Source organism: Dryas octopetala, chromosome 1 (genome assembly GCF_963921425.1).
Source record: "Dryas octopetala chromosome 1, drDryOcto1.1, whole genome shotgun sequence".
Taxonomy (NCBI): Eukaryota; Viridiplantae; Streptophyta; class Magnoliopsida; order Rosales; family Rosaceae; genus Dryas; species Dryas octopetala.
The window spans coordinates 13,847,834-13,969,729 of NC_141366.1; the positions used below are offsets into that span (position 1 = coordinate 13,847,834).

The 121,896-nt window shown below is 35.0% G+C and overlaps 6 protein-coding genes, 2 long non-coding RNA genes and 4 pseudogenes across 14 annotated transcripts in view; 10 read left to right on the top strand and 2 right to left on the bottom strand.

The window, feature by feature from the left end:
* LOC147298175 ((-)-alpha-pinene synthase-like) overlaps positions 1-2,352 on the top strand; it is a 2,470-nt gene extending 118 nt beyond the window's left edge. The window contains exons 1-7 of the mRNA XM_086243718.1: positions 1-23; positions 158-428; positions 522-894; positions 986-1,204; positions 1,324-1,465; positions 1,584-1,832; positions 1,970-2,352. The exon at positions 1-23 is cut by the window's left edge and continues 118 nt beyond it. Coding sequence (XP_086099844.1) covers positions 1-23; positions 158-428; positions 522-894; positions 986-1,204; positions 1,324-1,465; positions 1,584-1,832; positions 1,970-2,248 — 1,556 coding nt within the window. The 3' untranslated portion in view covers positions 2,249-2,352. The remainder of the gene's footprint in view (positions 24-157; positions 429-521; positions 895-985; positions 1,205-1,323; positions 1,466-1,583; positions 1,833-1,969) is intronic.
* Positions 2,353-5,800: 3,448 nt separating this feature from the next.
* On the top strand, positions 5,801-9,726 carry LOC147298176 ((-)-alpha-pinene synthase-like; annotated as a pseudogene).
* A 5,577-nt stretch (positions 9,727-15,303) lies between these two features.
* On the top strand, positions 15,304-18,283 carry LOC147298177 (uncharacterized). Its single transcript, XR_015122295.1, has 5 exons — positions 15,304-15,352; positions 15,531-15,594; positions 16,326-16,398; positions 17,504-17,560; positions 18,219-18,283. It is a non-coding gene; the product is annotated as an uncharacterized LOC147298177 (long non-coding RNA).
* A 1,521-nt stretch (positions 18,284-19,804) lies between these two features.
* Positions 19,805-21,632, top strand: LOC147298178 ((-)-alpha-pinene synthase-like; annotated as a pseudogene). The gene is made up of 6 exons (XR_015122507.1): positions 19,805-19,820; positions 19,904-20,280; positions 20,369-20,587; positions 20,709-20,850; positions 20,971-21,219; positions 21,321-21,632. The product of XR_015122507.1 is annotated as a (-)-alpha-pinene synthase-like (transcript).
* A 22,123-nt stretch (positions 21,633-43,755) lies between these two features.
* On the bottom strand, positions 43,756-46,195 carry LOC147298179 (uncharacterized). The gene is made up of 2 exons (XM_086245616.1): positions 46,185-46,195; positions 43,756-44,452 (listed from the first exon to the last, which is right to left on the bottom strand). Exons 1-2 carry the CDS (start codon positions 46,193-46,195, stop codon positions 43,756-43,758), a joined length of 708 nt encoding a protein of 235 aa, XP_086101742.1.
* A 4,618-nt stretch (positions 46,196-50,813) lies between these two features.
* Positions 50,814-53,320, top strand: LOC147298180 ((-)-alpha-pinene synthase-like). The gene is made up of 7 exons (XM_086239386.1): positions 50,814-50,945; positions 51,083-51,350; positions 51,443-51,815; positions 51,907-52,125; positions 52,245-52,386; positions 52,506-52,754; positions 52,885-53,320. Exons 1-7 carry the CDS (start codon positions 50,814-50,816, stop codon positions 53,176-53,178), a joined length of 1,677 nt encoding a protein of 558 aa, XP_086095512.1. The 3' UTR covers positions 53,179-53,320.
* Positions 53,321-53,950: 630 nt separating this feature from the next.
* LOC147298181 ((-)-alpha-pinene synthase-like) lies at positions 53,951-107,876 on the top strand (annotated as a pseudogene).
* On the top strand, positions 70,452-76,613 carry LOC147298182 (protein FAR1-RELATED SEQUENCE 5-like). 4 transcript variants are annotated; one of them, XM_086249879.1, is made up of 7 exons: positions 70,452-70,762; positions 70,929-71,067; positions 72,010-72,142; positions 72,555-72,625; positions 73,007-73,068; positions 73,326-73,399; positions 74,131-76,613. In XM_086249879.1, the coding sequence occupies exon 7, from the start codon at positions 74,140-74,142 to the stop codon at positions 76,408-76,410; it is 2,271 nt and encodes a 756-aa protein (XP_086106005.1). In that variant the 5' UTR covers positions 70,452-70,762; positions 70,929-71,067; positions 72,010-72,142; positions 72,555-72,625; positions 73,007-73,068; positions 73,326-73,399; positions 74,131-74,139; the 3' UTR covers positions 76,411-76,613. The 4 variants fall into 4 exon arrangements, with proteins under 4 accessions (XP_086106005.1, XP_086106022.1, XP_086105996.1 ...); XM_086249896.1 differs by having other exon boundaries at positions 73,326-73,376; XM_086249870.1 differs by lacking the exon at positions 73,007-73,068.
* On the bottom strand, positions 77,832-82,311 carry LOC147298183 (uncharacterized). Its single transcript, XR_015123257.1, has 4 exons — positions 81,911-82,311; positions 81,769-81,810; positions 79,785-79,874; positions 77,832-78,031 (listed from the first exon to the last, which is right to left on the bottom strand). It is a non-coding gene; the product is annotated as an uncharacterized LOC147298183 (long non-coding RNA).
* On the top strand, positions 84,995-88,529 carry LOC147298184 (uncharacterized). Its single transcript, XM_086249907.1, has 7 exons — positions 84,995-85,209; positions 85,677-86,003; positions 86,101-86,754; positions 86,851-87,012; positions 87,216-87,740; positions 87,875-88,060; positions 88,149-88,529. The coding sequence occupies exons 2-7, from the start codon at positions 85,683-85,685 to the stop codon at positions 88,527-88,529; spliced, it is 2,229 nt and encodes a 742-aa protein (XP_086106033.1). The 5' UTR covers positions 84,995-85,209; positions 85,677-85,682.
* LOC147298185 (uncharacterized) lies at positions 102,845-104,970 on the top strand. 2 transcript variants are annotated; one of them, XM_086249920.1, is made up of 4 exons: positions 102,845-103,269; positions 103,377-103,452; positions 104,283-104,396; positions 104,481-104,970. In XM_086249920.1, the coding sequence occupies exons 3-4, from the start codon at positions 104,289-104,291 to the stop codon at positions 104,778-104,780; spliced, it is 408 nt and encodes a 135-aa protein (XP_086106046.1). In that variant the 5' UTR covers positions 102,845-103,269; positions 103,377-103,452; positions 104,283-104,288; the 3' UTR covers positions 104,781-104,970. The 2 variants fall into 2 exon arrangements, with proteins under 2 accessions (XP_086106046.1, XP_086106052.1); XM_086249926.1 differs by having other exon boundaries at positions 103,389-103,452.
* Positions 107,877-111,869: 3,993 nt separating the features above from the next.
* Positions 111,870-120,165, top strand: LOC147298186 ((-)-alpha-pinene synthase-like; annotated as a pseudogene). The gene is made up of 7 exons (XR_015122512.1): positions 111,870-111,879; positions 112,054-112,149; positions 118,432-118,808; positions 118,897-119,115; positions 119,238-119,379; positions 119,500-119,748; positions 119,845-120,165. The product of XR_015122512.1 is annotated as a (-)-alpha-pinene synthase-like (transcript).
* The last annotated feature ends 1,731 nt before the right edge of the window (positions 120,166-121,896 follow it).

Sequence of the window (121,896 nt, forward strand, 5' to 3'; positions counted from 1 at the left end):
TTAATTACGATTCCAAAGACAACGTAATGTATTTTTCAATATATAGTTGCATATTACTTTTTTTTCAACCAAAAAAAAAGCCAATTTATTTGTTCATATATTTTACATAATTTTAATATATTGCACTATATATATTTTCTCATTTAATTTCTTGTAGCAGATAACTCATGCCCATTTGCAACAAGTTGAAGAACTGAAAGTGATAGTGAGGAAGGAATTATTCACAAGTGCAAGTGACCTTTCACATCAGCTGAAGTTAATTGATGCAATTCAACGCCTTGGTGTGGCATACCATTTTGAAGGAGAAATAGAAGAAGCACTCGAACGTGTGCATGCTACTTATCACGACCATGATCATGATGGTGATCTGTATGATGTTGCTCTTGGTTTTAGGCTACTAAGACAACATGGATATAATGTTTCATGTGGTAGGTAAACAAACGAGTGATATATGACTATCAAGTACTATATATATATATATAATTTTATTTATTATGTGTCCATTTTTTGGAATCAAGCAGATATATTCAACAAGTTCAAGGATGAAAATGGTAGCTTCAAGGAATGCTTAATTGTTGATGTACCGGGTATGTTAAACTTTTATGAAGCATCACATTTTAGGGTGCAGGGAGAAGATATCCTAGAAGACGCTCTTGTTTTCACCATCACTCACCTTAAATCCGCAACAACACATGTAAGCTATCAATTAGCTGAACAAATAACTCAAGCCTTAGAGAGACCTTTGAGAAAAAGTCTAGAGAGGGTATGTGCCAAGCGTTACATGTCAATCTACCAAGATGCACCATCACATAACAAAGCTTTACTGAAACTTGCAAAGTTAGATTTCAATCTAGTTCAGTGCTTACACAAAAAGGAGCTTAGTGAGACGACTAGGTAAGTCTTGTAATCATGTGAACATAGAAGAATTTGCAAGATGCATGTGCCATTTACTGAAGTTATCAACTAATTAATACTATTATTTTAGGTGGTGGAAAGAAATAGACTTTGAAAGGAAGCTGCCTTTTGCAAGAGATAGGATGGTGGAGTTGTACTTTTGGATAGTGGGAGTATATTTTGAACCCCACCATTCTGAGGCAAGAAAAATTATCACAAAAGTGATTGCCCTGATTTCAGTAATGGATGATATCTACGATGCATTTGGTACATTCGAAGAACTCGAGGTCTTTACTGCAGCAATTCAGAGGTTAAATATTTAAAATAAACCACTATATTTTTTAAATACTACCTAAAGCTTATTTATTTTTTGTAGAACTCCTACCTTATATGCTTAAGATGAATGTGGTTTATGCAATTTTTGATCAGGTGGGATGTTAATTGCATGGATGAATTACCAGACTATATGCAAATTTTTTATCGTACACTATTGAATGTTTACAATGAAATTGAGGAGGAGATGGCCATAAAGAAAGGAAGATCATACCGAGCTTACTATGCAAAAGAAGCTGTATGTGATACATGCACAACTTTTCTTTCTTTAGTGTTTGCATTGTTCTATAATGGCTTTTACTATCAAGCTAGGCTGATCAATTTGTTCTTTACTGGTTAATTAACAAATGGCGCAGATGAAAGCACAAGCCCGACTATACTTTGCAGAGGCCCGATGGTTCCACGAAGCATACGTCCCAAGCATGGAGGAGTACATGCGTGTTGCTGCATCTTCTGTCGGTAACTCCTTGCTTTCAGTCATAAGTTTAGTTGGTATGGGAGATAATGTAACGAAGGAGGCATTTGAGTGGTTGTTCAATGGCCCTAAAATTCTTAAAGCTTCCAATACCATTTTTAGGCTCATGGATGACATTGCTGGGAGCAAGGTATAAGAGATTCGATCTTACACTAATACTAGCTAAATGATTATGTCCATGAATATATATATATATATATATATATATACACATAATCAAAATGTATTAATAAGACTAAATATTTTGACTTGGATCTATATATGCAGATTGAGAAAGAAAGAGGACATGTTGCTTCTAGTATTGATTGCTACATGAAGCAATATGGAGTGTCAGAGCAAGAAGTGCTTGATGTTTTTAACAAACAAGTTGTGGATTCGTGGAAGGATATAAACGAGGAGCTTCTTAGACCAACTCCAGTGCCAATGCCTGTTCTTATGCGTGTTCTTAATTTAACAAAAGTGGTGGATCTGATTTACAAAGGAGATGATGGCTTCACACGCGTTTGGAAAAGTGATGAAAGATTGTGTTGCTTCACATTTTATTGATCCAGTGCCACTATGGAGTCTTTGGGCTAGTTTATATATATGTGTCAGATTGCCTTTTGTTTATCTTGTTGAATAAGATGACCCTGGTGCTTGAGCTTGGTCCTACCGTACCTCAAATATTGATTAGATTTATCCCCTTTTCGTCGGGGGGGGGGGGGGGGGGGGGGGGGGTTGGGGGTGTTGGGGTTTCTATGCTTGATAAAAATAATTTGTGTACTAGTTCTGGTCCAAGATATGTTTGGACTAGACATTTGCTCAACCTTGATATAGAATATATAATTTGTATTATCAATTCACTAGCTTTCTCCTAAATTATTTTCTCTTACAACTAATATCATCTCCAATATATAGATTAATCAAAGAAAGAAAGAAACACACACACATATATATATATATGCTCCTTTTATTTAGGTATATCTCAACTTATTTATGTTGAGGTATACCCTATTAGGAACCACACGAGTTGTTTCGTGTCAATCCAAACCGTTTATTTTTTACATCTTCATTGATAGATCATCCTTGCAAAAAATTAGCCAAATCAGAAATCATTTTTCTATCTAACTTTGATCTAATAAATGGACGAACCAAATATTTTCGATGAAACCGTCAATTTGTTTTATTAAAGTTAGATAGGCAAATGATTTCTGATTTGACTAATTTTTTGCAAGGATGATCTATCAATGAAGATGATCCTTGCGAAAAGTTCGGATTGACACAAAACGACTCGTGTGGGCCCCAACAAAGTCATACCTCAACATAACTAAGTTGAGGTATACCTCAATAGAAGGAGCCTATATATATTATGGAAATGTTGATCGAGCTTGTTTCACAATAATAGTTTATAATCACATATAGGGGTAGAACAGCCAGGTCTGAAGTGGCCGTACGTTTCCCCCACTTTTTTCCTAACTCGATCTCTCTATTATATGACTCATGTTATGCAATATTACCAATAAATTTTGTGATTAAGCTTGTAATGGCTCTCTCACTTTGAGTTTTTAAGCTTGGCCCCTCTAAATTATAAATTTTGGATACATAAAATTAAGAATAAAAAAAGTTATATGTGTTATTACTGTGGTAAAAAATCTAATAAGGAAAAATGTTAGCAAAATGACTCCAACTATACTCTGTTTTACAGTTGAGGATTTTGATTTCACTATATTTCAATTAAAGACTATAATTAAATATTAGTATAAATCAAGGAATTAGATTAAGTCCGTTAAAATATCCGTTAAGTTGGTCACATGACCCACATGACCAACTTTATGGGGTTTAACAATTAAAAAATAGTTACAAAAAAACAAAAAATAAAAATAAAAAAGAACAAAAAATGAAAAAAATAAATAGAATGAAAAAAAAATGGGTAGGAGGATGCAGAACCATCCTCTCACCACCACCGATCTCGCCACCTCACCTCTCTCCTCTCTCTGGTCGGCCCGGCCCCACCCTTGCCCTCCTTCCCCCGCCATCTCTCTGGCAAAGGGGAGAGGAGGGCGCCGCCACCACTGCCAGGAGAGTGCAGAGTCGCCGGCCGATGGCCAGACAAAGGAAAAATAATGAGGGTCGGTGGTGGGAGTTTCTGCATCCCCTACCCCACTTTTTTCATTTTAAATTTTTTTTATAATATTTTACTTTTTTTTTAATTAATTTAGTTTTGTTAATTTGTTTAATTATTTTAGTTTCATTTTTTTGTAATTATTTTAGTTTTTATTTTTTGTAATAATTTTTTTTAGGAATAAACATTTTTATCTTTAAAAATTGGTCATGTGCTTAGCAATGATGAATTTTTTACAGAAGTTATAATAGTGTTGAGTGTTGACGTAAAATCCTTGCTTGAAACTAACAATTAATTATAGTACTTAATTGGAACAAAGTAAAATCAGAATCCTCAACTGTAAAAGAGGGTATAGTTAGAGTCCTTTTACTAAAAAATTTTCAAACAACAATTTATCATATACAGCTAGATAGAGTTAATGCAATCGATATAAACAAACCAAAACATAAATTGCCAAATTAAAGTGACTAGGTATTAAGAAGTTGCACTTGTGAGTGCATGAAAGGAGATAAACTTGCAATTGTTAAGACCAACTGAAATGGCGATGCCAATACTCATGCGTGTTGTTAGTTTTGCACGTACGAGTTATATATGAATGTCCTTTACAAAGTTGAAGGCTTCACTCCTGTGGTGTGGGACAGCCAGTGAAAGATGGTGTCACTTCATTACTTATAGGCCCTGTTTGTTCAAATATGATGAGCATAATTAGGTAGATTAATATTTCACTTCCATAATTTAATAATGCCCAACTGCCTGATCGAGATCGGACCTCAGGTGCTTCTGTGCTTGTCATTTAAATACAATATCTTTGGTTAAAGAGGTAAAGTACAAACATTAATCCACATCTCTTTAATATCTAAATTTGAAACTTTTCTTAAAAAAAAAACAAAAAAATTGAAACTTTTCAATTTAACTTTTTCTGCAAATGGATTGTATCAATAATTCTACATGTGTCTTCAATCAAGATGCACTGCCACATGTGATCTGTCGGTTACACCTGAGAGAGAGAGAGAGAGAGAGAGAGAGAGAGAGTAACATAAATACGTTTTCAATTTAAAACTTAGAGAGAGAGAGAGTAACATAAATACGTTTTCAATTTAAAACAAGTTTTAAAGAGCAAATTAAAGATCACTGTGCGCTCTAAAAGAGGAGACGAGGACAAGGCATTAAACATTTTAAACATGCATATGCTCTGAATCCAGCCACTGGACCAAATGTTTCACGAGAAAATCAAGAAAAAGATATTCAACGGAAAAAAAAAAAAAAGGAAATGCCATGCCATATTGCCATGCACCCAAAAAGAGAGAAAGGGCCCACTTTCCCCTATGGGCACTATCCTCAAAAATTGAGAAATTTGAAATATTAATTCAATTTTAAATTAATTAAATACTTTAATCTTTTTTAAATTTTTTCAGAATTTAACCTTTAAATAATACTCGAGTTCTCCTCTTGAAGTGCTCGAACACTTTTCGAACACTACTCAAGGAGGCTTGGATCACTTTTTGAGAGAAACTCGAGTACTATTCATGAGTCAAAATTCTAAAAAATTTAACAAAAAATTAAAAGTCTATAATAATGAAACCCATAATAGGTTAATTTTCTAAATTTCTCCCAAAAATTATTGCGTATAAGCTTATATCTTCCTCCCTTGCCTATATATCTATACCGGATCGTTTAAGAAATTAAATGCTCTTTACACTGTCAGAGTAAATCACGATCAAAGCATATAGAACTGTAGTAGTACAGCAAATTAATGAGATCTAACACATGTTTTGGCGAGCAAGTTAATTAAAGATCTTCATGATTTAGCCCAAAAAAAAAAAAGAGATCGATCTTTATGATTCACCACTAAGCTCAAAAAGAGGAAACATGGAGAAGGAATGGCCCAATGCATGTTTCACGATAAAATAAAAAAATAAGACATGACATGCCATATAATATATATCCTTTGCCTACATATACAAGAAATGTTGACACCTCCAGAACAAAGCTCGATCGAACCATATAAGAGTATAGTAGTACAGAAAAGTATGTCTATCCAAGCTGTTCATCAACATGCCAAGCCTGAAATTCTTCGGCGGAGAGCAAATTTTCACCCAAGTATTTGGGGAGATCGATTCCTCAATTACACTTCCCCAGACCATGTAATATCCTGCAAATTATTTCTATACATGTTGATAAGAAATAATTAACCTGTACAATATATTATATTATTCCAATAAATGAATGCATATATGAGGGGCAGATCTACAATGAGGTCGATGGGGTCACTTGACTCAATGAACTTAGAAAGACTAGGCTTGATGAAAAATCTTGACCCCATGAATGAAGTTTGGGTCATGGTTGTAGCCATAGCTGGCAAGGGGCAAGCTAGATTGCGGAGCAGGGGCAAGAACTAGAACTGAGGAAGGGGATGAAACATGAAAGGCTGAATTGCTGAAACTTGAAAGCATGTGAGATGCATATAGAAATTCTAAACTTGCTAAAACGACGTCGTTTTGGCAAGTTGTTAAACAAACAAAGAGACTCACAACTCTTATCCAGACCAGACCCCAAGTCCCCAACTTCCTGAACAGTTGAAGGCTGCTCGCCTTTCGCCGTCGCCAGTTGCCCGTCTCCCCCTGCTCCCTCGCCGTCGCCGTCGCCCCCTGCTGGCTGCTGCCTCTGCTCGCAAGTCACAAACCTTGCTTCCGCCCCCTGCTGGGTTAATCTTGCCCCCATAACAATAGATTTCTTGATCCGCCATTGTATATATGCATGCTATAGTTTGTTTTCTATTTTTTTGTTCAAAAGTTTTTAAATATGTTAATTTGTTCGTTTTCAATATAGTTACTCAATTAATTTGTTGTGTAGCAGGAAACTCAGGTTCGTATGCAACAACAAGTTGATGAACTGAAAATTGTATTGAGGAAGGAATTAATCACAGGGGAAGGTGATTTTTCACATCAGCTAAAGTTAATTGATGCAATCCAGCGCATGGGTGTGGCATACCATTTTGAAGGAGAAATAGAAGCAGCACCGAAACATATGCATGCTACGTATCATGACCACATTAATGTTGCTCTTGGTTTTCGACTACTAAGACAACATGGATTTAAGGTTTCATGTGGTGGGTAAATAAATCAATTAATGCGCGTAGAGTGGGATATCTATTATTGATATAGATTTACGTGGATTACCTTGGTTAACTATTATTTTGTTTTTTTGTCCTTCTTTTGTTTTTTGAAAATCAAGCAGATGTATTCAAAAAGTTCAAGCATGCAAATGGTAGGTTCAAAGAGTGCTTAATATCCGATGTGTCGGGTATGCTAAGCTTTTATGAAGCAACACACCTTAGGGTGTGAGGAGAAGATATACTAGAGGAGGCTCTTGTTTTCACCACCACTCAGCTTGAGACTGCAACAACCCACTTAAACTCTAAACTCCTTGAACAAATAACTCAAGCTCTGGAGAGGCCTATACAAAAAAAGTCTAGAGAGGTTATATGTCAGGCGTTACATATCAATTTACCAAGATGAAACTTCATATAATGAAGCTTTGTTGAAACTTGCGAAGCTAGATTTCAATCTTGTTCAATCTTAACACAAACGGGAGCTTAGTGAGATTTTTAGGTAACTTATCTTTTAATTATGTGAATGTTTGAGTTCCAATATATTAAGGTTCCCTATACTAAGTTACAAACTAATATTTTTTAGATGGTGGAAAGAAGTAGACTTTGAAAGGAAGCTGCCTTTCGCAAGAGATAGAATCGTGGAGTTGTTATTTTGGGCAGTGGGAATATATTTTGAACCTCAGTATGTGGTCGGAAGAAAAATTCTAACGAAACTGAGTGCTCTAGTAGCAGTAATGGATGATATTTATGATGCATTTGGTATATTTGAGGAACTCGAGGTCTTCACTAAAGCAATTGAGAGGTTTGAAGTAATTAAACGAATCATTGACTTTTATTTGAAGTTGATTTTTTTTTTTTTTTTTTTTTAACAAAATGCTTGTTATGAATTTATATGGGTAATTCAATTTTCAGGTGGGACGTCAATTGCATGAATGAACTCCCAGATTATTGTTCAGAGTAATGTGTAGCAATGTCCCACATCGGAAAACTAAGGCTTAGCATATGTGCTTATAAGTCTTGGGCCTCTCCACCCATTGCCAATTGGTTTTGGGTTGGATGCTCTAATTCTATCATGGTATCAGAGCTTGGTTATCCGCGTGTAAGGCCCAACGGCCACACGTGCTCCCACGTCACCCAATACAATTTGTTCACGTGTAAGGCTCAAAAATATCGCCACACGTGCGGGGGCGTGTTGAGAGTAATGTGTAGCAATGTCTCACATCGGAAAACTAAGGCTTAGCATATGTGCTTATAAGTCTTGGGCCTCTCCACCCATTGCCAATTGGTTTTGGGTTGGATGCTCTAATTCTATCAATTATATGCAAATTTTTTATCGAACACTTTTGGATGTTTTAAATGAAGTTGAGGAGGATATGATAAAAGAAGGAAAAACATACAGGGTTCAGTATGTAAAAGAAATTGTATGTAATAAATGCACATATATATAGCTTAATTACTTTTAACATACTGTTGTTCTTGGTGTATCAAATATTACTAATTACTTTTCACTGGTTCAATATATATATATATATACATATATAGAGGAAATTACAGATTTGGTCCACTTATTTTATACCTAGTTCTATTTTGGTCTATGATCTTTTTTAAGTTCTGTTTTGGTCCACTAATTGTTTCATTTTTTCAATAAAAGTCCAGATTTGTGACTTTAAATCATTTGGATTGTGTTTTCTTCAATTATAATTGAAGTATAAGTTATATTTCATAATTTCTTAATTATAAAAACAAATTTGGAGTACTAGAATCTAAGATAATTGAGATTGGGTGAAGTTTGAAAAATTGGCAGTTTCAGGTACTCCACTTTGGGGTCAATTATCTTGAGTTTTAAAACTCCAGTTTGAATGATCTTTATATAGTTGTAAAGAAGAAATGCATAACTTTAAAACAAATATATATTTGCTGAATTTGTGTGAGATTTGATAGGGTAAAAGACATGCCAAATTTGAGAAAACAAATCTGGACCTTTATTGAACAAGTGGAACAATTAGTGGACCAAAATAGAACTCAAAAAAGATTATGCACCAAAATTGAATTAGGTATAAAATAACTGAACTAAATCTGTAATTTCTTCTACATATATATATATATATCTGCTATATATAGATGATAACTCAAGCCCGACTCTACTTTGTTGAGGCCCAATGGTTCCACGAGGGATACACCCCAAGCATGGAGGAGTACATGCGTGTTGCAGCATCTTGTGTTGGTAACACTATGCTTTCAGTTACATCTTTAGTTGGCATGGGAGATATTGTAACCAAGGAGACATTTGAGTGGTTTTTAAATGCCCCTAAAATCCTTAGAGCTTCCAATATCATTTTTAGGCTCATGGATGACATGGCTGGGGACAAGGTACGTGTAAGATATTCATCTTACATTCATACAAATTGATATATATTTTGCATGCATAGTCAACTACATATTAAAGGTGGATTTTAAGGACAATATATATGATACTAACTAAATATTTTGAATTCTATTTATATATGCAGTTTGAGAAAGAGAGAGGACATGTTGCTTCTAGTATTGATTGCTACATCAAGCAATATGAGGTCTCAGAAGAAGAGGCCATTGATGTTTTTAACAAACAAATTGTGGATTCGTGGAAGGATATAAATGAGGAGTTCTTTAGACCAACTGTTGTGCCACTGCGTGTCCTTATGCGTGTTCTCAATTTAACAAGAGTAGTTGATCTACTTTACAAAGGGGAAGATGTCTTTACACATGTTGGAAATATTAAAAGTGATGAAAGATTGTGTTGCTTCGCATTTTATTGATCCAGTGCCACTATGAGTCTATGAGCTAGTTTGTGTATGTGGGATTGCCTTTCTATTCTCCTGTTAAATAAGATGACCCCAGTGCAGTTGGGGTTTCTAAGGGTTGTTACAAATAATTATTTTGTGTCCTATATATTTCTTTGTGATGAATATATGCTAGGGCTAGCAGGACAAAGGTCAACCTTAAATAAGAATGTTAAATTTATATTATTCACTAGCTTTGTTGGTAATCATTTGCCCTTACAATAAAGATAATCAAAAATACAAATATAATCAAATAAATAGATAAGACAAATATATAGAGTATTTATGGTATATATACTGTTATATATAGAAAGCAACATGGTGAGCATTTTCAGTATATATGACTTAATCTTGAGCTAATCCTAAATCATAAATTTATTAATCTCCTAAAACTTACTAAGATATACCTAAAAACACTCAAATAAAATATAATTAACCAAAAAATTAAAAATATTAAGATATAAATATTAAGCCATTATTGTATATTTGTAAGGGATAATGCACATGTTATTCTTGTGGTGGTAAAGAAGTTTCCACTTTCCACAAATATACTTTTGTTGTTGCAATCTAGAAAAATTATGTCGGTTAGCAAAATGGCTGATTTTAATCGGATATGCTGCTTGTTTTTTTACCGTTTGTTCTTACTTGATTTTAATTATAATAATGTATTTATTATTTAAGAATAAAGAGTAAATTATAATGAAATGAATTCACAATACTTTTCAAGTGTAAATGACTATATGTAAATCCTTAAATTTATATTACACATTTAAAATAAATTCAAGACAATTGAAGAATCCAAATCCATTTTCGACCCAAAAGACGTAGCAAATAGAAAAAAATGGTTCGGACATATATTTTGAATATGCGTACATGGTTGGCCCCATATAGGGAACAATATATTCTCACTGTAAACTCACAACTTAATTTATATATAGTAGGGCAATGTTAGAGTGCGCGCCCTAATGACATGTCAATTAAAAGATTTAACATATCATAATTCATTTGCCACATTATTTTTGTGAAAAGACCATTTTAACATTTTTCATAAATCGTTAAAAACTTTCTTAAAAGTTATGTAAAACAAAAAATAATAATAATAACAACACCCTTTCTTCCCTGCAAATCATTCCATAGCCATTATTCCAAGGTTAATCTAATTTCTTGATATTTGACCGTGATCTTCTTTTCTAGATACAATTAATTAAAGCTCTTAAAAATTTTCTTCAACTCTTAAGTTTTTGTATTTCTTAATTTTTTAATTTACATCAACTTTTTTATTGAATTATCTAAATGTTTATTCATTCATATGTTAAAATTTCTAATCTGCCTGCCATAGCCAATGCGAGATATATCTTTCCACGTCCCCAATTATCAACATCCCCAATTCTCAAGTTTTTGTGATTCTAATTTAATTGTTAACTCATTGGAACAACTAGAACTTTGTTTTAAGGATAGAACAATATATGTTAGAATTGTCTTTACTTCTAATCTGGGTTTGGTTTCCTTGTCGTGGATCTTGGATTTGACAGTATCCATGGTGTATGAAAGCTTTCAACCTTGAGGGTGATGGGTCTTGTCGGTGAGGGAAATTTTACAAAGTTCTTCAGTTGTTCACACAAAACAAATAAAATATATATGTAAGCTTTCCTTAAATCCTGCAAAACTTAAATTAAATTACAAAAGTAAAAGATTTTATCACCAAATTAAGAAAACTCAACTGTCTATCTCTTAAAAAGAAAAAAATTTATCCCTAATTTTAGAACCCGTTTTGAAGTTTAAGAATAAATGTCAGACTTCAAAAAATCAATTTGTTCATGATAAAACTGGACCAATAAGAGGCTTATGTGCTTGGAGTTGTTGCTTGGTGGTTGGGTGTTCTAGTCGGCTGGCTTCTTTTTGTTTTTGCTAAGCTTGTTTAGATTTTTTATGTCTTGGTTTTGCTATGTTTTCTTTGGTTTTTGTTTGTTGTTGCTGGGTTAATGTTGCTCCCCTATGGGCTTCTGCCTTCGGGATATGAAGTGTACTCTTTCTACCAAGGAAAAAAAGGGCTAAGGCTAAATTCTGAATAGAATCAAAATTTTGGATGAATAAGAGTAAAAGTTCAATTCTTATATAGTATTTCAATTTAAATGAATCAAAAGTTCAATTCAAGTGAGGTTTATCCTTTTTTGGTATCTCAATTCATTGGCTTTATTTGCCCATAATGATTTTTGAAGCTACCTCTAGTTTTAGTTTGAACAATATTCCCACCAATAGTCTATCAGAAACAAAAAAATCATGAATATATAGTTTTCATGGTGCTAAAGTTACTCTAACTATATTGATGAGAATGATGAACTGCAAATGTGAGGATGAACTATGAAAAATATGATAAATCAAGCATATAGAAAAAAAAAATCATAGAATTTTTTATGAATAAGATGTTCTTTCACTAAGAATAATATTAATATGATTTGGCAAATATATACTAATGTGTGTAAAATAATTTTAACACATTAGATTATGATACATAGATATTGTGTTCTAATAGGGCACAAAATTTTTTCCCATATATAAATGTGCGTCCATAATATTATTAAAAAAGCAGAAACATCTCTGATTAGAAAAACAAAAATTGAAACAAGGCTGAAGCATCAAACATGACAAAGAAAGGGTCAGTAGTGGTAAAAATTTGCACTTAGAAGCCACAACACAGCACCCGTACGTGAACTAAAAATTTGTACTGCACTTGAGGTCAGAACGTACATATGGACCATTTAGCAGAGATGCTGCCGAAAAAATCACAGAAAGTTGTGGCAAATCCCCAATCCCATATGTTTCCTCTCTCTCAGATTTTGAGGGTGCTTTTTTAATTCTTGTTTTATTTAAAAAGAATTTGAGGAGGTGAACAGGGAGAGACAAAGAGATTGGGGACAGGAGATCTCAACCCAATTATATAAAATCAATGGAAGCATGTTATGCGTGGTGACACTGATATTGAACTGGAAGCATGTTATGCATGGTGAATGACACTGACACTGACACTAGAAGCACGTTATGCTTTGTGAATGAATTAGAAATCGTGAATGAATTATAATTAATTCAGCAAACTTGTGAGGAGGAGAGACTAATTAAGAGACCAAAAGAAGTCATGGCCAAAAAAAAAAAAGAGACCAAAGGAAAAAAGAGGCCCAATGGGGCAAGTTTCATGAGAAAATTAAGAAAAAAAAAGGAAATGGGCCCACTTGCCCCTATGGTTCCTATGCATGGAAATCATTGCTTGATTTTGGATATTTAATTAATTAATGTGGTTTATTAAAATATTATTGAAATGGAAGAAAAAAAAATTTTGTTTCTTTGTTTTGTTTCTCCAATCATGTCGCTCAAAGTCAATTATTGATGCATAAAGTTTACGTTTATGCATTGATTTTACCAAAAAAAAAATATATATATATATTATTCTTGTTTTGATTTGCTATTACGTCAGAGTTTGATCGATTGATTATAGATTTGCACTATAAGCCTATTGATCCTAAGTTTCTAACAGCAATGTTAGTGGCAAACAATTTTAGTGCCACAACTATTCAGTGGCTGTGATTGCAATCTTCATAGTATCAGAACAGGTTATCCACGTGATGCGCCTAATGGCCACACGTGCTCCTACGTCATCTAATATAAATTGTTCACGTGTTAGGCTTAAATAACGCCACACGTGCGGGGGCGTGTTGAGAAAAATTCCACATTGAAGATGTGAGGGGTTTGCTAGTAGCTAATAAGGGTTTCGGGCTACTCCTCTCATTGCTAATTGATTTTGGGATAAATGCCTAGATTTCTTCACATATCATGACCATTATGATGGTGACCTTTACAACGTGGCTCTTGGTTTTCGGCTACTAAGACAACAAGGATATAATGTTTCATGTGGTAGGTAAAGAAATTAATGAATATATGCACACAGAGTCTGAAGTGTTATCTTACTTCATAATTAATTATAATTAAATCCCAAATCCATTGAAATAATTTGAAGTGTTATCAAATTAATGAACTACGCGCGTATTGTCAATTTAGACTACATATTATATCACATTAACAATGCTATAACATAATCTAATAATATGATATACTATAATATTGGTCCAGTAATATAATATGTCAGATTAACTTGCGATCTGAAAAAATCTTGCGATGTATTTTGTGTTTTTGTTGAGTTTTGCTTCTTCATTTTTAAGTTGGTGCATATCGGTACTTTTTGTTTATTTATTTTCCCCTTTTCTTGCATAAGCATATAAGGTTATGGCCCTTCGAGGTTTAACCATTTTGATTTGGTTAACATATATATAGTATATATGTACGTGCTTTGGTAATTGATTGATATGTGCTTTGGTAACACATAATCAATTACTAGCTTATAGCTATGAGCAAGTATATATGTAAGTGGAATATTGACGTGACATCCCATATGAAGGGAGGGAGGATTGAGACATTTCTATGTGGGACTCTCCCTCTACTTATGTAAGAGATGACACGTTAATATTCCAATTACATGCAAATTACCTATATACTAAAACTGAACAATCGGTTTACTGTAGCTTAGGAACAGTGTTTTGCCACTCTATTTTTTTATTTCAGTTGCTTTTCATTGTAATTAGTGGGGTTAGTTGGGCCCGTTTTGGTCATTCACAATCTCTTTGTTTTTTGCCATTGCCTTTTTCATTTTTTTACGCCCGTACCATTGTTTTCCTTTTGTTTTGTTTCCCCTCTCAGTCTTTTTTTTTTGGATCTACGTGCCATTCTGTGAATACCAGGGTTGGGTCTGCCTTTTTTTGTCATTCACCCTGATTATTGTTAGAAAGCCCAAAACCCAGAAAATACTGGAACACTCTCATCTCACGCGCCTCTCTCTCTCTCTCTGTTCTCTTCGCTCTCTCTCCTTCCGCCCCCTTTATCCGACCGTATCTCCACCGTCCGGCTACGTATGCCGGCGATATGGGTCTCGATTTCTTCCTCTTCTCTTCCTCTTCATTTCTATGGTATTTAATTAACCCAGAAATTATGCCAAAACTCGAAAAGACACCTAAACCCGATCGAGTCCTCAGGCGGCGATTCGTCAATTCCGGCTGAGTTGGGATGTCGGGCTGGGTGGTTTTGTTCCTCCCATCGTTCTGAGGATGATGGTGTCTTCAAATTGCTCAACCGACTGCCTTGCACGGAGTTTCGAGGCGGAGAAGTCCGGCTGCCTTCCGCCGCAGATGTTGGCGATTCCGGCGGCGGATGGTGATGATTTTGGTCCGATTTTGCTCCTCTCTTCCAGGCCTTTCTATTGGTGTTCTTGATCTAAGTCAATTGGGCCCCGAAATGAAAGCTCCAATTCGAACCCTAGCTCCACCGCTGCCACCGTCACCTGCAACGGCTCCGGTGACTTTACACCTCAGGTTTTGTGTGAGTTTTACTCCTCTTTGTCTACTCTGTCTGATTGTTGGATCAAATTGTTCAATTGGTTGTGAAATCTGTATTTCTAGGTTTTGTACCCTCTGCCACCACGATTCCAGCCGGCGCCGGTGACTTGATTTCTGTGTTTTAATTTCAGGTTCCCATACTTTCTTGGATTTGAAGATTGGTTTCTTTTTTGGGGTAAGGTATGGTTTTTTCCGCTGGTTTTAGCTTTGGTATGTTTCTGTTCAACTTTTTACTCCCAAGGTTTTGGTTGATTTCTATAAAAAACATTTGAATGATGCCTTAGTGAGTATCATCAAATTCACAAAATTTTGGGGTACTATAATGACTGAGTTTTGCTTATTCCCTTTTTCACTGCAGATATATTGCACTAATGGAGATTTGCTTCACCAGGCTTCGTTCTATTCTGAAGAAGACTCATTTGGTAAGCAATTTCAGACATTATTATTCGAGTTGTTTTTGTTTTTAGTACAAATGGTTTTTCAGTCTTTTAAAATAGGCAGCTTGGTTTGGTTAGATACAAGTTAGGAATTGTAATTAGATTGGTTGAAATTAGTGGTATATATAGTTTTATTTTCGTTTATTTGACAGCTGGTTTTGAAGTGCTTAATTAATTTTAATTTTATTGTTGCAGTGAGATCTCTCAGAAAATATCAACAAAAGTGAAAGGATAATATATATTATTGTTTGTATGGATTGGTAACTTGGATTTCTGTTAAAATCCAAAAACTTAAACTAGACCCTCTGTCACCGTGACCTCCGCTGTGTATGGCTCTGGTGACCGCTATTTTGAGTGTTTGTGATGGATTGAAATTGGTTGATAGCTTGAGAACTCTGATTTTGTTTGTAGCCACTGACCGGGTTGAGCTGGATTGCATTGAGATATGTTAATTTCCTAGGTGGATGAACATGGTTAAAGTGAATTTAGTTTAGGTTGGTACGCTGATCTAATTGGTCATTACATGATTGAATTGAGATGTTTTTCCTGTTAATGAAATGACTGGATCATTCTTGATTTAACAACTATTTGATGATGTTCTGTTATTAATTGAATAATCGGATTACTATGGACTGCTAATGGTAGCTGATTGTAGACTTTGAGTCGCTACATCTGCATGCAAAATTTATATTCTCATGTGAAATGATTCTTTGTAGGATAATGGATAAGCATTTGAAGTCCCTTGCTTCAAGGCATCTTCATGCCAACTTCATCAGGCTGGATGCAGAGGTTAGTGTAAACTTCAATCACTATTTCTTCTGTTGCAATTAATGCAGCTTTTCGTGTTTACTTGGGCTGACCCTACTTCATTGCAACCTTCCTTTTTGGTCATTTAGTTAGGAAAGTATTTCGATGACAAATTAACCGTTTGAAAATGAAATGCAGAATGCACCCTTCTTCGATCGTCACCAAGCTAGGAGTCAAAACATTGCCTTGAACTTTATAAAAAATTATATATATATATATAATTTACTAGATCAATTACCTCAGCTGAGCTAAATAATTACTATATATATGCATGACAGTGTAGTAATATATTAATATATAATTTACTTTTGTGTGATATACTGTTTTGTTGCTGGAAAATTTGACACTATTTCTATAATTAATTGTCTGTTTAGTAGTTCCTCCACTCACTCTCTAGGAGCCGCATTGTCCAGGTAAATTTCTTATCATTTTTTCTTAACAGTGTAGTAAATTATATAAATGGATTGGGGAACTGGACGCATAAGAGTAAGTTTCATCTGGCCATTATTGCCCAGATGAACCTTAAGCAGATAAAGAGAGAAACATGGGACTCTTTAGACTTTTAGGAAAAGAATGAGTGAATGTAGAGAGGAAAGTGGGGAAGATTTAGAAGATAACAAAGAGAAAATGACAAGTTGATTGTTAAATTGTCTCCATTATTTCCAAAATAATTCTTTTTACAAGTGAACTATAAATTAAAAAAAATTTATGTAACAGCCTCAATTAAAAAATGTTTGTACAAAATTTACATTTATGATGTACTCTACATTTAAACAGTTGTTCTCTGTATATATGTATTCATTCATCTTTTTCTTGGGCTGGCCCATTTATTCCAATTTTTTGTGTTATGTATAGCAGCCTCTAAATATCATTAATTGATTCGAACCATCCAATATGAAATCACTGCATCTTAGCTTGCCATGATATTAGATATTAATTGAATAATTGGATAATTAAGAAATGTTAATGGTCATGCTGTTGGTGATTTGTGATGGCTGTGATGATTTTGATTGTTGATGAGTTGGCTTGAGCTGCCAAAATAGTTTTCATATTATGTGTCAAAGGCTCACCGTTTCTTAAGCTAGAGGGACAGAACCGGGTTCACACTATTCTTAAGCTACAGGGACAGAACCGGACAGAAACGGTGAGCTGTCAATTTTTGTTTTTTGTTTCTTTCCCTCTTTTACTTGGCCTTTTCTTGGCAGCCAAACAGAGGCCAAGCCAATTAAATTCCAATTGACTATTTGATCGCAGCATTTTATTTTAACTGGGTGTTCATTTTGTGAGCTTTCAATTTTCTTGATGTTTAAGATTTGAATTTCATTTGCTATTGATGTCAATGTTTACATACATATTTAGATTTTCATTTTGGTGTTGCCCACAAGCAGCTTTCTCTTTATCTTTTAAGACCCTCCTGTCTGTAAGCCTCAGGCTCAAGGTAAAGTCTCCACTTTTTAATTTCTCTCCTCTGATCTCACTACAATTTGTATAGATTAATTGGTACGGTCTCTGTTCCTAATTTCTCTTGCTCTTTTAAAACCATTTTAGGAAGCTGTTTTGATCAATTAGGGTGACTAAATCTTCTACTATTTGATAAAGATTTGGATTTAACAATCTAACAGAAAATTGTGAGCTGTCAATTTATGTTTTTTTGTTTCTTTCTCTCTTTTACTTGGCTTTTTATTGGCCGCCAAACATAGGCCTAGCCAATTAAATTCCAATTGACTATTTGATCCCATGTATTCTTGGGACTTTATAGCATTAAGGGGTGAGAAAACTAACTTCAGTAGTATGGAATGCAGGCATTTCATTAGAGAAGGATGGGAGGAAGAATTCCACACCTGCGGCACCGCACGGGCACATTTACTAGGTATAGATTGATAAGGAAGAAAATATTCAAGCCTACTATGTGTTTAGAATTTTTCTTAAACTACTTTTATTGTGGCTGAGTATGCAATGCTTATTTTGCTTATGTCTTGATCTAAAATAATTTGAGTTATTTTTCCATCACAAAATCATATACACAATTTGATCATTATTTACAATCTTTATTATCTTAAATTTCACAAAATAATATAATAAACTATATTTTCATCTATATATATATGTCACCAATTTTATATACTCAATCAAAATTATCTTTTCACTTTTCTCACCTGCAACAACACACAGGGACAATAAATTGCAACACCTCAAAGACATGCTTTATACTTCTTAAAAAATTGCATATATGACATAAAAATTATAAACCAAACTATGAAAACTAATTTCCAACTTCCTCTATTTATACTTCTCATCCTCTAATCTCCAGCTTACTGTCCTTCATTTATTGTGAGATCTTACATTAATGTCATTTTTAACAATAGGTTAACTTCTCATGTTGTGCAAAGCTGCTTTTCATTGGTTAACTTCTCATTCTCTCTCTCTCTCTCACCAGATCTTTATGCCTTAGTTAAAAATTCTCTTTTTTTTTTTTTTCCCCAAGGCTTCCTTACCCTGCATTATTGTGAGGTTTTTAGTTGAACTTCATTTTTATGCATGAATTAACTTCTACTGTTATGTAAAACTACTTTCAATTGGTTAGAGGTGTTCCTTCAGATTTAATGGCTTAAATTGCTAGAATCATTTTTACCAGCCTCTTCCGATCTTGCATCTTATCAATCTCATTCAAATAAAGTTTTTACATTCATATGTATTTTTTTACACGTTAAAGAATATGTCTGCACTCTTAAATTACATGGACTCAAATTTTACCATTATACACACTAACAAATCCCATTTTCAAAATTTCCAGCAAAGAAGACGAGAATCCCCCCGCACAAGGCAATGTAGGAGATAAGCAGCCCAAGAACACTGAAGATGAATCCCCCAAAACCTATTAAGTCACCTGTGAACACCCATCCAAGAACTTTTGAACAATGACCATTTGAATACTGCCCATCTTTTGAACAATGATCATAGCATACAATTGTCTAACCAAGTATTGTCATATTTTTTTGAATGTTGTTTGGTTTATTAAGATATCATCAATATATTAGATTTATTAAGATATCATCAATATTTTAACATAACAACTAGCATATAAAACATACTATGAATCCGCATTTTGTAAGTTAAGCATGAACATTGATGTATATATGTAAAAAATTTATAAGCCTTATGCACGTATTATAAGCTTTTCAGACCCGCAGCATCGCGCGGGCACTATTACTAGTTCTTTTCTAAAAGAAAATCTAGCCCTGTCACTCACAAGCATTGGTGACCGGTGAGAGAGCCACAGTTCATGAACGCCCAAATTCTTCATTGATAAAGTGTTAATTAAAACTAAGAAAAAGTTAAAAGATCTACTGAGATTTGGGATTTGTAATTCGTTATGAAATTTTGAGTGATGATCAATATAAATTGTAGCTAGCTTACTTCATTACGAACTTTAGGAACTGTTATCTTACTTCTTATATGGCCATTTAAAAAAAAAAAATTCAAACAGATGTATTCAACAAATTCAAGGACGCAAATGATAGCTTTATGGAATCTTTAATCGCTAATGTGCCTGGTATGCTAAGCTTTTACGAAGCAACGCATCTCAGGATGTCGAGAGAAGATATACTAGAAGAGGCTTTTGTTTTTACCACCACTCACCCGGAGTCCGCAGCAACCCACGTAAGCTATCAACAGACTGAACAAATATCTCAAGCCTTAGAAAGACCTTTGAGAAAAAGTCTAGAGAGGATATGCGCCAGCTAGGCGTTTCATACCAATTTACCAAGATGACGCTTCACATAATGAAGCTTTATTGAAACTTGCAAAGTTAGATTTCAATCTTGTTCAATCTTTGCACAGAAGAGAGCTCAGCGAGTTTGGTAGGTAAGCCTTAGAATCATGTGATCGAAAATAAGATAATTAATTTTCTTGGTGCACATTACTAAGTTACACACTAATTAATATTGTTTAGGTGGTGGAAAGAAGTAGACTTTGAAAGGAAGCTGCCTTTTGCAAGAGATAGGATCGTGGAGTTGTACTTTTGGATAGTGGGAGTGTATTTTGAACCCCATTACTCTGCCGCCAGAAAAATTCTTCCAAAAATTATTACCCTGGGATTAGTACTGGATGATATATACGATGCATTTGGTACATTCGAAGAACTCGAGATCTTTACTGCAGCAATTCAGAGGTTAGTTTGAAATAAGCAAATCTGCTTTCAAATTAATTAAAGCTTCTCGATCTATTTGATCTAGATCCTAGCTCCTACCTTATTGGCTTAAGATGAATGTTGTGGTTTATGCATTTTTCAGGTGGGATGTCAATTGCATTGATGAATTGCCAGACTATATGCAGATTTTTTATCATACACTTTTGAATGCTTACAATGAAATTGAGGAGGAGGTGGCTGTAAAGGAAGGGAGATCATACCCAGTTTACTATGTAAAAGAAGCTGTAAGTAATGCATATATGCAAAACTTTTCCTTCTCTACACTGTTTGTTATTTTTCTATGAAATTCTTCTACTATCAAGCAGGCTCAATTTATTCTTACCTGGGTTTGACATATGGCTCAGATGAAAGCACAAGCTCGACTCTACTTTGCTGAGGCCAAATGGTTTCACGAAGAATACATCCCAAGCATGGAGGAGTATATGCTTGTTGCTGCATCTTCTGTTGGTAACAGTCTGCTTTCAGTCTCAAGTTTAGTTGGAATGGGAGATATTGTAACCGAGGAGTCATTTAAGTGGTTGTCCAATGGCCCTAAAATTCTTAGAGCTTCTAATACCATTTTTAGGCTCATGGATGACATTGCTGGGAGCAAGGTATAATATATAGATCGATACTAAATGATCATGTTCATGAATAATCACCTATATATTTAATTAGTAAGACTACATATTTTGATTTCTATTTATATATGCAGTTTGAGAAAAAGAGAGGGCATGTTTCTTCTAGCATTGATTGCTACATGAAGCAATATGGGGTCACAGAGCAGGAGGCAATTGATGTTTTTAACAAAAAAGTTGTGGATTCATGGAAAGATATAAACGAAGAGTTCCTTAGACCAACTGCTGCGCCAATGCCTATCCTTATGCGTGTTCTTAATTTAACAAGAATAGATGATCTCCTTTACAAAAGGGGAGATGGCTTCACACATGTTGGGAAAGTGATGAAAGATATTGTTGCTTCACTTTTTATTGATCCAGTGCCGCTATGATCGACCTATTAGTTTGTATATGTGAGATTGGCTTTTGATTCTCTTGTCGAATAAGATGACCTCAGTGCTTGAGTGTACTATTTGTTTCTAAGATGATATATATGGTTGCTGATAATGGCTACCATTAATTTGTTCATCATATTTACAGGGTCGACAAAAATATGGCTGCAGATTGTATGGCCGGCCAACTTGGGCCTCTCCCTGGATCTGGGCCTCTCTACTTTCCCCACCTCCCTGGTAGTGTTGGCCCGTTTTTGTTTGAAGATCTTATAGGTGTTGGCTGCCTTTGAGGCTTTGAGCAGTAGTTTAGTCTGTTCTTTGGGTCCTTTGGAGTTTGGACCCCCTTTCTCACCAATAAATAAATAACAACCTATACTAGTCATAACAGACTTCTGTTAGAATGGAGACCAACTCCAATAACCTGACTACGACTTTAGTACCAACGACTGTACAGCTACCTCTATCAGAATTAACTTCAAAACAAAGTGGCATCATTTCTTTCCTCTTGAGGGGAACCAAAATAATTTGCAGTACTAGAGTCATCAAATATATTCATTAAATGATATGATAATGTTTTATTAATTAAAATTTGAGTTCATTCTAATATTTATTCATTTTCAACCAATAAAATACTAACACAAACATATAATTTGAATAAAAAATAAAACAGTGACATATCATTTGATAAATAAATTTACTAAATTTAGCATTTGGTTTACCTACTATACTAAAAAACTTAAGTTGTCAAGATGTAATTAAGTTATCAAATGCTTATATATATATAGGCTCCTTCTATTGAGGTATACCTCAACTTATTTATGTTGAGGTATACCCTGTTAGGGCTCACACGAACGCTTTGTGTCGATCCGAACCGTTCATTTTTTACATCTCCATTGATAGATCATCCTTGCAAAAAATTAGCTAAATTAGAAATCATTTGCCTATCTAACTTTAATCAAATAAATGGACGAACCAAATATTTTCGATGAAACCGTCCATTTGTTTTATCAAAGTTAGATAGGAAAATGATTTTCGATTTGACTAATTTTTTGCAAGGATGATCTATCAATGAAGATGATCCTTGCGAACGGTTCTGATCGACACAAAACGACTCGTGTGGGCCCTAACAAGATCATATCTCAACATAAATAAGTTGAGGTATACCTCAATAGAAGGAGTCTGTATATATATATATTTATAGCTTATTTTGCCGTTTGGAATGGTTGGAAGCTAATGGAAGAAAAAAAAATAAAAAAATTGTTTTGTTTCTCCAATCATGTCGCTCAAAGTCAATGATGCATAAGTTTACGTTTCATTTCAATAGAAAAAATAATAAATTACTTCCAAATCCTATTTTTGAAAGATTTTAAACTACAAACCCAGCTAATTAATAAAGCAAGTTTTAACCCAATCTATTTGTATACACACGTGTGGAGATGAAAAAATACACTACTAAGCACTCGTCAAGATACCGAGAGCCATATGCTCTAAATCCAACCATATATGCCCAATGTGGCAAGTTTCATTAGAAAATTAAGAAAAAAAATTATGCCGATAAAAGGGGACCACTTGCCCCTATGCTCCCTATGCATGGAAATTATTGCTTAATTTTGGATATTTAATTAATGGCTTTATTACACTTTATCTATCTGAACTTTGAGCTCAATCTCACTTTACCACCTAAAAAAATTTGTGTCAATTTACTATCTGAATTAAAAATTTGTTACAATGTACCCCCTCTGTCTCATTTTATCTGAACTTTTTTTTAAAATAAGGGTGTAATATGGTCTTTTCAAGTCTGTTTTTTTCTTGTGTCAAAGTAGGTAAAGTGTAAAAAAACCTCTCTCTTTTTTCTAACGTACAATAGAAACTTGAAAAAGACTTAAATACTCTTATTATCCTTCCCTTGCCTATATATACATGATCCTAACAGCAATATATATTCTTCACGCTGAATTTACATAGTGGATTTATCCACAAACAAATAACATAAGTTTTTGGATTTCAATAATTATCTCTATGCTTAGAAATAAGCGGTTTGGATAGATTCGAGGAATTTGTTCATTAATTATTGTCGAAATTACAATTTATATGATTATGAAATATGCTAGAGTACTACATTTTTTTATATCACGTGTACCATCTCTAATAGAAATGAGGAACCTCACCTTATTAGTGACGTAATAAACATGTATTACCAAAAATATGATACTTCTACCATTACTCTGATTATCTATGCTTGCCCAAGTTTGTTTCTCCAGTTTTGACATAAAATGTTATTTCTTCAATTTTTTGAGTCGTCCAAATAATGGTACCATAGGATAGTAGTAAGCCATTGATAGGGAAATTTGAAGTAGAAAGACTAGGAGGCCCAAAGGAAGGCCCGTCCGCTACAAAAGCTAACTACAACATTAACCAAAATACACCTAGATAAAAAAAACAGAAAAAAAAAAAAGGGGAGATGGCTTCACTCATGTTGGGAAAGTGATGAAAGATATTGTTGCTTCACTTTTTATTGATCCAGTGCCGCTATGATCGACCTATTAGTTTGTATATGTGAGATTGGCTTTTGATTCTCTTGTCGAATAAGATGACCTCAGTGCTTGAGTGTACTATTTGTTTCAAAGATGATATGGTTGCTGATAATGGCTACTATTAATTTCTTCATCACATTAATTTACAGGATCGACAAAAATATGGCTGCTGATTGTATGGCCAACTTGGGCCTCTCCCTGGATCTGGGCCTCTCTACTTTCCTCACCTCCCTTGCAGTGTTGGCCCGTTTTTGTTTGAAGATCTTATAGGTGTTGGCTGCCTTTGAGGCTTTGAGCAGTAGTTTAGTCTGTTCTTTGGGTCCTTTGGAGTTTGGACCCCCTTTCTCACCAATAAATAAATAACAACTTATACTAGTCATAACAAACTTTTGTTAGAATGGAGACCAACTCCAATAACCTGACTGCGACTTTAGTACCAACGACTGTACAGCTACCTCTATCAGAATTAACTTCAAGACAAAGCGGTATCATTTCTTTCCTCTTGAGGGGAACCAAAATAATTTGTAGTACTAGAGTCATCAAATATATTCATGAAATGAAATGATAATGTTTTATTAATTAAAATTTGAGTTCATTCTAATATTTTTTTCATTTTCAACCAATAAAATACTACCACAAACATATAATTTTAATAAAAAACAAAACAATGACATATCATTTGATAAATAAATTTACTAAATTTAGCATTTGGTTTACCTACTATACTAAAAAACTTAAGTTGTTAAGATGTAATTAAGTTATCAAATGCTTTTATATATATATATATATATAGCTTATTTTGTCTTTTGCAATGTTTGGAAGCTAATGGAAGAAAAAACAAATTTTGTTTGTTTTGTTTCTCCAATCATGTCGCTCAAAGTCAATGATGCATAAAGTTTATGTTTCATTTCAATAGAAAGAATAATAAATTACTCTCAAATCCTATTTATGAAAGATGTTAAACAACAAATTCAGCTAATTAAAAAAATAAGTTTCAGTCTAATTTATTTGTATACATGCACACGGCATGTATACGAATGGAGACCAACTCCAATAACCTGACTGCGACTATAGTACCAACGACTGTACAGCTACCTCTCTATCAGAATCAACTTCAAGACAAAGCGGCATCATTTCTTTCCTATTGAGAGAACCAAAATAACTTGCAGTACTATAGTCATCAAATATATTCATGAAATGATATGATAATGTTTTATTAAGTAAAATTTGCGTTCATTCTAATATTTTTTCATTTTCAACCAATAAAATACTAACACAAACATATAATTTTAATAAAAATGAAAACAATGACATATCATTTGATAAATAAATTTTGTTTGTTTTGTTTCTCCAATCATGTCGCTCAAAGTCAATGATGCATAAAGTTTATGTTTCATTTCAATAGAAAGAATAATAAATTACTCTCAAATCCTATTTATGAAAGATGTTAAACAACAAATTCAGCTAATTAAAAAAATAAGTTTCAGTCTAATTTATTTGTATACATGCACACGGCATGTATACGAATGGAGACCAACTCCAATAACCTGACTGCGATTATAGTACCAACGACTGTACAGCTACCTCTCTATCAGAATCAACTTCAAGACAAAGCGGCATCATTTCTTTCCTATTGAGAGAACCAAAATAACTTGCAGTACTATAGTCATCAAATATATTCATGAAATGATATGATAATGTTTTATTAAGTAAAATTTGCGTTCATTCTAATATTTTTTCATTTTCAACCAATAAAATACTAACACAAACATATAATTTTAATAAAAATGAAAACAATGACATATCATTTGATAAATAAATTTTGTTTGTTTTGTTTCTCCAATCATGTCGCTCAAAGTCAATGATGCATAAAGTTTATGTTTCATTTCAATAGAAAGAATAATAAATTACTCTCAAATCCTATTTATGAAAGATGTTAAACAACAAATTCAGCTAATTAAAAAAATAAGTTTCAGTCTAATTTATTTGTATACATGCACACGGCATGTATACGAATGGAGACCAACTCCAATAACCTGACTGCGACTATAGTACCAACGACTGTACAGCTACCTCTCTATCAGAATCAACTTCAAGACAAAGCGGCATCATTTCTTTCCTATTGAGAGAACCAAAATAACTTGCAGTACTATAGTCATCAAATATATTCATGAAATGATATGATAATGTTTTATTAAGTAAAATTTGCGTTCATTCTAATATTTTTTCATTTTCAACCAATAAAATACTAACACAAACATATAATTTTAATAAAAATGAAAACAATGACATATCATTTGATAAATAAATTTTGTTTGTTTTGTTTCTCCAATCATGTCGCTCAAAGTCAATGATGCATAAAGTTTATGTTTCATTTCAATAGAAAGAATAATAAATTACTCTCAAATCCTATTTATGAAAGATGTTAAACAACAAATTCAGCTAATTAAAAAAATAGGTTTCAGTCTAATTTATTTGTATACATGCACACGGCATGTATACGAATGGAGACCAACTCCAATAACCTGACTGCGATTATAGTACCAACGACTGTACAGCTACCTCTCTATCAGAATCAACTTCAAGACAAAGCGGCATCATTTCTTTCCTATTGAGAGAACCAAAATAACTTGCAGTACTATAGTCATCAAATATATTCATGAAATGATATGATAATGTTTTATTAAGTAAAATTTGCGTTCATTCTAATATTTTTTCATTTTCAACCAATAAAATACTAACACAAACATATAATTTTAATAAAAATGAAAACAATGACATATCATTTGATAAATAAATTTTGTTTGTTTTGTTTCTCCAATCATGTCGCTCAAAGTCAATGATGCATAAAGTTTATGTTTCATTTCAATAGAAAGAATAATAAATTACTCTCAAATCCTATTTATGAAAGATGTTAAACAACAAATTCAGCTAATTAAAAAAATAAGTTTCAGTCTAATTTATTTGTATACATGCACACGGCATGTATACGAATGGAGACCAACTCCAATAACCTGACTGCGACTATAGTACCAACGACTGTACAGCTACCTCTCTATCAGAATCAACTTCAAGACAAAGCGGCATCATTTCTTTCCTATTGAGAGAACCAAAATAACTTGCAGTACTATAGTCATCAAATATATTCATGAAATGATATGATAATGTTTTATTAAGTAAAATTTGCGTTCATTCTAATATTTTTTCATTTTCAACCAATAAAATACTAACACAAACATATAATTTTAATAAAAATGAAAACAATGACATATCATTTGATAAATAAATTTTGTTTGTTTTGTTTCTCCAATCATGTCGCTCAAAGTCAATGATGCATAAAGTTTATGTTTCATTTCAATAGAAAGAATAATAAATTACTCTCAAATCCTATTTATGAAAGATGTTAAACAACAAATTCAGCTAATTAAAAAAATAGGTTTCAGTCTAATTTATTTGTATACATGCACACGGCATGTATACGAATGGAGACCAACTCCAATAACCTGACTGCGATTATAGTACCAACGACTGTACAGCTACCTCTCTATCAGAATCAACTTCAAGACAAAGCGGCATCATTTCTTTCCTATTGAGAGAACCAAAATAACTTGCAGTACTATAGTCATCAAATATATTCATGAAATGATATGATAATGTTTTATTAAGTAAAATTTGCGTTCATTCTAATATTTTTTCATTTTCAACCAATAAAATACTAACACAAACATATAATTTTAATAAAAATGAAAACAATGACATATCATTTGATAAATAAATTTTGTTTGTTTTGTTTCTCCAATCATGTCGCTCAAAGTCAATGATGCATAAAGTTTATGTTTCATTTCAATAGAAAGAATAATAAATTACTCTCAAATCCTATTTATGAAAGATGTTAAACAACAAATTCAGCTAATTAAAAAAATAAGTTTCAGTCTAATTTATTTGTATACATGCACACGGCATGTATACGAATGGAGACCAACTCCAATAACCTGACTGCGACTATAGTACCAACGACTGTACAGCTACCTCTCTATCAGAATCAACTTCAAGACAAAGCGGCATCATTTCTTTCCTATTGAGAGAACCAAAATAACTTGCAGTACTATAGTCATCAAATATATTCATGAAATGATATGATAATGTTTTATTAAGTAAAATTTGCGTTCATTCTAATATTTTTTCATTTTCAACCAATAAAATACTAACACAAACATATAATTTTAATAAAAATGAAAACAATGACATATCATTTGATAAATAAATTTTGTTTGTTTTGTTTCTCCAATCATGTCGCTCAAAGTCAATGATGCATAAAGTTTATGTTTCATTTCAATAGAAAGAATAATAAATTACTCTCAAATCCTATTTATGAAAGATGTTAAACAACAAATTCAGCTAATTAAAAAAATAGGTTTCAGTCTAATTTATTTGTATACATGCACACGGCATGTATACGAATGGAGACCAACTCCAATAACCTGACTGCGATTATAGTACCAACGACTGTACAGCTACCTCTCTATCAGAATCAACTTCAAGACAAAGCGGCATCATTTCTTTCCTATTGAGAGAACCAAAATAACTTGCAGTACTATAGTCATCAAATATATTCATGAAATGATATGATAATGTTTTATTAAGTAAAATTTGCGTTCATTCTAATATTTTTTCATTTTCAACCAATAAAATACTAACACAAACATATAATTTTAATAAAAATGAAAACAATGACATATCATTTGATAAATAAATTTTGTTTGTTTTGTTTCTCCAATCATGTCGCTCAAAGTCAATGATGCATAAAGTTTATGTTTCATTTCAATAGAAAGAATAATAAATTACTCTCAAATCCTATTTATGAAAGATGTTAAACAACAAATTCAGCTAATTAAAAAAATAAGTTTCAGTCTAATTTATTTGTATACATGCACACGGCATGTATACGAATGGAGACCAACTCCAATAACCTGACTGCGACTATAGTACCAACGACTGTACAGCTACCTCTCTATCAGAATCAACTTCAAGACAAAGCGGCATCATTTCTTTCCTATTGAGAGAACCAAAATAACTTGCAGTACTATAGTCATCAAATATATTCATGAAATGATATGATAATGTTTTATTAAGTAAAATTTGCGTTCATTCTAATATTTTTTCATTTTCAACCAATAAAATACTAACACAAACATATAATTTTAATAAAAATGAAAACAATGACATATCATTTGATAAATAAATTTTGTTTGTTTTGTTTCTCCAATCATGTCGCTCAAAGTCAATGATGCATAAAGTTTATGTTTCATTTCAATAGAAAGAATAATAAATTACTCTCAAATCCTATTTATGAAAGATGTTAAACAACAAATTCAGCTAATTAAAAAAATAAGTTTCAGTCTAATTTATTTGTATACATGCACACGGCATGTATACGAATGGAGACCAAGTCCAATAACCTGACTGCGACTATAGTACCAACGACTGTACAGCTACCTCTCTATCAGAATCAACTTCAAGACAAAGCGGCATCATTTCTTTCCTATTGAGAGAACCAAAATAACTTGCAGTACTATAGTCATCAAATATATTCATGAAATGATATGATAATGTTTTATTAAGTAAAATTTGCGTTCATTCTAATATTTTTTCATTTTCAACCAATAAAATACTAACACAAACATATAATTTTAATAAAAATGAAAACAATGACATATCATTTGATAAATAAATTTTGTTTGTTTTGTTTCTCCAATCATGTCGCTCAAAGTCAATGATGCATAAAGTTTATGTTTCATTTCAATAGAAAGAATAATAAATTACTCTCAAATCCTATTTATGAAAGATGTTAAACAACAAATTCAGCTAATTAAAAAAATAAGTTTCAGTCTAATTTATTTGTATACATGCACACGGCATGTATACGAATGGAGACCAACTCCAATAACCTGACTGCGATTATAGTACCAACGACTGTACAGCTACCTCTCTATCAGAATCAACTTCAAGACAAAGCGGCATCATTTCTTTCCTATTGAGAGAACCAAAATAACTTGCAGTACTATAGTCATCAAATATATTCATGAAATGATATGATAATGTTTTATTAAGTAAAATTTGCGTTCATTCTAATATTTTTTCATTTTCAACCAATAAAATACTAACACAAACATATAATTTTAATAAAAATGAAAACAATGACATATCATTTGATAAATAAATTTTGTTTGTTTTGTTTCTCCAATCATGTCGCTCAAAGTCAATGATGCATAAAGTTTATGTTTCATTTCAATAGGAAGAATAATAAATTACTCTCAAATCCTATTTATGAAAGATTTTAAACAACAAATTCAGCCAATTAAAAAAGTAAGTTTCAGCCCAATTTATTTGTATACATGCATGCGGCATGTATACGAATGGAGACCAACTCCAATAACCTAACTGCGACTTTAGTACCAACGACTGTACAGCTACCTCTCTATCAAAATCAACTTCAAGACAAAGCGGCATCACACTACAAGAAAATATGGAATAGGCAACGGGAATAGGCAAGGAATAGTTGCACATAGGCAACGAATCTGAAATTGGTATTAAAAAACTCATCAGCAATGAATCCTTTGGAATAGGCAACGCTTATTTCGTTGCCAAATAGAGTAAATGGCAAGGAAAGTATCAACTCGTAGCCTATTTTTATGCGGGTTGAAGCGCCAACCATTGCAACCATGATTTCCTTGCCTACTGTTTTTTCTTCGTTGCCCATTACTGCTATAGGCAAGGGAAAAAGAATTTGTTGCCTATTTCCAAGAAAACTTGGAATGGCAACGGAACAATAGGCAACAACAGAAAAGTCCTTGCCTATTCGAATGGTTGGTCATGGGCAATGATTGAACATTAGATATTGAACAATACATAGGCAACAACTTTAGCATAATAGGCAACGTATCGTTCGTTGCCCATTAATGTTATTGGCAAGGAAAAAACAGAATTTATTGCTGATTTACAAGAATATAGGCTAAGAAAAAAGAATTTGTATTTCTATGTAGAAGCTCACATCTCGATCGTGTTTCCAATGATCTAAATCGTTCATTTTTTAGTTCTTCACTCAAAGATCATCCTTATAAAAAATAGGCCCAATCAAAGATGTAGAAGTTATGTAATAGTGGTCGAACTTATGAACGATCGTGATTTTTCTAATGTAATCGAATGGGTAGATGAATTCTAATTTGGTTGATTTTTTGAAAAATTTATCTTTGAATATAAACGTAGAAAATGAACGGCTCCGATTGTTGAAATCACGTTGTGGTCTTCACAATTATTGAAACGACAAAGTTTCAATGAAAAAGTTAAATAGCATAATACTCTTCAAGTGTATGTATATGTAGAAACTCACATCTCGATCGTGTTTCCAACGATCCAAACCGTTGATTTTTTAGTTTCTCACTCAAAGTTCATCCCTTAAAAAAATTGGCCCCATCAAAGATGTAGAAGTTAGATAACGGTGGTCAAACTTATGAACGATCTTGGTTTTTCTAATGATAATCGAACATGAAGATGAATTTCGATTTTACTGATTTTTTACGAGATTGATCTTTGAGTGTAAATGTAGAAAATGAAAGGCTCCGATCGTTGAAATCACGTTGTGGTCTTCACAATTATTAAAACGATAAGGTTTCAACGAAAAAGTTAATAGCATAATACTCTTCAAGTGTATTTATATATAGAAACTCATATCTCGAACGCGTTTCCAATGATCCAAACCATTCATATTTTAGTCCCTCACTCAAAGATCATCCCTGTAAAAAATCGACCTAATCGGAGATGTAGAAGTTAGGTAACGGTGGTTGAACTTATGAACGATCATGATTTTTCTAATGATAATCGAACGGGTAGGTGAATTCCGATTGAGCCGATTTTTTGCAGAGATGATCTTTGAGTATGAACATAGAAAATGAACGGTTCCGATCGTTGAAATTAGGTAACGGTGATCAAGAAAGTTGACATAATAAACTTTTTTAAAAATTAAAGAAGAATTTTATTTTTGTATTAATAACTTAAAAAAAAAAACAATTGTTTATTTTAATTTTTATTCTTTATTTTTTTGTAAGCTTGTATTTTTTTCGGAATTACCCGCTTGATCGAAAATTTTCAATTTCCCACCTTATGTTTCCTTCTCCCTCTCTAATCTCTTTTTCTAACTTTCTTCCTTTCCAAACCCACCTCTCTCTCTCTCTCTCTCTCTCTCTCTAGTATATCAAAAACACTCAAAATCTCTAGAAAATCAAAGACACTCACACTCTCCCTCTCGTCCCCCTGGTTCTTTCAGCCCCGCCCTGCCCCGTAACTCCACATCTCAGCCCAGCCCAGTCCTGCCCCGACCTAACCTGCCATGCTTAGCCCTGCCCCGACCCTCATCTTTCTCCCCCTCGGTTTCTCTCTCCTCTCTCCTCACCGCCCCCGTCCCTCTCCCCCCCGCGTCCCCGCTCCCCCTGCTCACCGAAACCCAAACCCCAGTCTCGACAACCCACCACGGTGGCAGGAGGGATGGGGCTGGGTTTGGGTTGGCTTGGATTTGGGTTTTGGCTGCTGGGATTTGAGTTTTGGTTTCTAATTACTAAGCTTTGGGGATCCAAAGGTTGTTTAGGGTTTTGAGTTTTCTTCCTCTGAGGCTATTTTTCAGGTTGACTTCAAGCTCCATCCTCCTTGTTCTAATTAGAAGTTCATTTTTAATCTCCGAAGAAAAAAATTGATCTTGTAGTCTCTGTATAATTTGAAGGCTTGTGTCAATCTGAGATTATTTCAGTACTAATTTGTTGATATTACTTTTTAGAGTTTGATTGTTTGGTAATTCTTATAGGTGTTTGGATTTTAGAGGAATCTAAGAATATGACACAGAAATCCTCCAATGGGGAGCACCAGACCACAACAAAGCCTCCTCCTATACCATCCCCTCTGCGTTTTTCTAGATTTTTTCAGGTCCTTATGCTAATTTATTTGTTTATTTATTACTATATCTTTCTTTTGGGTTATTGTAATTTGTTTTTACTGTATATTTCTTCTAAAAAAATGAAAATTAATTTCAATGTACAGATATTATATCAAACAAGCCATTTTTTCTTGTCTTATTTTGTTTCTATTTAATTTCATGCATTTCCCATACAATTGGTTTGTACTATGATCTTCAAAATTCAACTCAGTACGTTCCACCAAAAAAGGTTGTGCAGGATAGGTATTGTCTTGGACCATTGGTACTCTCTCTTTCTTAGTTCTCTGTTTTACCCCGAATGCTTAGACAGTCAAGTCAAGGAAGTATTGGCTATCCTTATTGCGATCTAGCTCGTTTTGAACTTTGGTGGAATCTTTGTCATTACAGTTTTGATATAAATCATGCTACTGCACATTTCAAGGAGTATTTTTGTTTGGTATTAGATGGCTAATAAATATCATCATTCTGATGACATTGTGTTGTTTTTCATATAGTTGATTGTAATGTTCTTCATTGTGTACTTTCATTGTTGATTGTATATTAATTTTTTTAAAAATTACATTTGTGTTTGTATAAATATAATTTTTATAGTCTGTATGTGCTAATTATAATAAATTATAACATTTGAAAACATTATTATCGTGATTGACCCTTAAAGTTACTATTGCAGATTCCAAATATTGAGAGAGCTCATTCCCCATAGTGATCAAAAGAGAGATAAAGCATCATTTTTATTAGAGGTACATTCCAAATTGTTGACTAACTGGAGTTTCATTCTTATTATTTTTTTGGTTCCCAGGTTATCGAATACATTCAGTTTTTGGTATAATGGTCCACACCAAGGATGGAACCATGTTTAAACATTTTAATTGTGCTCTTTTTTGTCCCTTTTCATACGGTTTCATTTGTATATGTTTTTTACAATATTGTGTTGGAAAATATTAAAACTTACATGAAAATGGCTATTCCTGACCCCTCCAACTAAGAGCTAGGTTTTTAAAATATAAACCTTTCATTTTTTTTGTTTATGTAGTTCTTAAACAATTCTGGCTAAAGATGTCTTCACCAGTCGGCTGAAGTGAATGTGCTTGCTTGTTGATTTATGCAATTGAGTGTGGTTGTTGGTTTATGTAGTTTTGTACATCTTTTTGCCTTCCAGCAGGTAACTTGTTTGATGTATTGCTCTTCCTATATACTCATTTTTTTTTTCTTCCAGATTGATCTATTATAAAATTAAGTGAATTCAATGTTTCCATCCATATTTGTTTTGGTTGAAATTGCAGGATGTGTTCAATCTACTTCCAAATCTCAATGTGGTTGAGTTAATCTAGGCATTTGCAGGTATACAAGCGAAGTTTGAGTTATATGCATGTTGAGTGGTGTAAATGAATTCTCTGTGCAGTATTGATAGTAATTTTCTTGTATGTTTTCATTGGAGTAATGCAAAGAACAAACAAAGCGGTTACACTCAAGTATAAATTGGTAAGGTGCAGGTTGATCAAATGGGGAGAGTTTGTGACCTTGACTTATATGTAGCCCTATTGGGAGATATTAGGTATTTAGGGTTTGTCATTTTGTTGATATTTAGATCAAGTTATGCTGCCATGCCATATTTTTGGTAAAGAAGGCAAGTGCTAGTACACTAGTTCTGATTTTTGTAAATGTGGGCAGATGATTGAACAAGGGTGTAGATGTTCAAATTGTAGGTAAATTGCTGCCATGACAATAATTTGTAAGTCTAGGCAGTTAGGTTTTGGTACACATGCAATTGATTGTTATCTTGAACAAATATTGATTGCTTTAATGAATAGATTTTGAATGAATGGATTTATAGTTGAATGGACTTATATGGTTGAATGGATTTATGATTGAAAATATATATATATAAAAAAAGGTATATGGTATTTTTAATTGCAAAATACCAAAAAAAAATGCTGACTATATTTTTAAGGTAAAGTTAGAGTCCAGTCCATTTTATGCGTTTTTCTTAGACTAAGCCCGGTAGTGATTTAGGGTTTTTATTTAGTCCTTTTATTTTTTTTTGACGGGTTTATGATAGGTTTTAACTCCAAGATTTTGGACTCTGCCCAAAATCTCGGAGTTAAAACCTAACATGCAGCCTCTACAAAGCCCATTCTACACCCTAGGAAGGGAAATACGCTTCAAATAGGGGGAAATACCCTTCAAATCGAGGAAGGACTTTATTATGTAAACTCTGTTGGGCCCACCGCACAATGTAAACTCAAAATTCGAACGGTCTATTTTTTAGGCCCTACTTCAAAGATCATCCTTGTAAAAAATCTCCAAAATCAAAAATCATTTAGTCATTTGATTATAACAACAACTATTTATATACTTTTATCGAAAACATTGATCGTCTATTTATTTGATCTCAATTCGATGACTAAATGATTTCCGATTTAGTTGATTTTTTGTAATGATGATCTTTAAAGTATGACCTAAATAATTGACAGTTCGGATTATAAGATTAGTTATGTGGTAATCCTAAAAGCATGATTAGCTTTGTATTAACTTGCTAACTAGTTAGTTTTAGAGCAACGATTTCGGCGGTCGTTGCAAAATTGGCAACGACTTTATCGTTGTCTATTATGACTCAAATATAATTTTCCGAAGGATTGAGCAACGATGGCCTCGTTGCCTACTACATTATGCAACAGTGTCGTCATTGCCTATTTTATTTATTGTAACGACCCGACCCAAATTTTTACTAGAAATTTAAATTTTTATTTAACTATGTTTTTAAGAGATATTTTTTAAGGTGTGGAATTTCATTTTAAAGATTATGAGATTTATTTGGAAAATAAAAAGGGTTTTGATTTAAATATTTATTTTTGTTTTAATTTAAGCTTGACCAAAAGTTGACTTTTAAAATAAATGGGTTTTCGACTTTGACCTTGGGTCCGTTAGATAGGTTTCGATCCCCCGAGTTCATAGACACGTAGCACGCTTCGATCCGAGTTACAGATTGGAAGATATAGGCGTTTGAAGTGAGGGGCAATTTCGTAAAATGACAAATTAGGTTTAAAAATCTGATTTTTTTTGAACTTTCTCTCTCTCTCTCTAGAACCTTCTCTCCCTTTCTATTTATCACCCCCGCACTCTCTCTCTCACTCTCGGTTTTCCTCTCCCCCGCACCCTCTCCCCTGCGCCCACCAGCCCCAGCCACCCCACTCACCATCACCGGCCACCTCTGGCCAGCCTCTGGATCCGGCGAGCTTCCCCCAGGCGCCGACCACCCCTCCGGCCTTCTCTCTCCCCGAGTTCTCTCTCTCCCCCTTTCCTCTGTGCGCGACTAGCTCAGCCCAGCCCAGCCCGGTCAATTCCGGCCACTACCCGACCTGCCCAGGCCACCGGCGAGCCCCCAGCAACCTCCCCCTTACAGCCCAGCTCCCACACGCGCGAGAACGAGGCCAGAGAAAGCCCAGCCGCCGCCACTGTTCGCCGGATTTCCGGCCAAATCTCAGCCCATTTCATCCCTATTTTTGGTGAGATTTCTTCCTCTTCCTTTAGGTTTTCATTTTCCTAATTGATGTTGATTAATTTCGAGTATATAGGAATTGGAAATTTCTGGGTTTTGAAGCCATGTCGGGTTGTTCTTTAATTTTCGGACTAGAGGGCTATTTTTGTCGTTTTAAATAATAAATTATATTCCTAGGAACCCCAATTGTGGTTTAAGATTGAAGGATTGAGTGGGTTTGAGGAATTAGGCATTTCTTGGTTGAATTTGGAGTTGGGGCAGCCACTTTGGACGGCTCCTGCAGTGAGTCCGAACCCCCGCTGTCATTCGTAAATAAAGGATTAATTGTGGGCAATTGTGGAGTGAGTTATTGATCTTGGTTATGACGTTTTTGGTTAGGCTGAGCCGGAGAGCTTCCAGAGTGTTTATGTAGGAGTTTTGGGTCTATGAGTAGAGTTTGGGAATCGTCGAACTAGAATGGGAGGCGGGTGTGACGTTAAGTTAAGCACACATTTTCATTTAAGTGCCTTGAGTCGGAACTAATTATATTTCGTCGATTGTCTATTTTATAGGCGAGACGACCGCGGCTCGGAACGATTCGGCGGAGGATCGAAGCTAGGGCTATCACTGTGAGTAGACTTTTGTTTTAAAAACATTTTGTTTATTTTATGGTTGAATTTATTTGCTTATCCCGAGTTTTATTTGAGTATGGATTGAGTAAAATATTTTGGGGTTGAATTTGTTATAAGTGATTATGATTTCCAAAGTTTACATTTCCGTTAGTTTGACTAATGTTCTTACTTTAAGTTTTATTAAATGATTTTTCATACGAGATTGACGAATAAATGTGGTTTTAAGAGTCGATAGAGATGTACGATTTCAAAAGTGATTTATACAATAATTTATTGAAAGGAAATTGATTTCAAAGTTTTGAGAAAGCCTTGAGTTGATAGTAAAACGTGTGAGAATCTCATTGGGACTTTTCATTTTTAAGAAATTATTTTGCGTGGCATTGAGATATAAAAAAATGGTTTTCAAACCACCTTTACAGTACCCTCCAGGTTTCAGATTTAAAAGGTCTTTGGGACCCATCACGATGCACATATAGGCTTTGGGCCGTGTGTCGGGATGCTTCGCCCTTTGGGGGCCGCTCTGCGTGCACGTACGACAGAATATCCGGCTCTGCGTGCGTACGACAGACTCTCGGCTCTGCGCACGTAAGACAGAATTTGTGGCTCTGCATGCGTATGACAGATTCTCGGCTCTGCGCATGTATGACAGATTATTTATGGCTCTGCATGCGTATGACAGATTCTCGGCTCTGCGCATGTATGACAGATTATTTATGGCTCTGCATGCATATGACAGATCCTCGGCTCTGCGCATGTATGACAGATTCTATGGGTATCTGACTGGTGTGTGTTTTTAACTGTTAAGTATTTTAAGTGATGAGTTTATGGCAACAAAAGGTTTTTAAGTAAGACGGTTTCAGTTGAACAGTTTTATTGATTTTCAATATATTGAGAATGTTTGAGAAGAAAGTTTTCAGCTCAAGTTATTTATTTATAAATTGACAATATCGATTTCAGTTTGAGAACTTGGATTTCAAAGTTTGATTTTCAACTTCATATTTTATATTTTACTGAGAAATGGTTTTAAAAACTGGAGGATTTCAAAGGACATTCTAAGGTTTTAGAGTTTAAACGTGTGTAAAAAGGGTTTTCTGAAAAGATATTAAATCTTTGATTTTCATTTCCATTTAACTGTCCACTCACTGAGCCTATCTCACCGTTTTCTTGTTTTGTTTTAAATTGTCCCCCCAGGTAATAGCTTTGGTGGAGGTCGAGCCAAACACGTCGAGGCAATTACATCTATCTCTCAAGTCGGACTCTGTAGACGCCAGTTAATATTATTGTAAAAGTTTCTTATATTAGGATAGTGGCTCTGATGATCACACTTAAAATTCTTAGATGGTTTTTCTTTGAAATTGTTGGGTCTGAGACCCTATTTTGGTTGTGGTAGAGGTGGTTGCTGTATAGAAGTGCTTTTTAACAGGTATAAAATTTCTGGGTTAGTCCATTTTCAGGGGAGGTTCTGCCGAATTTTCGGTAGGATTTTCCTTGAATTTGGATTCCCGCAGGACCTCTCCGGGTTTTCAGGGTGGAATCCGGGGGCGGTCCTGTGATTTATAGACAACGACTCTATTGTTGCCTAATATCACTACAAGAAATTTGGGCAAGGTAATCCTCATTGCCTTTTCATAGGCAACAACCCTTTCCTTGCCTATTCTCGCAATAGGCAAGGAAATCCTTGTTCCCTTTGCGTAAGCAACAACCATTTCCTTGCCTCTTCTTACAATACGCAAGGAAAAAGGCGTTGCTTTTATAGCTTATTTTGCCTTTTGCAATGTTTGGAAGCTAATGGAAGAAAAAACAAATTTTGTTTGTTTTGTTTCTCCAATCATGTCGCTTAAAGTCAATGTTGCATAAAGTTTATGTTTCATTTCAATAGAAAGAATAATAAATTACTCTCAAATCCTATTTATGAAAGATTTTAAACAATAAATTCAGCCAATTAAAAAAGTAAGTTTCAGCCCAATCTATTTGTATACATGCACGCGGCATGTATACGAATAGAGACCAACTCCAATAACTTGACTGCGACTTTAGTACCAACGACTGTACATCTACCTCTCTATCATAATCAACTTCAAGACAAAGTGGCATCATTTCTTTCCTATTGAGAGAACCAAAATAATTTGCAGTACTAGAGTCATCAAATATATTCATGAAATGATATGATAATGTTTTATTAATTAAAATTTGAGTTCATTCTAATATTTTTTCATTTTCAACCAATAAAATACTAACACAAACATATAATTTTAACAAAAAAGAAAACAATGACATATCATTTGATAAATAAATTTACTAAATTTAGCATTTGGTTTACGTACTATACTAAAAAACTTAAGTTGTTAAGATGTAATTAAGTTATCAAATGCTTTTTTTTTTTTTTTTTGTTATATATATAGCTTAATTTGCCTTTTGGAATGTTTGGAAGCTAATGGAAGAAAAAACAAATTTTGTTTGTTTTGTTTCTCCAATCATGTCACTCAAAGTCAATGATGCATAATGTTTATGTTTCATTTCAATAGAAAAAATAATAATTTACTCTCAAATTCTATTTTTGAAAGATTTTAAACTACAAATCCAGCAAATTAAAAAAGTAAGTTTCAACGCAATCTATTCATATACATGCGCGTGGAGATGAAAAAATACACTACTAAGCACTTGGAAAGATACCGAGAGCCATATGCTGTAAATGCAACCATATTTGCCCAATGTGGCAAGTTTCATGAGAAAATTAAGAAAAACAATTATGCCGATAAAAGGGGACCACTTGCCCCTATGGTCCCTATGCATGGAAATTATTGCTTGATTTTGGATATTTAATTAATGGCTTTATTACACTTTACCTATTTGAATTTTGAGCTAAATCTCACTTCACCACCTAAAAAAAAATTGTGTCAATTTACCACCTGAATTAAAAATTTGTTGCAATGTACCCCATCTGTCTCATTTTGTCTAACCTTTTGTTAAAATTAAGGGTGTAATTTGGTCTTTTCAAGTCAGTTTTTTATTGTGTCAAAGCACGTAAAGTGTAAAAAAATCATTTTTTTTTTTTCTAACGTACAATAGGAATTTGAAAAAGACCAAAACACTCTTATTTTTAACAAAAATTTTGACAAAATTAGTCATAAGTGGTACACTGCAACAAATTGTTAATTCAGGTGGTAAATTGACACCATTTTTTTTAGGTGGTAAAGTAAAATTGAGCCCAAAGTTCAAGTGGGTAAAATTTAAAAGAGCCTTAATTAATTAATGTGGTGTTATAAAAATAATAGAAAAGAGAGAGAAGTGATCAAAAATTGAGGGATTATTTTTCCTTTCACATAGGTCTTTATTTGTAAGCTTCAGGGATGACTTGGGATGAACATCCAAATCTCTTAGTTTTACATGGAATAAGAGTCATACCCTTTATCTAATACATCAGATAAATAACAAATACATTAGATAAATATGGACAGCCACATAAATACTAATATTCATAACACTCCTCCTTGGATGTCCCTTACACATCAAATATGCCTCATTAAAAACCTTACTAGTAAAAACCCTATGGGAAAAAGATTAGCTAAGGAAAAGAGTACAATCTTCATATGTTTCTCATAACTGTGGTAGACGTGCGACATTGCCTTGTTAAAATTTTGCCAAGAAAACCCAATGGAACAAAAACTTTGGATGAAGAGAAAAGTGTACAGTGTGATTGCTTTGTTTGATGGCACGTTCCCCCTGATAAGTTCTTCAATTAGTGACAGTTGCCTCGTTAAAACCTTGCTTGAAAAATCCAGTGGGAGAAAACCAAAGCGAAGCAAAAAGAGCACAACAATTTGCAAGATCATAGATACGATCGATATTGGATGCGCATAATGCTACCTCATGAAAAAATTGCTAGGAAAAGCCCAGTGGAACAAAAACTTTGTTGAAGGAAAAAGAGTACAGCACGCAAAATGGTTGGATGCTCCCATTGATGAGTTACTCCTCCTATTAACAGCAAGCTATAATTTGACTGGTTGATAATTCATCACAAATGTCATATTCTAAACAGTAAAGTTTAGTAGTGCACATGCAATTAAGAATATCAGTAGGGGATCATCCATTGAAGAGTTAATTACACTTACACCCCCTGAGGTTTATTGTCCTTTCACATACACCCCCTGGGGTTTCAATAATTACACATACACCCCCTGAGGTTTTAAAATTGTTGCATATAACCCCCTATAGTGAGACAAAAAATGATGAGAAATTATGCAAAAAGGCATACTAAGGGATAAAATGACCTAATAAGATTACTCAAGGTGTAAGGTTCAACCTCAATACAAATATTTTCTTTTTTTTTTTATTTATTTTTTTCTCTTGTAGGGGGTTATATGCAATAGTTTTGAAACCTCAGGGGGTGTATGTGTAATTATTGAAACCCCAGGGGGTGTATGTGAAAAGACGATAAACCTCAGGAGGTGTAAGTGTAATTAACTCTCCATTGAATTCATGTTGAGATTTAAACAATGCCAACAAAATGTAGTTCCACTAAATTAAATGGTTAGATATTATTCTCAAATCTCATGTACTCCCTATTATTGATAAGGGATCGAAAAATTAAAAGAAGGAAATCAATACTTGGATCATTGGAGAAATTACATGGCATAACCGACCATTAATATATACAAATTTTTGTATGTTTTCAAAGGCTCTTCAGGAGCTCCAATTGATTTATCCAAGAGTTTTGAATACGTTGCAACGACATTGAATTCAAATTCAATTTATCTATTATCAAAGTACTCATCGAGGCAATTTAAGCCATATTTATGGTAATAAACTTGAGTACATAATTTGAGCTTCAGGCTCTTTGAATCCTTCAAGAATTTGCTTTAAGCAACTCATGTCTTTCATGGTACTATGTATATTTTAATAGAAATTAGGCTTTAAATCCCTTAAGAAATTGCTTGGTAATGTGCCTCAAGCATTTCATATATATATATATATATATAAATCTCCATATGCAGTGAAGACGTTTCGTGGCTGCATCTATAGTATTAAATCTCATGTCTAATTGAGAAATTGTGTGTCATATTAGCGATTTAATTTTGCTTTACAACAAACACCCATTTGTAATCTCTAATTTGGTGTTTGGACTATAGGTCCAATTAATCCACGTTTCTTAATCATCAAATTTACTGGAATTGCCTCTTTCCAATTTGACCATTCATTTTATTTGTCGACATTATCATAAACGTGATTTCTTATCAACATAGCCCTTAATCAATTCAGTACGTACTATGAATCAATATATCATTGATGATCATCTTGTTAATTTGTATCCCACAATCCTCTTATGTATGCATAAAGATATTTTAAGCTATTGGTTACCCAAGCCTCTTTAGGAGCTTTAATTCTCATCTCATAGATTTGTGTCTTTTCTAAGACTGTCATCTCATTTGGGCTTGTATGGACCTTTCCATATGGTCTGAACCTTTGGGAGCCTATAGATTTTTAATGCATTAGGTGTGTCATTCATATTATCAAGTTGTCCTACATGGACATCAACCTGGCTGGGCCATTTGCAATCGAAACATGTGACTTTGTCACTTTATTTGTATCAACACATATAATAATTGACTTGCAATTTGTGCAAGTGAATGATCCTTTGAACTATAGGTTCATACTAAGGATCAAGCAAAGATGATGATGATGCTTTTCATAAATTTCACGCCGTTCAACAAGAATCGGCCTTTCTCCCCCTAACGGCTGAAAAATTATCACCCTTTATGGGTTCAACATATCATATTTCCATTGGAAATTTCATAGGATCAAAATGATATTTGAGCCATTTCTTGCTTCAATATCACCTCTATGTATTTGCAAGCATAATCAATTCGGAACTTAGCACTTTTGAGTGATATAATATGGCTCTTTTTAGAGCATTCACTTAGAGTTAAAGACCCTAAAATTCAATTGGCTTTTGATCAAGCCTTTAAATATCTCAATGCCTTTTTTTTTTCTTTAAGAAAGAAATATAATAAGTGTAAATACTAAGGAAATCCAAAGGAATTTTATTGAATGCAAAATATCACCAACATTATTGAAGTTTTAAAATGGAATCAAACCCTAAAGCCAACTAAAACGAGATAAATAGAAATCTATCTCTAAATGAAAACTAAAAACATAGAAATTGAACTAAAAAACTTAATCAGTATCATGAACTCCTCTCCCAATAAAGTGATCAATCCTCCCATTAGAGTCTTCAAAGAAATCTGACATGTCCAAGTAGGATATATCCACTGGTCCATCATAATGAACATGATTTGCCTTTTTTTTTTTCTTTTTTTTTTTTTTTCCCTTTTTCCATTGATGCCTAATAAAGATCAGCAATATGTTTGGCAGTGCGGCAAACACGTGCCCAATGTCCTTTCATTCCACACCGATCATAAATATCATCATTTTTATTAGAGGTCCTATTGAATGAACCTCTAACGCTTTCTTGTCTCCCACTATTGTTATTCCTTTGACAGTGGTATTGTATAGATCAGTTATTGGAGGAACGATTATGACCATCCCGATTCCATTTGTTATTTTGGCCACGACCAAGATTATCATTATCTTGATTACGGCCTTGCCCATTATTACGCCCACGATTGTTTGCATGGTCATTTGTATGGTTCGTTTCAAGAATGGGGGCAGAGTTGGCGTTCGCCTCAAGAATCGGATTAGATCCACTTGGGCGAGATTGATGATTTTTCATCAACAATTCATTATTTTGCTTGGCCACTAGGAGACATGCAATCAATTCAGAGTATTTTTGGAATATGTGCTCACAATATTGTTGTTGCAAGACCACATTAGAGGCATGGAATGTTGAGAAAGTTCTCTCTAGCATGTCCTCTTCAGTCACTCTATCCCCACACAATCTTAATTGAGAGATGATTTTGAACATTGCTGAATTGTATTCACTGACTGTCTTGAAATCCTGCAATTGCAGGTGCATCCAATGATAGCGTGCCTTTGGGAGGATGACAGTCTTTTGGTGGTCATATCTTTCCTTTAAGTTGGTCCAAAGGACAAAAGGATCTTCCTCAGTGAGGTATTCATTTTTCAGCCCTTCGTCAAGCTGATGACGAAGAAAAATCATAACTTTTGCACGATCTTGCAAAGATGCTTCATTGTTCTCTTGGATTGTATCTCCAAGTCCCAAGAGATAGTTCTTGCCGGTGACTTTTTGGACACTACATAACAAAAGAATATTGTATTAGGATCCAAAATAATATGTAATGGGAACATTTTAGTTCATGCAATTGGGATCCAATAAGCTTAATTTCAGCTTTGAAATATGTAGGTCCACGGGAACTTTTGGTTCCAAAATCAAAAGGAACAATAGGTTCTTGATTACATAGGAGGCACCTTTGGCACTCACTTAATTAGGATTATCAATCAATTTGCATAGGATGCTCTTTTGGCACTCACTTAGGATTGAGAAACTTCAGACCTCTCAATCAATTTCAGGATCATGGAATATTTAATCCAGATAAACTTGATGATAAACTTGAAGCAAGTATTGGATGTATATGAGGAATGCTCTAAAACTAACTAGTTAGCAAGTTAATAGGAAGCTAACCATGCTTTTGGGCCCACCACATAACTAATCTCATAATCCGAACCGTCTATTTTTTAGGCCCTACTTCAAAGATCATCATTACAAAAAATTAACTAAATCAGAAATCATATAGTCATCTAGTTGTGATCAAATAAATAGACGATCACTGTTTTCGATAAAAGTATATAAATAGTTGTTATTACAATCAAATGACTAAATAATTTTCGATTTTGGAGATTTTTTTACAGAGATAATTCTTTGAAATAGGGCATAAAAAATTAACGGTTCAAATTTTGAGATTACATTGTATGGTGGGCCAACATGGTGCTTAGTTTTGTATTAACTTGCTAACTGGTTAGCTTTAGAACATTCTTGTATATCTATATATATGTGTGTGTGTGTGTGTGTGTGTGTGTGTGTGTGTGTGTGTGTGTGTGTACAAATAAGAAATATAAAAGATATAGCACATACATATTAACAAAGGCAATAAAAATATTATATTTAATTAAAGGTTCAATATGATAATACTCATATATGAAGTAGATCAATATAAACATAACCTTTATCAATGAAACAAGTATAGAAGCTTGCAATTTTAAATGGGTATGTACGTATAGTTGATCAATAAAAATATTAGTTACTTTAATCAAATAAAGTGTAATTAAATTGATAAAGATGCACGTAAATCAATTTAAGAATCACACAAACCAACCTGAGCAATAATAATAGGTTAGGGATGACACATAGCTAGTCAACACCAATGAAAATCTTATTCATAGATTAAAGAAGAGCAAATTACAATTTAGTACCTCAATTTTACATATTATTTCAACTTAGTACCCCAACTTTGAAAACTTGCAAAAAAGTATCTCAACTTTCATTTTGTGTTAAAATAATACCTTGGTTAATTTTTCTGTCAAATAAACCGTTATCTGTTGACGTGGCAGCGGTATTTTCGTTTTTTTTTCCAAATTTAAAAAATAATGATATTTTTAAAAACTTTGAATAAAAAAATTTCTTAAAATAAAAATCTTTCCCCCTCCCCCTTCCCCAGCCCCCTCCCTCAACCTCTCCCTGCCTCTCTCCCTCCCCACCTCTCTCCCTCCCCACCCAACCCACCACCTCTCACCCAACCCCGACCCACCTGCCGCCCCTCACTCAGCCTTGCACCCAAAAAGACGAGAGCCATCAATGGTGGACATGCTGGTTTAATTGGAACAACTAGCTAGGCTTGGGCGTGATGCCTGGGTCCTCACCCAACTTGTCCAATCCACTTTCCCTTCCGCGAGGACACCGTCATCATCCTCATCTCATCCTCGATTCGTCTCACGCTAGAGAACCCGCTCAACTACGTGAGAAATTACCTGGGCGACATGTTGGATTGTTGGGTGGACCGGGTTATTTACTTGGACTCGGACGTGCTCTTGGTCGATGACATTCACAAGCTCTGGAACATTCGCTCATTGGGTTTTTCTGGTTTATTTTCCCCTTCGTTTTAGGTGCGATAGGGTTGGGTGGGAGGGGGCTAGGGGGTTTGCGAGCGAGGGGAAGGCGGTGGCCTGGGTGGGGTAAGGGGGTGAGGGGAGGGGGGTGGGTCGGGGGTGAGGGGCGGCGAGTGGGTCGGGGCTAGGTGAAAGGTGGTGGGTCGGGGGGGCTGGGGTGGGGAGGGAGAGAGGTAAGGAGGAGTTGAGGGAGGGGGCTGAGGAAGGGGGAAGGGAAAAGGTTTTTATTTAAGAAATTTTTTTATTTTAATTATTTTATGAATTTTTTTATTCAAAAGTTTTAAAAAATATTATTATTTTTAAATTTTGAGAAAAAAGACGAAAATACCTATGTCACGTTAGCAGATAACGGTTTATTTGACAGTAAAACTAACAGAGGTACTATTTTGACACAAAATGAAAGTTGAGGTACTTTTTTGAAAATTTTCAAAATTGGGATACTAAGTTGAAACAACATGAAAAGTTGAGTTACTAAATTATAATTTGCTCATTCAAGAAATATATAAACCAAAGACTAAGTTATTATCACAAGTAGACAAAAGAGAAAACTCTTTAAAACAGCAACCTGCAACCGAATAGGTGAGTGGGTAGGTAATCAAATCAACAGTCCAATATCTCAACTATATCATGCATATGGTAATAGGTACGCACAACCAAACAAACAAAAGAGACCCGTGTGCCGTATATAGGAAATATGATCCTAGTAAGGTAATCTCGGCACAACATGGGCTTGAGAGAGAAAACAAATATAAAAAAATTATACCTAGAGCGATTCGTGCTGATAACATGTTATCTGTTATAAAAATAATAGAAAAGAGAGAGAAGTGATCAGCAAGTGAGGGATTATTTTTCCCTTCATAAAGGTCCTTTATTTATAAGATTCAGGGATGACCTAATGAACATCTAAATCTTCTAGTTTTACATGGAATAGAACTTCTACCCTTTATTTAATACATTAGATAAATAACAAATATATTAAATAAATATATACAGTCACATAAATATTAATATTCATAACATGTGGTTTATTAAAATATCATTCTTGTTTTGATTTGCTATTACGTCAGAGTTTGATTATTGATTGATTGATTCTAGATTTGCACTATAAGCCTATTATCCTTCCTTTGCCTATATATATACATGATCCTAACAGCAATATATGTTCTTCACGCTGAATTTACAAAGTGGATTTATCCACAAACAAATAACATAAGTTTTTGGATTCCAATAATTATCTCTATACTTAGAAATAAGCAGTTTGCATAGATTCAAGGAATTTGTTCATTAATTGTTGTCGAAATTATAATTTATATGATCATGAAATATGCTAGAGTACTATATTTTTTTATATCACGTGTACCATCTCTAATAGAAATGAGGAACCCCACATTTATTAGAGACGTAATAAACATGTATTACCAAAAGAGAGCAGTTTTGCTCACCTCCTTTAACTCAGGTGTATGCTCACCTCCCATTTAAAATACTGTCAAAAAAAAAAAAAAGTGTTGTTGGATTATTTTTTTTAATCAATTAAAAAATTAGATAAAAGGTGTATACATGAGAAGACCCAAAAAAATTGGATATGGCTTTTTGGGTACTGGAGGCATACTAGAAAAGAGCAAAAAAAAAAAAAAGCAAAAATTATTAAATGCATGTGGTTTTTTAGATACTAGAGGCGTACTGGAGAAGAGCAAAAAAACAAAAGAAGCAAAAATTATTAGAAATAATTAAATAAAAAAAATAAAAATTAATAGGTAATAAAAAAGTGGAAAAAAGTTGAGTAATAAAAAATAAGGATAAAAGTAGAAAAGAGTTGTCAAATTATTTTTCTCTCTCATCATTATAATATCATAAATAATTAAATACAATAGATTAACTCATGGTTAATTTTTTAAACACATGGCAGCATTTTAGATGGGAGGTGAGCATACACCTAAGTTAAAGGAGGTGAGCAAAACTGTTATCTTACCAAAAATATGATACTTCTACTCTTACTCTATGAGTATCTATGTTTACCCAACTTTGTTTCTCTAGTTTTGACATAAAATGTTATTTCTTCAATTTTTGAGTTGTCCAAATAATGGTACCACAGGATAGTAGTAAGCCATTGATAGGGAAATTTGAAGTAGAAAGACTAGGAGGCCCAAAGGAAGGCCTGCCCGCTACAAAAACATTAACCACAATACACCTAGATAATAATTTAAAAAAAAAAAATGAACCAAAATATATGGCCCGAGATAGAACAAGAAGCCCACTCCGTAATTAAATTAAACAAGTCTTTTTTTTTTTTTTGGAACTAAATTAAACAAGTCTAAAAAATAAATTGAAATAGGTAGATTGTCTATTTTCATAGAAAGTTTAGATTAAAAAATTTGAGTAAAACATATGTTTGCATGTGCTAACTATTAGGGCATGTTTACCTAAAGGGAATGAGAATGATTCTCATTCCTATGTTTACTAACATTTGAGAATCATTCTCATTCACATTCTTGTGTTTACTTAACAGTTGGGAATGATAATGATTCACATTCCCTTGTTTACTTAACAGTTGGGAATGTGAATCATTTTCATTCCCTTGTTTACTAAACTTGGAGGGGAAATAAAATGTATGTGGAGCCCATCAAAATCAGGAATGAGATTCCTTAGGGGGGGGGGGTCTGAAATGAGGGAGGGGGAATCGGAATGAAATTTTCATGTCCAAAATGCCCCCACATTTTTTATGAAAAATAAAAAATATCCTTTATTTTATCATTTAAAATGAATATTTAAATAAATATTCATATTTTTGAATATTTATCATTTAAAAAATTTTGATTAATAAATATAATGGATTAAAAAATTGATAGAAATATAATGGATTAAAAAAAGTGAGACTTAGAGTCCAGTCCATTTTATAAGACTTTCTTAAACTAAGACCGGTAGTCATTTAGAGTTTTTAATTAAAAAAATTGTGAATATTAAATAGATGATAGAAATAAATTGTAAAAAGTATTAAAATTGTAAATATAAATATTTAGCAAACGGATTAATAAATAAATATATTAAAATTGTGAGTATTAATAAATACAAATATTAAAATTGTGAATATTAAAATTGTGATTAATAAATATAATGTATTAATAAATAGTTGATAGAAATATAAATAGTAGTAAAATGAATATTTATCATTTAAAAAATTGTGATTAATAAATAACATCTAAAAAATATAATGGATGTTGTATAAGGGTATTTTAGTAATCAAACTCATTTTTATTCTGATTCATACTAGCTAGTCAATACGTTTATGGAAATCAATTTTATTTTCATTTTTATTTCTAACAGTTAGTAACATGTTAATGGGAATGGCTGATTCCGATTCATGTTCATTCTGATTCTTTTCATTCCGATTCATTCTCATTCTGATTCCTGCTCATTCTGATTTTTGTTTATTCCAATTCATGTTCATTCTGATTCATGTTCATTCCGATTCCAGTTTAATAAACATGCCCTTACTGTCGTAACTCGTAAGCAATCATCCCTAGACTTATCAAAAAAAAAAAAAAAAAATTATCCCTAGATGTAGTGCGGTCCATTTAGCAAGGTGAATAGCACATAGGTCTTCAAGATTCGAAATCACCACTATACTCTAAAAGGGGGAATTAAAGAGGACAAAGCAGTAAATGGCCAAAAAAACAAGAGGACAAAGCATTAAACATATGCTCTAAAAAACTTAGGTTCTTAAGATGTAAGTTATCAAATGCCTTTTGGAATGTTTGGAAACTAATTTTGCCTTTTGGAATGTACGTTTGGAAGCTAATTTTGCCTTTTGGAATGTACGTTTGGAAGCTAATGCAAGAAAAAATAAATTGTTTGTTTGTTTTGTTTGTCCAATCATGTGGCCGGCTCAAAGTCAATGATGCATAAAGTTTACATTTCATTTCAATAGAAAAAATAATATATTATTCAAAATCCTATTTTTGAAAGATTTTTAACTACAAATCTACTCAATTAAAAAAGTAGGTTCCAGCTCAATTTGTCAATATACGCATGCGAAGAGATGAAAAAATACACTATTGAGCGCTTAACAGGATACCGAAGGCCATATGCTCTAAATCCAGCCATATTTGCAATGTAGCAAGTTTCATGAGAAAATTAAGAAAAACATTATGCCGAAAAAAAGGAGCCTACTTGCCCCTAGATCCCTATGCATGGAAATGATTTCTTGGTTTTGGATATTTAATTAATTAATGTGGTTTATTGAAATATTATTCTTGTTTTGATCTACTAGTAGGTCAGAGTAAAAAATTATTGAGTATAACCGATACACAGCCACATAGTTTATTAATAACAGAGTTTGATTTATTGGTTCTAGATTTGCACTATAAGCCTATTATCTCCTTCCCTTGCCTATATATACAAGATCCTAACAGCAAGGTTCTTCACACGACCTGCAGAGCAAATTAAAGCTCGATCGAAGCATATAATTAAGACTAGTAGCACAGCTAGAAAACCATGTCTTTCCAAGCTGGTCTACCTTCAGTTGTGGTTCACCAACATACTAAGCCTGAAATTGTTCGGCGAACAGCAAATTATCACCCAAGCATTTGGGGAGATAGGTTCCTTAATTACGATTCCAAAGACAATGTAATGTATTTTTCAATATATAGTTGCATATTACTTTTTTTTCAACAAAAAAAAAGGCCAATATATATATTTGTTCATTTTACGTAGTTTTAATATATTGCGCTATATATATTTGCTCATTTAATTTTTTGTAGCAGATAACTCATGCCCATTTGCAACAAGTTGAAGAACTGAAAGTGGTAGTGAGGAAGGAATTATTCACCAGTGCAAGTGACCTTTCACATCAGCTGAAGTTAATTGATGCAATCCAACGCCTTGGTGTGGCATACCATTTTGAAGGAGAAATGGAAGAAGCACTCGAACGTGTGCATGCTACTTATCACGACCATGATCATGATGGTGATCTGTATGATGTTGCTCTTGGTTTTAGGCTACTAAGACAACATGGATATAATGTTTCATGTGGTAGGTAAACAAACGAGTGATATATGACTCTGATCAAGTACTATATATATATTATTTTATTTATTATGTGTCCATTTTTTGGAATCAAGCAGATATATTCAACAAGTTCAAGGATGCAAATGGTAGCTTCAAGGAATGCTTAATTGTTGATGTACCGGGTATGTTAAACTTTTATGAAGCATCACATTTTAGGGTGCAGGGAGAAGATATCATAGAAGACGCTCTTGTTTTCACCATCACTCACCTTAAATCCGCAACAACACATGTAAGCTATCAATTAGCTGAACAAATAACTCAAGCCTTAGAGAGACCTTTGAGAAAAAGTCTAGAGAGGGTATGTGCCAAGCGTTACATGTCAATCTACCAAGTTGCACCATCACATAACAAAGCTTTACTGAAACTTGCAAAGTTAGATTTCAATCTAGTTCAGTGCTTACACAAAAAGGAGCTGAGTGAGATGACTAGGTAAGTCTTGTAATCATGTGAACATAGAAGAATTTGCAAGATGCATGTGCCATTTACTGAAGTTATCAACTAATTAATACTATTATTTTAGGTGGTGGAAAGAAATAGACTTTGAAAGGAAGCTGCCTTTTGCAAGAGATAGGATGGTGGAGTTGTACTTTTGGATAGTGGGAGTATATTTTGAACCCCACTATTCTGAGGCAAGAAAAATTATGACAAAAGTGATTGCCCTGTTTACAGTAATGGATGATATCTACGATGCATTTGGTACATTCGAAGAACTCGAGGTCTTTACTGCAGCAATTCAGAGGTTAATTTGAAATAAACCACTATGCTTTTTTAAATATACTACCAAAAGCTTATTTATTTTTTGTAGAAATCCTACCTTATATGCTTAAGATGAATGTGGTTTATGCAATTTTCGATCAGGTGGGATGTTAATTGCATGGATGAATTACCAGACTATATGCAAATTTTTTATCGTACACTATTGAATGTTTTGAATGAAATTGAGGAGGAGATGGCCATAAAGGAAGGAAAATCATACCAAGCTTACTATGCAAAAGAAGCTGTATGTAATACATGCACAACTTTTCTCTCTTAATTTAGTGTTGTCATTGTTCTATCATGGAACTCTTTTACTATCAAGCTAGGCTCAATTTGTTCTTTGCTGGTTAACAAATGGCGCAGCTGAAAGCACAAGCCCGACTATACTTTGCAGAGGCCCGATGGTTCCACGAAGCATACGTCCCAAGCATGGAGGAGTACATGCGTGTTGCTGCATCTTCTGTCGGTAACTCCTTGCTTTCAGTCATAAGTTTAGTTCGTATGGGAGATATTGTAACGAAGGAGGCATTTGAGTGGTTGTTCAATGGCCCTAAAATTCTTAAAGCTTCCAATACCATTTTTAGGCTCATGGATGACATTGCTGGGAGCAAGGTATAAGAGATTCGATCTTACACTAATACTAGCTAAATGATTATGTCCATGAATATATATATATATATATACACATAATCAAATATGTATTAATAAGACTAAATATTTTGACTTGGATATATATATGCAGATTGAGAAAGAAAGAGGACATGTTGCTTCTAGTATTGATTGCTACATGAAGCAATATGGAGTGTCAGAGCAAGAAGTGCTTGATGTTTTTAACAAACAAGTTGTGGATTCGTGGAAGGATATAAACGAGGAGCTTCTTAGACCAACTCCAGTGCCAATGCCTGTCCTTATGCGTGTTCTTAATTTAACAAAAGTGGTGGATCTGATTTACAAAGGAGATGATGGCTTCACACGCGTTGGAAAAGTGATCAAAGATTGTGTTGCTTCACATTTTATTGATCCAGTGCCACTATGAGTCTTTGGGCTAGTTTATATATATACATGTGTGTGAGATTGCCTTTTGTTTATCTTGTTGAATAAGATGACCCTGGTGCTTGAGCTTGGTCCTACCGTACCTCAAATATTGATTAGATTTATCCCCTTTTCGGAGAGGGGGACTGTTGGGGTTTCTATTCTTGACAAAAATAATTTGTGTACTAGTTCTGGTCCAAGATATGTTTGGACTAGACATTTGCTCATCCTTGATAAAGAATATATAATTTGTATTATCAATTCACTAGCTTTCTCCTAAATTATTTTCTCTTACAACTAATATCATCTTCAATATATAGATTAATCAAAGAAAGAAAAGTAAATAATTATAAAGCCCAATTTTAGACTTTCATTACTTTTAAGACCCAGGTCTTTTTTTGGTGTTTGAAGGAAGCCCAATTTATACCAACCTGGTCCTCACTTCCGTCTCCGTCATTCTCTTTCCGTCTCCTTCTTTTCTCTCCGTCTATCTCCATCTCCCTCTCTTTCTCTGTCTGCAAGCTTTGCCGCTGCTCCCTTCTCCAGCGACTCACCATTGTTGCCGTCGTTGATCGGACAATCGTTGCCCCTGCTTGGATCGATCTCGGTGCCTTTCTTCGACAAACCACCACGAAGATGATCCTCCCTTTGCTTTGAGAAAGAGGTAGCAGAAGCCGCAGCTCCAGATCGACCTCCTTCCTCACTCCCCACCTCACAAGTATGTCTCTCTCTTCCTATTTCTATATCTCTTTTCTCTCTCAGCTTAGCTTGGAAACATGGCCTACGCTACCACTGAATTGGGGACTGAATTGGGGTTTCTGATATTGGGACTCCAATTTCAGGTTTAGGACTCCAATTTCAGATTTTGGGACTCCAATTTCAGATTTTGGGGTTTCTCTCTCCACTGATTGGTTTGTATGCTAAGCCATGAAAGTAATGGATTATTAAATGATGTTGAGGAATTGAGTTTCTAAAAGCTAGAATGTGGCATTAGCTTCTGTACTTGTTGTTTGTGTAACTACTTATCTATAGTATCAGTTTGTGTAACTACTTGTATATTAGTGTTTCATTATCATTATTGAGTAATTCATTGTTTGTGTTTCAATGGCAGGAGAGGTTTGTTTCTCTTGATTTTTCCTTGACTAGAATTCTGTGGTCATGCCTATGTTTGTTTGGGTGGCAATACAAGTAGGCTAGGTAGAGATATATATAGAGATTGGAAGATCCATCAGGAGAGAAATTAAAGATTGAGATCAGGAAGCTTAATTGGCTAAACATATATTTGTAGTAAGTAAGAAAGTAGCTAGTGTGAGTGAGTAACAGAGTGATGGAAGAAGAGCAGCTGAGCCCAATAGCAGTGAGTCATCTGCTTCAACACACCCTCAGAAGCTTGTGCATTCATGACAACTCTCAGTGGATTTATGCAGTCTTTTGGAGGATCCTCCCTAGGAACTATCCACCACCCAAGTAAGGAATTTCTCATCACAAATTAATGAATCAACCAAAAGTCATGAAATTAAACTACTTTAGTTTCCAAAACAAAAATGGGTTCATAATTTCGTTACTTGTTTTTCTTCCAATGAAATTAATTTTGGTTTTTAACATATGTATATAATATTGTAACAGATGGGAAGGTCATGGAGCTTATGACAGGTCCAGAAGGAACAGAAGGAACTTGTGACTAATATATCGATTTTGTTATTAATTAGTGTACGTAATTGTGGTATATATATAACTATATATATATATATATATACAAGGGTGGTGCAGGATATTGGTTTGTGTAACTACTTGTATATTAGTGTTTCATTATCATTATTGAGTAATTCATATATTGTTTGTGTTTCAATGGCAGGGGAGGTTTGTTTTTCTTGACTTTCCCTTGACTAGAATTCTGTGGTCATGCCTATATTTGTTTAGGTGGCAATACAAGTAGGAATCAGAGATGTACTACTGGAAATTTTATATATTGTTCAAACCATTTATAGTTATGTCATGCATCTTAGTTATGTTAGTAGAATATGTCATATTCATTTTATAGCCAATATATAAGTGGAGTTACGATTGCTATTGCTTGTCAGTAGCAATATGTAAGTGGGGTTATACAGTAATATGTGATTGTTATTTAAAATGTTATTTTATAGCCAATATATCAGTGGGGTTATGATTGTTACTGTTTGTCAGTAGCAATATGTAAGTGGGGTTATGATTGACTTTTCCTTAAAAATGTTTGTTGATGCTTAGTTGCTGCGTTAAAAAGTGGTGTTTGTAGACATAATTTTGAGTGGATGAATTGCAGGTAACATTGGACAATATTTGATTATTACTTACAGGCAATAGCAATAGGTGATTGTTAGCAATACTTGATTGCTGCTGGCAGGTAGTAGCAATTCCTAATTGCCATTGCCAGGCAATAGCAATAGATATTGTTATTGCCAGACAGTAGTAATAGGTGATTGTTATTATCAAACAATAACAATACCTGATTGCTACTGCGAAGCAGTACCAATAGATGATTATTACAATCAGGCAGTGGCAATATGTGATTGTTACTGTCAGGCAGTAGCAATAAGTGGTTGTTACTATTTGATAGTAACAATTATATTTATTATTAAAACACAAAAGATTATGGATGTTTCAATCTTGATTTTTTGTGTTTTATGTGGTTATTATTTAACATATTTATGGAATGAAAATTACTTAAATTATGATTTTTTTTTTTTTTTTGTACCAATTGACACTGAAATGAAGAAAAAAAAAATTTTAAAACACTGTAGCAGGGGTTTTTTTTTTTAAACGTGGGCTGCTACAGTATTTTACTGTAGCATATGGTCTGGATGAACAGTACATTTAAAAAAATGGACTTAAAAAAAAAAAAACCAAGAAAGAAAGAAACATATATATATATAGGCTCATTCTATTGAGGTATATCTCAACTTATTTAAGTTGATGTATATTCTATTAGGGTCCACACGAGTTGTTTTGTGTCGATCCAAACCGTTTATTTTTTACATCTTCATTGATATATCATCCTTGCAAAAAATTAGCTAAATTGGAAATCATTTTTCTATCTAACTTTGATCTAATAAATTGACAAACTAAATATTTTCGATAAAACTGTCCATTTATTTTATCAAAGTTAGATAAGCAAATGATTTTCGATTTGACTAATTTTTTGCAAGGATGATCTATTAATGAAGATGATCTTGCGAACGGTTCGGATCGACACAAAACGACTCGTGTAGGCCCCAATAGGGTATACCTCAACATAACTAAGTTGAGGTATACCTCAATCGAAGGAGCATATATATATATATATATATATATCTATTAATGAAGATGATCTTGCGAACGGTTCGGATAGACACAAAACGACTCGTGTAGGCCCCAACAAAGTCATACCTCAACATAACTAAGTTGAGGTATACCTCAATCGAAGGAGCCTATATATATATATATATGTATATATATACAGGCTCCTTCGATATAGGTATACCTCAACTTATTTATGTTGAGGTATACCCTATTGGGGCCCACATGAGTCGTTTTGTGTCGATCCGAACCGTTCAATTTTTACATCTTCATTGATAGATTATCCATGCAAAAAATTAGCCAAATCGAAAATCATTTGCCTATCTAACTTTGATCAAATAAATGGACGAACTAAATATTTTCGATGAAATTGTTCATTTGTTTGATCAAATTTAGATAGGCACATGATTTCCGATTTTGCTAATTTTTTGCAAGGAGGATCTATCAATGAAGATGTAGAAATTGAACGGTTCGGATCGACACAAAACGACTCGTGTGGGCCCCAACAAGGATATACCTCAACATAAATAAGTTGAGGTATACCTCAATAGAAGGAGCCTGTATATATATATTATGGAAATGTCGATCGAGCTTGTTTCACAATAATAGTTTATAATCACATACAGGGGTAGAACAGCCAGGTCTAAAGTGGTCGTACGTCCCCCCCACTTTTTTCCTAACTCGATCTCTCTATTATATGACTCATGTTATATATGCAATATTACCAATAAATTTTGTGATTAAGCTTGTAATGGCCTCTTTCACTTTGAGTTTTTAAACTTTGGCCCCTGTAAATTATAAACTTTGGATACATAAAATTAAGAATAAAAAAAGTTATATGTGTTATTACTGTGCTAAAAAAACTAATAAGGAAAATTTTTAGCAAAATAACTCCAATTATACTCTGTTTTGCAGTTGAGGATTCTGATTTCACTATATTTCAATTAAAGACTATAATTAAATATTATTATAAATGAAGGAATCAGATTAATTAAGTCCGTTAAAATATCCGTTAAGTTGGTCACGTGACCCACATGACTAACTTTATAGGGTTTAACAATTAAAAAATAGTTACAAAAAAACAAAAAATAAAAATAAAAAAGAACAAAAAATGAAAAAAATAAATAGAATGAAAAAAAAAATGGGTAGGAAGATGCAGAACCATCCCTTCACCACCACCGATCTCCCCACATCACCTCCCTCCCTTCTCTGGTCGGCCTCACCCCACCCCTGCCCTCCTTCCCCCGCCATCTTTCTAGCAAAGGGGAGAGGAGGGCGCCGCCGCCACTACCGGGCAATGCGGAGTCGCCGACTGGTGGCCAGACAAAGGAAAGATAGTGAGGGTCGGTTGTGGGAGTTTTTGCATCCCCTACCCCCTTTTTTTCGTTTTAAATTTTTTTTATAATATTTTACTTTTATTTTTTTATAATTATTTTTGTTTTGTTAATTTGTTTAATTATTTTAGTTTCATTTTGTAATAATTTTAGTTTTTATTTTTTGTAATAATTTTTTTTTAGGAATAAACATTTTTACCTTTAAAAATTGGTCATGTGCTTAGCAATGATGAATTTTTATGGAAATTATAATAGTGTTGACATAAAATCCTTGATTAAAACTAACAATTAATTATAGAACATAATTGGAACAAAGTAAAATCAGAATCCTCAACTGCAAAAGAGGGTATAGTTTGAGTCCTTTTACTAAAATTTTTCCAAAAAACAATTATCATTTATAGCTAGATAGAGTTAATGCGATCGATATAAACAAAATAAAACATAAATTGGCAAATTAAAGTGACTAGGTATTAAGAAGTTGCACTTGTGAGTGCATGAAAGTAGATAAACTTGCAATTGTTAAGACCAACTGAAATGGCGATGCCAATACTCATGCGTGTTGTTAGTTTTGCACGTACGAGTTATATATGCATGTCGAGAAAGTTTTATATGGATGTCCTTTACAAAGTTGAAGGCTTCACTCCTCTGGTGTGGGACAGCCAGTGAAAGATGGTGTCACTTCATTACTTATAGGCCCTGTTTGTTCAAATATGATGAGCATAATTAGGTAGATTAATATTTCACTTCCATAATTTAATAGTGCCCAACTGCCTGATCGAGATCGGACCTCAGGTGCTTGTCATTGAAATGCAATATCTTGGTTAAAGAGGTAAAGTACAGGGTATGTGGACAAACATTAATCCACATCTCTTTAATATCTAAATTTGAAACTTTTCTTTAAAAACAAAAAACAAAAAAATTGAAACTTTTCAATTTAACTTTTTCTGCAAAAGGATTGTATCAATAATTCTACATGTGTCTTGAATCAAGATGCACTGCCATATGTGATCTGTCGGTTACACGAGAGAGAGAGAGAGAGAGAGAGAGAGAGAGAGAGAGAGAGAGAGAGAGAGAGAGAGAGAGAGAGAGAGAGAGAGAGAGAGAGAGAGAGAGAGAGAGAGAGAGAGAGAGAGAGTAACATAAATACTTTTTCAATTTAAAACAAGTTTATATTGCCATGCACCCAAAAAGAGAGAAAGGGCCCACTTTCCCCTATGGGCACTATCCACAAAAATTGAGAAATTTTAAAAATTAATTACATACTTTAATCTTTCTAAAAAAATTTTAGAATTTAACCTTTAAATAATACTCGAATTCTTCTCTTAAAGTGCTTGAACACCTTTCGAACACTACTCAAGGGAGCTTTGATCACTTTTCGAGAGAAACTCGAGTACTACTCAAGGATTAAAATTCTAAAAAATTTAACAAAAAATTAAAAGTTTATAATGAAACCCATAATAGGTTAATTTTCTAAATTTCTCCCGAAAATTATTGCGTATAAGCCTATATCCCCCTCCCTTGCCTATATATCTGTACCGGATCGTTTAAGAACACTGTTAGAGCAAAACACGATCAAAGCATATAGGACTGTAGTAGTACAGCAAATTAATGAGATCAATTTAACACATGTTTTGGCGAGCAAATTAATTAAAGATCTTCATGATTTAGCCCAAAAAAAAAAAAAGATCTTTATGATTCACCACTAAGCTCAAAAAGAGGAAACATGGAGAAGGAATGGACCAATTCTAAACTTACAAACAAAGAGACTCACATCTCTTATCCAGACCAAACCCTAAGTCTCCAACTTGCCTGAACTGCTGAAGGCTACGAGCTTGTCGCCGTCGCACATTGCCTCATGCTCCCTCGCCCTCGCCGTCGCCCCTTGCCCCCTCGCCGTCGCCGTTGCCCCCTGCTAGCTGTTGCCTCTACTCGCAAGTCACAATCCTTGCTTCCGCTCCTGCTGCCCTTGTTGGGTTAATCTTGCCCTCATAACAATAGATTTCTGGATCCGCCACTGTATATATGCATGCTATAGTTTGTTTTCTCTTTTTTTGTTCAAAAGTTTTTAAATATGTTAATTTGTTCGTTTTCAATATAGTTACTCAATTACTTTGTTGTGTAGCAGGAAACTCAGGCTCGTATGCAACAACAAGTTGATGAATTGAAAATTGTATTGAGAAAGGAATTAATCACAGGGGAAGGTGATTTTTCACATTAGCTAAAGTTAATTGATGCAATCCAGCGCCTGGGTGTGGCATACCATTTTGAAGGAGAAATAGAAGCAGCATTGAAACATATGCATGCTATGTATCATGACCACATTAATGATGGTGATCTATACAATGTTGCTCTTGGTTTTCGACTACTAAGACAACACGGTTTAAGGTTTCATGTGGTGGGTAAATAAATCAATTAATGCGCTTAGAGTGGGATATCTATTATTGATATAGATTTACGTGGATTACCTTGGTTAACTATTATTTTGTTTTTTTGTCCTTCTTTTGTTTTTTGAAAATCAAGCAGATGTATTCAAAAAGTTCAAGCATGCAAATGGTAGGTTCAAAGAGTGCTTAATATCCGATGTGTCGGGTATGCTAAGCTTTTATGAAGCAACACAACTTAGGGTGTGAGGAGAAGATATACTAGAGGAGGCTCTTGTTTTCACCACCACTCAGCTGAGACTGCAACAACCCACGTAAACTCTAAACTCGTTTAACAAATAACTCAAGCTCTAGAGAGGCCTATACAAAAAAGTCTAGAGAGGTTATATGTCAGGCGTTACATGTCAATTTACCAAGATGAAACTTCATATAATGAAGCTTTGTTGAAACTTGCGAAGCTAGATTTCAATCTTGTTCAATCTTCACACAAGCGAGAGCTTAGTGAGATTTCTAGATAACTTATCTTTTAATTATGTAAATGTATGAGTTCCAATATATTAAGCTGCCCTATACTAAGTTACAAACTAATATTTTTTAGATGGTGGAAAGAAGTAGACTTTGAAAGGAAGCTGCCTTTCGCAAAAGATAGAATCGTGGAGTTGTTCTTTTGGGCAGTAGGAATATAAGTTTGAACCTCAGTATTGTGAGGGCCTTGCTAGTGGCTTATAAGGATTTGGACTACTCCTCTCATTGTCAATTGGTTTTGGGATGGATGCCTAGATTTCTTCATGGTATCAGAGCAAGTTATCTATGTTATGCGCCTAACGGCCACATGTGCTCTCACGTCACCCAATATAAATTGTCCATGTGTTAGGCTTAAATGACGCCACACGTGCGGGGGTGTGTTGAGAGAAATCCCACATTGAAAATGTGAGGGCCTTGTTAGTAGCTTATAAGAATTTAAGCTACTCCTCCCATTACCAATTGGTTTTGGGATGGATGCCTAGAGGTTTGAAATAATTAAACGAATCATTGATTTTTATTTGAAGTTGATTTTTTTTTTAACAAAATGCTTGTTATGAATTTGAAGAAATTACAACTTTGGTCCACTTATTTTATTCCTAGTTCAATTTTGGTCCACGATCTTTTTTAAGTTCTGTTTTGGTCCACTTATTATTTCATTTGTTCAATAAAGATCCAGATTTGTGACTTTAAATCTTTTGGGGTGTTTTGTTCAATTATAATTGAAGTATAAGTTATATTTCATCATTTCTTAGTTACAAAAACAAATTTGGAGTATTAAAATCTAAGAGAATTGAGATTTGGTGAAGTTTGAAAAATTGGCAGTTTCGAGTACCCTACTTTGGGGTTAATTATCTTGAGTTTTAGAACTCCAATTTAAATGATCTTTATATGGTTGTAAAGAAGAAATGTATAGCTTTAAAATAAGTATATGTTTGCTGAATTTGGGTGAGATTTGATAGGGTAAAGGGCAGGCCAAATTTGAGAAATAAATCTAGACCTTTATTGAACAAGTGGAACAATTAGTGGACCAAAACAGAACTTAAAAAAGATTGTGGACAAAAATTAAACAAAGTATAAAATAATTGAAGTAAATCTGTAATTTCCTCTTATGAATTTATATGGGTAATTCAATTTTCAGGTGGGACGTCAATTGCATGAAAGAACTCCCAGATTATATGCAAATTTTTTATCGAACACTTTTGGATGTTTTAAATGAAGTTGAGGAGGATATGATAAAAGAAGGAAGAACATACAGGGTTCAGTATGCAAAAGAAATTGTATGTAATAAACGCACATATATATAGCTTAATTACTTTTAATATACTGTTGTTTTTGGTGTATCAAATATTACTAATTACTTTTCACTGGTTCAATATATATATATGCTATATATAGATGATAACTCAAGCCCGACTCTACTTTGTTGAGTCCCAATGGTGCCACGAGGGATACACCCCAAGCATGGAGGAGTACATGCGTGTTGCAGCATCTTGTGTTGGTAACACTATGCTTTCAGTTACATCTTTAGTTGGCATGGGAGATATTGTAACCAAGGAGACATTTGAGTGGTTTTTAAATGCCCCTAAAATCCTTAGAGCTTCCAATATCATTTTTAGGCTCATGGATGACATGGCTGGGGACAAGGTACGTGTAAGATATTCATCTTACATTCATACAAATTGATATATATTTTGCATGCATAGTCAACTACATATTAAAGGTGGATTTTAAGGACAATATATACGGAAATTCTAACATAACTGCAGGTATTAGATGCCTTCAACCTTTTGACCGTTAGATGAGATATATTTGATCTAACGGTTGAGAAAAAAAATAAAGGCTGAATCGGTAGCCCATTATGAGAGAGAAAGACGTAACTGAACAAAACAAAAGAAATCCTTCTGAGTCGTAAACAAAAAACGCAAATCTCATCTGCTTCTTTACCCTCTCTCTCCCGCACCCTTTCTCCGATCAAAACCCAGCCGTCCGGCGGCAACGTTGACAAAATCGGCCCCAAATATTCGTCTACCACTTACCATGTCGAAATCGATGAACCGATTGAACTTCGTGACGGCCATCCGCCTTCTCCGGCGGAGTTGCGACACCGACCACCCAAGACATCGTCCTCTCGACACACTGATCGTCTGGGTGTCCTCCTTTAGACCTAAAATTCAATCATGAAGGAGAATCAAAGGAGAACAGATCCAACCCCTTCGCCGGCGATCTGAGTTTTCTAGCGGCTTCGAGGTCTCTCTCGGGGATCAGGTATCAGGTCATGGTCGCTACCGGATCATTACAGAGGTATAATTGCGTCCTCATAGAGAGATTGTGAATCTTGTCAATTACCTTGCAATGGCTTTCTGAAATTTGTGTATTTAAATTCTCTTACTTGTATGGATTTCAGAGGAATTGGTTTTTCTTGCTATGCCAGAAAATGTAATTGGTTTTTTCCCCGATTTGGGTTTTCACATATAGCAATGTTCTATCTCAATATCATATTCTCTTTTGTCCAGGGATCTTTTGGTTTCATGTAGGAAGGTAATAGGGCAGAAGCCACTAAGGATTATATTTTACAGGTACATGTTTGTATTCCTAGGTCAGTCTGTGCAACAAAATTTAACATTGGCACTGCATGTTTGTAAAAAATACTTGGGTTACCCTTCAACTAGGTTGCTCTGTTCTTATTTGAATGGCAAATATTTCTGATCAGGGATGGCGTAAGTGAAGGGCAATTTTATGAAGCCTTACTGTATGCGTTTTATGCAATCCGAATTGTGATAATTGATTCATTTTGCTTCATTATCACTAGTATCAGAATGTTGGAGATAAAAAACGGAAATTTTTGTTGCAAGGAGCATCTAGATGTCTTAACACAATCATGACTCCATTATCAAATCAACTACATGTCTTAAAGCAATCTTGGGAATCCATTATCAGTTTACCCCTCCCCTCTAGAAAATAGTTATTAAAGAAAGAAAAACAAGGATTCAACAATTCAACTAGAAGAATATAGTCTGAACTTTTCTTAAAGAAGAAAGTACCCTTCATTGTTAATTTACTTGGCATAGAAGCCTACAGGTCATTCTAATTTACTTTCAATATACTTTTAGTTTCTCTCATTGTAGTTTTCTGTTATTTTTTAGTGTTTGTAAGAAGTGGGTATTGGTTGTTTAATTCTTGATTCCTCACCCAGAGGTAATGTTGCTTTTTTCTTTTATTTATTTATAATTTTTGTATGAGTGTTTTATATGTTGAGGAGGAGCAGGTGTATTCTTTATTTTCTGTCATGTTCAAACAATGGATACTGCAGGCAGAAATTTATAGCTATCCATATGTTGTGCAATTACATTCATTCATGATGCAGTAAGCCTTTAGTTGTTCTTTTGATGATCCACCTTTTTTTCTTTTGGATGTGAATGTATATTCAACGTAAAGGTGTTGTGGCTAGAGGATTATAGCTTAGTATATCTCACTCTTTTTTTTTTTTTTTTTTTTTTGTCAATAATTTTTTGAAACTTAGCATGACTTCAATTTTGTACAAGTTATGGAAAAAAGAAACAGGGATACTAATGGTGAAAATGAATGTTTTTTATATTTTCTCTCAAAGGTGAAACTATGGGCTGCTCTCGAGCTATAAGGTATTTTTGAGATATTATAATATTATAACATTTTACCTTTTCATCCATTACAATATTTGTCCGCGGCATCAAATATTTTTTGTTTGCCTTTTCTTTGCGTTTGCTTGCTTGCCTTCTGTTTTTCTTCCTGGGTTTGGTTTGCTTGGTCGTCTGCATTGACCTGCAAGGTTGTCGAGCCTGTGAGTTTGTTTTGGGGGTGGCATTGTTATCAAATTCCCTCCACTTAATGCATGTGAATTTAAGCTTGCTAATTTTTTCCCTTTATGTTGGCAAACATGGCAGTCTTTGATTTTCGTTATGGACTTGATTTCATTTGGTTTGCAACCCTTGAAAGGTTGGTTATGTCTAAGGCTGGTCTTGAAAGTAGGCAAATGAATGAGATAACTATATATCTCAGGCCGTCGAATATTTAGGACCCCAAAATTTTATAAATCCATTGTATATTATGTCTGCTTTTGGCAAGTTTCTACCTAAACAAATGTTAATAAACACATAAACATGTTGTGAAATCATTTATTTTATCTTCAGGTTTCTTAAATAGTTGATGACATGCCCAAGAATAAGATGGTTTAATGGTGAATATTGACTATGTATAGATATAGCTACTTACCTGGCTACAGACGTCGCTTAATTGATTTTGAAAGCTAATTCATGAGGTTTCTCAATTCAATTGTCCAACGTAAAATGGACATGCAGTCATTTGGGCCACGACTTTAAGTCTCTTAAAATAGAGATTAGGCTTTCTGGTTTTCTTTTTTCCGTTGGTGAGGGGTGCTGTGGAAAAGTGGTTCCACTTTTTTGCCTTATATAGATTATGATTTTAGTAGGTATCGATTCATGATTAAAACACTCTGATTAATCAAACACTTTGATTAAAATATTATGATCATTTTGAATTAGTAGATTATACTTCTGTATTGCTCAGTAAGTTAGAGGTTCTTCCTTTGTTCTCAAAATTTGCATTTAAATACATTTTTACAAATCAGTTAATTTGTACTACTGTGCAAAATTGCTTTTGACTGTTGATCTTTATGCTTAATATATTAATTAGTATAAGTTACCAATTATCATAACATTTTAACTTGCAAATGCAAATAAAAAACATTTAAAAAAAAGGTACAATTAGGATTGGTTTGGCTGATTGGAACCTCAATTGCATCCAGCTTTAGTATGCCCCAAATTTCATACACTTGCTCCACATTTTATACACTAGCTGCACATTTGCACATTTTATAGGCTTGATACAGATTATTATGCATTGGTTGAAAATTTGTTTTTTTTTTTTTTAGACTTTCTTTCCTTGCATTGGTATCAAATTCTGAAATGAAGTTCATTCTTATCTTACAGCTGCTTTAAATTGGTTAGAAATCTCATGTCCCCTTAAATGAAGTTCATTCTTATTTTTCAAATTTGCAGCCAAGCACAAAAAAAGCCCCTCACAGAAGGCAGCCAGCAAGAACAACAGCCCCCCTGTCCCACAAAGCAATGAAGAGACGAATACCCCAGCACGAGAGATTTAAAGCCCTCAAACATACTTCTTGGGGATGACATGAGGGCGAAGGTTGTTGACTTTGGTTTGGTTAATACATAAAGGGGTATTATTGCAGCTGGCATCAAAATACAAGCATGTGTATTGGCAAACTCTGTATTGGCACTTTTTGGTACTTGATGTGTAAATGTGGATATGTTGTCAAAATATGTAGACACTTTGGTAAATATTATGTTTGGATACACACGGATGTTTTCTTCAGTGATATGCCTTATTAGCATATTGTGATACATGAACATTTGGAGTAAATATTATTGCAATGTCAATCTATTCCAGCCCGATGTGCAATTGCTGTATCAAATTGGCAGTTTGACACTCCTGTTTGACAATCACATTTAGACATGCAATCAATTTATATTTTAAAACTTTTAGAATACATATGTTGTGGTTTACAAAAACATAAGATGTTTTCTTGTCAATCTAAAAGGATCTTTGAGTACCGATATTGACCTCTAATATATTGTCTTAGTTAATTTTGATCAATATACTTGATATAGTATATAGTGGGATGACCGGAAGTGCTTTGGCCATTTATTGGACGCTTCCAAAAGAAATTACCAGTTTTCACCCTACAAAGTTGAAGTGGAAATCAAAAGTACCATTCCCTGCCCAAAAACTTAAAATTGAAACCAAATTTGCTTCCCCTCCCAAAAAATGTGATTTTATGAAACTAAAATTCATTCCCCGCCCAAAATATTGAAATTGAAACCAAAATTTCTTCCCCGCCCAAAATTATTAAAATTAACCCACCCAAGTTGAGAAAAAAAAAACACACTGTTATTATGTCATTTATTTTTACTTAGCATGTATAGCCTTCGCAATCAGCCTTTAATTTATGAATCATCACCTAGTTGTTGAAGTTAATGTCTAAGTTGATTTATGCATAACACAAAAGTTCTGAAAAATGTGGCTCAAGTCAACATTTTCAGAAAATTCTACCTACTTCTGCTCAAAGGCAAAACTTTTGGACGTAGGAGGACAATCGATCTATATGCATCCCGAAAATTATGACAATTAACTGTTTGAGACGTTACTTTTTCATGTGCTTGGAATGAGTAGATTAACTGGGGGTTCTAATCATTATTTCAGAAATTGAGGATTAAAATTAATAAGTTCATGTTCGTTAGTAAATATTCAGGCACTCCAATTTAAACTAGCATAGGATAATTGGGTATGTTAGACTAGACAAATACATTCCTTTTGTGAAAGATGCTGAAAAAATACTGCAATGGGCAGGGGCTTGCCTCTATAATAATATATCTTCATGTTAAAATTGTGTGAAGAAGCAACCTTGCCTCCAGACCTATTGCAGAGGCAGAGTATCTTGCCATTGTGTGGTCTGCAACGTCTCAGCAATCAACACATGAAGATTGACTAGTATTTCATACCAAGTGTGTTCAAGCTAGTTGCTGATATTTTCCAAACCACTTCCAATGGTCCCATTATGTTCTCCAAGGATCAAAATTGGTCTCTGAAACTCTCCGTGCTTTTGGAACATGTATTTGAACAAATATTGATTAGTTAAATGAATGGATGAAATTTTTTATGAATGGATGGATTTTTGTTGAATGGATGGATTTTTATGAGAGAATGGAATATAAATAACATTTATAACATCCAAATCCCATTAAAAATTGACATGTATAATCTTGTTTATTTATATCAGTTTCAGGAGGTTTTATACATCGAAAAAACTTGATTACGATTTCCAATCTTGTTTTGGATATCAGTTGGGCTGAAAAAACAAATGGCATTTGCTTTGTTCTTTTGACAATTCATCCATTGCGTTTGATCTGATGAAATGATTTTAAACGATTCGACAGGGACTGCTCAGGATCCCAATTATAACAGCATTATTCAATGATTAAAAAACAGAAAAAGATTTTGGTTAATACATAAAGGGGCAGCAAAATACAAGCATGTGTATTGGCAAAATATGTATTGGCACTTTTGGGTACTTGATATTCAACAAATTTTACCCAACTCAAGAATGCCTAAACATTTTGATACAATATTGATTAAAAATGTAAAACACATGTAAATGTGTAATGTATATAGTTTTAGACTTTTAGTATAAGGTTTTTAATTAAACTTGTTAATACTTAATACCTTAAAAAATTTGATCTAAAAAAAACCCCCTACAAAATTTAAAATTCAAAAAACTAAAACTGAAAATCACTAAAACAAAAAAATTAAAACACAAAATATTGAAATTGAAACCAAAAAAATTCCATCCTCGCCCAAAATATAAAATTAACCCACCCAAGTTGAAAAAAAAATGAACCTCTGGCGCGTCTCCAGACTTGTAAAATAGTGTAATTTTGAATTGCATGTCAAAACCTGATTGTTAAACAGGAGCTTGTACTTAGCACTCTGAGAATGCAATTGCCCTTTCGTGTATACACAGTTGCAGTGCGAAACCTTTTTTTGGCCCAGTGATGAAGTTACCATTTTCTTGAGATTTGGTTCAAGAAAATGGTAACTTGGATTAAGAAAATGGTAACTTACAATTCATTGAGAAAAAGTTACCATTTCTTGAGAAAAAAAATCAAGAAAATGGTAAGTTTGGTCACGCTGGGGCTGGATTACCACTTTTTTGAATGAAGTTACCATTTTCTTGATCAATTGATCAAGAAAGTGGTAACGTGTTTTGCTTCACTGATTCCGTTACCATTTTCTTGATATTTGGTTCAAGAAAATGGTAACTTCGATCAAGAATGTGGTAACTTACCATTTTTTAAGAAAATGTTACCATTTCTTGAGGAAAAAAATCAAGAGAATTGTAACTTTGGTCAAGATTGGCCTTAGTTACCACATTCTTGAACTAAGTTACCATTTTCTTGATCGAACGATCAAGAAAGTGGTAACATGTTTTGCTTGGCTGATTTGGTTACCATTTTCTTGATATTTGGTTCAAGAAAATGGTAACTTGGATCAACAAAATGGTAACTTACCATTTCTTGAGAAAAAATTACCATTTCTTGAGGAAAAAAATCAAGAAAATGGTAACCAAATCAAGGTTGGGATTGGTTACCACATTCTTGAACCAAGTTACCATTTTCTTGATCGAACGATCAAGAAAGTGGTAACGTTTTTTGCTTGGCTGATTTGGTTACCATTTTCTTGAGGATTGGTTCAAGAAAATGGTAACTTGAATCAAGAAAATGGTAACTTACCATTTCTTGAGAAAAAGTTACCATTTTTTGAGGAAAAAAATCAAGAAAGTGGTAACTTTGGTCAAGATTGGGCTTCGTTACCACATTCTTGAACCAAGTTACCATTTTCTTGATCGAACGATCAAGAAAGTGGTAACGTTTTTTGCTTGGCTGATTTGGTTACCATTTTCTTGAGGATTGGTTCAAGAAAATGGTAACTTGAATCAAGAAAATGGTAACTTACCATTTCTTGAGAAAAAGTTACCATTTCTTGAGGAAAAAAATCAAGAAAATTGTAACTTTGATCAAGGTTGAGATTGGTTACCACATTCTTGAACTAAGTTACAATTTTCTTGATCGAATGATCAAGAAAGTGGTAACGATTTTTGCTTGGCTGATTTGGTTACCATTTTCTTGAGGATTAGTTCAAGAAAATGGTAACTTGGATAAAGAAAATGGTAACTTACCATTTCTTGAGAAAAAGTTACCATTTCTTGAGGAAAAAAATCAAGAAAATGGTAAGTTTGGTCAAGCTTAGGCTGAGTTACCACTTTCTTGAACCAAGTTACCATTTTCTTGATCGATTGATCAAGAAAGTAGTAACGTGTTTTGCTTGGCTGATTTGGTTACCATTTTCTTGATGTTTGGTTTAAGAAAATGGTAACTTTGATCAAGAATGTGGTAACTTACCATTTCTTGAGAAAATGTTACCATTTCTTGAGGAAAAAAATCAAGAAAATTGTAACTTTGGTCAAGATTGGCCTTTGTTACCACATTCTTGAACCAAGTTACTATTTTCTTGATCGAACGATCAAGACTTTGGTAACATGTTTTGCTTGGCTGATTTGGTTACCATTTTCTTGAGGATTGGTTCAAGAAAATGGTAACTTGAATCAAGAAAATGGTAACTTACCATTTCTTGAGAAAAAGTTACCATTTTTTGAGGAAAAAAATCAAGAAAGTGGTAACTTTGGTCAAGATATAATTTTGTGATTGCATGTTCAAACCTGATTGGCAAACAGGAGCTAGTTTTTAATACTCCGAGAATGCAATTGCCTTTTCATCTATATACAGTTGCATGCGTAGGTGGTTACCACATTCTTGATGTGAATTTACCATTTTCTTGAATTTAAGATCAAGAAAGTGGTAACTTGGATTTTAGGCAGTTTTGTGAAGTTACAAGTTTTTTGATGCATCCCTCAAGAAAGTGGTAACTCTTAGTCAAGATTTGGTAACTTACCAAATCTTGACTGAGTTACCACATTCTTGGGGGATGCATCAAAAAAATGGTAACTTCACAAATCACACAGAATTCCTGGCCATTTCACTCTCCATTCAAAATAAATAACGTAGCCTCACCCAGACCCTCTCGCGCCGCCCTCGCCCTCTCAGTCTCTCACTTTCTCACTGAATCCTCGCCCTCTCAGTCTCTCACTCTCTCCATGAATCCTCGCCCTCTCGCCACCCTCGATCTCGCCATCCTCTCACCGAAAACTCAGAAACCCATCCCAGAAAGATCAGACACTCTCTCACCGTCCTGGCACTGTCGTTCAATCCCACCCATCATACCAGAAAACTCAGACCCTCTCTCACTGAGTTTCGAAACCTAGAAACCCAGAAAACTCACACTCTCTCTCTCACCGATTTCGATCTCTCAGAAACTATAAAACTCCGACTCTGTCTCTCTCACCAAGGTTAGGGCTTCGATTTGTTTACATTTGATTTTGTAGATTTATTCATATGTCAAACTCTCTATCTCTTTCATGAATTTAATATTTGGATTTTGAACTAATTTATCACTTGCAGCAATTTAATTAATCTGAAGCCAAGACACCTTGAATGACAAATATTTCTGCGCAGGGATGACCTGTGTTTATGCAGGTTGAATTATGTGAGTTGTCAACTTCAATCCCAAATCCCTTTTATCCCTGTGCACCACTGACATCTGGGAAGCAGAGTATGAAAACAAATTGGCACTGCTAAATCAAAAGGAGAATCGGTATATTCATTTTTCTAAGGTTCTCCTCTGTGTGTTTGTTTTTGTTAGGAATAAGTTTGACTATGACTATGCACAGGGGACAATTACATGCATTAGTTTTATTAAAGAGTGGACAGTTTAGGAATATATGAAGGATTATCACAGTGCACACCTTTATTTCTTGATTCTGAATATCATCTTTTCTTTGACCTCTGATATATGAAGGATTACTACCTTTCCAATTAATTGATTGCGTACTATTTTTTCGTGTGGCAATAAGAGTTTTTTCATTTGTAGTGAATAGTTATAGTTTCCCTTTTTTCTTTTTAATTTGTGCAAGGAAAAAGAAAAGTGGGGTTTGTTTTTATGCTCTTTTTCTTTTCAAAATCTTGGAAAGGGGGGGGGGGGGGAGGAGGAGTACGTAAGTGGGGCTGATTTGTTAGGCTATTTTATTTTCCATGAAGGTTTAAAATTAGATATACTTTACGATGATGAGGTTCCGTTGAAATTATTCAGAAACTTGATCAGGTGGAGAGCAATATTTCTAAATAACTGGAAGGTATGAGATCATGCGTAGGATGGGTTTGTTGAGCACCCTTGTAGGCTGGGTCTACAATTCATATGATGACATCCATAAACTGGAAATGCATGCACTGTTTAGCTTTTCCACTTTTTTTTGGGTGTCAATATTCATTAACTAAAATTTGCACTAGTTGAAAGACAGTATTGCTTTAGGGAGAACAAATTGAAAGTTTTACTTTAACTTAACTTTAAAGCCCATGGTACATTTTGAAGCCATGGTAGACAGTCAAGTGAGATGTATATGTTCTTATTGAAATTATCCTGTTACTATATTGTGTCTACCTAATCTTTTTACGTAAAAAGTAATCTTCTTTTCACTAAATGTTTTTACTTTTATGCATCTCTTAATCAAAATTTGTAATTATCTATTAAATCTTGCAGGTAGCATCCTTCAAGCACACAATTGCTAAGAAAGATGAGAAGATTGAGTGATTGCTGAAGGTCAATAGTAATGTCTATTGATTGACATGACTTTCTCTTCATTATGAAGCCTAGAGTCTCTTTCCTCTTGCAGGTTTTTTTTTTTTTTTGGATTCTCATATCTTTTATCAATGCAATAATTTCTTTGCTCTTGCAGTTGTTAACTTGTTGCAATATATTATGAAACATTTGACTGCTTCATTTACAAACTATGAAATAGGACTGTATTAGATAGCTTCTAGGAAGTGTATGTATGTGCAGTAAAAATATCTTAAATATGTCCTTTTTTTAATTAAATGAAATCATTGTCATTTTCTGGAATTATATGGAAGTTGGACTTTTACCTTGATTATTCTTGTTTCAGAATTTGTACATAGAAAGTTTCACTTCTTGGGATATCTATTCATCTTATTGAAGACACTTTGTCGAATTACATATATATAACCACAACGTTTGTAGTTTTTCAATTGACTAGTGCTTGCATGTTCTGTTTACTTGTTTAATAGGAACACTGACTTCCACATTTGAGAAATAGATTTCACATCTAGACAATTCGCAAGAGGAGGTCTACCTGAAGGTACTATCTCTCTCTCTCTCTCTCTCTCTCTCTCTCTCTCTCTCTCTCTCTCGCTCTCTCTCTCTCTCTCTCACTCCCTCTATCTCTCCCTCTCTCTCTTACTTTGAGAATTTATGGTGACTGTCTTTTCTACTATCTATTTGGGTAGTGTTGTGAAGATATACAAGTTGTAAGAGCGATTGCTTACTTAATATGAAATATAAGTAGGAATAATCTGTTTAGTATAAAAGTCTTAATTCACAATTTTGTATTATTTTCTTAGTATAAAAGTCTTAATGTGTTTAATATAAGTAGGAATAATATGTTTAGTATAAAATCAAGTATATTATGATTAAGTGAATTCATTGTTTCCATCCATGTTTGTTTTGGTTGAAATTGCAGGATGTGTTCAATCTATTTCCAAATTTCAATGTGGCTGAGTTAATCTAGGCATGCATTTGCAGGTATACAAGACATCACATGGTCGCATTTTAGCTTATGCTTTTATGAACTCGTTACGTGCTGTTTTTCTGAGTTTGTTTTGTTGGTGCCATTGAATAATACAGTGATGAGTGCAATGCATATGCCTGAACTGAATATTGAAACAAATATGTTTGTCAAGGAAAATTCCCCTAGCTTCTATTCTTGCATCTTATATTTAAGGAACAAGTAATTTATGTTTTGAGATTTATGTTAATGGGTTGTTTGTGTTTAATTTTAGGGGTTGAAGATGTGAGCACAAATTGCAAGACTCACAAGGTGGTTGTGCAGGGTGAGAAGGTTGATCCCATTAAGGTGCTTGAGCTTTTCATTTTCAGAATGGGTTTTTTTTTCTCCATCATTTTTGTAAATAATTCTGTATTTTTTGTTTTTTAATTTGTTGGGTAGAATAAATTGGCTACTCAGGACGGGCTTTTGGGTTAAATCATCCTTCATAGTTGTGGCTTAATTAATGGGTTAAGTCATGAGGGGCTTTGTTTTTTGGTTTAAATCATCCTCCATGATTGTGGCTTTTGTTCAATGAAATTATGAGTCATTTGTTGTGGGTTCCGTTTGAGAATCTGAAATCGATGATGATAGCATGAGGTTGGTATGGTCTTGATGTTTTCCCATTTAATTTGAGGATTTGGCTTAAGATTGTTATTGGGGTATGGGTTCATGTGGATAGTTTTGATAATTGTTCGATTTCAAGGTATGGATATATTTAGGGATTTAAGAATTTGGGTTAAAATTACTCTTGACGTTTCCCATTGAGCTTGACAATTTGACTTCAAATTGGTTCGATTGATTGAGTTGGGTAGAATTTGGTAGGGTTTACAATTATGGGTAGTATTTTGTCTGAATAATTGGCTTGAAACTGGCATTTCAATTTTTTTTTTTATTGTTATTTGTGCAAAATGTTATTTGATTGCATGTCAAAACATGATTGGCACAGTAGATTGTATTGACTGGTCTGAGAATGCAATTGCACTTTCGTCATGGACAGTTCATGAATTGCTTACTTAAAAAATATATCTATTTTGCAGCAGGGAGACATGGGTACCGCTTGTAACAGATTTGCTTCAACATCTGCACCCCACGAAGCTCAGAATGTTCCCGGTCCTTCAACCCCTACTCGCAACATGTTTCGGTTTGGTGATATTCTGCAGCACAACGGGATAAGTTATGAGCAGCTAACTGAAAATGACCTTATAGACTCCGAATTTTTGTCACTGGAAGAGGCAGACAAGTTTTACAGAGATTATGCCTCGGCGATGGGATTTGGTGTTAGGGTACGTGATGGGAGACGGTCCGTGGTGACCGATAAATTCTGTAGTAGATTATGGGTTTGTGACAAGGAAGGCGAAAGAGCCGAGAAGTACATAAACTCACCGAATAAGAAGCGATGTCCCAGGGGCATCACAAGAGTTAATTGTCCAGCAGCATTCCGCATTGGCTTATGTAGGAAAAGTGATTGTTATGTTGTGAAGAAATTCTGTGTGGAACACAACCACCCATTGGCAATGTCACGCGAGGCTCCTCTAATCCGATCACACCGCTCTATCCCGAACGATGATCTTTTCCAGGCCACTTCAATGCGAGGTGTATCAATTAGGACGTGCCAAATATACGAGTACATGGTCGACCGAGCAGGAGGCTACCGTAATGTTGGTTACACGATCAAGGATTTGTACAATAAGGTGAATTGTAGACGCCGAGAAATCCTTTTTGAGGGTGACATTGAAGCTGCACTTGCATACTTGAGTGGGAAAGTCGACAGTGACCCCGAATTATATTGTAAGTTTAGTGTGGACGAGGAAAACAAGTTGGTAAACTTGTTTTGGAGAGACTCGCAATCTCTAGTGGATTACACTTGTTTTGGAGATGTTGTGCTGTTTGATAGCACTTACAAGACAAATTACTATGAGAAGCCTCTAGTGTTGTTTGTCGGTGCAAATAACCATCTATCAAGTACTATTTTTGGATGTGCGATCCTTGGGGACGAGACCAAGGAGACATACACATGGTTGTTGGAGACCTTCGTATCTTCCATGAGGGACAAGCGGCCTGAGTCGGTAATTACCGATGGAGACCTTGCTATGCGCAATGCCATAGATGCAGTTCTTCCTGGAGTTCCACATCGTCTGTGTGGATGGCACATCACGAAGAATTTAGCACAAAACTTGAAAGACCCAAACTTGATTCAGGCTTTCAAGCGATGTCTGTGGGCCACCTCAAGCCCCCCTGAGTTTGAAATGCGGTGGACGAGCATGGTTGAAGAATTTGGTGAATCAGAGTGGTTGAAGAATATGTATGAGATTCGTCACAAATGGGCCGAAGGATATTGTAGACAGCATTTTTGGGGTAGGATGCGTAGCACGCAACGGTGTGAGGGCATGAACAGATTTGTCAAGGACTTTCTCAAGAGTGGTCCGAAGTTGTTTGAAGTTATCCCAGCTATTGACAGGGGTCTGGCACGCCTGAGGAATTCACATGTGATTGAAGATTTTCAGATGAAGAATTCGAAACAGGTGCTGACAACTCATCTCAATGCATTGGAGCGGCATGCAGCAAACTTGTACACCGACAAAGTGTTCAAGTTAGTAAGGGAGGAGATAAATAAGGTTGCTTCACTTGTGACCGCGCAGCCTGTACAATTTGGGAAAAGTCGCATGTATGTAATTCATACATACGGTGAAGAACATGTTCAGTTCAAAGTTTTATTCCACCATATCAAAGGTATCTTAGAAATAAATTGCACTTGCAATCTCCTTAAATCACAGGGCTTCCCATGTTGCCATGTTATTAATGTCATGAAGTATGAGAATTTGAAAGAGTTTCCTGAATCTCTCATTCTTAAGAGATGGACAAAGTCAGCGAAGGAATCAGCTTCTGGTATCCCACTGCCGGACAACATTGTTCCCGACGAAGCACGAGAATTAGCGAGGTACAGTTATTTGAGTACAAGTTGCAACAAACTGTGTTTCCTGGCTTCCAGAACAGAGGAAGGTTTCAATTTGTTGAATAATGAATTAAGTAGGTTAGCACCATTGTTGGATGGGTTTGGGAAGCAAGCAGGAGATACCCATCTTCGCTTCCGTCGAAATGCTGCTCGACCAAACAACATTGTTAGAGATCCAAACATCGTGAGGACCAAGGGAACCCAAGACACAGGAGGCAGACGGGGAGGCAATGGAAGAAAATGCAGTACATGTGATGCATTTGGTCATGACAGGCGCAACTGTCCCAAGCGTAAGGGACACCGTAGAGGAAATAAGAACGGAAATGGCAGCAGGAAGATTGAAAGTGACAGCGATGCGGAGTAGCAACAGGTTGAGCCGCAGATGCAAAGTTTCGTCTTGAACACTTGAAAGTCCCATAACAAAAAATTATTATGTATTGCTATTATTTATTTGTAGCAGGATGAGCCTCAGTGTCGTTTGGAACACTTTTACGTCCCATAACAAACAATTAGTATGTAGAGCTTTTATTTAATTCTTAATGTGAAATTAATTTAGATTGTAACTGTTATTGAATGTAAATGCTTGATTATGACAGTGCTTGTTTATTAAGTAAAAACTATTACAAGGAACAATTAAATTTATAGTCTTTACGAAACTAGACAAACTCACATCTCCACAATCTAGCTAAGTACATGTAGGGAATCAAATTGTAAAGGAAATGAGATAAAAGGATTCCGCCAAAATATGTTAGTAGGACACACTTACTGTCTAAATGTATAAACATGAGCGGTTTGGGTTTTGGTGAAATTAGAAACTTAGTCATAAATTATAGCCCACCCAAGTATGATACAATGTTATGTAATGTCAATCCATTATAGCCTGATGTGCAATTGCTTTATTAAAGTATTCTATTGACGCCCCTGTTTGACAGTCATAGTTGGACATGCAATCCTAAACCCTCAACCCTAATACCACTACTACAAATACCCCCCTTATATATCAGTGAATAATTGATGTCTATTCATGTTTTATGGCGATGTCTAGGTAGACGATATCTAATGTACTTTGGTCAAGATATCGTTTTGACACTGATATCCATTTTGAGGTTAGACATCTTTTTTATTTTAATTCTAATATCTAATAGGCCCTTTTGATATCAGTTTTCAAATTTTCTAGTGAATTAAAATTCTGACTATGATATTAAAGATAGGACACACATCGTTAATTACTATGGAAATGATCTAAATTCTTATTAAGACATCAGTTCTGTTATATTTATCGATATGGTAAATCCATTAAATGCATTTTTGTATGCTTTCTACATCATATTTAATGTTATTTTGGATATGTAAAGTACCTTAGATATCGTTTTATGCGCCCAGAACTGATCTACATGCTATGTTACATATTGAGTTTTTTCTCTTTAAAGATGTTTGAATGTATCTAAAACATCTGTATTTAATCTATAACTGATATAAAAGACAATGTTGGACATCATGTTCTTTTATATTTATTGATATGGTAATGTTACTTAGATATTGGTTGTTTTTGATAAACTACTGTCCATACTATTTTATATATCTGTGTGTAAATAAACTGATATGCAATTTGTACGATAATATCACCGTCATTATCCAATTTGTACTACAATCCTGATATAAAAGAAACTGACATTCAAGCCTGATATTGGTGCAATCTCAATCCATTCCATTACCATTAATTCCAACCTCCAATACAAGTATTTCAAGACGTTTCGAAAAAAGATTACACATTGCACCAAAATATAGAGCATATATCTATAATTAATTACCCCATCCCATCCTAATATCTAAATTAAGGTAGCCTCCCTTTACAAAAATCAATAATCAGCGCATGCATTTGCACAAAAATAGGTGCATGATTCACCGCTTCTAAAGGCTGCCTTCATTTACAAAATATTAATTGGCAGCACTTGTTACCTTCCTTCACAAAAAAATGCGAACACCTGTTATAATTCAGATTCATTCACAAAAGAAAACCTCAACTGTTATTTCAGACATGAAACAAACTCAAAGATTTGCAATTTAACAGTCAAACTCAAATAAACAATAAAAATAAACATCTCCAACAGTCAACAGGAATTCATGCCAAACAAGATGCAAATGGTTTTGGGACTTCTTATGATTCATCCTTATTCAATTTCCCAACGCAAAGACATGCAAACATATCACAGCCACCATCACCCACTGGTTTTGTGAAACAGGAAATTGTGAGTGATGCAACTAATAATACCAGATAAACTTGTCAATAAGCTCTAAGCAACTGAAAAACTAGGAAAACAATGGATGAATGGATGAATCGAATGTAAGTTATTATATAGTAACAGGGCATGAACTAAATAGTCTAATAAAAACAATCAATCATAACCTTGTACAAAATTTACTGAATTTGATCAACAACCATTTCAACAAGTTAGCTAAGAAGCAATGTATATGGTCTGATATCACACTGCTCATCATTGATTACTTCTAAATATGTACTTTGCAAGCTTAGCTACATAAAGTAACAAATGGACATATGTCGCTTACAAAATATAATTTACTCCAAAAGAAAACAAAAAAAAAAAAAAAATTTATGAAACACACTACCTCATCAAAACCATGACTAATATAGGCAAGCTCTATTTATTCTTCCATGAATCTCTCCAACCCCATTTTTTTCTCTAATTTAATAGCTTCAATTAACACATGTAGATCTTCTGTTTTCCTAGAATGCTATATTCTTCTTTTTCTTGTTTTTTATTTTTTTGTTTTTTTTTTCATCTAACCCGCTCCAATGTCCAATCTCAAACAGAGGAATCAAAATGTATTTTCAATTTCTGTAATATATGCCAGGAAGTGTTAAAGGGAAAAGAAGATGAGTGAAGCTAATGAATAAAAGGAAAAATAAAAGTAGATAAAGAAAGTGCAATCATCCAGTTTTGCTTGGCTGAAAAGGTTGGGAACTTGGAGATAATGTTTAATGCTCAGAGAATAAAAAGTTGATCAAAAGACAGGGATGAGTGAGTAACGAACTAAAGACATTGCTATTTCTTGATTTTATTCTTTTAATTATAAGTTAACAGTCAATCTAAAAGTTGTTAACAAAGTTAAAGTAGCTATTAAGAAGAGGGACATGTGTCAAAAAAATAGCTTAGGGGGCATGAAAAATGGAGACAGCAGATCTTTTTGCTCCACAAACATTATATCCACAAACCATTTAAACAAGCTGTACAGAAAAATAACTAATAAATTTCCATACCACTGAATTAACCACATTATTAATCAAGCTTATAGTTTAAATATTGCTAGGTGACTATAACTATTGCAGCTTAATTATATACTACAATATCAGTTGTTTGTGTAGTTTAACTATTGCTCTCAAACCACAAAGCTTTCAATGTTTTTTATTGATTGCATTCAAACTCAACAGAGTATCACCCAATCGTACACCACAAGAAACATGCCAACAAACAAATAACCCCTACCAATTTGTTGTGGTATCTACTTAAATAAAGCATGCATTAGGCATAAGGCATGGCATATGATTTGGAAAAATACCTAAACATTTTAGAATTCATGTTTGGCCAAGTCCTTAAGGACGTCACCCGACTTGGCCACCATATCATCATTCAAATAATAGAAAAATTATTTTAGATAAATAATAATATGATTATAATTATGCCTTTGAATTAAAATGAAACTTAACATTAAACTTACATATTTTGCCTTGGCAACATCATTGATCCACGTCTCCTTCTTCCCCTTATGGGTCTTACAGTAAACCTCAAATGTCAGGAAACTGGATACCTGCTTGAAAATTTTAAAAAATACATATATAATAATCAGACATACAAATGTATATATATATAATAAAATTAAAAAAAATACATATATAATACTCAGTCACTCAAATATCCCAACATACAAAATTAATTACTCCCTTCATTTATTCTGACCTCGATTTGGGAGGTCATATGCAACTAATGACAATGGAATAATAATCAGATCACATTATCCCAATCTGAGTCGATTAATCTAGGTTTGAGAGCTCATTTGTTTCATCCCAATATGACACCATCAACTTGTAAACATAGCTTAAAAATTATGTACATTCATTTGCATAAACCTTCATTTGCGTAAGGCAAAGCACATATAATCGGAGCTAGGCTATTAGATAGAAAAATAAAAAAAAGAATGGTGGAAGACTGTGAATCGCGCCTCCCTTACAAAAAAACTAAACATATTGAATTAAGGGTTTAGGGATCCCACTGCATACGCTTTTGGTTTTCTGTGTTGACCTTAGATCGTTTCTGCAATTGGTATGTATAAGAGAGAGATATAGATATATCAAACTAAACTATGACATCAAAGAATTACCACCATGTTGAAAAAACAAATTATTAAACCCTTATGCCTGTGTATGGAGGAGGAGAATTATAAGTGGATGGATACGCCAATGCAGACTACATTCAATTTAATATCGATAGCAGGGAATCCACCTCAGGATACGTCTTTACTTTGGATGGAGGCACAATTAGCTAGTGTAAGAAAAGCAGTAACGGAAGCAGCAGTTTTGAATGAAGGAAGTAGCACAATATATTGATCTACAAGTGTATATTGGATTCATTCTTCCTTTACTGCTTTTCAAGAGCAATACACTTATTTAGCTTCCTTTATACTGGTAATTTTGAGCAATCACCTAAGTTAAATCAAAAAAGGCACATCCAATATTCAATGTTCTCAAGGTCCTGCAGCTCATAGTCAATTCCCCACATTCTAACACTAATTAATATTAAATTTATACATATATATATATATTGGTCTAGTAGCTAGAATTTCATCTGCCATTTGTCTCAACAATAATAACCAAATCTATTTTGACAATAAGAACCAAAAAAAAAAAAAAAAAGACGCAAACAATAAGCAGACATCCTAAATTAAAACAGAATTTACTGTCTAACCTTTCCCTCATCCTTTGGTATGCGACAATTTACTGCACTCACACAAAAAAGACAATGGCCAACACTCGTATTCTAGGCAAACATGCAAGATTGCAGAAACTTGTGCAATACAAAGACCAAGACGATTACATAATAATAAAATGAGCAAATATATAACCAACTTGTCAAAATTACACTCATTTTTTTGTCAAACTATCCTCTAAATAACTTGTAAAGGGAGGAAAACAATCACTAGTGATATACAACGCCTGTGCCCAAAAGAACCATACTATCTAGATAGCAGTTTTGAATAAATAAGTCATAACTTCTCAAACTCGAAGAAAAAGATATGGCAAACTAGTCATTTTGACCAATCACTAAGTTAAAACAAAAAAGGAACATCCAGAAATATTCAAGGTTCTCAAGGTCCTGCAGCTCGTGGACAATTTCGCTGACCACAGTGATTGGGTGGTATGGATCATCCTGACATATTAAACTACCTAAATGGAAGCATTGCCTTTCTGAATCTCCCTTGCTTTAATTCCCCTCACTCTAACAATAATTAATATTAAGATAGGTATATATAATTGTATAACCAAACTCATAATTAAGTAAAATCATAACCAAATGAACAAGCAGCCCAACGTTATAATATTATAAAGTAGAAATTGCAAAATTAAAACCCAGCACAAATCACAACCTAAAACTGAAACCTAAATATCAAAATAGAAATTTAAAAACTCAAGTTAGGATTTCCTTACCTTAACAGAAACAAAAATTCTAATAATCATCTGGAACCAAACCTGGAAAATCACAAACAAATTCTAATAATCATAATTAACAAAACAGAAATTAAAAAACCAAAAAAATGCAAAAAATCACAAAACGAAAAACAGAAATTACCCATAAAATAAAAAACCCAATCGGCAGGGCGGTGATGAAGGCTGGGGTTGGGTTTCGGTGGTGGCAGAGAGAAAAAATAGAGGCAGAGAGAGGAGAGGGGCGGGGATGAGAATGGGGGTTGTCAGGGTGGGTCATCTGGGCTGGGGGTTAGGTTTCGGTGGGCAGGGGGAGCGGGATGCAGGAAGGGGAGGGGATGGAGGCGGCGGGGAGAGAGAGAGAGAGAGAGAGAGAGAGAGAGAGAGAGAGATAGAGCGAGAGGAGGGTCGGGGACGGGCTACATATGGCGGGCCGGGACTGTGCTGCACTGAGGCGGGGAGCGCCAGGGCGGAGAGAACCAGGGGGAGGAGAGGGAGAGTGTGTTTGAGCGTCTTTGATTTTCTAGAGCCTTTGAGTGTGTATGAAACTTTGATATACTAGAGAGAGAGTGTGGTTTGGAAATGAAGAGGGTTAGGAAAAAAGATTAGTGAGGGAGAAGGCAAAATCACGTGGGAAATTGAAAATTTTCGCTACAGCTTGGGCGGGTAATCCTGGAGGAAAAAAAAAAATACAAGCTTACCAAAAAATAAAGGAATTAAAATTAAAATAATAAACTTTGTTTAAAAAAAAGTTAATGCAAAAGTTAATTTTTAAAAAAGTTTATTATGTTAACTTACTTGATCACAGTTACCTAATTTCAACGATCTGAGCCGTTCATTTTGTATGTTCATACTCAAAGATCGTCCCTGTAAAAAATCAATCAAATCGGAATTCATGTACCCCTTCGATTATCAGTAGAAAAATCACGATTGTTTATACGTTCGACCACCATTACCTAACTTCTACAACTCTGATTGGGCCGATTTTTTTCAAGGACGATCTTCGAGTGGGAAACTAAAAAATGAACGGTTAAGATCGTTTGAAACAGGATCGAGATGTGAGCTTCTACATATATACATACACTTGAAGAGTATTATGCTATGAACTTTTTCATTGAAACCTTGTTATTTCAATAATTATGAAGACCGCTACGTGATTTCAATGATCGGAGCAGTTCATTTTCTACGTTTATACTCAAAGATCAATCCTGCAAAATACCATCCCAATTGAAATTCATCTACCCGTTCGATTATTATTAGAAAAATCACAATCGTTCATAAGTTCGATCACCGTTACTTAACTTCTACATACCTGATTGGCCCAATTTTTTGCTTGGATGATCTTTGAGTGGAGAATTAAAAAATGAACGGTTCAGATTGTTGGAAACACGATTGAGCTGTGAGTTTCTACATATAAATACGAATTATTTTTTTTTTTTATCCTATATTCTCATAAATAGGCAACAAATTTTTTTTTGTCCTTGCCGATAACAGTAATGGGCAACGAACAACACATTGCCTATTATTCAAAAGTTGTTGCCTATGTAGCGTTCCATACCTAATGTTCAATCGTTGCCCATGACCAACAAAAAAAGCTTGGGCGATCTGGACCGTTGATTATCAACGGTCCATTAATCTACACCCTTTGATTTCAAACCGGCGACTTAAAATTAAAAAAAACTGACAAAAAAAAGCAGCCTCATATCACTAACGGTTATTTAATCTGGACTGTTGGTGATCACCCATCACGGTCGCACACGTCACACCAACGCAAGTGGCCGACAGTTGTTGCAGGCGGGGCCCTCCAAATTTTCGGCTATAGCACACTCTCTCCTCTCACGTGGGTGGGCCACTTTCGCAATTAGGTCACAGCTATTTTGGCTCAAATTGGGACCCAGATTTGGGTTACACTTTGGGTCACTTCCTTTTTTCGGTCACATTTTCCGGCCTATAGTGCTTGGGTGTGAGCCATTTGTGACCCAAAATGAGTATTGGGTCACACTTGTCAGGTGCCATAGTGGAAGGCCTCAAGGTTTATATATCAATTTTTAATGAAAATTGAAAATATTAAGATATCGTAAAAATTATTAAAAATTACTAGGTGATATCTTAATGAAGTAAGATATTGTCGAACAAATCAAATGATATCTAAAATGTTTTAATATCAGTTTTTACAATAATTGATATTAAACAAGTGATGTTTATCAAGGTTTTTGCTCTAATGTACCCTAATACCCTATACCCGAAACCCTAAATCCTTTACCCTATACCGTAATACCCCATAAAAACATCCTATACCCTAATACCCTATTATCCCATACCATAATACCGTAAACCCTAGTGTGTTCCTTTATGATTTGTAATCCTATAACTTACCCTATACCGTAAGACTATAATTCCTAGTTGGTACATTGGTATATAACTATATAAATTTTTAGGATATGGTACATACTATACCCTATACCCTATACCCTAAGGTGTAGGATATGATGAATACTTATTATTAGAGTATAAGGTGTTCTTATGGGGTTTAGGGTTTATTAAATATATCAAATAAAGTAACATATTTATTTAATAAACATATTTACTGATGACTTTAATGTTTTAATACCCTAAACATATTGTTAATGTTAATGTTTTCATAAACCCAGCCATATTTGTTTATGTTAATGTTTTAATTAAACTAAACTATATTTGTTAACAGTAGTGCTAGATATACCACATTTTTATACCATAATTTCATACCACCTTATGTGGCAACTTACATGGCATTCATACATTGGATACTCAAAAATAAAAAGAAAAACCCAAAAAAAAAAAGAGAAACTCTGTCCAATAAAGTAATGACACGTGAGATGGTTTAAGAATGTGGTATAAGAAATGTGGTAAGTATAGCATTATTCATTTGTTAATGTTGTAATAACCTAAACATTACGGAAACTGTAAAAACTGAAATTGAAAAAGTCAAATGATGAACTAAATTTGTTTTTTACAAATTATTAACTAAAGTTTTTTATATATATAATTTTTTTAAACAAATTTTTTTTTTAAAACATATTATTAACCAAACCTACTAAACCCCAAACCAAACCAACCCCATTGAAACCCCATTAGAACCCCAAACCCGGTTTTTTTTTTTTTTTTTTTTCGTGCCCAGTGTCCACCCAAACACTCAAAATGAGTTAGAATTTCAGTTGTTCATTTCAACGTAATTCCCTCTTACATTTCTCTCTCTGCGATCGCTCTCTTCTCTCTCTTCCCTCTCCCTGCGCCGATCATCTTCTTCGGTGAGAACTGTCTTGTCCGGCGGCCGATATATTCTCCGGTGAGAACTCTCTCGATCTCGCCTCTCTCCCACTCTCGAACCCACCCACACCCACACCCAGGCTCCACCACAATCTCGATCTCACCCAGGCTCTGTCGCATCTCTCCCAAAATCAAAAGGTGTGTCTCATCTCTCTCACTCTCATCTCTGAAATTTCAAATTAGGGATTTAGGTTTACGAATTTTTATTTTTGGTGATTCAGTGACTCTCGGATTAGGGGTTTGATGTAGGTTTTCAATTACTGATTTTAGCTTATTCATTTATCTGTATTTGGGAATTGGGGTTCTGTGACGTTGTCAATGATGAGTTATGGGTTGGGTTGGGGTTTCAGGTTTTGTGAGTGATGGTATAATGATTTTCTGGTTTGGGTACTGGTTTCAGGTTCTTGGTTGTTGTTTGAATCTTTATAGGTCGCTAGGAATTGTTTTTCTTAGTTTATGAATAACTGTGTACTGGATTTTTCGGATGGAGGGTAGAGAGAGAGAGAGAGAGAGAGCAGTTGTCATCCTTAAGAGATGTGGACAATTTTCTTAATGTGTAATGATATGTCCAGTAAATTAAGTTTGTTTTTTTGTTTGCTTGACAGTAAATTATGGCACGAACAAAGCTTGCATGTAAAAATATGGGTAGGGGCTCCGACAACACCAGCCGTTCTGGTATAGATGACCTCCAAGCTTCCACTTCAACGGCTGCAAACACAGAAGCCACAGGCCAAGGTGATGTGGCAGGACGAATGCCGGCGTCAAGTGTCGGCGCGAACGTGGTTGTTGCAGGAGCAGCATCAATGACCACAGTCAAGGCTTGGAGTCCTGCTGACTGCCCAAGCTTTGGTGTCAAGGGCCACAAGCCCCAAAGTCGGAATCCTTACAGCAAGGAGCTCCACTTCGATACGGACGTCCATCTCTCGTCCGCGGTGATTTTCAGCTACCTTTAAAATTGATTTTTGTTAGTTTTTAGTGAGTTGTTAGTCATAATGTCGTTTATCCTAATTACTTCATTTGAACTTGCAGTGCGACATCAAATCTGTTCGTGGCTGTGGCGAACAAGCTACACTGAGATGTTGGTGGAAAGAGCTCAGCTCTAGCTGCAAGGAGAAGGTTAATGCAGCAGGCTTTGGGGGCATTGTCCAAATGGCAACTTCAAAAGGCCAGCGGGATAGAAGGTTGCTCGTTGCCCTGGCAACTCGGTGGTGGGACACGACCCACACCTTTCATTTTGACACAGTTGGGGAGCTGACCATGACCCCGCTGGACTTTGCCGCTATCACCGGAATACGGTTTAGTGGGCATCCAGTGAAGTATGAAAAGGACGCCCACAAAGATAAGAGGCGACTTACCCGGTTATTTGGTCAACAGTTTGCTCGGGCTGCGGATAAGAAGATGGTGTGCGAGGACCTGTACACCAAGTACGGGCGGTTCGAAACCGGCACCCCCGAGTTAGAAGATCGGATGGTCAGACTTTTCATCCTCCATCTACTCGGCGCCACCTTGCTCAACGACAAGAGCAAGTTTGTGTGGCTGTGGTATGTACCAAGTCTTGAGACGGTTGAAGACATTGGTTTATACAATTGGGGCGCACCATCTCTTTCCTGCTTGTATCGGAACATGGACGCCATCTCAAGGAAGAAGAATAGGACCATGGGAGGCTTTTGGCGCGCATGGGAGGTAACGTAACTATTACATTCGTTTTTAAAGTTTGCACCATGTTGGCTGTGTTTTTTTAATATACACTAACTCCCGCTATTTGTTACTGTTTGATAGATATGGGCATGCGAATACTTGATGCCCGTGTCTTTACGTGATCCCAAGCCAAAGGACACATGGCCTCGAGGCTTGAGGTGGTTGGCTACACCGGGGGTGCGAGCCAACTCACATGACACAGCTGGACTGATTGAGTCCCTCGCAAACCTAACGGCTGATCAGGTACCCTACGAACCACATGTGATTAAACCTTTTAAGGTGTATGAGTAGGAAGAATGGAAAAAAAATAACACACTTGTTCAATTCGTTTCACCCATTGTACGTTCTATGACTTTTGGTTTGTGTTTCTGTTCTGTCCTCAATTTGATAACTGCTAATTCGAACATGTGAACTTGGTTTGATTTCCCTTCTCTTCTCATTTTTAGGTTGAATGGCACCCTTGGGGAAGCAATGCCTCAGATCTGCCAAGCTATGTCGCTGCCAGTATTCCAGTCAGCAGGCTGCGAATACTCCTGGAAGGGCCTGCTGGGTTTGCCTGGTACTTGGGCGAGAGAGTGAGTGTGCAAAGCTTGGGGACCCCGGCGCCATGTGTTCCCATCAGTCCTCCGCCCACCATGTTGGACGACGTTCGTTTGACGGTGGAGGAAAAAGTAGGGGGATTGATAGGCAAGGATGCAAAAGACTTGCTGCATCCGGACAGCCCTGACTACAACACCTTTCGGAGGGAGTACTTGGTGTACAAACATACCTCCCGGCCGTCTAGGGACGAGGGGGATGGTGTGATGCCAAGTACTCAACCTCGGGCAGCCGAGGGTGTCAGCAGTCACATCCCGATGCCAAGTAGGTCCATCACAGTTCCGGGTGTGGGAGAAGAAGGGGACTGTGAGGAGCTTGTCATCCCTCGGGGGAAACACACTGCATGCCTTCCGCTTCCCAGTGATTGCAAAAGTGTAAGTGTGTTGTCTTTATGGTTATGTATAGTGTACGATCAAGTATGCTTAGGGAAATGCTATATGGTGCATGTTGTATGTTCGAACAATTATGATTTGCAAACGTGGTCGACTAATGAATGCACAAATTGCAGGTGAGTGCTGAAACGGTGGCGGAGCTGCTTGATATGCATGCAGGGGTAACATCCCTGCTGTTTGCTAAGTGCCACTCGTTGAGCAAGGCTTGCCGGGAACTTGCAACAGCTCGGAGGAAGATTGTTGAGCTGGAAACTTCCAAGGGTATATCTGACCGGCTTGTGCACACGTTACACTCGCAAATAGTGAGTATTGCATTTGATGATGAATTTTTGGTTTCACTTTAAAGTTATAATTGTTTTTGATAATTTTACATATCATTCACTCATGCAGAGGGGACTAGAGGCCAAGGTGCAGGGCAGCAGAACGGACGTGGGGACTTCTACATTAGCCCAGGCAGATGACGATGATGAAAGGGACGATGAAGCGGCCTCGGGGGAGGAAGAGGAGCATGAGGAGGCAGATGAGGAGGACGAAGATGATGAAGAAGAGGCAGCGGCAACTGAAGAGGAGGAAGATGAGGATGGGGAGGACGATCACGAGGAAGAGAGCGATGAAGAGGCAGGGGAAGATGACCACGAGGACGCGCAAGAACAATCACCTCCCATTCCAACCTGCCCTGCTGCATCCACTGTTTCAAAGAAGCGGAAGGAAAGAACTGTCCCCCATGTCAGAGCAGCTGTAAGACGAAGCAATAGAATCAAGGGCAGGTGATGCTCCCCTGCTGCATCGACTGTTTCGTTCTCCTCGCCACGGGCAGGCTCTCTGTGCCACTCACTTGGGCCGACGATGCTTCATGACAGCCTCCAAAGGGCAGCGGCTTTCCCGTTATTCTCTTCTTGGCGTATGTGCTTTGGGTATGCTGTTTTTTTTTTTTGGTCAAATGCTTTGGGGGTATCTTTTTCTTAATAACATGAGCACAAAAAGTCCAGGAGTCCAGGGTTTCCGTATGCAACCAAGGATTAGACTAGCTGACCCCGCACCCAATTTTTCTGGTACTTGCTTGGTTTTTGTGTTTTTTTTTCCCCTATAAGAAGCACTTTCTTATACTGTGTTCTGCGTTTTTTTTTTGTTTATGGGAAAGTTATACTTTTTATATCTTTGGTATGCATAGTTGTCTCTAATTTTGCTCACAGGTGGTGCAGTCTGTGAGTTTATGTTGCTGTTTATAGAAAAAACTGTTATTAAGTTATCTATTTATGGGGTTATCTTATACACAGGCAAATAGATCAAAATTATGCAATTGAAGTTAGTCTCAATTACCCAAAGATTGCTAAGGTTTTAGGCTGTGGGTGCTTAACTTGGAAGGCTAAAAATATCAGCTTAGACGGATTATGCTAATGAGTATCAGTTTAAGCCTGTTTAGGCCCAGCTATATGTAGATGCTCTTTATACACTCATATCTCTATTAATTATTAAAGGAGAGCTAGCTCCACGTAAAAAAGCACTTGCATCTTCTTTTGCTGGTGTTTGATTGAAGGGGTTGGTATAAGCTTTTGCTCTCATTATATCTCGAGTACATGAGACATTGTTAAGTGGCAAAAAAAAGGGGAACCTAACAGACTTTCATTTGAATGTGAGGGATGTGAGAAGATGTTAATTATTTAAGTCATCATCAGCATGGTCTCATGTCTTGATATTCCATTAAACAGCCGAACAGAATATATGTAATATGTGTAGCTTATGATACTGTACCATTCTAGCCACTGAATAAAAGTTAGGAGCTTAAACCTTGAAGCAATATAATATCTTTGATAACTTCATATATAGGCTGACACATTATTATAGTTACAAATGATGCTTATATCATGTTATAACCATTAAGTGAAAGGTTTTTAGTTTCTTCTCAATTTAGTCATTGAAATGACTTTTTAATTAGGTAATGGAAGTGCCAACCAAGGCTGTTTAGATACATATGTAGGAAGATCTTATTTTTGGGATGAAATCTGGGGAGCCAATGAAGCATAGATATCCATGACATATATTATAATTAACTGTAATGGTGGATGCATACCCTCTCAAGTTCCAAAACAACACCCTCCCCCCTTTCATTTCAAGAAAGCTTTTCCACCTTTGAATATTATAAAGTACTGACAAACTGGTAAAAGAACAGTATGTATATATAATATGGTTCCTAAAATAAAAGAAATCAGTGCTGTAAACCAACCTAGAAAGCTGACAAATGATGCTCGTATATATTAGTATGTTTAGTCAAATCATGAAGCAGCTACAGATAATCAATGCTTAATTTGTCTATTTAGTTATCACTGTTTAATTAAATAGATAACTTAATATGAACAATGTAAGTGTATGATTTGTATCCACTTTCATAATATTTTTAGAGGTCATCAAGTTTTTAGCTTTAGTGGGTACAAAACACTCCATCTATCTACTTAAATTCTATAAGCCTTTAGCACATTTTATAAGTTTTTCACACCCGCAGCACCGCGCGGGCACAATCACTAGTGTATTATGAATCTATGATTACATACACGAAGTTTGTCTCTTGTGTTTTGGCTTTTAAAAAACAATGTCTCACTTAATGTCAAAGACTTATTATACAAACCTTTAGACTAATGTTGGAGTCCATGTAAAATTCAGACTTTTATTTTGTTTCCATGCAACATGTATTTCATTCACAAATTTACTAAAATACTGTTCTCGTTTTATGGATGTAACTTTATATAATTTAACTGCATCGTCCTATCCTCACATGGTTATTTGGATACAGGTTGAGAGCTATTAGTGAAGGGCAACAGATACTAAGCAAGCTGATGCAGAAAAGGTTTTCAGATGAAGAGAGAAAGAGACTGTTCCAGAAGTGGGGTATTGCCCTAGACTCAAAGCGCAGGAGGCTGCAGCTGGCCAACTGCTTGTGGAGTAACACAAAGGATATGCACCACATAATGGAGAGCGCTACCATCGTTGCAAAGATGGTGAGGTTCGTAGAGCAGGGGCAGGGCCTCAAGGGAATATGTTTGGGCGTAGTTTCACATCCCCGAAAGCAAGGCGTAGATCCTTTGGATGGAACAATAGCATGGCATCACTTATATAAACCTGGTTCTCAGACATATACCACTATAGAGGCGGTTTGTCAAGTTAGATAGGCCACATAGCATTCGTTTCATCAACTTAAACTGATTGCCTACTTTATTATAGGATTGTATGAATCTTAGTGGTCATGTTCAGGTTAGAAGGTTATGTTGTGTTTTGGTAATAGGGTTTTCTGGATGGATTTGTTGCATCTCTGTTGACTGATATGTAATTTTGAATCTTGTGTGTGTGTAAAATCTGCAATGCATGAGGCAACAAGGACTACATGAGAATGATTTTTCTACGTTATCAAGTAAGCAGACTCTGGCTAAATTTGTTGTCCAATCGGAATACTGGGGTACACAGTGGTTGCCTGCTCCCAACTCGAGTACGAAATTGTGTCAGGCATCAAAAAACATCATACCTGCCGTAACTCATGAAAAAGTGAAAAATATATGATTTGTTTGATGCATATAATTGGATTGGAAAAGTTTTTGTTTTTTTCACCACATGAATCAATCTATTTAACATATCCAACATGATCATATGCATGAAATGAGGCCATATTTCGTTTGCATAAAAGTGTTCTACTTTTGAGATTTTTCCATTATGAACATTGCTTGGCTGCTTACATCTAAGTAGGGAACCATTCTTATTTATTAATAAAATCATAGTTTTGTTTTTAGTTTTTTTTTTTTTTCCATACAAAAATCATAGTTTTCTACATACTAGAAAATCACTAACCATGCAAATAACTCCAATTTTATTTTTGAAAGATTTTCAGGGTCTCACGTTCCACTCTTTTCAAATAAACCTTTAAGTGAGATTTACCAAGGTACTTAATTCTACTAAAAACAATTTTTTTTTAGTCGATCTGCAGTTATCACCTAACTTTCTCAATTCCAAGTTTTTGCCATGATATGACTACAACTTGTTAATTCTATCCAACTAAACATACCAGTCTCATTTCACAAGATATAGTCTGGTCCAATGGCAGACAAATCCAAAAATACTCTTGTGGGAAATCAGGCACATTTTTCCCCATTACACTAGTAAAGTATCTACCAATCAATTTTTCTCTTTGAGGGTGAGAAATGATGGCCACGACTCATGTGTATTGGGATGTCGATGCTGCCGCAATTCCGTGTGTCCAAGCAGGAGGCAGATTCGTCAACAGATGCTGCCTCTGGCGCGTTTCCAGAATAGTCCAACTGTGTAATTTTGGATTGCATGTCCAAACCGGATTGCCAAACAGGAGCTTGTATTGAGTAGTCTGAGAATGCAATTGCCTTTTTGTCTATACGCAGTTGCAGTGCGAATCTTTTTTTGGCCCAGTCATGAAGTTACCATTTTCTTGAGGATTGGTTTAACAAAAATAGTAAATTGGATCAAGGAAATGGTAACTTACCAATTGTTTAGAAAAAATTACAATTTCCTGCGGACAGATATCAAGAAAATGGTAACTTTGGTCAAGCTTGGGATTGGTTAGCACTTTGTTGATCCAAGTTACCATTTTTGTTGATCCTTCGATCAAGAAAGTGGTAACGTTTTTTGCCCCACTGCGTTGGTTACCATTATCTTGAGAATTGGTTCACGCAAAGGGTAACTTGGAGAAAGAAAATGGGAACTTACCATTACTTGAGGAACAGTTACCATTTATTGAGGGAACAAATCACGAAAATGGTAGCTTTGGGCACTCATGGGCTTGGTTACCACTTTCTTGATCCATGTTACCATTTTCTTCAAACAATTCTAACCATCAAGAAAGTGATAACTTGGTTTGAGGCATGGATGTGGTTATCATTTGCTTGATCCAAGTCTGAAGAAAATGGTAACTATGGATGAAGAAAATGGTCACTTACAACATGGGTAATTTTTGTATTTTGGTCAAGCAAAATTTTTTTTTGTGATTGCATTTCCAAACCGGATTGGTACACAGGAGCTCGTATTTAATAGCCCCATAATGCAGTTGCGTCTTTGTCTGCTTACAGTTGCATGCGTGGTATATGAAACACTTATAGACACTTTAATTTTTGTCAACATACAACATTGTGTTATATAAATGAAGGGAAGTTAAGAAACGGGTGCAGTGGCCAAAAAAGAATTTCAGAAATGAGTGCTTCGATTATGCAAAATATTCTGAAAATAAAAAAGTATGGCATGTGCACTTTACAAAAAGAATCCGAACCAAGTACAGCATAAATCAGAACCATGTACCAAAGGACTCCGCATCATGTACACAAGGAATCTGAACAATGTTAACAAAGAATCCCAACTATGTACAAAAGGAATCCAAACCATGTACAACAAAAATGGAATCCGAACCATGTACAAAAAAATGGTTTGCGAACCATGTACAAAAACAACCGAGTCGACTAAACAAGGTTGATAATCTTTTTCGTTCGACCCCTTCCTCTTTTGGTCTCTTTTCCTTTCTGTTTTGGCGCTTTGGTAGATGGAGGCACTCTTGACATCAATTCATCAAATGAGTTCGTCGGCGCCTCGGAGTTGGGCTGCGATCCTGTCTCAATGTCCTTCAAAAGCGCATGAAGCCGAAGGTTTCGTGGATGTCTGACAATTTCTAGGGCGATTTTTATTCGCTCACCCACTGAATCAAAAGGCTGCATGAAACCCAACAATATTCACAATACAGAAACACAAACACTCAAATAACCAATAATGCATAAGCTATTAAAAAAACTCACATCTTTGCCAAAATCTAAGGCATTTTCAAAATCCATGATCCACCTCATGACAAATAACCCACAATCGTAGCCATTAGGCTGTTGCGGGACGCCCTTGGGGTAAATGAGTTTGAAAGTCCTAAATTCCAACATTTCTTCTACCCGCTCGTCACAAAACAAAAAATCGAGTAGACGCAACTGAGGTAAATTCAATTGAAACAAAAATATTAACAATTAGTACAACTAAAGTAGAAATAAGATACATGCATGTTGTATACGTAAGACAAGTAAACTCACCAAACCGGAAACGATCCCTTGACGGTGTGACTCACGATTAGGCGTCCTAAGTGAATCCCATATCTCAGCCTCTTTTTTTTTAGGCTTAACAACTAATAGAAATAGATGTGGTGTTTCGGCATCCCGTAGGGTGAAAAACATCTGCAACAATATGAAGTGGTGTCATGCTTGCACATATATTTAGTAACTTTATTTATTCAAAAATTGATCGATTCACAAATTTATTGATTTATTGAATGAGAAAGTAGAGAATGAGGTATACCCGCTCACAGTTCTTGTAAGGGCAAGTATCTGTTGCATCGACGAGTGCATTCTCCTTCCACCCTTTCACTTGTTTTTCAACCTTGGCCCTATCGGCAGGAAGCATGTGCGCCTTTTCCTACAAACATTTACAGAAATCATCAATAGTTGCATTCAACGTCTGAAACCTCTCACTATAGTAAGGTTATTAGGGTAACGTACCGAGAAGAAAAAGGGGAAGAACCAATCCGTAGAACCGGGGTGCCTTTGGTATTTTCCTACCACATCTATCAGGTCCGTGCTGATGTGCTGTTCAGGCCACAAAGTTTCAAAACTCTGCCGGTACAATGTAAGTCCGTATCCTTTGTCAAGAGTCACAATGGCATATCTACATGATTTGAGGGGATGCCATATAAGTAACTCTGGAACTTTGGTTATGTAGTGTACATTCATAACCTTTTATTAAGTAACAATCTTACCTGTCAAACCTATCCTGCATAAAGATGAAGGCACACAGTGAGATATCATCATGGGATAGATGGCCGGGAAGAGGACCCTTGAAAGGTCCGCATCCTTGCTTCTCGGAGATGTTTTTAAGTTTTTTGTCGAATATAGAGGATTTCACGAAAATGGTATCAGCAACAAAGGGTCTCTGAAGACCCCTAGCCACATTGCTGGTGCTGGTCATGCTGGTGGACTCATTGTGCTTTGAATAATAAACCAATCAACCAACACGAACATAACATGCATGAAAAAAAATCAAACAACACATCAGTACTTGATAATTCAATATTCCGACCCAAAAAACAACAAGTTGCACAAAAGCCAATGAACACATGAAAAATTCCTCTAAGTCTAGATTAGAAACAACAACACATGCAAATTAAAGGCAACCAATCAACCATTACAATTTAATGGTACACATACTTGTTTAAAAAAACAGGGGAAACACTTATTATTCAATATTCAAAAACTAGACAATTTGTTGTACATTAAACATTAAGTATAGTTGAACCCTCATCAAATATGGTGAATACTCGTTATTCAAAGCTCATTCATACCTCTTTCCGGGGTAGCTCCTCCAAAGACAAAGATTTCTGCCGGGTTATTATGGGTTCAATTCGTGGCGGGGGTTGCACTTCATTAATTGGAGGTAATCGGCTACGAGATGTTCCACCTTCCTTAGGCACATTATGGACATGTGCTGCATGCGAAACCGCCACCACACTATCAATTTTTCCGGCCACTTTGTTAAAAAAGTCTTCTTGAAATTGCATGAATCTGTGCGACATTACTTCATTGCCGTCCGCGATGGATTTCTGGATAGTAGAAACATTTGCATTCATTTCAACTTGGGATTTCTGGAGGGCAGAAATTGATGAGCAAGCATCAGCCACAGACTTCTGGAGGACATACACAGTATGGGACAATGTGGCCACCTCTCCCTTCAAGGAAGTCACATCCGTATGTTGTTGAACTGGGAAACAACGATCGCCTAGTTCAATTTCTGTGCTTACAAATCCCCCTCTCTCTTTCACCCATTTGAGCAGCCGACTAATCTTTTGCTCATCCCATGAAATCACGGCTGGCAAAGAACGGTCTACCATTGTTCTGCCATGTTGAAGAGCATCTATATAGTACAATTGTAAGAACAGAACACAGCCACAAAGGTAGCTTCCTTCGTTAGACTTGAAGGCCTTGATTCCATCCACCAGATATTTTAGGGAATAACTTGCCCATTTACCAAGTCCTATGGTATTGACACAGGTGAGTGCTTCCAGAAATTTTCTACTTACTATTAGGCTAGAAGTTGGGCAAAGGATAGTGCCCAAGGCAAACAACATAAAACTCACTCGAAAGTTGTCGTCAACTATATCTGCCTCAACAAGCCTTTTTTGTAAGTCACCAATCTTGATCTTCCCATCATTGGTGCAATGGATACTGGCCAACATCTGCACTTCGGTCTTGTTCACGGAGTCCGTTGTCAAAATTTCCATTCCACCCTCCGGAACACCCATTAAGACCATGAAATCTTGAGGCGTGATGATGGAAGTCTTGCCATGTATCTCAATAGAACATGTGTGTGGTTGAAAGCGATCCACAAGAAACCAACATAGACGGCGACGCAAGCTACGGCACTTCATCCGGGCAAGCACACCAAACCCCATCTCATTTACAGCTGTGAGTTTATCATGATTAAACCCACCCACAACTTGGGCAAACCGATCTGGGGCGCATCTAGTCTTGATTGTGCCGCTTCTCGCTTCCCCGACGACCTCACTAAACTTCGGCTTCAGACAATACTCTGCCTTGGTCTTCGCATCCAATGCCTTCCATGCAGTGGACATCTCTTGCTTCCACTGTCAAAATTGAGTGGTAAGTCATAAAATCAAATAGAAATGGTAATTTTTTGAAATTCAATAGGCCATAAACTCAACCAGAAATTAAATAAAACAACCTTTTTGTCGTTTTTGAACGGCTTGCCAGCTTGTTTAAGGCTATCCGACTGGACTTGCCTAAACCATTGACCAATGAAACAACAATCAGTTACCATTCATACTGTATTTCAGATGTCATTTAGAACGAAAAATACATGAGGACATACAGATATCGGAAAAAGGCACCATGCGCAACCGATGGCATGGTGATGTCCTTGTCTCCCGTTGGTACGGGGATTTGATTTGAGGGGATTGGTATTTCGCTGGACATCGAATTTGTAGGTGTGTGCCTTCAAATAAGATAAGGACACTGTTACAACCAAAAATTCGAAAACAATAATTTATTGGTAATTGAATTTCATGCTTAGTGTAGCTAGCTATATGCGAACATAATTAGTGAACAAATAATGTCACACAATGACCATGGAAACAATGGCATTAATATTTAAGGTCATATCAAGTTCTATGTGGCTTTATGTTCACGGGGGAAAAAAAAAATCAGTTGGCAAGCACACAGGCCTTCTAGGCAAATTAATGAGCATAACAGTTGAACAGAATAGGTTTTGGAAAATTTAACTTCATAGTTGGCAGTTCATTCGTAATTGTCAAACAGTAGGTCCTTTCTGCCATTTTAATATTGCAATTGCATTTCTATCCTAACGAAATTGTAATCTTCAATGAAGACTTCAGACAACACCATTGCAAGTGAGCTAACCCAACAAAAATGATATTCACAGGGTTTCATGTATGTGCATAAGTGATCCCACAAGACATTCAAGCAATACCACAAGACTACAAGACAATCAACCAATACCAAAAGCCCACAAGACAATCAGCGAATAGCACAAGACTATCACCGTGAAATGTTGATTGCAGAAGGCAGAACAAAGGATGACGACCACGACGGCAAAGGAGGGCGAAGGATGAGGTACGCTTCAGTGTGGGTGAAGATGCCTGCCAACTTTGGGCGCTGAGAAGACGACAACGGCAACGGAGGAAGCTGAAGAGAGAGTGCGCGCGAAGAGAGAGTGGGAGGGAGAGTGGGCGCGAAGAGAGTGTCTGTGCTACGTTGAAGTTGTTTGAAAACTGTGGAAATTGAAAGATAAGGGAGAGAGAAAGACAGAGGAAGCTTATAAGCTAAGCCAAAGGGTTGACTGCTGTCACATGTGCGGTGCACATGTCTTTTATTTTATAGATATTTAGCTGTTAACCTCTAAGTCTCGGTTACAGAGGTTATCTTTTTCTTGTTTTGAAAAATAGCACACTGGTTTGGCCAAGTCCCATCGGAGCAGATTTCACTCACCCTGAGAATGGATAAGCTTCTAGCCCCTCCATTGCTGCTGTAAAATTCTTTACCCGAGGAACTTCTTTCCGCAATGTAAGTTGAGACATTGTTGCTAATGGATGTTTGTACTACTGTAGGTAGTAGCTTCCCACGATTGGCCTGAAGTGACCAAATATGTTGGATAAGTTTGTGCTCAAGCTGAGAGACAGGAACTCATTCAAGATTTATATAAAACATGGCAAGACCCTGTTCGTGGCACAGTCAGTGGTGGCATGATCAGGTATGAGAACTCTAGAATCACTTCTTTTCAACTGTCTCAAGCTGCAGTACCTCATTGGTTAACTCCCATTTGCTTGTACCAACCTTCTCTTGCCCATAGGCAAGCACACCAATATTCCCCAAAGTCTAACCTCATACAGCCCCTTCAATTTGTTCCTTCGATATTCTGCTTGCATTTAATGCTATTCCATGATGGAAATTGTCACTTCCTTTTTTTTTTTGTAAGGTGTTAGTATTCTATCTCAATATCATATTGTTGTTTGTCCAGGGATCTTCTGGTGTCGTGTAGGAAGGTAACAGGGCAGAAGCCACTAAGGATTTGAATACAGGTACATGTTTGTAATCCTAGGTCAGTCTGTGCAACAAAACTTGACATTGGAACTGCAAGTTTGTAAAAAATACATGGGTTACCCTTCAAATAGGTTGCTCTGTTCTTATTTGAATGGCAAATATTTCTGATCAGGGATGACATAAGTGAAGGGCAATTTCATCAAGCCTTACTGTATGCGGTTTATGCAATCTGAATGGTGATAGTTCATTCATTTTGCTTCATTATCACTAGTATCAGAATGTTGGAGAAAAAAAACGGAAATTTTTGTTGCAAGGAGCATCTAGATGTCTTAACACAATCATGAATCCATTATCAAATCAACTACACGTCTTAAAGCAATTTTGTGAATCCATTATCAGTTTACCCCTCCCCTCTAGAAAGTAGTTAATAAAGAAAGAAACCCAAGGATTCAACAATTCAACAAGAAGAATATAGTATGAACTTTTCTTAAAGAAGAAAGTACCCTTCATTGTTAATTTACTTGGCATAGAAGCCTACGGGTCATTCTAATTTACTTTCAATATACTTTCAGTTTCTCTCATTGTAGTTTTCTGTAATTTTTTAGTGTTTGTAATAAGTGGGTTTTGGCTGTTTAATTCTTGATTCCTCGCACAGAGGTAATGTTGCTTTTTTCTTTTAGTTATTGATAATTTTTGTATGAGAGTTTTATATGTTGAGGAGGAGCAGGTGTATTCTTGATTTTCTGTCATGTTCAAACAATGGATACTGCAGGCATAAATTTGTAGCTATCCATATGTTGTGCAACTACCTTCATTCATGATGCAGTAAGCCTTCAGCTGTTCTTTTCATGATCCACCTTTTTTCTTTTGGATGTGAATGTATATTCAATGTAAAGGTTGTAGCTAGAGGATTATAACTTAGTATATTTGTCTAATTTTTTTTTCTCGTTGTCTACAAATTGTTGAAACTTATCAATATGAAATTTTGTACAAGTTATGGAAAAAAGAAACAGGGATACTAATGGTGAAAATGAATGTTTTTTATATTTTCTCTCAAAGGTGAAACTAGGGGCTGCTCTCGAGCTATAAGGTATGTTTGAGATATTTCCATTACTAAACCTCAAGTCAGCAGTAGCTTAGGTGCATAATTTCACTCAGTTCTTGATTTGCTGCTAATTATATTTGGCTACCCACTCATTTTTACCCTGGTATCCTTAATTAATTCATTACAAGTATGCTCACAAGTTTATGACTATGCTCCCCATTTGCTAGACCCAATTTTTTGTTTTATTGTTTTTTTTTCATGCAGGACTCCTGGGTTAAGCAAACCAACATTCACATTTAAAGAAGTAAATCTGAAGGTGTTTGATCTGCAGGACAAGGTATTGTTGCAATGCTATATTTGTGGATTAGGAAAATAATTGATATATTCTTTTCTTCCATTTCAAATTTCAAATTTCATTTATGCATATATTCAAATCTCAAGCATGTGCTTTTCTTAATGATATGAAACAAGTGATTCACAAATGCAGTTTTTAATTGTATGCAATTTGATAACAAAGTCATCTTTATTGAAGCATCCGAAATAAGATTTTAGATATAATGTTTCAATACTTTAAATTTCTCGTTTAATTTTTTTAATTTTAATCACAGCCTATTTTATGTCATCATTTTCATCTAATCACAAAATTATAACATTTTACCTTTTCATCCATTACAATATTTGGCCGCGGCACCAAATATTTTTTGTTTGCCTGTTCTTTGCGTTTGCTTGGTTGCCTTCTGTTTTTCTTCATCGGTTTGGTTTGGTTGGTCGTCTACATTGACCTGCAAGGTCGTTGAGCCTGTGAGTTTGTTTTGGGGGTGGAATTGTTATCAAATTCCCTCCACTTAATGCATGTGAATTTAAGCATCCAGAATTTTTCCCTTTATGTTGGCAAAGATGGCAGTATTTGATTTTCGTTATGCACTTGATTTCATTTCGTTTGCAACACTTGAAAGGTTGGTTATGTCTAAGACTGGTCTCCAAAGTAGGCAAATGAATGAGATAACTATATATCTCAGGCCGTGTTATATTTAGGACCCTAACATTTTATAAACCCATTGTATATTATGTCTGCTTTTGGCAAGTTTGTACCTAAACAATAATGTTAATAAACACATAAACATGTTGTGAAATCATTTATTTTATCTTCAGGTTTCTTAAATAGTTGATCACATGCCCAATAATAAGATGGTTTAATGGTTAATATTGGATATGTATACATATAGCTACTTAGCAAGATACAGACGTCGCAAAAATTGACTTTGAAAGCTAATTCATTAGGCTTCTCAATTCAATTGTCCAACGTAAAATGGACATACAGTCATTTGGGCTAGGGCTTTAAGTCTCTTAAAATAGAGAGTACGCTTTCTGGTTTTTCGTTTTGTCTTCGTTCAGGGGTGATGTGGAAAAGTAGTTCGACTTTTTTACCTTCGTATATAGATTATGATTTGAGTAGGTATCGATTCATGATTAAGACACTCTGATTAATTGCACAGTTTGATTAAAATATTCTGATAGTATGAATTAGTAGATCATACTTCTGTATTGCTCAGTAAGTTAGAGGTTCTTCCTTTGTGCTAAAAAATATGCAGTTGAATACATTGTTACAAATCAGTTAATTTGTACTACTGTGCGAAGTTGCTTTTGACTGCTGATCTTTATGCTTAATCTATTCATTAGTATACGTTACCAATTATAATAACCTTTTAACTTGCAAATTCAAATCAAAAACATTAAAAATAAAAGAAAGGTACAATTAGGATTGGTTTGGCTGCTTGCAACCTCAATTACATAAAGCCTTGGTAGGCTCCTAATTTCATACACTTGATCCAAATTATATACACTACCTGCACATTGGCACATTTTATAGGCTTCGTACAGGTTATTATGCATTGGTTGAAAATTGGCTTTTTTTTTTTTTAACTTTATTTCCTTGCATTGGTATCAAATTATGAAATGAAGTTCCTTCATATCTTACAGCTGCTTTAAATTGGTTAGGAATCTCATGTCCCCTTACATGAAGTTCATTCTTATTTTTCGAAATTTGCACCCAGGCATAAAACACGCCCCTCACAGAAGGCAGCCAGCAAGAACCACATCCCCCTGTCCCACAAAGCAATCTTCGAGAGGAATACCCCAGCACAAGAGATTTGAAGCCCTCAAACATACTTATTGGGGATGACATGAGGGCGAAGGTTGTTGAAGTTGGTTTGGTTAATACATAAACGGGTATTATTGCAGCTGGCATCAAAATACAAGCATGTGTATTGGCAAACTCTGAATTGGCACTTTTTGGTACTTTCAGGTGTAAATGTGGATATGTTGCAAAAATATGTATTCACACTTTGGTGAATATTATTGGGGATACACGGGGATCTTTTTCTTAAGTGATATGCCCTTATTAGGATAATGTGATACATGAACATATGGAAGAAATATTATTGCTATGCCAATCCATTGCAGGCCGATATGCAAATGCTATATCAAATTGGCAGTTTGACACTCCTGTTGACGCTCACATTTGGAAATGCAATCAATTTATATTTTAAAACTGTTAGAATACATATATTGTGGTTTACAAAACATAATATGTTTTCTTGTCAATCTAAAAGGATTTTGAGTACCGATATTGAACTCTAATATATTGGCTAAGTTAATTTTGATCAATTTTCTTGATATAGTATGTAGGGGGATGATCGGAAGTGCTTTGTGCATTTATTGGAGGCTTGAGGGAAATATAACGAATTTTCACCTTACAGACTTGGAATGGAAATCAAATTTAGCATTCCCCGCACAAAAACTAAAAATTGAAAGCAAAATTGCTTCCCTTCCCAAAAAATGTGTTTGTATGAAACTAAAATTCAGTCCCCGCCAAAAATATTGAAATTCAAACCAAAATTCCTTCCCCGTCCCAAATTATTAAACTTAACCCACCCAAGATGGGAAAAAAATAACACTATTACCATGTCATTTATTTGTGCTTAGCTTGTATAGCCTTGGCAGTCAGACTTTAATTTATGAATTACCACATAGTTGTTGAAGTTAATGTGTAAGTTGATTTATGCATAAGACAAAAGGTCTGAAAAATGTGGCTAAAGCCAACGATTAAATTTTGTGATCGCATGTCCAAACCTGATTGCCAAACAGGAGCTCGTATTTAAGGCTTGTAGAATGCAATTGCATGATGGTCGGTAGACAGTTGCCTGTGTACGTGGTTACCACATTCTTGATGTGAAGTTACCATTTTCTTCAATATAAGATCAATAAAGTGGTATCCTGGGTTTTAGGCAGTTTTGTGAAGTTACCACTTTCTTGAGGGATCCCTCAAGAAAGTGGTAACTCTTGGTCAAGATTTGGTAAGTTACAAAATATTGCCTGAGTTACCAGTTTCTTGAGAGGTGCATCAAAAAAATGGTAAAACCCAAATCACACAGAATTTCCGCTCAGCTCACTCTCGATTCAAAATAAATAACCTAGCCTCACCCAGACTCTATCTCGCCGCCCTCGCCCTCTGAGGCCCTCACCTTCTGACTGAATCCTCGCCCTCTTGCCACCCTCGATCTCGCCATCCTCTCACCGAAAACTCAGAAACCCATCCCAGATAGATCAGACTCTCTCTCGCCGTACTGGCACTGTCGTTCAATCCTCGTTGTCGCCACCCTTTCGCCATCCTCCCACAAAAAACGCAGAAAACTCAGAAACCCATCCTAGCACGTCCATCGCCCATCATCCCAGAAAACTCAGACCCTCTCTCACTGAGTTTCGAAACATAGAAACCCAGAAAACTCACGCTGACTCTCTATCTCACCGAGTTTCGATCTCGCAGAAACCGTAAAACTCAGACGCTGTCTCGCTCACCCAGGTTAGGGCTTCCATTTGTTTACATTTGTTTTTGTAGTTTTATTCATATGTCAAACTCTCCATCTCTTTCATGAACTGAATATTTGGATTTTGAACTAATTCATTCAGGCTCAGAAACAGGCACTTGCAGCAATTTACATTGAAGCCAAGACACGTTCAAGTTTGGTTTCAGAACAGGAGCAAGGTAAGATTTCCATATATCAAATATGCAGATATGCTTATATTTGTTTTTGGGATTTTAAAAACAAATAATAAAAAAATCACTTACACAAGCGTATTAGAAAGCTAGTATTTTCTAAACGAATTTAGTAAACTAAGTTGTGAGATTGGTTGCTTAATGTTATGGATTTCATTTCTGGCAGCTTGATACCTGGTTCCTAACTTGTGAGTAATTTAGTAAACTAAACTGTTATTGGTTGCTATACTTGCTTGCTGTGTTATTGGTTAGGAATTTTAAAAATTTATTGTTAATAAAAACAAGTGATGAGAGTTGTAGAGCTGAAGTAGTCCCAACAGGGGCTGCGGCGGCTACCCCTCTTCAATCTAGTACGGAAGTTACTCAAAATAAGCAAAACTTGGGATTTTTTCTGTTTTTGATCATCTCCCTGCCCTTGTACTTGTTTTTGCTGTAAAGGTTGGGTATGTATGTAATTTGTTTGTTTGGAGTTTGTTTTTAATTTTTTTGTGCATGTGGTCGGTTTTTTTTTCTACTGTCATACACGCGGATGTCAAGTTATTTAGTCTTGGGAGGACAGATATCCATTTTAGGTTCTCCCATTTCAGGAAGGAGTTTGCAAAATGTTTCGTGAAAACAAAATGAATGGCCATAAAAAGAAAGAAGAAAAAGCTTCTTGAAAAGACTATGATTTTTCATTCAAAAGCATTATTATCTTGCTGCAGTTGAATATTGGAAATTGCGTACATGGTGTGTTATGGATCAAAATTTCACATTGTTAGGTATTTTTCCATAATATGTTTGCAAAGAATAAAGACAATGTGTTCTTGTGCAAGTAGGAACATATGGCCAACGACTTAGGTCCACGGTGCTTAGTTTGCAATGGTTCAATGCAATATATTGCCAATTTTGAAGGTAATCAACGTCCAGCCTGGGGATGCGAAGGGACTAATGTAAGTGAACGTTGTTGTTAAGTTTGCCCAATCCTTAAAGCAACGAAAACATTGAAATGTCATAATGCATGTGTTTTGTATTAGGGTAAGGCTGACTGCCATGGCTGGATATGGGTAGATGAGTACAGTAGCTGTGGATTCACAATTGTTTCGGCATCACAACCACCCAAAGATACCGGAGTGTCAAATGTTGCGGATTCATCACAAGGGTCAGCTGCCCCTGATTTATCTCAACAGTCCAGACCACTGGATTTGGTGGATGAAGAACCTGGGAACGACTATCATTCAGAGTCATCGCCGGACTGCACCCCTGCCAATTGGCGTCCATGGTGGCCATCTGACTCATCGTGGTCACCTGATCCTGATGACATTTACTCCCCGTAATAACGAATGTAATTATAATGTGAAAAACTGGTCGTAACGTCACCAAACTTGGCAGGCTACAATTGGGAGGCTTTTTGCAGTTACTCTTGATTAATTTTGCAGTTTTCATGTAGTGATAATTGCTTCTTCGGTATCTGCTTGGTTATTGTTGTACTAAGACTCAATCTAAGTACTATGGATGAAGTGTATGCTTGGCCATTTTATTTTATGCATTTTGTTCGTTCTGTTGTTTATGGATGTGAGTAATGTGACTGTGTGTATGAATACGTGGCTGCATTGTTTGGTAAATAAATGACGTAGCGGTGTGCATCCTGAAAATTATGACAATTAAGTTATTGAGACGTTAATAAGTTTATGTTCGTTAGTAAATATTCAGGCACTCCAACTTAAACTAGCAGAGGATAATTGGGTATGTTAGACTAGACAAATACATTCATTTAAGAAGAGATGCTGAAAAACATATTGTCATGGGCAGGGGCTTGCCTCCGTAATAATATGCCTTATAGGAACCTCAGTTGTGCACGAGGATGCAGTAGACCTATCATTCAATACCAGGCAGAGTAAATGTGTCCAAGAAGGAGGCAGATTCTTCAACAGATGCTGCCTCCGGCGCGTTTCCAGACTAGTCAAACTGTGTAATTTTAGATTGCATGTCAAAACCGGATTGCCAAACAGGAGCTTGCATTGAGTAGTCTGAGAATGCAATTGCCCTTCCGTCTATACACAGTTGCAGTGCGAAACGTTTTATGGCCCAGTGATTCCGTTACCATTTTCTTGAGATTTGGTTCAAGAAAATGGTAACTTGAATTAAAAATATGGTAACTTGGTATACAACTATAGAAGCAGTTTTGTTCAGAATTTTGGATTGCATGTCCAAACCTGATTGTCAAACAGGAGCCTGTATTTAGAAGTCTAATAATGCAATTGCCTTTTCGTCTACACGCAGTTGCAGTGCGAAACGATTTTTGGCCCAGTGATGAAATTACCATTCTTTTGATGTTGGGTTCAATAAAATGGTAACTTGGATCAAAAAAATGGTAACTTACAAATTTTTGACAAAAAGTTACCATTTCTGGAGAACAAAAATCAAGAAAATAGCAACTTTGGTCAAGGTTGGGCTTGGTTACCACTTTCTTGATCAAAGTTACCATTTTCTTGATCAAACGATCAAGAAAGTGGTAACGTTTTTAGCCCCACCGATTTGCTTACCAGTTTCTTGAGGATTAGTTCAAGAAAATGGTAACTTGGGTCAAGAAAATGGTAACTTACCATTTCTTGAGCTAAACTTACCATTTCTTGACAAAAATAATCAATAAAATGGTAACTTTGGTCAAGATTTGGCTTGGTTACCACATTCTTGACTGCGGTTACCATTTTCTTGATCGAATGATCAAAAAAGTGGTAACGTTTTTTTGCCCCACTGATTTGGTTACCATTTTCTTGAGGTTTGGTTCAAGAAAATGGTAACCTCAATCAAGAAAATGGTAATTTACCATTTCTTGAGCTAAAGTTACCATTTCTTGAGGAAAAAAAACAAGAAAATGGTAAGTTTTGTCAACATTGGGCTTGGTTACCACATTCTTGAACCAAGTTACCATTTTCTTGATCGAATGATTAAGAAAGTAGTAACAACACTGATTTGGTTACCATTTTCTTGAGGGAGGTTCAAGAAAATGGTAACTTGGATCAAGAAAATAGTAACTTACCATTTCTTGAGAAAAAGTTACCATTTCTTGAGAAAAAAAAACAAGAAAATGGTAACTTTGGTCAAGGTTGGGATTGGTTACCACTTTCTTGATCCAAGTTACCATTTTCTTGATTGAATGATCAATAAAGTGGTAACGTTTTTTGCTTGGCTAATTTGGTTACCATTTTCTTGAGGATTGGTTCAAGAAAATGGTAACTTTGATCAAGAAAATGGTAACTTACCATTTCTTGAGAAAAAGTTACCATTTCTTGAGAAATAAAATCAAGAAAAGGGTAACTTTGGTCAAGGTTGGGCTTGGTTACCACTTTTTTGATCAAAGTTACCATTTTCTTGATCAAATGATCAAGAAAGTGGTAATGTTTTTTGTTTGGCTGATTTGCTTACCATTTTCTTGAGGATTGGTTCAAGAAAATGGTAACTTGGATCAAGAAAATGGTAACTTACCATTTCTTGAGAAAAAGTTACTATTTCTTGAGGAAAAAAATCAAGAAAATGGTAACTTTGGTCAAGATTGGGCTTGGTTACCACATTCTTGAACCAAGTTACCATTTTCTTGATCAAACGATCAAGAAAGTGGTAACGGTTTTTGCCCCACTGATTTGTTACCATTTTCTTGATGTTTGGTTCAAGAAAATGGTAACTTTGATCAAGAAAATGGTAACTTACTATTTCTTGAGAAAAAGTTACCATTTCTTGAGGAAAAAAATCAAACAAATGGTAATTTTGGTCATGATTGGGCTTGGTTACCACATTCTTGAACCAAGTTACCATTTTCTTGATCGAATGATCAAAAAAGTGGTAACTTGGTTTGGGGCAAGGTTTTAGTTACCATTTTCTTGATGTTTGGTTCAAGAAAATGGTAACTTCGATCAAGAATATGGTAAGTTACCAAATCTTGATCAAGAGTTACCATTATCTTGAAGGATGCATCAAAAAATTGGTAAAACTTGTTTACCAGTTCAGCAGGTTATCAATTTTTTTTTTTTTTTTTTTTTTGGTGCAGGCATTGCATGCCTGCTGTCATGATAGAAGGTCCCCAATATATATGATACTAACTAAATATTTTGAATTCTATTTATATATGCAGTTTGAGAAAGAGAGAGGACATGTTGCTTCTAGTATTGATTGCTACATCAAGCAATATGAGGTCTCAGAAGAAGAGGCCATTGATGTTTTTAACAAACAAATTGTGGATTCGTGGAAGGATATAAATGAGGAGTTCTTTAGACCAACTGTTGTGCCACTGCGTGTCCTTATGCGTGTTCTCAATTTAACAAGAGTAGTTGATCTACTTTACAAAGGGGAAGATGTCTTTACACATGTTGGAAATATTAAAAGTGATGAAAGATTGTGTTGCTTCGCATTTTATTGATCCAGTGCCACTATGAGTCTATGAGCTAGTTTGTGTATGTGGGATTGCCTTTCTATTCTCCTGTTAAATAAGATGACCCCAGTGCAGTTGGGGTTTCTAAGGGTTGTTACAAATAATTATTTTGTGTCCTATATATTTCTTTGTGATGAATATATGCTAGGGCTAGCAGGACAAAGGTCAACCTTAAATAAGAATGTTAAATTTATATTATTCACTAGCTTTGTTGGTAATCATTTGCCCTTACAATAAAGATAATCAAAAATACAAATATAATCAAATAAATAGATAAGACAAATATATAGAGTATTTATGGTATATATACTGTTATATATAGAAAGCAACATGGTGAGCATTTTCAGTATATATGACTTAATCTTGAGCTAATCCTAAATCATAAATTTATTAATCTCCTAAAACTTACTAAGATATACCTAAAAACACTCAAATAAAATATAATTAACCAAAAAATTAAAAATATTAAGATATAAATATCAAGCCATTATTGTATATTTGTAAGGGATAATGCACATGTTATTCTTGTGGTGGTAAAGAAGTTTCCACTTTCCACAAATATACTTTTGTTGTTGCAATCTAGAAAAATTATGTCGGTTAGCAAAATGGCTGATTTTAATCGGATATGCTGCTTGTTTTTTTACCGTTTGTTCTTACTTGATTTTAATTATAATAATGTATTTATTATTTAAGAATAAAGAGTAAATTATAATGAAATGAATTCACAATACTTTTCAAGTGTAAATGACTATATGTAAATCCTTAAATTTATATTACACATTTAAAATAAATTCAAGACAATTGAAGAATCCAAATCCATTTTCGACCCAAAAGACGTAGCAAATAGAAAAAAATGGTTCGGACATATATTTTGAATATGCGTACATGGTTGGCCCCATATAGGGAACAATATTCTCACTGTAAACTCACAACTTAATTTATATATAGTAGGGCAATGTAGAGTGCGCGCCCTAATGACATGTCAATTAAAAGATTTAACATATCATAATTCATTTGCCACATTATTTTTGTGAAAAGACCATTTTAACATTTTTCATAAATCGTTAAAAACTTTCTTAAAAGTTATGTAAAACAAAAAATAATAATAATAACAACACCCTTTCTGATAGAATTAGAGCATCCAACCCAAAACCAATTGGCAATGGGTGGAGAGGCCCATGACTTATAAGCACATATACTAAGCTCTAGTTTTCCGATGTGGGACATTGCTCCACATTACTCTCAACACGCCCCCGCACGTGTGGCAAGATTTTTGAGCCTTACACGTGAACAAATTGTATTGGGTGACGTGGGAGCACGTGTGGCCGTTAGGCCTTACACGCGGATAACCTGGCTCTGATACCATGATAGAATTAGAGCATCCAACCCAAAACCAATTGGCAATGGGTGGAGAGACCCATGACTTATAAGCACATATACTAAGCTCTAGTTTTCCGATGTGGAACATTGCTCCACATTACTCTCAACACTTTCTTCCCTGCAAATCATTCCATAGCCATTATTCCAAGGTTAATCTAATTTCTTGATATTTGACCGTGATCTTCTTTTCTAGATACAATTAATTAAAGCTCTTAAAAATTTTCTTCAACTCTTAAGTTTTTTTATTTCTTAATTTTTTAATTTACATCAACTTTTTTATTGAATTATCTAAATGTTTATTCATTCATATGTTAAAATTTCTAATCTGCCTGCCATAGCCAATGCGAGATATATCTTTCCACGTCCCCAATTATCAACATCCCCAATTCTCAAGTTTTTGTGATTCTAATTTAATTGTTAACTCATTGGAACAACTAGAACTTTGTTTTAAGGATAGAACAATATATGTTAGAATTGTCTTTACTTCTAATCTGGGTTTGGTTTCCTTGTCGTGGATCTTGGATTTGACAGTATCCATGGTGTATGAAAGCTTTCAACCTTGAGGGTGATGGGTCTTGTCGGTGAGGGAAATTTTACAAAGTTCTTCAGTTGTTCACACAAAACAAATAAAATATATATGTAAGCTTTCCTTAAATCCTGCAAAACTTAAATTAAATTACAAAAGTAAAAGATTTTATCACCAAATTAAGAAAACTCAACTGTCTATCTCTTAAAAAGAAAAAAATTTATCCCTAATTTTAGAACCCGTTTTGAAGTTTAAGAATAAATGTCAGACTTCAAAAAATCAATTTGTTCATGATAAAACTGGACCAATAAGAGGCTTATGTGCTTGGAGTTGTTGCTTGGTGGTTGGGTGTTCTAGTCGGCTGGCTTCTTTGTTTTTGCTAAGCTTGTTTAGATTTTTTATGTCTTGGTTTTGCTATGTTTTCTTTGGTTTTTGTTTGTTGTTGCTGGGTTAATGTTGCTCCCCTATGGGCTTCTGCCTTCGGGATATGAAGTGTTCTTTCTACCAAGGAAAAAAAGGGCTAAGGCTAAATTCTGAATAGAATCAAAATTTTGGATGAATAAGAGTAAAAGTTCAATTCTTATATAGTATTTCAATTTAAATGAATCAAAAGTTCAATTCAAGTGAGGTTTATCCTTTTTTGGTATCTCAATTCATTGGCTTTATTTGCCCATAATGATTTTTGAAGCTACCTCTAGTTTTAGTTTGAACAATATTCCCACCAATAGTCTATCAGAAACAAAAAAATCATGAATATATAGTTTTCATGGTGCTAAAGTTACTCTAACTATATTGATGAGAATGATGAACTGCAAATGTGAGGATGAACTATGAAAAATATGATAAATCAAGCATATAGAAAAAAAAATCATAGAATTTTTTATGAATAAGATGTTCTTTCACTAAGAATAATATTAATATGATTTGGCAAATATATACTAATGTGTGTAAAATAATTTTAACACATTAGATTATGATACATAGATATTGTGTTCTAATAGGGCACAAAATTTTTTCCCATATATAAATGTGCGTCCATAATATTATTAAAAAAGCAGAAACATCTCTGATTAGAAAAACAAAAATTGAAACAAGGCTGAAGCATCAAACATGACAAAGAAAGGGTCAGTAGTGGTAAAAATTTGCACTTAGAAGCCACAACACAGCACCCGTACGTGAACTAAAAATTTGTACTGCACTTGAGGTCAGAACGTACATATGGACCATTTAGCAGAGATGCTGCCGAAAAAATCACAGAAAGTTGTGGCAAATCCCCAATCCCATATGTTTCCTCTCTCTCAGATTTTGAGGGTGCTTTTTTAATTCTTGTTTTATTTAAAAAGAATTTGAGGAGGTGAACAGGGAGAGACAAAGAGATTGGGGACAGGAGATCTCAACCCAATTATATAAAATCAATGGAAGCATGTTATGCGTGGTGACACTGATATTGAACTGGAAGCATGTTATGCATGGTGAATGACACTGACACTGACACTAGAAGCACGTTATGCTTTGTGAATGAATTAGAAATCGTGAATGAATTATAATTAATTCAGCAAACTTGTGAGGAGGAGAGACTAATTAAGAGACCAAAAGAAGTCATGGCCAAAAAAAAAAAGAGACCAAAGGAAAAAAGAGGCCCAATGGGGCAAGTTTCATGAGAAAATTAAGAAAAAAAAGGAAATGGGCCCACTTGCCCCTATGGTTCCTATGCATGGAAATCATTGCTTGATTTTGGATATTTAATTAATTAATGTGGTTTATTAAAATATTATTGAAATGGAAGAAAAAAAAATTTTGTTTCTTTGTTTTGTTTCTCCAATCATGTCGCTCAAAGTCAATTATTGATGCATAAAGTTTACGTTTATGCATTGATTTTACCAAAAAAAAATATATATATATATTATTCTTGTTTTGATTTGCTATTACGTCAGAGTTTGATCGATTGATTATAGATTTGCACTATAAGCCTATTGATCCTAAGTTCCTAACAGCAATGTTAGTGGCAAACAATTTTAGTGCCACAACTATTCAGTGGCTGTGATTGCAATCTTCATAGTATCAGAACAGGTTATCCACGTGATGCGCCTAATGGCCACACGTGCTCCCACGTCATCTAATATAAATTGTTCACGTGTTAGGCTTAAATAACGCCACACGTGCGGGGGCGTGTTGAGAGAAATTCCACATTGAAGATGTGAGGGGTTTGCTAGTAGCTAATAAGGGTTTCGGGCTACTCCTCTCATTGCTAATTGATTTTGGGATAAATGCCTAGATTTCTTCACATATCATGACCATTATGATGGTGACCTTTACAACGTGGCTCTTGGTTTTCGGCTACTAAGACAACAAGGATATAATGTTTCATGTGGTAGGTAAAGAAATTAATGAATATATGCACACAGAGTCTGAAGTGTTATCTTACTTCATAATTAATTATAATTAAATCCCAAATCCATTGAAATAATTTGAAGTGTTATCAAATTAATGAACTACGCGCGTATTGTCAATTTAGACTACATATTATATCACATTAACAATGCCATAACATAATCTAATAATATGATATACTATAATATTGGTCCAGTAATATAATATGTCACATTAACTTGCGATCTGAAAAAATCTTGCGATGTATTTTGTGTTTTTGTTGAGTTTTGCTTCTTCATTTTTAAGTTGGTGCATATCGGTACTTTTTGTTTATTTATTTTCCCCTTTTCTTGCATAAGCATATAAGGTTATGGCCCTTCGAGGTTTAACCATTTTGATTTGGTTAACATATATATAGTATATATGTACGTGCTTTGGTAATTGATTGATATGTGCTTTGGTAACACATAATCAATTACTAGCTTATAGCTATGAGCAAGTATATATGTAAGTGGAATATTGACGTGACATCCCATATGAAGGGAGGGAGGATTGAGACATTTCTATGTGGGACTCTCCCTCTACTTATGTAAGAGATGACACGTTAATATTCCAATTACATGCAAATTACCTATATACTAAAACTGAACAATCGGTTTACTGTAGCTTAGGAACAGTGTTTTGTTCACTAAAAAGACTTTTTTGCCACTCTATTTTTTTATTTCAGTTGCTTTTCATTGTAATTAGTGGGGTTAGTTGGGCCCGTTTTGGTCATTCACAATCTCTTTGTTTTTTGCCATTGCCTTTTTCATTTTTTTACGCCCGTACCATTGTTTTCCTTTTGTTTTGTTTCCCCTCTCAGTCTTTTTTTTTTTGGATCTACGTGCCATTCTGTGAATACCAGGGTTGGGTCTGCCCTTTTTTGTCATTCACCCTGATTATTGTTAGAAAGCCCAAAACCCAGAAAATACTGGAACACTCTCATCTCACGCGCCTCTCTCTCTCTCTCTCTGTTCTCTTCGCTCTCTCTCCTTCCGCCCCCTTTATCCGACCGTATCTCCACCGTCCGGCTACGTATGCCGGCGATATGGGTCCCGATTTCTTCCTCTTCTCTTCCTCTTCATTTCTATGGTATTTAATTAACCCAGAAATTATGCCAAAACTCGAAAAGACACCTAAACCCGATCGAGTCCTCAAGCGGCGATTCGTCAATTCCGGCTGAGTTGGGATGTCGGGCCGGGTGGGTTTTGTTCCTCCCATCGTTCTGAGGATGATGGTGTCTTCAAATTGCTCAACCGACTGCCTTGCACGGAGTTTCGAGGCGGAGAAGTCCGGCGGCCTTCCGCCGCAGATGTTGGCGATTCCGGCGGCGGATGGTGATGATTTTGGTCCGATTTTGCTCCTCTCTTCCAGGCCTTTCTATTGGTGTTCTTGATCTAAGTCAATTGGGCCCCGAAATGAAAGCTCCAATTCGAACCCTAGCTCCACCGCTGCCACCGTCACCTGCAACGGCTCCGGTGACTTTACACCTCAGGTTTTGTGTGAGTTTTACTCCTCTTTGTCTACTCTGTCTGATTGTTGGATCAAATTGTTCAATTGGTTGTGAAATCTGTATTTCTAGGTTTTGTACCCTCTGCCACCACGATTCCAGCCGGCGCCGGTGACTTGATTTCTGTGTTTTAATTTCAGGTTCCCATACTTTCTTGGATTTGAAGATTGGTTTCTTTTTTGGGGTAAGGTATGGTTTTTTCCGCTGGTTTTAGCTTTGGTATGTTTCTGTTCAACTTTTTACTCCCAAGGTTTTGGTTGATTTCTATAAAAAACATTTGAATGATGCCTTAGTGAGTATCATCAAATTCACAAAATTTTGGGGTACTATAATGACTGAGTTTTGCTTATTCCCTTTTTCACTGCAGATATATTGCACTAATGGAGATTTGCTTCACCAGGCTTCGTTCTATTCTGAAGAAGACTCATTTGGTAAGCAATTTCAGACATTATTATTCGAGTTGTTTTTGTTTTTAGTACAAATGGTTTTTCAGTCTTTTAAAATAGGCAGCTTGGTTTGGTTACATACAAGTTAGGAATTGTAATTAGATTGGTTGAAATTAGTGGTATATATAGTTTTATTTTCGTTTATTTGACAGCTGGTTTTGAAGTGCTTAATTAATTTTAATTTTATTGTTGCATTGAGATCTCTCAGAAAATATCAACAAAAGTGAAAGGATAATATATATTATTGTTTGTATGGATTGGTAACTTGGATTTCTGTTAAAATCCAAAAACTTAAACTAGACCCTCTGTCACCGTGACCTCCGCTGTGTATGGCTCTGGTGACCGCTATTTTGAGTGTTTGTGATGGATTGAAATTGGTTGATAGCTTGAGAACTCTGATTTTGTTTGTAGCCACTGACCGGGTTGAGCTGGATTGCATTGAGATATGTTAATTTCCTAGGTGGATGAACATGGTTAAAGTGAATTTAGTTTAGGTTGGTACGCTGATCTAATTGGTCATTACATGATTGAATTGAGATGTTTTTCCTGTTAATGAAATGACTGGATCATTCTTGATTTAACAACTATTTGATGATGTTATGTTATTAATTGAATAATCGGATTACTATGGACTGCTAATGGTAGCTGATTGTAGACTTTGAGTCGCTACATCTGCATGCAAAATTTATATTCTCATGTGAAATGATTCTTTGTAGGATAATGGATAAGCATTTGAAGTCCCTTGCTTCAAGGCATCTTCATGCCAACTTCATCAGGCTGGATGCAGAGGTCAGTGTAAACTTCAATCACTATTTCTTCTGTTGCAATTAATGCAGCTTTTCGTGTTTACTTGGGCTGACCCTACTTCATTGCAACCTTCCTTTTTGGTCAATTAGTTAGGAAAGTATTTCGATGACAAATTAACCGTTTGAAAATGAAATGCAGAATGCACCCTTCTTCGATCGTCACCAAGCTAGGAGTCAAAACATTGCCTTGAACTTTATAAAAAATTATATATATATAATTTACTAGATCAATTACCTCAGCTGAGCTAAATAATTATATGTTATATATATGCATGACGGTGTAGTAATATATTAATATATAATTTACTTTTGTGTGATATATTGTTTTGTTGCTGGAAAATTTGACACTATTTCTATAATTGTCTGTTTAGTAGTTCCTCCACTCACTCTCTAGGAGCCGCATTGTCCAGGTAAATTTCTTATCATTTTTTCTTAACAGTGTAGTAAATTATATAAATGGATTGGGGAACTGGACGCATAAGAGTAAGTTTCATCTGGCCATTATTGCCCAGATGAACCTTAAGCAGATAAAGAGAGAAACATGGGACTCTTTAGACTTTTAGGAAAAGAATGAGTGAACGTAGAGAGGAAAGTGGGGAAGATTTAGAAGATAACAAAGAGAAAATGACAAGTTGATTGTTAAATTGTCTCCATTATTTCCAAAATAATTCTTTTTACAAGTGAACTATAAATTAAAAAAAATTTATGTAACAGCCTCAATTAAAAAATGTTTGTACAAAATTTACATTTATGATGTACTCTACATACAAACAGTTGTTCTCTGTATATATGTATTCATTCATCTTTTTCTTGGGCTGGCCCATTTATTCCAATTTTTTGTGTTATGTATAGCAGCCTCTAAATATCATTAATTGATTCGAACCATCCAATATGAAATCACTGCATCTTAGCTTGCCATGATATTAGATATTAATTGAATAATTGGATAATTAAGAAATGTTAATGGTCATGTTGTTGGTGATTTGTGATGGCTGTGATGATTTTGATTGTTGATGAGTTGGCTTGAGCTGCCAAAATAGTTTTCATATTATGTGTCAAAGGCTCACCGTTTCTTAAGCTAGAGGGACAAAACCGGGTTCACACTATTCTTAAGCTACAGGGACAGAACCGGACAGAAATGGTGAGCTGTCAATTTTTGTTTTTTGTTTCTTTCCCTCTTTTACTTGGCCTTTTCTTGGCAGCCAAACAGAGGCCAAGCCAATTAAATTCCAATTGACTATTTGATCGCAGCATTTTATTTTAACTGGGTGTTCATTTTGTGAGCTTTCGATTTTCTTGATGTTTAAGATTTGAATTTCATTTGCTATTGATGTCAATGTTTACATACATATTTAGATTTTCATTTTGGTGTTGCCCACAAGCAGCTTTCTCTTTATCTTTTAAGACCCTCCTGTCTGTAAGCCTCAGGCTCAAGGTAAAGTCTCCACTTTTTTCTCTCCTCTGATCTCACTACAATTTGTATAGATTAATTGGTACGGTCTCTGTTCCTAATTTCTCTTGCTCTTTTAAAACCATTTTAGGAAGCTGTTTTGATCAATTAGGGTGACTAAATCTTCTACTATTTGATAAAGATTTGGATTTAACAATCTAACAGAAAATTGTGAGCTGTCAATTTATGTTTTTTTGTTTCTTTCTCTCTTTTACTTGGCTTTTTATTGGCCGCCAAACATAGGCCTAGCCAATTAAATTCCAATTGACTATTTGATCCCATGTATTCTTGGGACTTTATAGCATTAAGGGGTGAGAAAACTAACTTCAGTAGTATGGAATGCAGGCATTTCATTAGAGAAGGATGGGAGGAAGAATTCCACACCTGCGGCACCGCACGGGCACATTTACTAGGTATAGATTGATAAGGAAGAAAATATTCAAGCCTACTATGTGTTTAGAATTTTTCTTAAACTACTTTTATTGTGGCTGAGTATGCAATGCTTATTTTGCTTATGTCTTGATCTAAAATAATTTGAGTTATTTTTCCATCACAAAATCATATACACAATTTGATCATTATTTACAATCTTTATTATCTTAAATTTCACAAAATAATATAATAAACTATATTTTCATCTATATATATATATGTCACCAATTTTATATACTCAATCAAAATTATCTTTTCACTTTTCTCACCTGCAACAACACACAGGGACAATAAATTGCAACACCTCAAAGACATGCTTTATACTTCTTAAAAAATTGCATATATGACATAAAAATTATAAACCAAACTATGAAAACTAATTTCCAACTTCCTCTATTTATACTTCTCATCCTCTAATCTCCAGCTTACTGTCCTTCATTTATTGTGAGATCTTACATTAATGTCATTTTTAACAATAGGTTAACTTCTCATGTTGTGCAAAGCTGCTTTTCATTGGTTAACTTCTCATTCTCTCTCTCTCTCTCACCAGATCTTTATGCCTTAGTTAAAAATTCTCTTTTTTTTTTTTTCCCCAAGGCTTCCTTACCCTGCATTATTGTGAGGTTTTTAGTTGAACTTCATTTTTATGCATGAATTAACTTCTACTGTTATGTAAAACTACGTTCAATTGGTTAGAGGTGTTCCTTCAGATTCAATGGCTTAAATTGCTAGAATCATTTTTACCAGCCTCTTCCGATCTTGCATCTTATCAATCTCATTCAAATAAAGTTTTTACATTCATATGTATTTTTTTACACGTTAAAGAATATGTCTGCACTCTTAAATTACATGGACTCAAATTTTACCATTATACACACTAACAAATCCCATTTTCAAAATTTCCAGCAAAGAAGACGAGAATCCCCCCGCACAAGGCAATGTAGGAGATAAGCAGCCCAAGAACACTGAAGATGAATCCCCCAAAACCTATTAAGTCACCTGTGAACACCCATCCAAGAACTTTTGAACAATGACCATTTGAATACTGCCCATCTTTTGAACAATGATCATAGCATACAATTGTCTAACCAAGTATTGTCATATTTTTTTGAATGTTGTTCGGTTTATTAAGATATCATCAATATATTAGATTTATTAAGATATCATCAATATTTTAACATAACAACTAGCATATAAAACATACCATGAATCCGCATTTTGTAACTTAAGCATGAACATTGATGTATATATGTAAAAAATTTATAAGCCTTATGCACGTATTATAAGCTTTTCAGACCCGCAGCATCGCGCGGGCACTATTACTAGTTCTTTTCTAAAAGAAAATCTAGCCCTGTCACTCACAAGCATTGGTGACCGGTGAGAGAGCCACAGTTCATGAACGCCCAAATTCTTCATTGATAAAGTGTTAATTAAAACTAAGAAAAAGTTAAAAGATCTACTGAGATTTGGGATTTGTAATTCGTTATGAAATTTTGAGTGATGATCAATATAAATTGTACCTAGCTTACTTCATTACGAACTTTAGGAACTGTTATCTTACTTCTTATATGGCCATTTAAAAAAAAAAAAATTCAAACAGATGTATTCAACAAATTCAAGGACGCAAATGATAGCTTTAAGGAATCTTTAATCGCTAATGTGCCTGGTATGCTAAGCTTTTACGAAGCAACGCATCTCAGGATGTCGAGAGAAGATATACTAGAAGAGGCTTTTGTTTTTACCACCACTCACCCGGAGTCCGCAGCAACCCACGTAAGCTATCAACAGACTGAACAAATATCTCAAGCCTTAGAAAGACCTTTGAGAAAAAGTCTAGAGAGGATATGCGCCAGCTAGGCGTTTCATACCAATTTACCAAGATGACGCTTCACATAATGAAGCTTTATTGAAACTTGCAAAGTTAGATTTCAATCTTGTTCAATCTTTGCACAGAAGAGAGCTCAGCGAGTTTGGTAGGTAAGCCTTAGAATCATGTGATCGAAAATAAGATAATTAATTTTCTTGGTGCACATTACTAAGTTACACACTAATTAATATTGTTTAGGTGGTGGAAAGAAGTAGACTTTGAAAGGAAGCTGCCTTTTGCAAGAGATAGGATCGTGGAGTTGTACTTTTGGATAGTGGGAGTGTATTTTGAACCCCATTACTCTGCCGCCAGAAAAATTCTTCCAAAAATTATTACCCTGGGATTAGTACTGGATGATATATACGATGCATTTGGTACATTCGAAGAACTCGAGATCTTTACTGCAGCAATTCAGAGGTTAGTTTGAAATAAGCAAATCTGCTTTTCAAATTAATTAAAGCTTCTCGATCTATTTGATCTAGATCCTAGCTCCTACCTTATTGGCTTAAGATGAATGTTGTGGTTTATGCATTTTTCAGGTGGGATGTCAATTGCATTGATGAATTGCCAGACTATGTGCAGATTTTTTATCATACACTTTTGAATGCTTACAATGAAATTGAGGAGGAGGTGGCTGTAAAGGAAGGGAGATCATACCCAGTTTACTATGCAAAAGAAGCTGTAAGTAATGTATATATGCAAAACTTTTCCTTCTCTACACTGTTTGTTATTTTTCTATGAAATTCTTCTACTATCAAGCAGGCTCAATTTATTCTTACCTGGGTTTGACATATGGCTCAGATGAAAGCACAAGCTCGACTCTACTTTGCTGAGGCCAAATGGTTCCACGAAGAATACATCCCAAGCATGGAGGAGTATATGCTTGTTGCTGCATCTTCTGTTGGTAACAGTCTGCTTTCAGTCTCAAGTTTAGTTGGAATGGGAGATATTGTAACCGAGGAGTCATTTAAGTGGTTGTCCAATGGCCCTAAAATTCTTAGAGCTTCTAATACCATTTTTAGGCTCATGGATGACATTGCTGGGAGCAAGGTATAATATATAGATCGATACTAAATGATCATGTTCATGAATAATTACCTATATATTTAATTAGTAAGACTACATATTTTGATTTCTATTTTGCAGTTTGAGAAAAAGAGAGGGCATGTTTCTTCTAGCATTGATTGCTACATGAAGCAATATGAGGTCACAGAGCAGGAGGCAATTGATGTTTTTAACAAAAAAGTTGTGGATTCATGGAAAGATATAAACGAAGAGTTCCTTAGACCAACTGCTGTGCCAATGCCTATCCTTATGCGTGTTCTTAATTTAACAAGAATAGATGATCTCCTTTCCAAAAGGGGAGATGGCTTCACACATGTTGGGAAAGTGATGATAGATATTGTTGCTTCACTTTTTATTGATCCAGTGCCGCTACGATCGACCTATTAGTTTGTATATGTGAGATTTGGCTTTTGATTCTCTTGTCGAATAAGATGACCTCAGTGCTTGAGTGTACTATTTGTTTCTAAGATGATATGGTTGCTGATAATGGCTACTATTAATTTGTTCATCACATTAATTTACAGGGTCGACAAAATATGGCTGCTGATTGTATGGCCAACTTGGGCCTCTCCCTGGATCTGGGCCTCTCTACTTTCCTCACCTCCCTTGCAGTGTTGGCCCGTTTTTGTTTGAAGATCTTATAGGTGTTGGCTGCCTTTGAAGCTTTGAGCAGTATTTTAGTCTGTTCTTTGGGTCCTTTGGAGTTTGGACCCCCTTTCTCACCAATAAATAAATAACAACTTATACTAGTCATAACAAACTTCTGTTAGAATGGAGACCAACTCCAATAACCTGACTGCGACTTCAGTACCAACGATTGTACAGCACAGCTACCTCTATCAGAATTAACTTCAAGACAAAGCGGCATCATTTCTTTCCTATTGAGAGAACCAAAATAATTTGCAGTACTAGAGTCATCAAATATATTCATGAAATGATATGATAATGTTTTATTAATTAAAATTTGAGTTCGTTCTAATATTTTTTTCATTTTCAACCAATAAAATATTAACACAACCATATAATTTTAATAAAAATGAAAACAATGACATATCATTTGATAAATAAATTTACTAAATTTAGCATTTGGTTTACCTACTATACTAAAAAACTTATGTTGTTAAGATGTAATTAAGTTATCAAATGCTTATATATATATATAGCTTATTTTGTATTTTGCAATGTTTGGAAGCTAATGGAAGAAAAAACAAATTTTGTTTGTTTTGTTTCTCCAATCATATCGCTCAAAGTCAATGATGCATAAAGTTTATATTTCATTTCAATAGAAAGAATAATAAATTACTCTCAAATCCTATTTATGAAAGATTTTAAACAACAAATTCAGCCAATTAAAAAAGTAAGTTTCAGCCCAATCTATTTGTATACATGCACACGGCATGTATACGAATGGAAACCAACTCCAATAACCTGACTGCGACTTTAGTACCAACGACTGTACAGCTACCTCTCTATCAGAATCAACTTCAAGACAAAGCGGCATCATTTCTTTCCTATTGAGAGAACCAAAATAATTTGCAGTACTAGAGTTATCAAATATATTTATGAAATGATATGATAATGTTTTATTAATTAAAATTTGAGTTCATTCTAATATTTTTTCATTTTCAACCAATAAAATACTAACACAAACATATAATTTTAATAAAAAAGAAACAATGACATCATTTGATAAATAAATTTACTAAATTTAGCATTTGGTTTACCTACTATACTAAAAAACTTAAGTTGTTAAGATGTAATTAAGGTATCAAATGCTTTTATATATATACATATAGCTTATTTTGTCTTTTGCAATGTTTGGAAGCTAATGGAAGAAAAAACAAATTTTGTTCGTTTTGTTTCTCCAATCATGTCGCTCAAAGTCAATGATGTATAAAGTTTATGCTTCATTTCAATAGAAAGAATAATAAATTACTTTCAAATGCTATTTATGAAAGATTTTAAACAACAAATTCAGCCAATTAAAAAAGTAAGTTTCAGCCCAATCTATTTGTATACATGCACACAACATGTATACGAATGGAAACCAACTCCAATGACCTGACTGCGACTTTAGTACCAACGACTGTACAGCTACCTCTCTATCAGAATCAACTTCAAGACAAAACGGCA

Bases quoted from the DNA above. Each gene is read 5' to 3' on its own strand.
- LOC147298180 (XM_086239386.1), top strand. From the start codon at position 50,814: ATGTCTTTCCAAGCTGGTCTACCTTCAGTTGTGGTTCACCAACATACT. The intron at 51,351-51,442 runs GTAGGTAAACAA...GGAATCAAGCAG, and splicing joins TGGATATAATGTTTCATGTG to ATATATTCAACAAGTTCAAG. The intron at 52,126-52,244 runs GTTAATTTGAAA...ATTTTCGATCAG, and splicing joins TTTACTGCAGCAATTCAGAG to GTGGGATGTTAATTGCATGG.
- LOC147298182 (XM_086249879.1), top strand. From the start codon at position 74,140: ATGGGTACCGCTTGTAACAGATTTGCTTCAACATCTGCACCCCACGAA.
- LOC147298184 (XM_086249907.1), top strand. From the start codon at position 85,683: ATGGCACGAACAAAGCTTGCATGTAAAAATATGGGTAGGGGCTCCGAC. The intron at 87,013-87,215 runs GTACCCTACGAA...TCTCATTTTTAG, and splicing joins CAAACCTAACGGCTGATCAG to GTTGAATGGCACCCTTGGGG. The intron at 88,061-88,148 runs GTGAGTATTGCA...TCACTCATGCAG, and splicing joins ACACGTTACACTCGCAAATA to AGGGGACTAGAGGCCAAGGT.
- LOC147298185 (XM_086249920.1), top strand. From the start codon at position 104,289: ATGGCCAACGACTTAGGTCCACGGTGCTTAGTTTGCAATGGTTCAATG. The intron at 104,397-104,480 runs GTAAGTGAACGT...GTTTTGTATTAG, and splicing joins GGGGATGCGAAGGGACTAAT to GGTAAGGCTGACTGCCATGG.